The 134,885-nt window shown below is 41.8% G+C and overlaps 1 protein-coding gene across 2 annotated transcripts; it reads left to right on the forward strand.

Moving 5' to 3' along the window:
- The first annotated feature begins 4,478 nt into the window (after positions 1–4,478).
- LOC115160631 (nck-associated protein 5) lies at positions 4,479–120,521 on the forward strand. Of its 2 annotated transcripts, XM_029710851.1 has the most exons (15): positions 4,479–4,984; positions 23,910–24,029; positions 30,706–30,780; positions 30,906–30,996; positions 32,617–32,784; positions 38,135–38,203; positions 46,007–46,045; positions 51,590–51,703; positions 90,238–90,411; positions 90,569–93,492; positions 94,089–94,206; positions 98,990–99,071; positions 110,436–110,828; positions 113,376–113,435; positions 119,291–120,521. In XM_029710851.1, the coding sequence occupies exons 4-14, from the start codon at positions 30,907–30,909 to the stop codon at positions 113,390–113,392; spliced, it is 4,188 nt and encodes a 1,395-aa protein (XP_029566711.1). In that variant the 5' UTR covers positions 4,479–4,984; positions 23,910–24,029; positions 30,706–30,780; position 30,906; the 3' UTR covers positions 113,393–113,435; positions 119,291–120,521. The 2 variants fall into 2 exon arrangements, with proteins under 2 accessions (XP_029566711.1, XP_029566710.1); XM_029710850.1 differs by lacking the exon at positions 30,706–30,780.
- The last annotated feature ends 14,364 nt before the right edge of the window (positions 120,522–134,885 follow it).

Below are 134,885 nucleotides of genomic sequence, written 5' to 3' on the forward strand. Positions count from 1 at the left end.
AAAAGATGACACATTAGGTCTGCTCACAGGATCCACTTCCTCCTGGGGGGAGTCAAAGACAGCAGCCACCTGCTGTGAAAGTTGTGTTCTACATGCTTTACGCTCCCTTAACAGTTCATCCAAACGATCCTGTACCTCACTGGCTGTCCAGTCACGAAGGGGTTTTCATTTGAACACTTGGGCCAACTCTTTATCAGAACAGTTGCGTACAAACATGACTGCCAACTCTGAGCACTGATTGGGCAAGGTTCTACCCTCACTTACAAGGTACTGTTCAGCTGCCTCTGCAGCTTTGTTAAGCCTAATCCAGAAATCTAGTGAACCCTCATTAGCGTATGGTTTGATTGAGTAGAAATCAGCTAATGGCATACCTGAGCAGACAGTAACCCCAAGGTGTTGCCTGAGAACACTGAACACTGCCTTAACATCTGTGACAACAGGACTGTTACGCATCCAGACATTGGTCACATCCCGTGCCCTCCCCATGAGCCTAGACATCACCTCCCCAACATGCTCAGACCCAGTGTAACCCCTCTTCTCTAGGTAGACTCCCATTAGCTCCTCCCACTCCAGGACAGAGTACTTATCTGAGCCATCACCCCTAAAGAAAGGTGGAGCACTAACATCTGACTTCACAACCAGATTCAGCTTGGACGCATCAATAAAAGTTGACCGACATTGCTCAGGCAGGGGAAACTGCTGGGGTTGATGAGGGGAATGGGCAGGAGTAAGACTTGAAACCCCAGGCTACAGTAAACTCGCTCTGATAGATTCTCCCATCTCTGAACCAATCTGCTTAATAAGGTCACTAAGCTGACTCGGAGGTGTCCCATTATTACTGAGGACTGGGGGTGACGGTACATCATAAGACAGAGGTGGGATACCCTGGTCAGGTGGAATAAACAGCATACCCTTCCCAGTGCTTGTAAACTCAGGACTAGCAAACACTCTACTCCCAGGAGCTGACTGTACAATTGGTGTAAATACAAGGACACCCGTCCCTCTACCCACACTAAAATCCCCAGCATAACTCATCTTATGGACTTGAGAGTCTTCCATTGCTCAATAGAGCACTTAACATTTACATTTTAGTAAATTAGCAGACACTCTTATCCAGAGTGACTTACAGTAGTGAATGCATACATTTCACACATTTTTTCTCCATACTGGTCCCCCGTGGGAATCGAACCCACAACCCTGGCGTTGCAAACACCACGCTCTACCAACTGAGCCACACGGGACTTACATACAATGTAATTTACTGCAATCAAATACAATTTTTTTTGCAATAAACAAATTCCTTCTAAACATGCAAATAAACACAAATACCCATATCTAGTGAATATGCTACATTCACCTTCACTATTTACAGTATATGTTCACTTTTAGCAAACCATCAACAAGTGCGCATGCGCAGATCGCGCACCTCATCCACATGCACAGCTCCGGTGGTCGGCTTGAGCTGACCAGTCGGCAGGTCGCGGCACCAGTTTGTAGCGTGGTTCGTTCTGCATTGTGTACTTTTAATTAGGACACTGCCACAACTGGAGGTCTGCTGGTTGGATTCTTTTTATTTGCCCTGCACACGAAGAGACAACACACAATAGTTTAGCCCTTGGCGCAGTCACAGCTCTCAGGCACCTTGCTAGCTGAAGGTCAGGCAAAAGAGAACAATAAGGGGGTATGGAAATACAGATAACCCGCGATGGGCCAAACCAAAATATACAAAACTTTTACAATCACGTGTATGTACAATATTGATATGAAAAAGTGTTTGAACACCAAAAAATAGCATTAGCTATGCAGCTGTAATTAAATAAAAAAAGCACACTGAATTATTATTATTATCAAATTATTAACATCCCCTCTTGACCTGGCCTATTTGAATTGGTCCTTGTGTGCAACTTGGTGCATAATCTAGGGGAACAACATCACACTGCTACATAATCACTATCATCTTAATGATTTTGTGTACCATTATGGTTTGTCTGTACAGTTAACTTTAGGTATGAATTTTCCTTCAGTAGTCTATACTCATTTGCATTAGTGTTTATATGCATCTGTACGATACCTCTTAAACATGTGCCCATTCATCCCTTTGTATCTTGTCCAGCTGAGCCTCTTGGTCATACAGTTAATGCAGCCATGCAGCTTCATCTCATCAGTACAGTACATACTGCACGCACGCACATGCGCACTCAAACACACACACACTCCCTGCCAGCCTTGGGAGCATCAGGCCCCAATGTAGGTCACGACATAAGCCCAGGGGTGTCCTGGTCCTCCCAACACTGTCACACACACACTCATGTTGTACATGGACATGCACATGGATCCCTATTCTCATTTTTGCTGATTTATCTTCTAACCCTACAGTATCCACCGCACACTCATACATTAACACTCACTCCACACTTTGTTTTGAAAAACTACCTAATTCAATCTAAGCAACTGTCACTCATGTCCCCATACATTAGCTTACTGTCATAGGATGAAATTGGTCCAGGTGATGTGATGTGTGGCATCTGGTGGCTTAGAACCAGTCTGAAGACTCATGTATTCCCCTCAGGTGATGAAAAGACAACTAATTGACCATTAGGCTCTCTCTCTCTCTCTCTCTCTCTCTCTCAACAGGCTTCTGAACAGCTTCTATCCCCAAGCCATACGACTGCTAAATAGCTAACAAAATGTCTAAACGTCCTATGTGAGTTGACCCTTGTATTACATTTTTGCACTGTCTCTATGAACACTCACAGGACTCAACACATTCACACACACTGGCACTCCAACACATACACACACACACACACACACACACACACACACACACACACACACACACACACACACACACACACACACACACACACACACACACACACACACACACACACACACACACACACACACACACACACACACACACACACACACTTCATTTTGTCATACATTTCCATAACGAACACACACTCACAATCATCATATACACTTCTGCTACTCTGTTTCTCATATATTCCCGATGCCTAGTCACCTTACCCCTATACATATCTACCTTTATCACTCCATTATCCTTATGTTATTTTTAGTACTGCATTGATATTGATTACTGCATTGTTGGATTTAGAGCTTGCAAGAAGGGCATTTCACTGTACTTGTGCACATTACATTAAAACTCTCTCTCCCTTTTCTCTCTCTACATACCCCCCTCTTTATTAATCTCATTAAGCCTAGTGAGTCACTTCTGATAGCCCTAATGACTATAAATGCCATCATGCTAGATTCTAGGTTGACACTCCCTTCTAAGCACTTTCTAGGAGGGTGCTTTGGATCCTCAATAGATAGTGTGGATTAGGGAGTCATTGAGCAAACTGACATTATGATAACATGGAATTGGTTGTCTGTTACTGTATTTTCAAACCATAAATATACTGTAGATCAGGGATGTGCAACTCCAGTCTTCGTTGACCTGATTGGTGTCACACTTTTGCCCCAGCCCCATCCCCAGCCCCAGCTAACACCTGACTCCAATAATCAACTGATCATGATCTTCAGTTTAGAATGCAATTAGTTTAATCAGCTGTGTTCACTAGGGATGGGGAAAAAGTGTGACACCACTCCGGCCCCTGAGGACTTTAGTTGCCCCTCCCTGCTGCAGATACTATATTATATCATATCAGGCGTTAATGCTATTGCCCTTTTTTTTATAGCCCTTACATTTCTCTCTAATAATCTAATGTTCACTATAAACAATTTCACTGTAATTATCAAATATTTTAAGAGTTTTATGCATTTTAGTTCTTTAACAGAAGCGGTATAGGATTCTTTTGACATGAGTTGCCTGGCAGCGTATCATCCGAGGGTCATATGACATGATACAGCCATAAAGGAGCTGGTTTCTTTACGTCAGTTTCTAACGTACTATTAATAATACTCCAGAGCAGAGTTTTATTTTTCTCTCTCTCTCTGCCCTGTCAAATGCATAGATAAATGAGTCATCTGTGCATCTTTTATTGAATCATACTACTCCACTGAAGACATTGAACTAATCCTTTCAAAAAGAGAGGCACAACTGAGACCAATTCAGTCGTGACAGTGTAGCATATCTTCCTCGGCAGTAACCCCCAAGTCACACATTCCCTTTGAACTTAATAGATTTTGTCAATTCAAATAAATGTATACCGTTGGTCAAATATCGCATTGCTACATTCTCATGTAAAGTATGACGATTTTGAAGTACCTATGGAGGCAACTTTGAACTCTATCATGGTCTCTCTCTTTAAAATAGTACAAAATGCGATGGCTATCCTCACCAGCCTTGCAGAAGCAGAACATGCCACCTATGAAGTCAGCAGTCCCCAACCCCCACCCTGAACACATGTTATACATCCCCGGGGCACAGGCTGAGCATAACACTGAGACACAGCTGAGAGAGAGAGAGAGAGAGAGAGAGAGAGGGAGAGAGAGGAAGTATGAGTGAGCATCAGAGAAAAGGACAGAAATAGAGCGATTAAGGAGTTATTGCAGAGAGAGGCTAAGAGAGAGAGAGAGAGAGAGAGACATAAAGAGAGAGAGAGAAATTTTGTGCACATGGGGTTATGGTATTTTTGCGAGAGCCTTTTTCTTTCATCTCCGTGGATATGAACCTCAAGTGGATTTGGTTTTCTCAGATTCCCAGTGGATTTCCCTGTAATTCCTCCCTGGATCTAAACAGCTGTTGAAGTCGTGAAGACCAAACCATGCCTTCTCTTCATTGAAGCTTCAACATGGGCCCTTGACTGGGTTCCCTGACTGGATTTTATTTTATCTCTATTTTACCAGGTGGTCCCATTGAGATCAAAATACTTATTTTTCAAGGGAGATCTGGCCATTAAGGATGGTGCTATGCTGCACCACCACTGATCACCACCACTGCATGCTCTACAGTGAAGATTCCTCCATGTGCTGTCTATACTGACATCCCTACTCATGGATAGCCACTGGCAGGGTAAGATGCTGCCATGATGGCTGCTTTAAATGAATGACCGTCATGCTGAAATGTAAGACTGTTTAGTGTGGCGCTGAACTACCACATTGTTGGTGTGTTATGCATGGCCTGAGAATTGTCATGGCGACTGACTGACAGACAGACAGATGACAATTGTGAGGTATGGTTTGTGTAGCAGTAGCAAGGTCCATGATGTGTTAATGGACTGTGCTTATGTAATAAGGAGTATAAACTGGGTAAGCTCAAAGGAGTATAAACCCCAAGGGGCATATGGATTCCAAGGGGTATATTCAAAATGGCACTGTGCCAGGTAACTGTAAATAACGGTTGAAACTTGAATGCGGGACTCCAATGCGGAATCTAATGGGTTTCCGTGCCAGCTGTGCACTTTAGGTGGAGCAACTTTCTTAGATTAGTGTACATACAGAATATTGCTTCTGTTGGCACCTATCTAAACAAGTGTGGACACAGATCCAAAACGGGAATACAGAATTTTGAAAAGTGCATAGCATGCATTATGTGATGTATACCTCCATGTTTCTTCCTGATGAGAAGGCTGTCTCATCCAATAGAAATGGGAGATAATGGGCAACAACAACAGCAGCAGCAGCCCTGAATAGGAGAGGACTCTTACTCAACAGTGGATGTGATGTGGCTCAGGGCAAGGGGATGGTCATTGTCCACAGATACATTTGCATGATTGGTCCATCAAGGCACACAATCGACTGTCTGGACAACAGAGAATGCTATATACATTTAGGTTGAGGTAATTAAGATAGATGTTGTGGATACAACCAGGCAAGTGCAACGAGAATATGATACACACAGTGAACAATATAAATACTCCCCGTCATAAATAGACTGTGGTAGTATGCATTAATTTTAGTTTCATTAAATCAAATAGTTTATGTAATCAAGGTGTTTACATAATAGTTTACATAAGCAAGACGTGTTTGTGCTGCAGATAGGAATAGCCTGGGAACAAAGATAGCCCAGACCTGCTTTTACAGGCTTATAGGGGTACTCTAACCTATCTAAAATAAACGCTTTACACATGATGTCAAGGACAGTTCATTTTCAGCTGACGTCAGAGGTTTTAAGTTTGTATACTTTTTGTTTTGAACACCCTGCAGGCCCTTACTGCACATTCTTGCTTCACCCCTTTGAGTAGAAGTGAATTGTTACACAATTAGGGCCGTGCAATACGGCCTAAAAATCACATCTACATTTTTTCAAACTTATGGGCGATTCATGATTCAGTACCAGTCAAAAGTTTGAACACCAACTCATTCAAGGGTTTTTCTTTATTTTTACTATTTTCTACATGGTAGAATAATAGTAAATACATCAAAATTATGAAATAACACATATGAAATCATGTAGTAATCCTAAAAGTGTTAAACAAATCAAAATATATTTTATATTATTCAAAGTAGCCACCCTTTGCCTTGACGACAGCTTTGCACACTCTTGGCATTCTCTCAATGAGCTTCACCTGGAATGCTATTCCTACAGTCTTGAAGCAGTTCCCACATATGCTGAGCACTTGTTGGCTGCTTTTCCTTCATTCTGCGGTCCATCTCATCCCAAACCATCTCAATTGGGTTGAGGTCAGGTGATTGTGGAGGCCAGGTCATCTGATGCAGGACTCTATCACTCTCCTTCTTGGTCAAATAGCCCTTACACAGCCTGGAGGTGTGTTGGGTCATTGTCCTGGTACCCATGCTGGTTAAGTGTGCCTTGAATTCTAAATAAATCACCGACAGTGTCACCAGCAAAGCACCCCTACACCATCACACCTTCTCCTCTATGCTTCACAGTGGGAACTACACATGCAGACATTATCCGTTCACCTACTCTGCGTCTCACAAAGACACGGCGGTTGGAACCCAAAATCTCAGATCTGGACTCATCAGACCAAAGGACAGATTTCCACCGATATAATTACATTTACATTTTACATTTTAGTCATTTAGCAGACGCTCTTATCCAGAGCGACTTACAGTAGTGAATGCATACATTTCAAATCATTTCATACATTTTTTTATATATATATTTTTTTTTTCTCGTACTGTCCATTGCTCATGTTTCTTTGCCCAAGCAAGTCTCTTCTTATTATTGGTGTCTTTTAGTAGTGGTTTCTTTGGAGCAATTCAAGCATGAAGGCCTGATTCGCGCAGTCTCCTCTGAACAGTTGATATTGAGATGTGTCTGTTACTTGAACTATGTGAAGCATTTATTTGGGCTGCAATCTGAGGTGCAGTTAACTCTAATGAACTTACCTTCTGCAGCAGAGGTAACTCTGGGTCTTCCTTTGCTTCCTCATTTCATCATAGCTTTTGATGATTTTTGCGATTGCACTTGAAGAAACTTTGACAGACCTTCATGTCTTAAAGTAATGATGGACTGTTGTTTCTCTTTGCTTATTTGAGCTGTTCTTGCCATACACACCTGATTGGCTCAAATGCATTAAGAAGGAAGGACATTTTAACAAGGCCTACCTGTTAATTGAAATGCATTCCAGGTAACAAACTCATGAAGCTGGTTGAGAGAATGCCAAGAGTGTGCAAAGCTGTCATCAAGGCAAAGGGTGGCTACTTTGAAGAATTATATTGAGATGTTTAACACTGTTTTAGTTACTACATGCTTCTATGTGTTATTTCATAGTTTTGATGTCTTCACTATTATTCTACAATGTAGAAAATAGTCACAAAAAAAAAACCTGGAATGACAAGGTGTGTCCAAACTTTTGACAGGTACTGTATATATCTCATATTTTTGGGGCTATTTTCTAAATAAGCATTGTTGTACAATTAAAGGTCAAATACACTGCATTTCAAACAGTCAGCAATAATTAATTCAGGGCTTGTGAAGTTATAGCTTAGCTAAATTTAAGCCTTCCACAATCATAAGACCCATTACTAATTTTATTATTTTATCAAAATAGTTTAAGCTGCTTTTGCAAAATCACTGATCTGGCTTTCATGTCTTTTTGTTACAAACTGAACTAGAACCATGCATAATACACATTCAGTTATAATGATAACTTATTGCAGCAGGCATTAAGCTATAGAAAATTAACACAGGTCTCATCAACAATCTCTCAAGCCAACGTGCTAGTGATTAGCCAGCTAACCTTTGTATTTCAAGTTTAGCCAATTTGGATCTATTTGCTAGCTAACAAGGTTGAACAGTTGAATTGTTATGAACACACCATTCTGTCTCTCTCCAACTGTTTGAAAAGCATGTTAGCCTGTCCACTTTGTTAAGATGTTGAAATCAAGTGGCCTACCTTATTTCTCAGAATGAGAACGAGTTGCCAATTCCTTATATCAAATCAAATCAAATGTTTATATAGCCCTTCTTACATCAGCTGATATCTCAAAGTGCTGTACAGAAACCCAGCCTAAAACCCCAAACAGCAAGCAATGCAGGTGTAGAAGCACGGTGGCTAGGAAAAACTCCCTAAAGGCCAAAACCTAGGAAGAAACCTAGAGAGGAACCAGGCTATGAGGGGCGGCCAGTCCTCTTCTGGCTGTGCCGGGTGGAGATTATAACAGCACATGGCCAAGATGTTCAAATGTTCATAAATGACCAGCATGGTCAAATAATAATAATCATAGTAGTTGTCGAGGGTGCAACAAGTCAGTAACACAAGAGTAAGTGTCAGTTGGCTTTTTCATAGCCAATCTTTGAGAGTATCTCTACCGCTCCTGCTGTCTCTAGAAAGTTGAAAACAGCAGGTCTGGGACAGGTAGCACGTCCGGTGAACAGGTCAGGGTTCCAGCAGGTCTGGAACAGCAAGTCTGGGACAGGTAGCACGTCCGGTGAACAGGTCAGGGTTCCATAGCTGCAGGCAGAACAGTTGGAACTGGAGCAGCAGCACGGCCAGGTGAACTGGGGACAGCAAGGAGTCATAAAGCCAGGTAGTCCTGAGGCATGGTCCTAAGCTTTATGCTTATTGCACATTTATAAGACCCAGACTTGTCAGTTAGTATAACCTGTGCCTAATTTGTAAATCAGGTGCCGGAGCAAAATATGAGCACGAGAGGGTAGTGACCTAGGGAGCTCTGAGGTACCGGAACGCATGAGAAAACAAATCACCTTTATAGAAAAGCATTACATGCATATCATTGCATGTTCATAGTGGCATAGAGCAGTAGAGTAGGGGCCCTAACAGAAGTTGCACATATGGAGAAAATATTTAGAGGCCTAGCGTACGGGAAAATGTTGACCTTTTAAAGATGCATTTCATGCAATTCTACATCTTTTTACATGACTGGAGTCTTTGGCATAATATTTTTTAATGCCATGTTCAAAACTCTCCAACTGGGAGATCTCAGACTTCTGACTCCAGTGCGTTCAAGATAAGTGAGGACTCATTCAACTCGGAATTCCAAGTCGGGAGCTCAGGCCTCTTTCTAGAGCTCCGACTTTCGACCTGAAGATCACTGACGTCATGATTGGACCTTGTTTTTTTCCAGAGTTCCCAGTTGTCATGAAAGCACCATAATAAAAATGACCTTGTCTTGAATTCATGAATAGCCTAGGCCTAGATGTTTGCAGGCACATATTGTAGGCTACAACATGAGGAGGAACTTATAGTGCTGAAAATAATTTCCAGTTTCACTGACTCACCCAATGATGCGCAGCTCACTTGCTGGTGATGGCCGATGTGCTCGTGCTAAAAGCTTCTCTCTCTCTCGCTCTCTCTCTCTCTCGCTCTCTCGTTTTACTATGCCTTGTTAGGGGGCTAAACTCCACAGCTAGGAATTATTTATATATATTTTTTAGCTGATCCTCTGTGGCTAACTGATATGCTTTCTCGTGGTATAGTATGCTATTCTGAATGATTTTCTTTCTTTCTAAATAGACAGGAGTAACAATACTCCTATACTCGTTACCACCAACCCCGGACTGTCTTGTCTCATTACGCACACCTGATTCCCATTCCCTCTGATTAGTATGTGTACATACAGTTGAAGTCGGAAGTTTACATACACCTTAGCCAAATACACTCAATTCCTGACATTTAATCCTAGTAAAAATTCCCTGTCTTAGGTCAGTTCGGTTCACCACATTATTTTAAGAATGTGAAATGTCAGAAAAATAGTAGAGAGAATTATTTATTTCAGCTTTTATTTATTTCATCACATTCCCAGTGGGTCAGAAGTTTACATACACTCAATTAGTATTTGGTAGCAGGGCCTTTACATTGTTTAACTTGGGTCAAACATTTTGGGTATCCTTCAACAAGCTTCCCACAATAAATTGGGAGAATTTTGGCCCATTCCTCCTGACAGAGCTGGTGTAACTGAGTCAAGTTTGTAGGCTTCCTTGCTCGCACATGCTTTTTCAGTTCTGCCCACAAATGTTCTTTTGGATTAAGGTCATGACCTTGTGATGGCCACTCCAATACCTTAACTTTATTGTCCTTAAGCCATTTTGCCACAACTTTGGAAGTATACTTGGGGTCATTGTCCATTTCGAAGACCCATTTGCTACCAATCTTTAACTTCCTGACTGATGTCTTGGGATGTTGCTTCAATACATCCACATCATTTCCCTTCCTCATGATGCCATCTATTTTGTGAAGTGCACCAGTCCCTCCTGCAGCAAAGCACCCCCACAACATGATGCTGCCACCCCCATGCTTCATGGTTGGGATGGTGTTCTTCGGCTTGTAAGCCTCCCCCTTTTTCCTCCAAACATAACGATGGTCATTATGGCCAAACAGTTCTATTTTTGTTTCATCAGACTAGAGGACAATTCTCCAAAAAGTACGATCTTTGTCCCAATGTGCAGTTGCAAACCGTAGTCTGTTTTTTTTATGGTGGTTTTGGAGCAGTGGCTTCTTCCTTGTTGAGCGGACATTCAGGTTATGTCGATATAGGACTCGTTTTACTGTGGATATAGATACTTTTGTACCTGTTTCCTCCAGCATCTTCACAAGGTCCTTTGCTGTTGTTCTGGGATTGATTTGCACTTTTCACACCAAAGTGCGTTCATCTCTAGGAGACAGAACGCGTCTCCTTCCTGAGGGGCATGACGGCTGCGTGGTCCCATGGTGTTTATACTTCTGTACTATTGTTTGTACAGATGAGCGTGGTACCTTCAGGCGTTTGGAAATCCCAAGGATGAACCAGACTTGTGGAGGTCTACATTTTGTTTCTGAGGTCTTGGCTGATTTCTTTTGATTTTCCCATGATGTCAAGCAAAGAGGCACTGAGTTTGAAGGTAGGCCTTGAAATACATCCACAGGTAAACCTCCAATTGACTCAACTGATGTCAATTAGCCTATCAGAAGCTTCTAAAGACATGACATCATTTTCTGGAATTTTCCAAGCTGTTTAAACGCACAGTCAACTTAGTGTATGTAAACTTCTGACCCAATGGAATTGTGATACAGTGAATTATAAGTGAAATAATCTGTCTGTAAACAATTGTTGGACAAGTTACTTGTGTCATGCACAAAACTATAGTTTGTTAACAAGAAATGTGTGGAGTGGTTGAAAAATGAGTTTTAATGACTCCAACCTAAGTGTATGTAAACTTCCGACATCAACTATACGTGCCCTCTGTTCCCCATTGTCCTTGTTGATTATTGTTCCATGTCCGTTGGTCTTGTAAGTACTTGTGCTCTGTTGTATCGGCTTGCATGTTACAGTGTTAGTGTGCACTTGTTATTACGGCTCTCGTCCCGTGTATTTATTAGAGGTTTTACAACTCTCTCTTTGTTTGGGTTACAGCCCTGTGTTACATTTTTACGTGTTTGTTTTGGGCTTCATCCCCGTCATATTCATGACGCACGCTATTTGGGGTAGTGAAATAAACCCCCCCTATTTTGTATTCCTGCGCCTGTCAGAGTTTGTGCGTTTTTGTGTGCTTTTTTGTTGCTTAATTTGTGTGAAATGAAATCCTACATCCATCTCATTAGGTGAGAACAGGATGGATCAACAGTGATTCATATTACTGGTTTGCATCCTAAAAAAGGGATAGTTGTGTTTTGCTAAATAACACAATATTTGTCTACCTATATTTTTTATATTACCTTTATTTAACTAGGCAAGTCAGTTAGGAACAAATTCTTATTTACAATGACAGCCTAGGAACAGTGGGTTAACTGCCTTGTTCAGGGGCAGAACAACAGATTTGTACCTTGTCAGCTCGGGGATTTGAACTTGCAACCTTTCAGTTACTAGCCCAATGCTCTAACCACTAGGCTACACTAGCATTGGCTATTTGATATATAAACTTATATATTGGTTATTTGATATATAAACTTCAGTAACAAAAGAACACCATGGTTGTAATAACACTTTAAACAGGTTGTTAATAAATGTGTATAATGTGTTTGTTTTGGGTCCACACTGGTAAGTTAACTCATGTAAATGTCTAGTCACACAGGATTTTCTTCTGGATAACTGGTCAGGGCAAAGCACTTTCCATTCCGCTTCAGGCAACTTTGATGTAAGGCTTCATCATACCTGTAGTGACTACTTCTATCCGTCATGCCTATTGTTGCTTATCCATTGTTCACTGGATATATCAATGTAATTACATCCAACACAATGTTGAAAAACAGAATGCTTACCACCAATAGATCACATAACTAGACCTGAGCTGGACGTGATCCCAACGCTGCCAACAATGTAGTGGAAGAAAGTGAATGATAGACACGACCATAATAATCATCATGAAATGGCCTTGGAAGTGCCATTAGTGTAAGCCAACATAATTCATTATTTTACATTAACCTGTTTAACTGCATTGATATGGCTTAATTGATCATTGTCCAGACTCGTTATAATTGCAAATACCATGCAGTTGCACTAGGGGAATTTAACCAAACAGATTTATTTTGCAGGTCTTCTGTTTCCCCACATTTATTGATTAATTAATTTCCCATCATGAAAATGTATCCCGATTCCCCAATCAAATACCTTCCTCAACACCACAAACAAACCTGACAATATAGCTTTTTTCCAATCTGGCAAATCTCTGATATAGCACCAGTATCCCAAAGTATTAAGTGAAAACAAGCATAGAAAACAGCATTGACATTAATAATTGTCATGATTGTGTGTAGGAACGGACCAAGGCGCAGCGTGAGTATCGTTCCACATCTTTTATTTGAATGTGAAACTTTGCAAGACAAACAATAAACTATAAACAAAACATAAACCATGACGACAGAGGTGCAACATGCACTAACTCAAAAATAATCTCCCACAAACACAAGTGGGAAAAACAACTACTTAAATATGATCCCCAATTAGAGACAACGATGACCAGCTGCCTCTAATTGGGAATCATACAAAAAACCCAACATAGAAAAAAGAAACTAGAACACAACATAGAAAAATTAAACTAGATTAAAAAAAACAGTCACACCCTGACCTACTCTACCATAGAAAATAAGAGCACTCTATGGTCAGGACGTGACAATAATAAATAAAACGTGAGGCTACTATGATATTGTAGCAACCCTCAAATACAGCTGTGTGTTATGAGTTATGCTGTTCGTTTGTTGTGTTGCACTTACCAGTACCCAGTGTTCGCGGGGTCCAACATTTTTGTATTTATTTTTATTTCACCTTTATTTAACCAGGTAGGCCAGTTGGGAACAAGTTCTCATTTACAACTGCGACCTGGCCAAGATAAAGCAAAGCAGTGCGACAAAAACAACAACACAGAGTTACACATAAACAAACGTACAGTCAATAAGACAAAAGAAAAGAAAAATAGAAAGATCTATGTACAGTGTGTGCAAATGTAGAAGAGTAGGGTGGTAGGCAATAAATTGGCCATAGAGGCAAAAATAATTACAATTTAGCATTGATACTGGACTGATAGATGTGCAGATGATGATGTGCAAGTAGAGATACTGGGGTGCAAAAGAGCAAGAGGGTAAGTAATAATATGGGGATGAGGTAGTTGGGTGTGCTATTTACAGATTGGCTTTGTACAGGTACAGTGATCGGTAAGCTGCTCTGACAGCTGATGCTTAACATTAGAGAGGGAGATATAAGACTCCAGCTTTAGAGATGTTTGCAATTCATTCCAGTCATTGGCAGCAGAGAACTGGAAGGAAAGGCGGCCAAAGGAAGTGTTGGCTTTGGGGATGACCAGTGAAATATACCTGCTTGATCGCGTGCTACGGGTGGGTGTTGCTATGGTGACCATTGAGCTGAGATAAGCCAGGACTTTACCTGCAAAGACTTATAGATGACCTGGAGCCAGTGGGTTTTGAGACGAATATGTAGTGAGGGCCAGCCAACGAGAGCATACAGGTCGCAGTGGTGGGTTGTATATGGGGCTTTGGTGACAAAATGGATGGCACTGTGATAGACTACATCCAGTTTGCTGAGTAGAGTGTTGGAGGCTAGTCAAGGATCGGTAGGATAGTCAGTTTTACGAGGGTATTTTTGGCAGCATGAGTGAAGGAGGCTTTGTTGCGAAATAGGAAGCATATTCTAGATTTAATTTTGGATTGGAGATGCTAAATGTGAGTCTGGGAGGAGAGTTTACAGTCTAACCAGACACCTAGGTATTTGTAGTTGTCCACATATTCTAAGTCAGAACCGTCCTGAGTAGTGATGCTGGACAGGCGGGAGGGTGCGGGCAGCAATCGGTTGAAGAGCATGCACATAGTTTTACTAGCATTTAAAAGTAGTTGGAGGCCACTGAAGGAGTGTTGTATGGCATTGAAGCTCGTTTGGAGGTGTGTTAGCACAGTGTCCAAAGAAGGGCCAGATGTATACAGAATGGTGTCGTCTGCGTAGAGGTGGATCAGACCAGTAGCAAGAGCGACATCATTGTAATACACAAAGAAAAGAGTCGGCCCGAGAACCCTGCCAGTCAACCCTGCCATCTGCCAACCACGGGAACACCTGGAATGTTCCAGTGCCGGGCATCCTTGTGGTTAGTGGAGCGGCGGGGGGGTTTGGAAGGGGGGTGGAGCACCGCAAGTTTAAGACCATGCTTAGCCATTGTTCTCTCTCCTTACGTCTGGTCTTAACAAGAGATGAGTCACCGTTGTTTGATACTGTTTTCCTTGGTTTATTTGGCGTGGGCTACGGCCAAACAGTAGCCTGTGTTGTTTGGTTAACAAATCGTAAACGCAATCCTCCGTCTGGACATTTCTTCATTTATGATCTAGCCAAGTCAATACAATATTATAATTATATCGGTGACAACCTGGTTGACTAACATTATTGGGTTATTAACATGTTCCTTTTTTCATATAAATACATGTGGGACACAAAAAAAGGCAGTGTAGAACACCATTGTCCAAAATGCATTGCACCAATAACTTTCAAAAGATTGTTCCGAAATTTGCCCCCAAAAAATGTATTTTACTGTGAATGAGGTCGCACAAATATTGGTGTATTTTCCTACGAATTAAGTCGAACAAGAATGTGTGTATGTTCATACACAAAAAAGCACAATCTGCTGAAACACTTTTGTACATATTTGCACGAATTGAGTGTGAGATTGTTTTGTTCTATAAGGAAATAAATTATGAAGTGCAGTGCTGGAGAGATAAGAAGAGTTGCAGGCTCATTCATGTCTATCAGAGTAGAGAGAGGGAGAGAGATCATAGAAAGTGAATCTCGTTCCAGTTCTGCGAGACACAGGCACGCTTCTCACACAGCCACGGCCAGCCATTGGTCTCTAACATACAGTAGGTTACAATGTTGTGCAAACCATAAGCGTGGGCCGGCCCAACCCGAATCAACTCGTACAATATCATGCCCGGCCCTGATAAGCACTGTCATGAGTATGACAGTCTTTGGCTAAAAGGCTGCTAACAGTACGTGATACCCCAATGCCGCGCGACAAACTGAGTATTGATTTTCCATAATCAATATTCATTGACAGGCTACTCTTGTTTTAGTAGTGTATGCTCTAAGTGCAATTATTATTAGTATAATTTTTTTATTTAACCTTTATTTAATTACAATTTTTGAGACATAAAAATGGTATTGTTGTAAAAACGTCTCTATCACAGTAAACTAATGTCTCAATGTGTTTTGGTGTCCATATGACCGATTCTGTTGGACCAAACCTCAAATGCAAATAGCTAGTTGAACCCTCTTGTCAGAGAGGAAGATGTGATGCTAAATCTGTCCAAAATAAGCCCATAAAAACACATTGGCCTTATTTTATAAGCCCATAAAAACACATTGACCTAAGCTTGTCACCTACCTTCCCGCCTTTGGGACAACGATTCTCATTGCTAGGGAGGAGACTAGAATCTCATCATTATATACAGCTCTCTGGTGTAAATGGGAAGGTGGACATAGCACAGAGGAGCAATGGAGACGAGACCAAAAATACAACATGAGAACAAGCGGCCATAAACGCCCATAAAACTGAAAAATAACAAATAATTCCTGAATACTTAGATTCTAATCTTGAATGCTGAATGGTTTGAACCACATTCCAGCCGGTGTCTATTTAAGTGGTAATGCCAGAGAAGCCTGTGTTTGGAGGATATATTGGCACGGGTGTTGTGGGGCCCCTGTGTTGAGGATCAGTGAAGTGGAGGTGTTGTTTCCTATCTTCACCACCTGGGGCGGCACATCAGGAAGTCCAGGACACAGTTGCACAGGGCGGGGTTCAGACCCAGGGTTCCGAGCTTAATGATGAGCTTGGAGGGTACTATGGAGTTGAATGCTGTGCTATAGTCAATGCACAGCATTCTTACATAGGTATTCCTGATGTCCAGATGGGACAGGGCAGTGTGCAGTGCGATGGCGATTGAATCGTCTGTGGATCAATTGGGGCGGTAAGCAAATTTAAGTGGGTCTAGGCTCTAGGTGTCAGGTAAGGTAGACGTGATATGATCCTTAACTAGCCTCTCAAAGCACTTCATGATGACAGAAGAGAGTGCTACAAGGCGATGGTCATTTAGTTCAGTTACCTTTGCTTTCTTGGGTACAGGAACAATGGTGGACATCTTGAAGCAAGTGGAGACAGCAGACTGGGATAGGGAGAGATTGAATATGTCCGTAAACTCTCCAGCCAGCTGGTCTGCGCATGCTCTGAGGACGCGGCTTGTGATGCCGCCTGGGCCGGCAGCCTTGCGAGAGTTAATTAACACGCTTAAATGTCTTACTCACGTCGGCCATGGAGAAGGAGAGCCCACAGTCCTTGGTAGTGGGCTGTGTCGGTGGCACTGTCTTATCCTCAAAGCGTGCAAATAAGGTGTTTAGCTTGTCCGGAAGCAAGATGTCGGTGTCCGCGATGTGGCTGGTTTTCCCTTTGTAGTCTGTGATTGTCTGTAGTCCCTGCCACATAAGTCTTGTGTCTGAGCTGTTGAATTGTGACTCCACTTTGTCTCTGACATTTTGCCTGTTTGATTGCCTTATGGTGGGAATAACTACACTGTTTGTATTCGGCCACATTCCCAGTCACCTTGCCATCTATCCACGGTTTCTGTTTTGGGTAGGTTTTAATACAAATTCTCCTATACACTTCCTGATGAAATCAGTCACTGTGTCCGTGTATTCGTCGATGTTATTCTCAGAAGCTACGGGAAACATATCCCACTCCGCGTGATCAAAACAATCTTGAAGCATGGATTCCGATTGGTCAGACCAGCGTTGAATAGAACTTAGCACGGGTACTTCCTGTTTGAGTTTCTGCCTATAGGAAGAGAGAAGAAAAAGTCGTGATCAGATCTGCTGAAGGGTGGGCGGGAGAGTGCCTTGTAGGCATTTCGGTGGTCCAATGTTTTTCCAGCGTGAGTACTAAAGTCAATGTGTTGGTAGAACTTCGGTAGCGTTTTCCTGAAATTTGCTTTGTTAAAATCCCCAGCTACAATATATGCTGCCTCAGGATGTATGGTTTCCAGTTTGCATAAAGTCCAGTATAGTTCTTTGAGGGCCGTTGTGGTATCGGCTTAAGGGGGAATATACACGGCTGTGACTGTAACCGAAGAGAATACTCGTAGGAGGTAATACGGTCGGCATTTGATTGTGAGGTATTCTAGGTCTCGTGAACAAAAGGACTTGAGTGTCTGTATGTTATGACAATCACACCATGAGTAGTTAATCATGAAACATACACCCCCACCTTTCTTCTTCCCAGAGAGTTCTTTATTCCTGTCTGCGTGATGCACTGAGAACATTATCACTTTTATACAACAGGTTACAAACATATTCAAATAATGATTGATATATTTTCATAAAAAACTGTATTTTGATTAATTTATTCATACTATTTCATCCTTCCACAAATTTAGGGTTGCTACCCAAGCCGGCTGGTTATTTGTTCTATCTGTTCTGTATCTATGGACGCGATCCAGTCGTTTGTTCTAAACGTTCCATTGCAGTACTGGCTAGCAACGTTCCTATCTCTTGCTTGCTAGCTGGCCAACTACAGTTAATTTACAGTCACGTCAAAAAGTGTAGCCAGAATAACATCAAAGTAGCTGCATTTGCATTTGTTTAAGCTGTTTTCTAGTGACATTTACTTGGATACATCCATAACAATGAGCTAATGAGGTGCGATTTCACCTGACATAGAACATTTGCTCACTCGTCAGGACACTGTTGTTCAGTGGAGCTAGCCAATAACACAGCTAACACAATCACTTCAAACTGAAGCTGGAAAGGCTGCAAACTAGCTGCACATAATTTAGTTTAACCTTTTTTCAATTTACATTTCTTTGTATATAACCATAAAAAGGATGCCAGCTGATTCATGTTTTTGACTGGCTGAGAAACCCTGCCTGCTTGTCTGTCTCGTCCAGACTCCCATCACGTTCGTTACTATGGGACAGCTGGAGATCGAATTTGAATATTGAAATAATGTTGCAATGTTGGAGAGACAGACAGCAAGGTTTATACAAATCTCCGCAGTTGAAAACTAAATCTTAGTCTAAAAGAAATGTGAGATAATGTCTAGATGCTATTTATAGTGGAGGTCTAGATGCTTTTTATAGTGGAGATCAAGTATGTACATTTCCTGGCATGGCTGATGAGAAAGTGGATTGCGCAGTCAGATGGAACAGATTAAACAGGCATTTTAACGTCATAGATTTAGCCGGTGGTAACTTGTGGAGTAGAAACCGGCTGGAATGCAGTTTTAACCAATCAGCATTCAGGATTAGAACCACCCGTTGTAAAATCCGATATATCGCCCTGCCCTATACACAATTTTACAAAAGAATCCACATAGTCTTTTAACATAATGTATGTTAAATGTCTGTCGGTACTACTGCTGAATCTGAGATGTGGAGGGGAAATGGTTGGTTCAGGGTTCCGGAATTAAACAGAACAGTACACTGTACAAGTTATGTCAAATGATCAAGTTTTCTGGGTTGCTGCAGGATGTGAGTTACTGAAGAAATATTTGAATGTTAAGGTCCCAAGGCCTTACCCTAATTCATTCAAAACATCAATGTGAGAGGAAGAGGAGAGCTTCCTCAATTATACCAATTTACCCTCCACCCAGAGGAAGACATTTAATGACAGTGTTTACTTTTCTGTCCTAAGTTTTTCCAAATAAGCACACATACAGTGTACTGCTGCCTGCTGCTGACAAGACAGCAATGGAATGACTGTGGGCCCACCCTCAATTGTTCCCACACCATGGGCTCAATTCAGGATTGTGGTATAAATGTTTGCACATGTGGATTTGCACACATTTAAGTATTGCACACATATAAACTGAAGATTTGACAGCATCTTACTCTTATATGTTCAATTGTCAGAGGAACAATTTGTGACGATCGTTAGGAACTATTAATCCACTATGGTAACATTTTTATGTTTTACCCTGGTCACCATCGATGTTGTGTTTATCTGAGCATATGAGGGCCTATCATGTTTGTCCTCACAGTAAACCCCAACAATGGATGAATCATTTGGCTTGGTAATGTAATTAAATACAGAACAAACCCCAGCACAGCAGCTCTCGCACAGCCATCTAACATGCTAGTGTGACACTCCTGATCTAGGTCACTTGTCCTGAGTTCCAGCAGATCCTACTAATTCAGTGAACTCTCGTAGATCACAGATCTGCTTTTTATTTTGCCTGTGTATGCTACTGTAGCCTCTGCGCTTTCACAGTCCCTTTGATAGATATTGCAGATATAGCTTTGTTCTTGAAATGCAGAGTCTATGCATTTCTTTATTCATTGTTATTAATTAGCAGATTTTGAGCTCGGCAAACTGCTCTTTTAGAAAGGCTTTGACATTTTGAGATTATGAACCATCTCCATGGATCCAAAATCCACAAGCTTTAAAATGATGGCATTGTTAGCATTATACTATGATGGAATATTACACTGAATTTAATGAAAAGATTTTGATATGAATAAAATGTGTGCAGATCATGCTATTTATCAACCAATGCATACAAAAGTAAATCCCAGATTATTTTTAACTGCATGTCAAAGAATCATGCTCTTGGCCTGAGAGCTCCATCTGCAGGACATAATAAAGAGAACATGGATAATGTTACATGAGGCAGACTGTTACATAATGCTCATACATGAGATCGGTTTAATAACCAGGATTATGGAGTATTGTCCACAGCGTATATTTAAGAATAGTAATGTCTCCTTTTGTATGCATAATGCCCATACACAGAATATCCATAAGAGTGACATAAATGTAGTGACTAAATGCTACTAGAGAAATAAATACATGCTGGGATTAAATCAAATGTCACGTGACATGGAGGTCGATGTCACGTGACATGGAGCTTGATGTCGCGACTCCATACCTTATTTCCCTCTGGTAACTGATTGTGTTCACCACTAGATGGAAGTAATGACCCAGGTTATAGTCAATACTGCCAGGCACCTAGTCTCCGCAACCCAGAAGCAGACAAACATGACCAAAACTGCCATTCAAATTGATGTCTCGCACATTTGTAGTTAGAATGTAAATGTTTAGGATGATACTGCTGGAGAGATTAATATGGTTATTTTGAAGGAGAAATATGCTGAGAATATAAGACTAATGATGATGAATATGTATCTACAAGTAAAAACATGTTTCTGTCCTACAAATAATTGCACCATTCTAAATTGCATACAAGTTTTAGGAAAAAGACCATGTCTTTGACTATAGAAAAGATTGTTGAATGAGTCAATGAACCAACATTTTACTGAACTAAGCTCATACATAATATCACCGACTTGACATTGTCTGGGACACTCAAGGCTGAGTTACACGTGACTCGTTTGTTTTGAAGGCATAGCTTTACAATAACAATTCTGGTCAGATTAAGGAAAATGTTCCCCATCTCTGACTATGGAAAATATTATCAATGACTATGGGAAATATTATCAAAAAAATAGAGTCAATGAACCAACAATTTAATGCTAATATTTTTGGGGTGAGATGGCGCTGCAGTGGATACCAGACATTTTAGGGGCACCTGACCAATTCTGCTATTTTGTGTGTTTTTTTCCCTCGCTGATGTCTATATAATGTCTCCGCCATTATTTCCTATGACCGAAAACATGCTTCTGGACATCAGAACAGAGGTCACTAACCTCAATTTAGATGACAATTTCAACGAGTCAGCAGCTCTGGACGTTCTGCTTACTCCCGATAAGGCCCTAATCTCTGGGACTCAAAAGACGAAGCGACGGTGCAAGAGACTACGCTGGCTAGCAAATAAACCGCCTCTACCCTTCATCCCATTGGCGAATGTAAAATCACTAGAGAACAAACTGGACGAGCTCCGCTCGAGACTCTACTATCGACGGGAACTGAAGAACTGTAATATTCTTTGTTTCTCGGAGACGTAGCTGAACAAGGACATGGATAATATACATCTCGCTGGCTTTTCCATACATCATCTAGACAGGACGGCAGCCTCAGGTAAGGTGAGGGGGAGAGGTATGTCTCTTTGTTCACAGCTGGTGCGCGATCTCTAATGTTAATGAAGTCTCCTCTGAGTTAGAATACCTCATGATAAGCTGCAGACTATACTATTTACCAGGAGAGTTTTCATTTATAATTTTCATAGTTGTCTATTTACCACCACAAACTGATGCTGGCACTAAGACCGCACTCAATGAGCTGTATAGGGCCATACGCGAACAAGAAAATACACATCCAGAGGCGACGCTTCTCGTGGCTGGGGATTTGAATGCAGAGAAACCAGCATATCACCTGAGCAACTAAAGGCGGCAAAACTCTTGATCACCTATACTCCACACACAGAAATGCATAGAAGGCTCTCCCTTGCCCTTCCTTTGGCAAATCTGACCATGACTCTATCCTCCTGATTCATGCTCAAACAGGAAGTACCAGTGACACACTCAACACGGAAGTGGTCCAATTAAGTGGATGTTAAGCTAAAGGACTGTTTCGCTAGCACAGACTGAGAGGAGATAGTGTTTAACATGATTTTTGAATGACTATTACTTCACACAGAGTCCATGCAACTTATTATGTGACTTTTTAAGCAAATGTTTACTACTAAACTTATTTTTTGCCATATCAAAAACTTTTATTTTTAATTACATAAAATTTAACAAAATACATATATAAATATTTACACTTTGACAATATGGGGTATTGTGTGTAGGCCAATGACACAAAATCTCAATTGTATCATTTTTAAATTCAGGCTGCAGCCAACAAACGTGGGGAGTCTGTATGCCATCTTGATGGCAAGGTTTTGAATAATCTGAAGTTTTCTGACATGAGACCTCCCCACGCTACACCAGACTGGTGTAGCATACTCAAAAGGCCGGATGCAGCTCTGGAACACTCTGATAGCTCTGATACACTGATGGCTGTTCCTGGCGTAGCTCCTACTTTTCTTCTGCAGAATACCCTCGGGTGGTTCAGGCGCTTCCCTTCTTCTCCAGGCACTCTATGTGGGCACTCCAGGACATGTTTTCTTGAAATGTGACCCCAAGGAACTTAGCCGTTGAGGTCATCTGGAGTGCCTCTCTATACAGTCGTCACCACAGTAAACTTAAACCATAATTGCGTTACTGGTTGAGCAAAACAATGGATAATGTCAGAATATAGTATGAATCCCAAATGACTAACCAATTCAATGATAGAGTGAAATAGCCTACAGAGAGGTGTGGTGTGCACTATCAACACCGCACGCCCAACACCCACAAATCTCTCAAACCAACAATTAGCCTATTAGCCTACAATGAATAAAACTCATAAAACGAAGCACATTCTTTTATAAACAAATGAAATAGGGATTGAGTTTGTGTTACCTCTAACAGCACAAACAAATGGTGCACTCATAAGCTGCAATGGCATTAATGCAGTTTATAGAAATGGAAATGTTTGTAGGCTACTTGGCAGCATGTGGAATGGAGAATGGTGGTTCGCCATGATGAGCGAGCAGAAGAGAGCTCGCATCATCACATAGGCTACTGTTCAATAGGCCTAAATATTCAATAAATAAAGGAATAGCCTAAATGTTGAAGAAAAACATGTTCAAGAGAAAAAAAGGGAACACTATACTTGCGGGTTAGAGTCGTGTGCTGGCCTCAGATTTTCACTTTATCACTTCTAGTCGGGTGGTTGCGGACGGGTTATTAGCAATTGCAGGTAGCTGCGGGTGAACAAACTGCTGAACCGCGCACCACTAGTGTGAATAATTTCTGAAGGCACTGTAGGTGGTAGGCTACAACTCAGATTTTTTCATATCGCCACAACTGCAGTTCACCCTAAGTATTTTCCCAAATGTCATTGGGATGTAGTCAGACCTGTAACCTGTCAACTATGGTGTTATAACGCATATTTCTTTGAGGTTTTCACAAGTAACATGCCAATTTGCTTTGTACTTATGTTGGTGAATAAGGTGAAGGGATGTAACCTACTATCTTTGCATAGACAAAGGATTATGATATCATGCAAGATTAACAGAAAAATATTATATTTATTTATGTTACAACCGGTATTCATTCTTCTTACAGCCTGAGTGATCCATCAGCCTAGCTGGAGAACAAACAACATCTGGGTGTAGAAAGAGAGGAGAGGGACAAGACTCAGCAGGCACATAGCCAGATGGTGTCACTCCAACAACACTACACCAGGTACTGTAAAGCAACTTCACGTCCACCCACACCACCTTAGGGTGCCATGCAGCATAGATATAATCAACACAATTGTTTCCTGTCACTTTTGTGTGAGGGGATTACACCCTTTAACATATTTATAGCTATGTGACAACTCAAACCACACCTCACCAACACTATAAACACCATGACAGAAAGCTTACCTCCATGAAACGTAATGGTATGTTTGAAAAATCTCAGGTGGAAAATGACATTTACATATTCCCTTGTGTTATGCAACACATGAAAAACTGTGCATAGTGACCCCATGAGAACCCCATGGCAACCTAGACAGAACCCAGACAACGCAACCCAACCCAAACACTGTGTTAGCAGATTCAAACATGGCCAATACAGTAATATTCCAGGTCAATATCCTTCTGTCTGTCACTACAATAAATCTATGTAATATGAACCCAGGTCAGCTTTAACTTCAGTAGAGTTTACAGAAGCGACAGATGGGTACCGTAATGTCGTCTGTTGACGTTGTTTCAATGAAAAACTACAAAGCCAGGTGTCAACACTTTTCTCTAAAACTTAATATGAAGCTTTTTTTGCAAAAATCCAGCAACTAGATTTATTTTATTTTGATCACCTTCTCAGTGCGTGATAATTCATCCAAAATAATTCCTGCATCCAGACAGTGTACTGTGCACCCGCCAACTTTCCTTCAATTTGCAAGTGGCTAAATCTATCTCACAGGAGAAAGCATCCGAGTGAGCAAAACAGCGCCCCTCTGTATTACTATATGTAGCCCATGTATCTGGTGCTGTCTGGCCAAAAATAGTATGACAAGCCATATTATTTTTGGCCAGATAGCATCACATACAGTACATGAGCTACACATACATGTCTTTTGCCTCGACGACGATGGTAGTATAATCATTAGCACCTGTCTTTTTACTAAAGAAATGCATTAACTTATGTAATTTTTCTGGTCAAATGAAATGTACTTTTTTTCTTTTTCTTTTTTTCTGCCCCACTTTGAAAGCGCCTAATTGCTGCAGCTTAATTTCAATGAAAGGCCTCAGGCGGAGCACTCTCAAGCAGAGAGATTATTAAATTTTTTACGAGTATAATTTTTCTTTAAATTATGCCCAGCTCACAAGGCCCCTTGATGATGTGAGGCCTGAGGCAATTGCCTCTTCTGCCTAATGTTAGTTGCACTGGTTTCGTGCAATGTTGGTGATTTCAAAGCATGGCAAATTTAATGTTTTAGAAAAGCACATCCAATCAAATAGATTCCTTAGTTTAGTTTATATCTTCATGGTACTTGCTCCTTTAAACATAAACATCAAGCAGTGTGCGAGGGAGATCTATGTTTATGCGCCTTTTAAAATGATTTAATTTGGATTCATTGTTATGATTGTACAGTACAAATGATTAAAGCTTTTAACATCCATTGTATAAGTTCCAGTGAAGTTAAAGTTCTGTCAAAAATTAGATTTTTATTAAAAAAATCCATAATTAAAGAACTTTATTTGTTACTAATGAGTAATTCAAAACAATGAAAATGTCTCATCTGAAAAAATGTAAGAATATTGTTAAAGCACTGTTCTATTAATTGACAAGCACACATCTTCATTTTACAACTATGTATATAAATAAACCCAGTTCAATAGACACTACAAGGTTTTGCCTCCCTACAAAAGTAAATGAGGTGTAGGCCTACAGAAAGCTTATGTGGTTTGGTCTAATCGAGGCGGAGCTGAATAACTGTTGTACAGACCATTTTTAGACAGAGAGATATGATAATTGTGTAGAAGAATCAAACCACTTTTTGATCTGGCGTTACAGAGGTAAATTGATATCTGTGGTCCCTGTACCACATAAAAGATGATACTATTTCATTCATTACTGCTGGTGGAGAACCTAACAATTGAAAATGTCTGACAACCTTTAATTTGGAGTGAACTAGTACACCATCCACTTCAGTGACCCGCTTCCCCCTCTCGACAGTATTCAGCCCCAACTGCAGAATTAAAAGTGTTTTTCTGTGGAGCTTCTGGTATCCAGACACACCTCAGTGCATTAGAAAGCTGTGGCTGCTCAGTAATGACAACTCTGGAGAGCAGAAGCCAGCATTGTGCTCTGAGTTAGTCTCTGCCTGCCTGCCTCGGATTAGCAGGGCTACAGTAGTTAGGGTCTGTCATTGGAGTGGACGGTGAAAGGGGTCACTTCACGGCCTGTTTGTAAAACTAGGGCATCCATTCACACATTGTGTGCTGGAGATGGGGGAGGTTTTTAGAATTGTAGCCTTTGGCAAAATGTTATGGAGCAGCAACAAACCATTTGGTGATAAGGTGGTTGTCCCTTTGTCTGTGGCTTCAATGGAGAAAATCTAGATAACCACACACAACGGGAATATGCACGTGTGGGGTTGAACGCACGCACGCACACACATACGTACACACAGGTGTGCAGAAATCACACATGCATGCACACACACATGAACCAAATGCTTGCAACATTAGCAACGTTTCACAATTAGAAATGTAATGCTTTATCATTGTAATGCAAGAGGTTTAAGTGGTCCCAGATCCCCAATACGCATTTAACAATACCTAGCAGTATATCTGTCAGGCCTCTTTGTGCGATTACAGTTTTTCTCGATTGCTTAACCCTCGTAACAGGAATCACCTTTGCAAACAGTAAACACAGCCCACTAAACTGCAAGTGCGCTTGCCAAAACAACACATTTCTCTTGCAAAATGCTAACACTATCAACACTTAAAATACCTGCCACAATATTAAATAACTATCAAAACCTTATAATTTGTCATCTAATGAGAAGGTCATCTTACCATTCATTAGATAATGGCTCAACAAATACTAACCATAACCATCAATAGACCAAGATTGTTCTATGAAAAAGAATCAAATGGTACTCAAACATTTTATAGAAGTGAGCTGTATTCTTATGATTTACTCTTATCCATGCTTTTTCACGGTGGAATTCCCTCATGAGCTACTGCCCATGGACGCGTTATCATGTGACTTCACTATAGACAGACGAGGACAAGGGCAGACAGAGTTCACCAAAAGGCCAACACTGAAACACACTGAAGCACTAAGTCACCAGGATGTGTTTTTGGATCTTGGTCCAAGAAAAGGTGATAAGAGGTCAGCACAAGGTGGACCTGCATCATCCCAATCCACGAAGGGACAAGCACCTGATTGTTTTTCTGTCTCTAAGTTGATTTGTGGCTCTAATGTTTTGATGCTGTCACGGTTAGTGGTCCAACAGTAATGCAGTAAAAAAAAAAATCAATTAAAACAGGGTGCTTTACTAGGACAATTACAAGCCAGGTATGGTACAACCTGCCTCCTTTTCTATCTGTGTGACAATAGGCCAGCTAAATGTTTATGTGAATGTGTTTGTGCGTTTACATATTTACATTGTCTGTCTGTCCGTCTGTCCGTCCCTTTGCACTCTGTCTGTCTGTCTGAATAGGTTGTCTGTCTGAACATTGCGCCAGTCTAAACTGTCTGTCTGACTGGAAAGACGACATATAATATAGCCTTGTTTTAGTAATCCATGAAAACAAAACAACTATTGTTTTGGTCGTATCTTGGTGGTATCTTAACAACGTTTCTATAGTTTGCCGTGCATGCTTGATAGAAGCAGTGAGCACATGACACAGTAGAACAGGGACTAATGTCTCAGTTCTGATATTTTGTAAAATTGTAAGTCCTGTATGAGGAAAATAATATTATATTTAAAGGAGTTCTTCAAACTCCATCCATAGTGCAACATTGAGCTAAAGGCTATTACTGATTAACTGATTATGAGTAAAGGCCTTAAAACGCTGCATTGACCTTGCACTTGAGGAATTCCGTTTTTGGACAGATGGAAGAGGGCTTCACTCCCAACATTTATCCCTGCAAAACCCAGAGTCATGGGATAGGGTTGTCACAGAAACAGGGGCCTCCTTTTAAGTGAATAGTCGAACAGAGGGTGGAACATGTCATTTTCCAATTCCGGGAGCACTCAGGCTCACATTATTCCTCACTGGCCTACATAAAGAGGCCGGAGACCCACTTTTACCAAATGCCCACTCATACACACGGAACGCTAACTGAATCCCAGTATGAATACAGTATGGACCTGAGGAATATGTGCACCATGTTTATAGCGTTATTTAGAGGGAACAACAACGTCCCAGAAATTGGATGGAAAAACAGCATGGGGTGAGTGGTTGACTGTGTTTCAAGTTTAAAAGGTTTTATTGAGGGTGAAGATAAACAATAGCTTAGTTTAAGAGCATGTCATTTTATATGAATTGCAATGTATGAAGTAGGACAGAGCTGAGACGTAATGAGACAGCGATATAATGAATGAGACATTGCTGTGATGTTCAGAGAATGGTATTGTACTGTATGTGATTGAATAAAGAGACTGAGAATGAGATGTAGTGAGACAAAGCTGTGATACATGGAAGAGCACGGAAATGGGGATAAGATATTCTGAAATGAGACAAAGCTGAGCTGTAGTGAGACTATTACGTCATGCATACCAGTCTCGCTGAGAGAGTGATATCTGCGAATGAAACAGTAACGTGCCATAGGTTAGCCCAGGAGTCAAGTTCAGCATGACCAGTGAATGGAGAGCAATGTAAAAGGATGGAGAGGATAGTGTGATTGTTATACAAGCTTTAAGAAGAGGGGCTCGCTCAGCAGGGTTGAGAAGAGGTTATGGCTAAATGTCACGAAGACAAATCAACGAGGGTGCAAATTATTTTAGTAAAGTACTCACACATTATTATGTAAACCTTTGATACCGTTTAGCAACTTCTGCACTTAACTACAAGCTATGTCACACAGTGAGCCCGTCATTTCTAGTAATTAGTCTAATAAATACATTGAATTGAATGTATTTATTAAAGTTAAGTACTATAAACCAAAACGCTGTGAATTGTTTCATTATTCCATTTGGTTACTTTCCTTTAAATTTGTTGTTCTTTTTTATTTTGTACTTTTTACCCCTTTTTCTCCCCAATTTCGTGATGTCCAAATGGTAGTTACAGTCTTGTCCCATTGCTGCAACTCCCATACGGACTCCGGAGAGGCGAAGGTCGAGAGCCATGCTGTCACGTATCACTTGAATAGCAGGAGGGCTGAAGTCAGGCGCAGGAGACTGAGGTCCGTGAAACACACGTTTAATAAATAGTCCAAAAATGCCGCAACAAGGCAGGGCGCACACGCAAACAAAATAGGAGAACAGCTCCTAAATACAGTGGAACGGGACACAGCCCGGCAACCCTAATACCAAAACATACGCAGCGTAGAGAGGACAAACAATTCCCCTTCTTGCCCAAAAGGAAGGACATAAAATAATCCCGCACAAATCCCCAAACAAACAGACAAACTAAATACCCCACTAATTAACTAACACAGAACAGGTGCTGACCTTGACAGACATAACCAAAAGACACAGAAACATAGATCGGTGGCAGCTAGTAGGCCGGCGACGACGACCGCCGAGCACCGCCCGACCGGGGAGAGGTGCCACCTTCTGTGGACGTTGTGACACATGTGTCCTCCGAAACACGACCCTGCCAAGCCGCACTGCTTCTTGACACACTGCTCGCTTAACCCAGCCGCACCAATGTGTCGAAGGAAACATCGTACAACAGGCGACCGTATCAGCGTGCCTGTGCCCGGACCGCCACAGGAGTCACTAGAACGTGATGGGACAAGGACATCCCGGCCAGCCAAACCCTCCCCTAACCCGGATGACACTGGGCCAGTTGTGGGTCGCCTCATGGGTCTCTCAGTCACGGCCGGCTACGATACAGCCTGGGATCGAACCCGGATCTGTAGTGACGCCTCAAGCACTGTAGTACCTTAGACCGCTTTGCCACTCGGTAGGCACCTTTCCTTTGTTTTTACTTGGCATTTTTTTGCAATTTCCTGCTAGTTAAGTATAAGTGGGTGCTTCACTTCCTCTCCTGTTCATTTGCTGGGTAGTTTGCAGGTCAGTGCCAATGTCTCCAATACCCAAGACCTTCCCTCAAAGAGTTGCCTGGCAAGACTGTCAAAGTCCTGGTCACAGTTAACTGGGTTGGACTAATATCCATGCCACATGCATCAAGCGGAGAAAAGTTGCTATGGAAATAACCAGGAAAAATGTCACTGAGCACAGCATTATGAGAAACGTGGTCAGTGTATCCAACGCTCTAAGGGAAAGCAATTACAAATCCGTAAACAAGGATCTGCCAGTTTAATGAGGACTAAGAGCTCAAATGTCAGCTAGCATGATGGTTGTTTGCAAAGGTTACTAACTGATGGGCAAAGTCTTCACCAACAGAGAAATCTAAAGTATGATACAATATTTTGGGGCTATGATCTTATTCATTGACGACTGAGGTGTCTTTGTAGGCTACTTGTTGTTAGTTAGGAGGTTTTGGCAATGTGGTTACATATAACACAATCATGATGCTTAAATAATAGTTATGTCAGGTGTAAAATAGTCATGCCTTATCTTATGTATCCCTTAGAATTAAGTGCTACTTTGTTCTGTTTGTTGACACTGTCCTGGGTGTCGATCTGAAACACATTCAATATCACCTTCATGACATGTGCTGTTACATGTATGTATTTCTCCTCCCATATACTGTATGAACCAGCCTATTGTGCCCATACTGTTGCTTAGACCTGGATCGTGTTCATTAGGCATCAAGCGGAAGAAAACTGTCTGACACAGGAAGGGACTACCTGGACTTATCCAGTAAGAAAGGCTCATTTTAGTTTTCTGTTGCAAAACATATATAGAAAAAAAAATACATTTTCCTTCAAGCTTGTTAATTCCACAGTCTATGTTCTGATTGGTGCCCTTGCTCTGTGTGCCTGCAGCATGGAGGAGATTGTGAGGACCCTGCTACAGAACCAGGACACACTGGAGGGCCCCAGCGTGGATCCGTTAGACCTCATGAAGGCCTACAAGGTACAGCACTGACCATATTGGTTTATTTGCTTTCTGTTTATGTTGTTAACTAAATAAATAAAACATTTATTTTATGCAAGTATGCAAAACGTGATAAATCACCTTCCAGGTTCTGTAATAAACAGTGTTGGATAAAAGGCTGTGAACAATCAGAGATTTTTTGCGAGAAATTATCATATCACAAAAAAAATGATTAACTTTCAGTTCACTGTCATCGGCAATCCCCTGTAATATCTTACTGTACATACAGTAGCATGGGGATAGGGTATTTGGAAGAGACAGTGGGAAGAGTGGTCACCCTTAGGCTAGATTCTATCAAATCTCCTGATGAATGTCATATCCTGTAGCAGCTTAGGTCAGTCACACATTCTGACACCAATGCAACGACCGCCAAGAGCAGGTACGACCACTGGGGGTATTCGAACCCTAGTCACCTGGCTGCAAGGCAAGTACGCTAATGCTACCAACTCATTCAAAATTCCAGGGTCGTTACAATACAATACAATACATTGATGGGGTCCTATTGTATTGTCATGCAAGAAACATTTTACCATGACCTCTCTGCAAGATATTATTTTGTTTTTCCTGTAACCCATTGTGGGGTCTTTGGCCACAATTCAGGTTTTAAGTACCTGTAACATATTGTTAATCAGAATGAATGGGAAAGTGGCTGGATTTTAAGACACACTTATGTAACACTGGACTACACTGCATGTATAAGTAATTATGAGGGAAGTATGTGTCACTGGAGACCTTACTAATTGTCTACTGCATGGTTGCTTGGTTTTGAGAAAGTTGCAATGCGATGAACACTAAATCGATTTGCGGCCATGATGTTTTGTAGACTCGACAGTACACAACGCCCTCACACGCCTTTTCGTTTACTCCATATCTGGAAAACTTGTGGTATGCAATTGATTGTTGGAAGTAGCGGGGGTAAAAGTGTTTGACATAAAAACGAACACAGCGTAGTACAAATGCCAATAAGCCGCGTAATTAAAATGCATTTTTAATCATCAGAGCTTTTAAAGTTAGTTCACAATACTTCATGGAAGGAAGGAGACTTCCTTCTGTATGTCATAATGTTACAGATAATTAATGCCAAGTTGTTTATGGGTCAATCAATAAACATTGGGGGGTCAACCAAGGACAAGCCATATGAGTTATGGTGGCAAAATGGTGAAATGTGCAGCCAGCAAAATAAGAAGTAGCCTACTGTGTTAGTGGTGGCTATTAAACCAACTATAATTGTAAAGAAGCAGCTACAAAATATCAAATATTACATCAAACAAATCCTATGATTGCTTTTCTTGGAAGGAGTCAAAATACCATGAATTGGAAGTCTTAATTTACGTGCCTTCACAGTTCTTGTAGCTACATCCATATACAGCAAACTGCAGATGCAGAACAGCAGTTCACCTTCTGTATATGATTAAATAAAATCCATACTTTAGGCCAAATTATATATCTTTCTATTAATACTTTGTGTACATGTACAGTATCGTATATGTTGGAGAAAATAGACGAGGCAAATAGCCCCTTAGTTCCAATAGGCAATGCATGACAAAAATAATTTCAGCAACTTTGTGGGTCCCTGCAACCCCTCTCTCTATGGTTTAGGACAAACTCCTGGAGGAGATGTGGAAACAGCAGGACAGTCTGGAGGGCCCACTGCCCCCCTCGAAAGAAAGGAGGCCCGACTCTCCAGGAGCCATCAGTAGTGGACACGATGAGGACTACGACGAGACCAAGCCCAAGCCCATGCTAGAGCGTCTGTGGGCCCTTGAGGTAAGCTCAGGCACAGGAGGGTCTATTTTCTCCTTGCTACCTCTCTCCATCCTCTCTTATGGATACTTCATAGTGTTAATTACCAATATACATTTTTTACTGTAATGTCATACTTGGTTATATTCGAAGTTGGTCAGGAATTTGAAGTTCACTCACATTGGCTCATTTTATTATATCATTAGGATCATGATATAAACATAAATTAAGAGAAGATAAAGTGCCGGTTACAATGATGTTACTTGTACTGTATGTAGGTCAGAGACAGACAATCTTGGAGGCTTTCTCTCCAACCAAGTAGAAATGCACTTGATTCTACTAATTAAAGCCGATTGGTCAAGCTTTGATTAGTTGAACCAGGTGTGTTACTGCTTGTGTGGAGCAAAAGCCTGCCCCTTTACTGGACATGTGTGTATCTTTAGTCTGAATATGGCCCATAAAGAGAACATTTTAAGTTCTCCAAAGGTTATATGAGGATACCATAGTGCAGTGGGCACCGTACTGAAGGGGATAGTATCTGGCCTGTCAGAAACACTTTGATAACTATACACATTCATTCTGTCTGTTGAAGCTGCCAGGTATCATTCCTTAGACCGTCAATCGTACTTTAGTCTGGCTGATTCCATTATGAGCTAAGAGCTCATTGAATACATAGTCCCAGGTTAATGCAGAAAGAAGCTTGATGAAAAGATGACAGTGATTCTATTCATTATATTATATTCTACTTTATTCATTCTTTGTGTCCATTTCAGTATTTTCTATGTGAAAAGGCCTGAGTATATTCATGCAGAGAGGAATGGGTCTGACTTGAAAGTACTTAGTCATATCCAGTATGTGATAATTCAGTAACGAACTGGTAGTTAACATTTGAAGCCACTGTTCCTTTGAATATATTCCTCATTCACACCTGCTCTACAGAAAGCTAATATTTGTTACAAACTGTCTGCAGATCCCAGATCAGTTATATTTTGGGGGCCCTAAGCGAGACTTGGTAACTTTGTGGGCATTTTAGTACCCCCACTCTTGGCAGTGGATAATTTTTTTGCAGTGTTATTAAACTTAATTTCCTGTAATTCTTCACATTTTGCCACGGAGCAAAGAAAATGTTGCAGTTTTAAGACGAATTTCATGCAATTCTACTCATTTTGCTTTTGGGTGGAGAGAAATATTTGCATTTTCAAAGGTAATATTGCAATTTTGCCATGTTGTCAAGATCAACTTTAGCAGTTTTAGAGCAAATTTCCTACAAGTGTACACATTTTTTCCCTGATTTATGCCATGTTCAAATTATATCTGACTGAGAGTGACTAACAAAATCAATAGGGTCCCCTGGATTTCAGGACCCCTGAGCACATGCCCTGTGTGCTCGGTCGGTAATTTGGTGATGTTTACTACAAGGTTTAGATAGCTGGCTAGGCTAACTTACCTACAGTAGCAATCTAAAACATGTTAGCTGACATGGGCAAATTGAGTGACTGTTAGTAACCATGTTTCCATCCACAGTTTTTAAGTCATAGCGTATAAAAAAACGCTGTGAAAAAACCCCCAGCTGTGACGGAAACAGGAAGTTTTGGTACAATTTATCAATGCAGACAGATAATTTGTTAGTTCGACATGATGGGATCTTTGTGTGTCGGTAAAATTAATTATGATCAAAATGGCGGTAATTATATAATTACCATCATGTCGAAGTAAAACTTTAAGTCACATGATGATATGTGGTGTGGTCCTCCCACTGCGATTTGGGAAGCCGTGCAGTTTATTAGGCTACAGATTAAATAAATTACAATGAACTTCAGTGTTGAAAGTGCAGGGTGATCTTGATGCTTCTTTCCAGTAAAATAGAGGGTGTTATTCTGGTGACATGATGATCGATGCTTGACTGCCATTTCACAAATAAAATATTATTGCTTTTACCCATAATAATCTCACTGCATCTGCGAGCTGTTGGCTAGAGCGCATGTGCCAAGACCAGAGTAGGCTAATTTGTTATTTAACTCAGCAGTTTTAGTGAAAATAACTTTCGATTTGAATTCGGTAAATGCGAAAAAAGTACATTTTGTGTGCACTAAGTCAAGAGTGTGCAAAGCTGTCATCAAGACAAAGGGTGACTACTTTGAAGAATCTCAAATGTAAAGTATATTTTGATTTGTTTAACACTTTTGGTTACTACATGATTCCATAAGTGTTATTTCATAGTGTTGATGTCTACACTATTATTCTACAATGTAGACAATAGTCACAAAAAAAGAAAAACCCTTGAATTAGTAGGTGTGTTCAAACGTTTGACTGGTACTGTACATGTGACTAAATTAAATACATTTGTACAATTTTTTTCATGAAATTGGAAAAGTTAGGGATTCATGCACTGCATAAAACACATACGATGAGGAGAAATAGTACAATTTTTTTTATTTTTTTATCTACCTTTGCTTTGCCAGTTCGTACAGGGAGGATTTAGTAACTGTCCCCCACTTCATGTGAATGTGAATGTGATTTAGGGCTATCACATTCACAGCTATACCCCATCCAGATGATCAATGGATCAGCAGGAGTAATGGACTATTATATCCATCCCCATTAATTAGACTGGATTAATGAAAACATTGTCATCTAACTCAACAGTAGCCTTCATAGTTTTAATTGTATTACAATTAAATGTATTTTGAATCAGGAGGAAGACGTCCACATTTCATTTAGCATGCAAGCATGACCATTACTTCCATAAACTGGCTTCTTAAATTACATTGAATACCTTGTCTGCCTCTGCAGACGCTATTGCATATTTTATGTTTTGACTTATATATTTTGGTTTCTGCTTTCCCTTTAAATTATATTTGTAAATAAACGTTTAGTCTGACACTCATTGACATTATACATCTTTTTTCAAACTACTTCCCTAGTTTTCCAGCTGTGAAACATAAAAAAAATGGAATCAAATTTGATTTGTCACACGCTTCGTAAACAACAGGTGTAGGCTAACAGTGAAATCCTTACTTACAGAGTCCTTCACAACAATGCAAAGAGAAAAATAGAGAAATAATAGAAAAATAATAACACCAGGAATAAAATCACAATGAGTAACGATGACTTGGTTATATATGGGGCACCAGTACCAAATCTATGTGCAGTGTGCAGGGGTACGAGGCAATCGAGGTAGCTTTCCGTGCGGTAGCAGAGAGAACAGTCTATTACTTGGGTGGCTGAAATCTTTGACAATTTGTTGTGCCTTCCTCTGACACCACCTGGTATATAGGTCCTGGATGGCAGGGAGCTCGGCCCCAGTGATGTACTGGGCCATACGCACTCCCCTCTATAGCGCCTTGCGGTTGGATGCCAAGCAGTTGCCACACCAAGAGGGGATGCAGCCAGAAAATATGCTCTCAAGGGTGCAGCTGTATAACTTTGTTTTATTTATTTTTTGATCTGAGGGTCCATGCTAACTCTTTTCAGCCTCCTGATGAGGAAGAGGCATTGTTGTGCTTTCTTCATGACTGTGTTGGTGTGTGTGGACCATTCATTTCTTAGTGTTGTGGACACTTGAAGCTCTCAACCTGCTCCACTACAGCTCCATTGATGTGGATGGGGGTATGCTCTGCCCTCCATTTCACAATCAGCTCCTTTGTTTTTCTGACGTTAAGTGAGAGGTTGTTGTCCTAGCACCCCACTGCGAGATCACTGACCTCCTCCCTGTAGGCTGTCTCATCGTCGTCGGTGATCAGGCCTACCACCGCCATGTCGTCAGCAAGCTTAACCTGTTTGGGCTAGGCGTCCGGGACAACTTCCGATGAAACTGGATGGCGTGCAATTCATATAAATAATCATAAAAATTATGGATATTAAACATTTAGGTACATACAAGTGTCTTATATCGGTTGAAAGCTTAAATTCTTGTTAATCTAACTGCACTGTCCGATTTACAGTAGCCATTACAGCAAAAGCATGCCATGTGATTGTTTGAGGACGGCGCCTAACATCAAAATATTTTCCCACCGACACAGGTTTCATAAATTCACAAGTAGCGATTAAATATTCACTTACTTTTTGAAAATCTTCCTCTGATTTGTCATCCAAAGGGTCCCAGCTATAACATGAAGTGTCGTTTTGTTAGATAAAATCCTTCTTTATATCCCAAAAAGTTTGGTTAGTTGGCCCCATCGATTTGAGTAATCCACTTGTTCAAACTGCAGAGAAAGGAATCCGAAAATCTACCGCTAAACTTTGTTTCAACAAGTCAAAATACATTTTTATTTACTCCTCAGATACCCTAAAATGTAATCAAACTATAATATTTATTATGGAAAGAAGTATGTTCAATAGGAATCCGATTTTAGCAGGTGCGTCTTGTCTTCATCGCGCGCCCAAACACGAATTTCCAAGACTGTGTCCCTGTACTAAAACTGATATTTCTTATTCGTTTTGGAAGTTACAAGCCTGAAACCTTGAACATTGACTGCTGTCACCCTGTGGAAGTCATAGGAATTGCATCCTGGGAGCTAGAATTCAGAATGCCCCTATATTTTCCATTGTAAGAGCATGGTCGCTCATAAAAAAATAAATTCTGGTTGGTTTTTCTTTGAATTTTCTCCTACCATATCTATTGTGTTATAGTCTCGTACATTATTTTAACATTTCTACAAACTTTAAAGTGTTTTCTTTCCAATGGTACCAATGTCAGTGAAAACACTTGGGGGCTTCCCTGTAATCCGCCATGAACAATTTGCTGCAAACTGAAGTAAGTCAATAAACAAATGAACACAGATCCAGCCCACTGTGCTCACTGTCTAGAGAAGCCTCTCATTTGATTCTCTTCACCACCTCAACCAAAAAGTAATTTGTTTCTCATTTGCTTGCTGAGGAGGCAAAGAAGTGAGATGGATATCTGGGTTGATACTCTGCTTTCCGCATGTCAATCAATGTAATTATTTGTCTGTTTTAAAGTTAATTCATCTAAGTTTAGATTGCTCAAATGTTAACCCACTCTTATTTACATAGTGTTAGTGCTAATGAACGCATAAAGAGCTGTGGGTAGGGTAAAAATGTGATGCACAAATACACACACACAAACACACACACACACACACACACACCCACCCAATCAGGCAGGCATGCACACAATAATACATAAAAACAGTGATGGCATCCTAATTAAAAAACATAGTATATATGAGAGGTCAATAAAACAGTTTTTTTATCATTGTGAGATGCTTATACCTTATAAAACGTTCCTGTGATTTTCAGCAACACCTGAGCATCAAACAAACTATTCACTTTTCCTCTATATTCATATGGACACGTGAAAGTGTTTTTTGGTTTACATGTTCAGTGTATCTGGAGGTGTTTGCTATTACAGGTGGAGAACTCTGCCTTGACAATGGAGAATGACAACCAGAGGAAGCAGTATGAACGCTGTCTGGATGAGGTGAGTGACTCTTTCTCTCGCTCTCTCTCTCAGACACACAGAAACAGAAAAACAGACACACTCACAGAAGAAGACACAGATACACACACACAGTTAAGTTAACAGTCACAATCGGAAGCACTTTTACTCATTCCTTTGTAATTGTATCAGCCCTTCTCAACCCATATTTTCATGAGTAAATAGACACTTATCAAGATATTGATCGTCATAAATGCTCTGTCGATGCAGTGCCAGAATCTAGATTGCAATCAGCTGCTGGATGAGACACAAGCATGAATCAGGGGCAATTCAGGCCAGAACTGGTATAGACTTTCAAGTTCACCGGAGTGTCTGCATCTCAAATGGCCCCCTATTCCTTATGTAGTGCACTACTTTTGACCAGGGCTCAGGCAAAAAGTAGTGCACTATGTAGGGAATAGGGTGCCATTTAGGATGAAGCCAGTGAGTTCACTGGGTTTACTCTAAGCTGAAATGGTTGACAGGGTCTGGAAAGGATGAGAAATGACTGCCGTTTCCTTATGGAAACAGACATAGAGTCTGTTTCCAACCTGTTCAGGTTTTTGAATCTGATGAGAGTTAAAGCAGCAGGTAGTGGGGCGGCAGGTAGCCTAGTGGTTAGATTGTTGGACTAGTAACTGAATGGTTGCAAGATCGAATCCCAGAGCTGACGGGGTAAAAATCTGTTGTTTTGCCCCTGAACAAGGGAGTTAACCCACTGTTCCTAGGCCGTCATTGAAAATAAGAATTTATTTTTAACTGGCTTGCCTAGTTAAATAAAAAGCTAGAATCCTTAGCTGCTACATCAATTTTTGGACGTATAAATTAATGATATATACCCATTCACTCTTCAAGAATATAACTTATAAATGCCTTATGAGCTTAGTTGAACTAAAACCCCTAAATATAACCTTGGTTTAACCCAATGTTTGTAAACAAAGTAAATGTGAACAAACATGGTTAAAACCATCATGTTGATAACATGATGATGAGTCCTTGCATCCATAGCTCTCCATGAATTTGAGTGGTTACATTTCTCCAGCCCCATTGTCACGTTCGTTGTATGGAGTAGACCAAAACGCAGCGTGAATGTGTATGCTCATCTTCTTATTTATTAAAGAAACAAAACGAAGACGACGAAAAACAGTCCCGTAAGGACAAATGACTATACGGAGAAACAACTACCCACAAATCCCATAGAAAAAACACCCCTAATAAATAGGACCTTCAATTAGAGGCAACGAGAAACAGCTGCCTCCAATTGAAGGTCAACCCAATAAACTAAGCATAGAAATAGAATAACTAGACACAGACATAGACTAACATAGAAGATTGCCCAACAAACCCCGAAACACACTAAACAAACACCCCCTGCCCCTTCCATTCATTTGTATGGGTTACCTTTAGACTAGTAGTGACACTTGTGGGAGATGTACAGCAAAACCGAGAACACCATTGAACACCATCCAGGCCGTATCACATCCGGCCGTGATTGGGAGTCCCGTAGGGAGGCGCACAATTGGCCAAACATTGTCCGGGTTTGGCCAGGGTAGGCCGTCATTGTAAATAAGAATTTGTTCTTAACTGACTAGCCTAGTTAAATAAAGGTTGAATAAAAATAAATTGTGTTCATGAGAGTCCTATTAGTTTGTAGGCCAAACCGTTTGGATGATATTTCGGGATGTGTCCTGGTCTGACAAACAGCGCTGTAGCTCTTCCACTTCCACCGCATATGCGGAAGGGTGACATAGGCGGATGCTGTGGACTGAGACGCAGCCCCTGCAAAAACAGATATCTCTAGCTTATACTGACAGATTTTGATGGGGATTTTTTTATGTTACTTAGATTGGCGCACCAGTGCGTCAATAGACTAGGGGGTTAATGAGGCAGTTACCATGGAGCTATCCTCTTGAATTTTAAGTATTCAGGTAGAAGACAAAATGTTTTGAAGCAACTGTAGTGAGAGTAATTCACTCTGTATGGGTTGAGAACTTGTTATAGTTTGTGGATGGGCTTTTTTGGCCAATCTCTCAGGGTGCTTTGAGTCATGACTTCTGAGACAAGTTGTCGTGACAGCTGGATTAAAGGGCTACATTTTCTACTGAATAAAAATGGTACCACTGAGTCTCAACTACATGTGTTGATTCAGAACCGAGTCAAGTCAAGCTAAGCTGTCCTGTGTCTGCACTAGCCTAGTTATTCGTCCACCATACTTTCGGGAACCGTGCTGAAATGGACAATGGGATTTTATTTTTTATCAGAACCAGCATGATACAGTTATGGTTGACACAATTGTCTTTCAGACCAAAAATAATATTATCTGTGTTCAAGTTTCTGCTTATGTTTACTGCTATGTATGAATCTTCAGCCTTCCTCCCATCCTCCAGCTCTTACGAATATTACATAAGGAGAGCTTAACTCATTAGATTAAATTATGCCATGTATAGAGGTGAATTAGAGGTCAATGTGATGCAACCAGCCAGTTCATCTTTGTCACCAGTAGCAACTCATCAGCTATCACAGTACCCTCCAAAAGGACCACTGTCTTATGTAAGGATCTTAAGTCTAAAGTCACATTTCTACAGCATCTCTGCCCCCTACCAGCTCACACAGTCAGCAATGTGCAGTGCACTCAACATCACTCTTGACATCCCAAAAATGTTGAATGATCAGCACGGTCTCTGAAACTAAACTACATAATTGCTCAATTATATAACTGAGATCAAGTAATAAATTCAAGCCCTTCATGACATTCTGCTACCTTCATTCATATTGCATATTCAAGGCTACCAACTCAACACATTTTTTTAACTGCGTGGAAGCGAACCGAGGGCATCTCACATTAAAAGCCTTATTCTTGAAAAGACAGGAGATTTCGCCATGATAATAAATAGAACAGTTTAAAAAAAATTGCAATGGCAAGTTGACATTGAAAAGGTAAAAGAGAAGACTTGACCAGGATCCAGTCTAAGTAAAAGGTTTAATACAGAACTTTTTAAAGGTACAGGTAGTCATGAGAATGCAAAAGGCCTGATGGTAAAAAGGACTCTTCAAGGTGTCGAAAGCATTCCAAAGGGATGCTGGCCCATGTTGACTCCAATGCTTCCCACAGTTGTCAAGATGTCCTTTGGGTGGTGGACCATTCTTGATACATGGGAAACTGTTGAGCGTGAAAACCCAGCAGCGTTGCAGTTCTTGATATAAACCGGTGCGCCTGGCACCTACTGCCATAACCCATTCGAAAGCACTTGTAACGGCCGTCGAAGGGAGTAGACCAAGGCGCAGCGGGTTGAGTGCTCATTTTTTACTTTTATTGAACACGTAAACAAAACAAGAAACGATCGACAGCTTAACAGTTCCGTCAGGTACAAAACACTAGACTGAAAAAAAACCACCCACAAACACAAGCTGAAAAACCTCTACTAAGTAGGACCTCCAATCAGAGGCAACAAGAAACAGCTGCCTCCAATTGAGGGTCAAACAAAAACCCTAAACATAGAAATAGAAAAGATAGACACGGACATAGAAATATACTAACATAGAACATAAACCAAAAACCCCGAAACACATAAAACAAACACCCCCTGCCACGCCCTGACCAAACTACAATAACAAACAACCTCTTTTACTGGTCAGGACGTGACAGCACTTAAATCTTTTTTCTTTCCCTTTTTTCTTCCCCTTTCACCCTCTGAATGGACAATCCCACATCTGCGGGAAGTAGGCGTGTTGAGGGCCCCCCCAAAAAACAATAATAATAATAATAATAATAATACAAAAATTCCACTAAGTGGGATCGGATGTCAAAGACACACATCCGATCCCACCCCTGGGCCTTTACTAGTACTGTATTAGCAGACCGATACAGACGTATTTAGTGAGTGCAAAAACATTTTTCCTGCCCACATGTCGACAAACAATTATTAACAACCTCCCCGCCAACTAAAACATCGCAGCAACCCCACATCCAAACATCTTCCTGGGGCTATGCACAATCCATGTTTCAAGGCTTAAAAATCCTTCTTTCATCTGTCTCCTCCCCTTCCTCTACACTGATTGAAGTGGATTTAACAAGTGACATCAATAAGGGATCATAACTTTCACCTGGATTCACCTGGTCAGTCTATGTCATGGAAAGAGCATGTGTTCTTAATGTTTTGTGCACATAGTGTAGTCATGAGAATGCAAAATGCCTGATGGTAAAAAAGGCAAGTGGCTAAAAAATTGCAAATAATTTTTCTTTGTTTTAAGATACAGTAATTCTGAATTATGCATCAATACAGACGATGGTTGATATGAAACTGATATAACATTCAATTGAACTATGAGAAAAGTGAGACATTTTCTACTTTGGATACAGTGTGGTGTTCAGCAGCTTAAAGCCATTTCAAGGTTTGAATTGTCACGAGTTGAGACCTCCATCTGGGTCAGCCTCCACAACAGGCAGGCGATAAAAGGTGTACAAGAGGATAACCGTATAAAACCTGGAGTAACACATGTGCAAACTAATCCCCTAATTATCCCTCTGACCAACAAACACTAGAGTTTAACGATGGCTTGAGTAAGCACCTGTACTTAATGAGGGGTGTGGCCAATTTGCACCTACGCTGTTCCAATGCCTGGGCTGCGATCAGTACATAAAAATGTAATAGAATAAAATTGAACGGAAACGGTGCTGTAGTGAACGATCAGTTGATAAACAGGGAGGGGTTGGGTTGTGAGTTCAGAATGCAATGCTGCCATTTAAATACGTCACTCATTGCTTCAAGCCACACCCCAGCACACCCACCGAACGTAGGAAACGTATCTCAAAGTGTATTCAAGAACGTACAACGTACAAGAACGTTTTGGGAAAACGTGTCGTTCAGTACAAACCGTTCCGCAACTTAGCAAACGTTCAAGTGAACTGAATACACCCCTGTTCTAAACACACACAAACACAAGCAGCTTGACACAATTCATCAACTGTAGAAATGTAGATGATAGTATTAAAGGGGCGTCACACAGAGTTACTGGAAGTTCGGCGTTCCGACTGGGAAATTTCAACGCTCCAAGTCGTAATTACATGTGGGAAACTCAGAGAAAATGATCTTACCCGAGTTGCCGAGGTAGTGGCGTTTCACCGCTGGCCTTTCACCTTTTCAACTAAAAGATTACAACAAATCCGTGTTTTAGAATTATAAACTTATCAATGCGGATAATGTAGCTAGTTTCACCATATTGTCAATGTTAAGCAAGCAAGTTAACTTTATTATTAGCAATGTTAGCTTGCTTATCTAGATAGCTAAAATCGTATTGGTTGAATAATGACACTGACTTTAATAGCACTTGAACACAGTCATGTCAGACTCACGACTTCTTTAGCGACAGTTTGAAATTTACTGGGGTGGGTGGTCCAAAGTAGGGGACCGTTGTGTGTTTTTTTATTGGGCACAAAGGAGGGTGGTGCGTTTTTTTCCCTGGTTTACATTCACCCTTTTGCAGGTTTTACTATATGTACTGAATAAAAATACAAATGTGTTCATGCAACAATTTCAAAGATTTGACTTATTTACAGTTCACATAAGGAAATCAGTCAATTGAAATAAATTCATTAGGCCCTACTCTATGGATTTCACATGACTGGGCAGGGGTAGAGCCATGGGTGGATGTGGGAGGGCAACCATGTCCACCCACTGGGTAGCCTAGCCCAACCAATCAAAATGAGTTTTTACCCACAAAAGGGCTTTATAACAGACAGAAATACCTCTCAGCACCCCCCACCCCCCTCAGACTATCCCCCAGGTGAAGAAGCCGGATGTGGAGGTCCTGGTCTGGTGTGGTTACACGTGATCTATGGTTGTGAGGACGGTTGGACGTACTGGCAAATTCTCTAAAACAACGTGGAAGGCAGCTTATGGTGGAGAAATTAAAATTCAATTCTCTGGCAACTGCTCTGGTGGATATTCATGCAGTCAGAATGCCAATTGCATCTATGGCATTATGTTGTGTGACAAAACTGCACATTTTAAAGTGGCCTTTAATTGTCCCCAGCACAAGGTGCACCTGTGTAATGATCATACCGTTTTATCAGCTTCTTGATATGCCACACCTGTTAGGTGGCTGGATTATCTTGGCAAAGGAGACATGCTCACTAACAGAAACGTAAACAAATTTGGGCAAAAATATTTTGAGAAATAAGCTTTTTCTGTGAATGCAAAATGTCTGGGATTTCTTTTCTTCATGAAACATGGAACCAACACATTACATGTTGCGTTTATTTTTTTGTTTCGTGTAATTTATTCCATACTAGCCAAATTTCCTCATCTGCTTGCATGCGCCTCCCCTATATGAAGGTGTTTTGGTACTTCCCTTATGCAATTGACTACACTTTACCTCGCACTAACTATGCTACAGGTCAATATAGTCTATCCTGCCCTCTCTCCACTATTCATAGTGACAATATGCTAACTAGCAATCATACCACATAAAATCATTCAAAGCTGCACCAATTTTCAATATAAGCGGAGAGGCCAGGTGAGTCATTGTGCATTGAAGAACAGTGAAGAGATGAGACACAGCTCAAAAAGCTACCCTCTTGATCTTGTTTAGGGACAACACAATTATCCTACCTAGACTAGCCTACAACACCACATTGCAATGAATAATTGCATTATTGTTTTCAAGTGAGTACAAAATTCTACTCTAGGCTGTAAACTGAAGTGAAAATGTAATTTAAATAATTGCGCAAAGGCCCTGTGATTTGAATATTTAATTCCATTAATTTTGACAGTTTATAAGTTAGAATACACAGTATTAGCCCAGTCTGTATTTTGTATTTTCTATATTTTACGTTCTGATACTGAGATGCACTGTGTGTTGTGAATCATCATTCTCCCAAGTCATCCTATAATAACGTGGCCACATATGCTCCTAGCAGGCCCAGTTATTCAGGAAGGCTTAACGCACACTCTGCTTCCTCTCCGTTCAGAGCGGCTATTCCTTGCGCACCTAGAACCTACCTCTTCAATATTAATATTGCATCAAAATGTCGAAAATCTGATTTCCATCTAGCTGATCATTGTCTGCAGCTGGCTCTTATCGTAGTGTAGGTCTAATGAAACAGGCAGGGAGAGTTAGGTCGTTCGTGGTGGTTGGCAAACCTTCTAGCCCTGAGTAGCATCGACTGTGCCACAAAAGCATGCTGAAGTGGCAAAGTCATTATCCATGTTTATAAACACAGGGTCGTTATGGTCGTTGTTACTTGTGGTCGTATTTTCTGTTGTTGTTAAATCGGAGGGGGAAGGTGTGCAATTCTTTTTTTACATGGGGGGGTCGGGTAAAGAATTAAAATATGTTGGGGAGGGGGTGCAAGGAGAATGGTCGTGTGAAAATATGTTTTACGTTGGGAGGGGGGTGCATTTTATTTTTATGACACCTCAAGTTGGACCACCCCGTGACCTGTCCCTTATTAGGAAGTTTCCCACATCTGACGAGCATCTGAACGCTCCAATAATATTGTTGATAATATTGAATGAAAATAATAAGTAGAGCCCTTGAAACAAAAAAAACAATTGCGACAACAATTAAAACATTGGCGAAGTGAATAAATGTATCTAGTGAAGATTTGCTTCTTCACACAAACGTTATACAATAAGCCTGGAAGAATCAAATCAAAATTGTATCGGTCACATACACATATTTAGCAGACGTTATTGTGGGTGAATGTTGACTGAATGTGGTCTTAACTTTTCTTTGAGAGTATTGTTTATGCAATGTCTCTCTATTTCATTTACCTCCCCTCTCTTCTCTATCTTCCTCTTCAAGGTGGCTAATCAGGTGGTTCAAGCTCTCCTCACTCAAAAGGTTTGTCTTTGTTTTGTTTGATTGAAGCATCATTAAATAAGTCTTATTAAGTCTAATGGAGGCTATGAGAGAAATAATGATGGAATGTCATAATGATATATAGTTGTGTACTAGGTAGCAAGTCATGTCTATTGAAACTGAAAGACCACGTGCTCACTTTAACCGTTGGTGTCAAATTTCTGCGGACTTGCCATGTTGTCCATCGACCTGCGGGCCAAATTTCACATATTTATCCACTTTGGGGTAGCAAAGTCTAATGATGATTTTCATTAAGGTCCATGTCTGTGGGCTCTACATTGCATTTGGAAAGTATTCAGACTCCTTGAATTTTTTCACATTTTGTTACGTGACAGCCTTATTCTAAAATTGATTCAATTGTTTTTTTCCCTCATCAATCTACACACAATATCCCATAATGACAAGGCAAAAACAGATTATTCAATTTTTTTGCAAATGCATTCAAATAAAAAACTTAAATATCACATTTATGTAAGTATTGAGAACCTTTACTCAATACTTTGTTAAAACACCTTTGGCAGTGATTACAGCTTCGAGTGTTCTTGTGTATGATGCTAAAAGCTTGGCACACCTGTATTTGGGGAGTTTCTCCCATTCTTCTCTGCAGAACCTCTCAAGCTCCGTCAGGTTGGAAGGGGAGCGTCGCTGCACAGCTATTTTCAGTTCTCTCCAGAGATGTTCGATCAGGTTCAAGTCAGGGCTCTGGCTGGGCCACTCAAGGACATTCAGAGACTTGTCCCATAGCCAATCCTGCGTTGTCTTGGCTGTGTGCTTAGGGTTGTTGTCCTGTTGGAAGGTGAACCTTCGCCCCCAGTCTGAGGTCTTGAGCGCTCTGGAGCAGGTTTTCATCAAGGATCTTCACTGTATGATGGCGCCAGGTTTCCTCCAGGCGTGACGCTTGGCTTTCAGGCCAAAGAGTTCAATCTTGATTTCATCAGACCAGAGAATCTTGTTTCTCATGGTCTGAGAGTCCATTAGGTGCCTTTTGGCAAGCTCCAAGCAGGCTGTCATGTGCCTTTTACTGAGGAGTGACTTCCGTCTGGCCACTCTACCATAAAGCCCTGATTGGTGGAGTGCTGCAGAGATGGTAGTCCTTCTGGAAGGTTCTCCCATCTCCACAGAGGAACTCTTGAGCTCTGTCAGATTGACCATTGGCTTCTTAGTCACCTCCCTAGTCAAGGCCCTTCTCCTCCGATTGCTCAGTTTGGCTGGACAGCCAGCTCTAGGAAGAGACTTTGTAGTTCCAAACATCTTCCATTTAAGTACAGTACCAGTAAATATTTTGGATTCATCTACTCAAGGGTTTTCTTTATTTTTACAATGTTATACATTGTAGAATAATAGTGTAGACATCAAAACTATGAAATAACACGAATGGAATCATGTATTAACCCAAAAATTGTTAAACAAATCAAAATCTATTTTAAATTTGAGATTCTTCAAAGTAGCCACCCTTTGCCTTGATGACAGCTTTGCACACTCTTGGGATTTTCTCAACAAGCTTCACCTGGAATGCTTTTCCAACAGTCTTGAAGGAGTTCCCACATATGCTGAGCACTTGCTGGCTGCTTTCCCTTCACTCTGCGTCCAACTTATCCTAAACCTTCTCAATTGGGTTGAGGTCAGGTGATTGTGGATGCCAGGTCATCTGATGCAGCACTCCATCACTCTCCTTCTTGGTCAAATAGCCTTTACACAGCCTGGAGGTGTGTTGGGTAATTGTCCTGTTGAAAAACAAATGATAGTCTCACAAAGCGCAAACCAGATGGGATGGCGTATCACTGCAGAATGCTGTGGTAGCCATGCTGGTTAAGTTTGCCTTGATTTCTTAATAAATGTTGTTGGAAGCCACTGTGTTCTTGGGGACCTTCAATGCTGCAAAAATGTTTTGATAACCTTCCCCAGATCTGTGCTTCAACACAATCCTGTCTTGGAGCTCTACGGACAATTCCTTCGGCCTCATGGCTTGGTTTTTGCTCTTGAAGTCGGAAGTTTACATACACTTAGGTTGGAGTCATTAAAACTCATTTTCAACCACTCTACAAATTTCTTGTTAATAACAAACTATAGTTTTGGCAAGTCGGTTAGGACATCGACTTTGTGCATGACACAAGTAATTTTTCCAACAATTGTTTACAGACAGATTATTTCATTTATAAATCATTGTATCACAATTCCAGTGGGACAGAAGTTCACATACACTAAATTGACTGTGCCTTTAAACAGCTTGGAAAAAAACAGAAAATTCTGTCATGGCTTTAGAAGCTTTGGAAGTATGTATGACCACAAGCATACTTCCAAAGTTTTCTGCTCTTTTGCACACCAGTATTTCTACATGCACATCATCATCTGCACATCTATCACTCTAGTGTTAATTTACTCAATTGTAATTCCTTCGCTACTATGGCCTATTTATTGCCTTGCCTCCTCATGCCATTTGCACACACTGTATATAGACTTTCTTTTTTTCTATTGTGTTATTGACTGTACACTTGTTTATTTCATGTGTAACTCTGTGTTGTTGTTTGTGTCGCACTGCTTTGGTTTGTGTTAGCCAGGTCGCAGTTGTAAATGAGAACTTGTTCTCAACTGATTATTATTATTTGACCCTGCTGGTCATCTATGAACATTTGAACATCTTGGCCATGTCCTGTTATAATCTCCACCCAGCACAGCCAGAAGAGGACTGGCCATCCCTCATAGCCTGGTTCCTCTCTAGGTTTCTTCCTAGGTTCTGGCCTTTCTAGGGAGTTTTTCCTAGCCACCTTGCTTCTACACCTGCTTTGCTTGCTGTTTGATGTTTTAGGCTGGGTTTCTGTACAGCACTTTGTGACATCTGCTGATGAAAGAAGGGCTTCATAAATACATTTGATTGAACTATCCTACCTGGTTAAATAAAGGTGAACAAATAAAAAATAACAATATGGAGGTGTACCTGTGGATGTATTTCAAGGCCTACCTTCAAACTCAGTGCCTCTTTGCTTGACATCATGGGAAAATTTGAAGAAATTAGCCAAGACCTCAGAAAAAAATTGTAGACCTTCACAAGTCTGGTTCATCCTTGGGAGCAATTTTATCTGTACACGTTCATCTGTACAAACAATAGTACGGAAGTATAAACACCATGGGACCACGCATCCATCATACCACTCATGAAGGAGACGCGTTCTGTCTCCTAGAGATGAACATACCTTGGTGCAAAAAGTGCAATACAATCCCAGAACAACAGCAAAGGACCTTGTGAAGATGCTGGAGGAAACAGGTACAAAAGTATATTTTTCCACAGTAAAACGAGTCCTATGTCGACATAACCTGAAAGGCCTCTCAGCAAGTAATAATCCACTGCTCCAAAACTGCCATAAAAAGTCAGATTAAGGTTTGCAACTGCACATGTGGACAAAGATCTTACTTTTTGGAGAAATGTCCTCTGGTCTGATGAAACCAAAATAGAACTGTTTGGCCATAATGACCATCGTTATGTTTGGAGGAAAAAGGGGGAGGCTTGCAAGCCGAAGAACACCATCCTAACCGTGAAGCAAAGGGGGTGGCAGCATCATGTTGTGGGGGTGCTTTGCTGCAGGAGAAAGGAAAATGATGTGGATTTATTGAAGCAACATCTCAAGACATCACTCAGAAAGTTAAAGCTTGGTCTCAAATGGGTCTTCCAAATGGACAATGACCCCAAGCATTCTTCCAAAGTTGTGGCAAAATGGCTTAAGGCAGTGGTTCTTAACCTGGGTTCGATCGAACCCCAGGGGTTCGGTGAGTCAGTCTCAGGGGTTCGGCGGAGGTCAAGACACACACCCGACTCATATGATTCGTGATGACACGCTTGGCCATCATTGGCTGCAGGTGATCACGCAACATCGCTTGGCCTATCTGTGCTGCAGGGAATTTGGCGCGCTCAGTAGTCGAATTGTGACTGTCGTGATGGTACGTCGTGTGATTTCTTTCTTAATATTTTAATCCCTTCATACTAACTATGTCGAGCAAAAAAAGAAAGTGGTCGGACGAATATGTACAATATGGATTCACATGTATAACGGAACGTGATGAGAGTCAGCGTCCTAACTGCATGATTTGCAATGCCAAGTTGAGCAATTCTAGTCTAGCACCGGCAAAACTAAGAGAACACTTCCTTAAGCTGCATGGAGATGGACAATACAAGAACACAACGCTCGCTGAATTCAAGGTGAAGAGAGCCAGATTCGATGAAAAGGCTACTCTGCCTGTTCTCGGCTTTGTACCCATCAACAAACCGATCCTCACAGCATCGTACGAAGTTGCTTACCTGATCGCAAAGCAGGGCAAACCACACACCATTGGTGAAACACTCATAAAACCAGCTGTGTTGAAGATGGCGAATATCATGCTGGGAAAAGCGGCTGAAGTTAAGTTATCCCAAATTCCTCTTTCAAATGACACCATTAGCGACAGAATAGAGGACATGAGCAAAGACATCTTGGCTCAAGTAGTTGCACACTGATGTTGATGCACGGTTCATTTTGTGCACCAGTAAAATATATACCTATGTTTTTAATTTTATTTTTCCAATTAAGAAGGGTTCGGTGAATGCGCATATGAAACTGGTGGGGGTCAGTACCTCCAACAAGGTTAAGAACCACTGGCTTAAGGACAACAAAGTCAATGTATTGGAGTGGCCATCACAAAGCCCTGACCTCAATCCCATAGAAAAATTGTGGCAGAACTAAAAAAGCGTGTGCGAGCAAGGAGGCCTACAAACCTGACTCAGTTACACCAGCTCTGTCAGGAGGAATGGGCCAAAATTCACCCAACTTATTATGGGAAGCTTGTGGAAGGCTGTTCTGGGATTGATTTGCACTTTTTGCACCAAAGTATGTTCATCTTTAGGAGACATAACGCGTCTCCTTCCTGAGCGGCATGATGGCTGCGTGGTCCCAAGGTGTTTATACTTGTGTACTATTGTTTGTACAGATTAACGTGATACCTTCAAGTGTTTGGAAATTGCTCCCAAGGATGAGCCAGACTTGTGGAGCTCCCCCAAAAAATTCTGAGGTCTTGGCTGACTTCTTTTGATTTTCCCATGATGTTAAGCAGTCACTGAGTTTGAAGGTTGTCCTTGAAATACATCCACATGTACACCTCCAATTGACTCAAATTATGTCAATTAGCCTATCAGAAGCTTCTAAAGCCATGACAAAATTTTCTGGAATTTTCCAACTTGTTTAAAGGCACAGTCAACTTAGTGTATGTAAACTTCTGACCCACTGGAGTTGTGATACAGTGAATTATAATTGAAATAATCTGTCTGTAAACAATTTTTGGAAAAATTACTTGTGTTATGCACAAAGTAGATGTCCTAACCGACTTGCCAAAACTATAGTTTTTTATTAACAAGAAATGTGTGGATGGTTGAAAACGTGTTTAAATGACTTCAACCTAAGTGTATGTAATCTTATGACTTCAACTGTATAATTATAAAGCTGGTTTATACTGTGCAAAGTGTAACCAACCATTATTATGTTTATGTGGGTGAATCTCCAGGACCTGAAGGAGGAGTGTGTGAAGCTGAGAACACGCGTGTTTGACTTGGAACAGCAGAACCGCATACTGAACGTTCTGTTCCAGCAGCGGGTCAAAACATCCACCATCTCTCAGGTAGGCTGGCTTGGCATAGACTGGATAAAGACAAATATTGACCAGTTATAAGCGTGCTATAATCACATTTGAGCAGGTTCATGTGTTTATAATAACATTATAAGGTGATGACCTTAAACGTGTAGTCTAGAATTGGTAAATTCATTTTTCGACTAGTAATTCTGACTTTTAAAGTAACGATATATAGCCACTGGTTATTGAAGACTACGACTTACAAAAGTCTCATGAGCTTAGTTCTACTGTCTTACCCCAGCATAACTAAAATGTTTTTATTGTTTTACTTTCTTGTTTGTAAACAATATAATTGTAAACGAACACTGTATAGCTTCAAAACATGGGTAGAACTGTTATTTTTTGCTCATGGATAGTCAAAGCTTTCATCCATAGCTCTGTCTTTGAATTTAAGAGCTGTTCCATTTCTCTAGCCCCATCCCTTTGCTGTTTACCAAAACAAGTTTTGTTTCAAATCTCAGATTGTGCCTTTAAAGAGAGATACAGAGAAGTTATTCTTTAAGAGCAATAACATATCAATGCACATTCCACCATAGAACCGTACTTGTCTACTTCAAATTCACTATGAATCGTAAGAATAGGTTTAATGAGTAATATCTAATTAAGTAAGTTATAATAATTACAGAATAATTATGTAATGAAATTATATTTCTGAATTATTGATAATTACAGTGTAATGACAGCCAATTATCTTGTTATTTGTCTTATTAGATATTCGAAAGGAGCATGTTGTTGATTTCAAGCGAGCTACAGGCATGTCCAAAACAGATGATACCCAACCTCTATTGCCTTGAACACGTTAATCCTATGACACACGAAGCAATCTGGATGCAATTTACGTTCACAGTTGCATCTGGGTTACTCAGTGTGTCACCCCCCAAAAATGGAAGTATAAATCAATCCTATTTCACGCAACTGACTGCTCAGTATGCAATGTCCAATCAGTGAGCAGAAAAAAGTTTATATGACTCATCATATCGTCCGTTTGGAACTCAGACCCAGTTGTCATGTCAACACGGGTGTCAATGCTGCTGCAAACCATGACAAAACAGACATGCCAAATGGGAAATATATGAAAACTTCTGGACACCATGGCCAGTCAGGGTTTATGTAAATGATCTGGCATTGAATAAATGTAATTTTAAAGTGAACCCAGATCTTTCTCTGTCCAGTTTCAACAGAAATTCTCCATCATGAACTGCACTAGCTAGCTAGTTTGGTAAAACATGGTTGGCAAATAGGCAGAATTTTGGCTAGCTAGCTAAATTGTACAGCCAGCATTTTGTCTATATTGATGCTGTGACAATTACCAAACGTTTGATAAACAAATCATTTATGAAATCATGATGTGATGTATTACAGGATTGCATGTTGCATGCAATTTCAAATGCATTTGAAATGCTTCGTGTATCAGTAAAGTTGCTAGAGATCATGTCACTTGCAACTTTCATCTGGAACAGAAATTGCATCCAAATTATTATTCTGTCATCTAAGGGTATTGCTGACCTAAAGAATTCTAGGAGCTACTTTGTTAATACCCTAATGTTCGAAGTAGATTACCCCAACGTAGACAGACACTATTCATATATTCGTCTAGTGGGGGATTCAGCACATCTACTCCCTGTGATGGTTGCACAGTGTTTTGACATCTACAGTATGGCGGGTCGTTCATCTCTTTGCAACGCCATGAACAGTAGTAGGAGGCTGCACAGATCCACCAGGGAGTAAGAATCTTGGGAGATTTGCCTGTTGGTATTTCATCTGAAGAAAAAAATATTACAATAGAGAGAGAAAGTGACAGATCAAAATAATTATATTAATCAAGTCTCTTTCTAGTTATTTTCAACCAAAAAATGTCCTCGCTTCAAACGGTCATGGTTTGAACATAGCATAGAACATTTATGAAATGTATGAATCCCCTGCCAGTTCATTAAGTCTACTGTATGCTTACAAGTGCAGTAAGACGTCGTTCCACATCCCTGGCCATTTCTATAAAGGTCAAATTTACCAACTTGCCAAGAGTGCAACTGACTGGACTTCTTCCTGCCAGAGGTCAGTGGCTGCAGGGATTTGTATTGGTACAGATCTGACAGGGTACAATATTTGTTACTATAGTACAAGATTCCAGTGGGATTAGACATAGCCATGGGAAGTTGTTTTCAGTAGGGGTGCTTCATAATAAAGCATTGCATGCATCTATGCAGACTAACAATAAAATAGAACTCCTAATGTGATGAGTAGCCTAAGCACAGGACAAGATTCGGTAACAGTATCACTGCAGCCTCAATTAATGTAACACATGGCTGTTTGCAAAAAAAAGCCTTTGTGAACAGTGAGCACATTTCTTTGTACTGCATAATTACAACAGGTGTGTGTGAGAGAGAAGGGAAAAACTAGAGGGGTGTTGTAACTAAATTAGTAAACAAAAGATTGTGCCTAATAAAACTGAGCACAAAAAAATAACTGTTTTAGGACCATGGACAGCTATGCGAGCCATCACGGAAAAAAGCACTGACCTTGATCCAGCACCGGCGGGGCCGTGCCCTGCTGCTTGCTAGTGGGCTACGTGTTTGACACGGGCCGGAGAAGGCCTGCAAGCCGAGGGCGAGAGAATGCCATGCCCCATATTTGGTATTGTTCTTGTTTCCTTTTCGCCAAGTTTAGAATTATAAACTAATACAAAATAGAAGTGGGAGACTATTGCGAGCACTGCTCCAGATCACTTGATATCTACCACAAGGGGGAGAGAAGAGAAGAGGGAGAGAGAGGGAGAGGGACAGAGAGGAGGGAGAGAGAGAGATCCGAATCAACTTAAACTAAACTGCCTATCATACAGAAGAGCATGTGTCCGACTCCAAACCCCCACAACTGAATAGATGAGAGCATAAATCATGTGCGCACTTCTTACAAAACAGAGCTGAGAGCTCTCCATGCAGAATCATGCCGTTGCCACCCAACTAAATCCAGAAAAGTGGACTGACTCACTTATCACTGGAACCTCGCACCAAAGCACTCCTCCCAATTGCTCAACAAACCACAACACAACAACTGCGTTCAAGAACAAAAAAAAGCACAGTTGATTAATTTCAGTAGCACCACACAATCCACAAGCTATTGCCCATGGCGCACAAGAGTAGCCAACACAATAACATTGCAATAATATGACATTTTGTAACGCAGCAAAAAACTATTAATGCATCTCCGAAAAGCATTGAATAAAGAATATTAACTTCGCGGCGGCAGCTTTTTAACCCCCTGGAGTCCAAGAGCCCGGGCTGCGTTTCTACTAAGCTAACATATGGAATTGTTGGTCATACCAAGGATAATTTAGCTATTTGATTTTGAATTTAACTTTTGAACGCGGGAGTTGCGTGTGATATCAGAATTCGCTCACTGTTCCAAAATGTGATTGTTATGCAGCAGGACAGTTAACGGGCTGCCCTTAAACCAAGGCATGATGCCTGCTAATTATCTATAGGCTGTTTCAACTTGTCAATTTTACATGATTTTCTAACAACAGTTTGAAATGAGGTGAGTTCCGGCCTCTTTATTCATTCACAGAAGCAGGCCATTTCACTGTGGTTGAATACTTATATTTGAGGCATGCTATGCTAATGTAAAGCGAGGATTAGCTGGATGAGCCGGACAAACTTCTCTCTTCGATGAGAGGCCAATGGCCAGAGCACTCCACCAGTGTTTTCCATCAATTCATTAGGCCCTACAGTAATCTAAGGATTCCACATGACTGGGAATACAGATATGCATCTGTTCGTCACAGATACATATATAAAAAAGGAAGGGGCGTGGATCAGAAAACCAGTCAGTATCTGGTGTGACCACCATTTGCCTCATGCAGCGCAAAACATCTCCTTCGCATAGAGTTAATCAGGCTGTTTATTGTGGCCTGTGTAATGTTGTCCCACTCCTCTTCAATGCCTGTGCGAAGATGCTGGACATTGGCGGGAAATGGAACATGCTGTCGTACAATTCGATCCAGAGCATCCCAAACATGCTCAATGGGTGACATGTCTGTTGCGTATGAGGGCCATGGAACAACTGGGACATTTTCAAATTCCAGGAATTGTGTACAGATTCTTGTGACATGGGGCTGTGCATTATCATGCTGAAACATGAGGTGATGGCGCGGATGAACGGCACGACAATGGGCCTCAGGATCTCATCACTGTATCTCTGTGCATTTATATTTTTATGGATAAAATGCAATTGTGTTCGTTTTCCGTAGCTTATGCCTGCCCATACCATAACCCCACTGCCACCATGGGACACTGTTCACAATGTTGACATGAGCAAAATGCTCACCCACACAACAGCAGACACGCTGTCTGCCATCTGCCCGGTACAGTTGAAACCGGGATTCATCTGTGAAGAGCACACCTTTCAAATCAAATCAAATCAAATTGTTTTGTCACATACACATGGTTAGCAGATGTTAATGCGAGTATAGCAAAATGCTTGTGATTCTAGTTCCGACAGTGCAGTAATATCTAACAAGTAATCTAACAATCTCTAACAACTACCTAATACACACAAATCTAAAGACAATATGAGAATATGTACATGTAAGTATATGGATGAGCGATGGCCAAGCAGCATAGGCAAGGTGCAATAGATAATATAAAATACAGTATATACATGTGATATGAGTAATGTAAGATATGCTAACATAAATAAAATACAGTATATAGATGTGAAATGAGTAATGTAAGACGTAAACATTATTAAAGTGGCATTATTTAGAGCGGCATTGTATAAAGTGACGAGTGATCCATTTATTAAAGTGGCCAGTGATTGGGTCTCAATGTAGGCAGCAGCCTCTCTGAGTTAGTGATTGCGGTTTAGCAGTCTGATGGCCTTGAGATAGAAGCTGTTTTTCAGTCTCGGTCCCAGCTTTGATGCACCTGTACTGACCTCGCCTTCTGGATGATAGCGATGTGACCAGGCAGTGGCTCGGGTGGTTGATGTCTTTGATGATTTTTTGGCCTTCCTGTGACATCAGGTGCTGTAGGTGTCATGGAGGGCAGGTAGTTTTCCTCCGGTGATGCGTAGTGCAGACCGCACCACCCTCTGGAGAGCCTTGCGGTTGAGGGCAGTGCAGTTGCCATACCAGGCTGTGATACAGCCTGACAGGATGCTCTCGATTGTGCATCTGTAAAAGTTTGTCAGGGTTTTGGGTGACAAGACACATTTCTTCAGCCTTCTGAGGTTGAAGAGGCGCTGTTGCGCCTTCTTCACCACACTCTCTGTGTGGGTGGACCATTTCAGTTTGTCTGTGATGTGTACGCCGAGGAACGTAAAACTTTTCACCTTCTCCACTGCTGTCCCTTCACTGTGGATAGGGGGTGCTCCCTCTGCTGTTTCCTGATGTCCACGATCATCTCCTTTGTTTTGTTGACGTTGAGTGAGAGGTTGTTTTCCTGACACCACACTCCAAGTGCCCTCATCTCCTCCCTGTAGGCTGTCTCGTCATTGTTGGTAATCAAGCCCACTACTGTTGCGTTGTCTGCAAACTTGATGACTGAGATGGAGGCGTGCATGGTCACGCAGTCGTGGGTGAACAGGGAGTACAGGGGAGGGCTGAGCACGCACCCTTGTGGGGCCCCAGTGTTGAGGGTCAGCAAAGTGGAGATGTTGTTTCCTACCTTCACCACCTGGGGGGAATGTCAGAATGTCCAGGACCCAATTGCACAGCGCAGGGTTGAGACCCAGGGCTTTCAGCTTGATGATGAGCTTGGAGGGTACTATGGTGTTGAATGCTGAGCTGTAGTCAATGAACAGCATTCTTACATAGGTATTCCTTTTGTCCAGATGCGATAGGGTAGTGTGCAGTGTGATGGCGATTGCGTCATCTGTGGACCTGTTCGGGGTGGTATGCAAACTGAAGTTGGTCTAGGGTGGCCGATAAGGTGGAGGTGATATGATCCTTGACGAGTCTCTCAAAGCATTTCATGATGACAGAAGTGAGTGCTATGGGGCGGTAGTCATTTAGTTCAGTTATCTTTGCCTTCTTGGGTACAGGAACAATGGTAGCCATCTTGAAGCATGTGGGGACAACAGACTGGGATAGGGAGCGATTGAATATGTCCGTAAACCCATCAGCCAGCTGGTCTGCGCAAGCTCTGAGGACACAGCTAGGGATGCCATTTGGGCCAGCAGCCTTGAGAGGGTTAACACGTTTAAATGTTTTCCTTATGTCAGTCAAGGAGAAGGAGGGGAGGTGCAGTCCTTGTTCGCGGGCCATGATGGTGGCACTGTATTTACCTTAAATCGGGCAAAGAAGGTGTTTAGTTTGTCTGGAAGCATGACGTCGTTGTCTGTGACGTGGCTGGTTAACTTTTTATAGTCTGTGATTACCTGTAGACCCTGCCACATACGTCTCGTGTCTGAGCCATTGAATTGTGACTCCACCTTGTCCCTGTACTGGCATTTCGCTTGTTGATTGCCTTGCAGAGGGAATAACTACACTGTTTATATTCGGTCATATTCCCAGACCTCGTTCCATGGTTAAATGTGGTGGATCGCGCTCTCAGTTTTGCGCCAATGCCGCCATCCATCCACGGTTTCTGGTTAGGGTAGGTTTTAATAGTCACAGTGGGTACAACATCTCCAATGCACTTCTTTATAAACGCACTCACCGAGTCAGCGTATAGGTCGATGTTGTTCTCTGAGGCTGACCGGAACATATTCCAGTCTGCGTGATCAAAACAATCCTGAAGCGTGTCTTCCGATTGGTCGGACCAGCGTTGAATGGTTCTCGTCACTGGTACATCCTCTTTGAATTTCTGCCTATAAGACGGTCGGAGCAAGATGATGTCGTGGTCGGATTTGCCGAAGGGAGGGGGGGAGGGCTTTGTATGCATCGCGGAAGTTAGAGTAGCAGTGGTTGAGGGTACTGTCCATGCGCATAGCACAATCAAAATGCTGGTACAATTTAGGTAGTAGCCTTGTTCTCAAATTTGCTTTGATAAAAACAACAGCTACAATAAATGCAACCTCAGGGTATATGGTTTCCAGTCTGCAGATAGTCCAGTGAAGTTCCTTGATGGCCGTCTTGGTGTCTGCTTGAGGGGGAATGTACACAGCTGTGACTATAACTGACGAGAATTATCTTGGTAGGTAAAATGGCCGTCATTTGATTGTAAGGAATTCTAGGTCGGGTGAGCAGAAGGACTTGAGTTCCTGTATGTTGTTATGATTACACCATGAGTCGTTAATCATGAAGCATACACCCCCGCCCTTCCTCTTCCCAGAGAGGTGTTTATCTCTGTCGATGCGATGCATGGAGAAACCCGGTGGCTGAACCGATTCCGACAACATATCTCGAGAGAGAGCCATGTTTCCGTGAAACAGAGAATGTTACAATCTCTGATGTCTCTCTGGAAGGCAACCCTTGCTCGAATTCCATCTACCATGTTGTCAAGAGACTGGACATTGGCTAATAGTATACTCGGGAGCGGGGGCGATGAGCACGTCTACGGAGCCTGACCAGGTGGTCGCTTCGTCTGCCCCTTCTGCGGCGCTGTTGTTTTGGGTCGACTACTGTAATTAGATCCACTGTCCTGGGTGGTGGTCCGAACAGAGGATCCGCTTCAGGAAGGTCGAATTCCTGGTCGTAATGTTGGTAAGTTGATCTTGCTTTTATATCCAATAGTTCTTCCCGGCTGTATGTAATAAGACTTAAGATTTCCTGGGGTAACAATGTAAGAAATAATACATAAAAAAAAGACATAAAAAAAAAAAATACTGCATAGTTTCCTAAGAACTCGAAGCAAGGCGACCATCTCTGTCGGCGCCATCAACTCCAGCGTGCCAGTAGTCACCCCCCTGATCCTCAACACTGGGGCCCCACAAGGGTGCGTTCTCAGCCCTTTCCTGTACTCCATGTTCACCCATGACTGCGTGGCCATGCAGGCCTCCAACTCAATCATCAAGTTTGCAGACGACACTACAGTGGAAGGCTTGATTACCAACAACGACAAGATGGCCTAGGGAGGAGGTGAGGGCCCTTGGAGTGTGGTGTCAGGAAAATAACCTCACACTCAATGTCAACAAAACAAAGGAGATGATCGTGGACTTCAGGAAACAGCAGAGGGAGCAGCCCCCTATCCACAGTGACAGGACATTAGTGGAGAAGGTGGAAAGTTTTAAGTTCCTTGGCGTACACATCACGGACACACTGAAATGGTCCACCCACACAGACAGCGTGGTGAAGAAGGCACAGCAGCGCCTCTTTAACCTCAGGAGGCTGAAGAAATTCGCATCCTGTCGGGCTGTATCACCGCCTGGTATGGCAACTGCTCCGCCCACAACCGTAAGGCTCTCCAGAGGGTGGTGAGGTCTGCACAACGCATCACCGGGGGCAAACTACCTGCCCTCCAGGACACCTACACCACCCGATGTCACAGGAAGGCCAAAAAGATCATCAAGGACAACAACCACCCGAGCCACTGCCTGTTCACCCCGCTATCATCCAGAAGGCGAGGTCAGTACAGGTGCATCAAAGCAGGGACCGAGAGACTGAAAAACAGCTTCTATCTCAAGGCCATCAGACTGCTAAACAGCCATCACTAACATTGAGTGGCTGCTGCCAACATATTGACTCATCTCTAGCCACTTTAATAATGAAAAAAATGTATGTAATAAATGTATCACTAGCCACTTTAAACAATGCCACTTTATATAATGTTTACATACCCTACGTTAATCATCTCATATGTATATACTGTACTCTATACCATCTACTGCATCTTGCCTATGCCGTTCGGCCATTACTCATTCATATATTTTTATGTACATATTCTTATTCATTCCTTGGTTGACGGAAAAAACAAACATGGCCTCATGCACAAACTACACAGCATCAGATTACTTTTGACTTTTAGAAAGTGTTTTATTTTGATCACTGGTGAGCTCACCCATGATGTGATGAATTGTAAGTAGTAATTCTTACTATTGTTACTAATTCATACTATGGTTTCTATCAGCCAAGAGTTGGCTAAATATGACCATGTTAACCTCTTATGGCTAGGGGGCAGTATTTTCACGGCTGGATAAAAAACGTACCCGATTTAATCTGATTATTAGTCCTGCCCAGAAACCTGAATATGCATATAATTATTAGCTTTGGATAGAAAACACTCCAAAGTTTCTAAAACTGTTTGAATGGTGTCTGTGAGTATAACAGAACTCATTTGGCAGGCCAAAACCTGAGAAGATTCTGTTCAGGAAGTACCCTGTCTGACCATTTCTTCCCCTTGTTGATTCTCCCTATCTATTACAAGGGATCTCTGCTGTTACGTGACACTTCCCACGTCTCCAATGGGCTCTCAGAGCCCGGGAAAAACCTGAATGACGTAATTCAAAGCCCTGGCTGAAACACACGAGAGCTTTTGCTAAGTGGTCTATCAGAGAACAAAGGCTTAGGCGCGTGACCTGCCCCGCCCCCGCCTTTCGGTTTTTCCCTCTGTTTACAGACACGCAGATTCCCGGTCGGAATATTATCGCTTTTCTACGAGATAAATTGCATAAAAATTGATTTTAAACAGTGGTTGACATGCTTCGAAGTACGGTAATGGAATATTTAGAATTTTTTTGTCACGTTATGCGCCATGCGCACGACCGTGATTTACCATTCGGATAGTGTCTAGAACTCACAAACAAAACGTTGCTGATGGAATATAACGATGGATTATTTGGGACCAAACCAACATTTGTTATTGAAGTAGAAGTCCTGGGAGTGCATTCTGACGAAGAACAGGACAGGTAAGACCATTTTTCTTATAGGAAATGTGATTTTGGTGAAGGCTAAACTGGGTGGGTGTCTAAATAGCTAGCCCGTGATGGCTGGGCTATGTACTTAGAATATTGCAAAATGTGCTTCATCCGAAAAGCTATTTTAAAATCGGACATATCGAGTGCATAGAGGAGTTCTGTATCTATAATTCTTAAAATAATTGTTATGCTTTTTGTGAACGTTTATCGTGAGTAATTTAGAAAATTGTTAGTAAATTCCCCGGATGTTTGCGGGGGGTATGCTAGTTCTGAACGTCACATGCTAATGTAAAAAGCTGGTTTTTGATATAAATATGAACTTGATTGAACAGACATGCATGTATTGTATAACATAATGTCCTAGGTGTGTCATCTGATGAAGATCATCAAAGGTTAGTGCTGCATTTAGCTGTGGTTTTGTTTTTTGTGACATTATATGCTAGCTTGAAAAATGGGTGTCTGATTATTTCTGGCTGGGTACTCTGCTGACATAATCTAATGTTTTGCTTTCGCTGTAAAGCCTTTTTGAAATCGGACAGTGTGGTTAGATTAACGAGAGTCTTGTCTTTAAATAGCTGTAAAATAGTCATATGTTTGAAAAATGGAAGTTTTCGGATTTTAGAGGAATTTGTATTTCGCGCCATGCCCATCATTGGATATTGGAGCAGACGTTCCGCTAGCGGAACATCTAGATGTAAGAGTTTAACACACCCTTTTCTCAGTTAGCGTCAGTTAGCGCAAGGACTATTTTACAATTTGAGAATTGTATCGTGCTGTTGCAACTTCTGTGAATGTCTGAACATTGCATCCAAAATAAACTGTTCATATTGAGGACATAACATTTTAAAGACTGTGTTTGTGCAAAATGTTTCTCCAAAAAAACTATGTGGTCAGCTCAAATGCTGACTGTTGCGTCAATATTAGCTAGACGTTCTAATGAAGTGTTCTAATCACACCGGTTTGAGTGTACACTGTAGATACCACTGTAGAATGATCACACTGTGTGTTCGTATGTGTCAAAGGGTTAAGGACCCGTGTAAGTATATATATAAAAAAGATGAAACATTGGATTTGGCCTTACTGCTATTAGCCCATAGAAACGCATTGAATAACATATTCATACATAGCAAAACAGAAAGTCAAATTGTGGGAAGTATGTTTTGAAGTGGCTGTCATACAGTTGAAGTCGGAAGTTTACATACACTTTTGTTGGAGTCATTAAAACTTGTTTTTCAACCACTCCACAAATTTCTTGTTAACAAACTATAGTTTTGGCAAGTCGGTTAGGACATTTACTTTGTGCATGACACAAGTAATTTGTCCAACAATTGTTTACATAGTATAATTCACTATATCACAATTCCAGTGGGTCAGAAGTTTACATACACTAAGTTGACTGTGCCTTTAAACAGCTTGGAAAATTCCAGAAAATGATGTCATGGTTTTAGAAGCTTCTGATAGGCTAATTGACATAATTTGAGTCAATTGGAGGTGTACCTGTGGATGTATTTCAAGGCCTATCTTCAAACTCAGTGCCTCTTTGCTTGACACCATGGGAAAATCAAAAGAAGTCAGCCAAGACCCCAGAAAAGTAATTGTAGACCTCCACAAGTCTGATTCATCGTTGGGAGCAATTTTCAAACGCCTGAAGGTACCACGTTTATCTGTACAAACAATAGTACGCAAGTATAAACACCATGGGACCACGCAGCCATCATACCACTCAGGAAGGAGACGCGTTCTGTCTCCTAGAGATGAATGTACTTTGGTGCGAAAAGTGCAAATCAATCCCAGAACAACAGCAAAGGACCTTGTGAAGATGCTGGAGGAAACAGGTACAAAGTATCTATATCCACAGTAAAACGAGTCCTATATCGACATAACCTGAAAGGCCGCTCAACAAGGAAGAAGCCACTGCTCCAAAGCCGCCATAAAAAAACAGACTATGGTTTGCAACTGCACATGGGGACAAAGATGGTACTTTTTGGAGAAATGTCCTCTGGTCTGATGAAACAAAAATAGAACTGCTTGGTCATAATGACCATCGTCATGTTTGGAGGTAAAAGGGGGAGGCTTGCAAGCCGAAGAACACCATCCCAACCACGGGGGTGGCAGCATCATGTTTTGGGGGTGCTTTGATGCAGTAGGGATTGGTGCACTTCACAAAATAGATGGCATCATGAGGAAGTAAAATTATGTGGATATATTGAAGCAACATCTCAAGACATCACTCAGGAAGTCGCAAATGGGTCTTCCAAATGGACAATGACCTCAATCGCATAGAAAAATTGTGGGCAGAACTGAAAAATCATGTGCGAGCAAGGAGGCCTACAAACCTGACTCAGTTACACAAGCTCTGTCAGGAGGAAAAGGCCAAAATTCACCCAACTTATTGTGGGAAGCTTGTGGAAGGCTACCCAAAATGTTTGACCAAAGTTAAACAATTTAAAGGCAATGCTACCAAAGACTAATTGACTGTATGTAAACTTCTGACCCACTGGGAATGTGATGAAAGAAATATAAGCAAAAATAAACTATTCTCTCTACCATTATTCTGACATTTCTGTCACATCCTGACCAGTATAGGGGTTATTTGTTATTGTAGTTTGGTCAGGACGTGGCAGAGGGTATTTGTTTTATGTGGTTCGGGGTGGTGGTTTGTTTAGAAGGGTGTTTGATTTATTATTTCCGGGTTTTGGGTAATGTTCTATGTTTTTTGTATTTCTATGTTCTTTCTAGTTTAATATTTTCTATGTTAGGTATTGGGTGTTGGACTCTAAATTGAAGGCAGGTGTTTGTAGTTGCCTTTGATTGAGAGTCCTATAATTAGGGATGTGTTTTGTTTGTTAATTGTGGGTAGTTGCATTTCGCACTGCTGTTGTAAGTATAGCCTGTGAAACTGTCGGTCTGTCGTTTCTTGTTTTTCTCGTGTTCACCTTTATTTAATAAATATATATGTTGAACATGCAACCCGCTGCGCCTTGGTCCTCTCTACATAACGACAGCCGTTACAATTTCGCAATCTTAAAATAAAGTGGTGATCCTAACTGACCTAAGACAGGGAATTTTTACTGGGATTAAATGTCAGGAATTGTGAAAAACTGAGTTTAAATGTATTTGGCTAAGGTGTATGTAAACTTCCGACTTCAACTGTATATACTTTATTCTACACCATCTACTGCATCTTGTCTATGCCGCAGGCCATCGCTCATCCATATATTTATATGTACATATTCTTATTCATCCCTTTATATTTTTGTGTATAAGGTAGTTGTTGTGAATTTGTTAGATTACTTGTTAGATTTTACTACATAGTCGGAACTAGAAGCTCAAGCATTTGGCTACACTCGCATTAACATATGCTAACCATGTGTATGTGACCAATACAATTTGATTTGATATACACTAGGTATACCAAATATTAGGAACACCTTCCTAATACTGAGTTGCACCCTCCTTTCCCCTTAGAACAGCCTCAATTCATTGTGGCATGGAGTCTACAAGGTGTCGAAGCATTCCATGTTCCATGTTGACTCCAATGCCTCCCACAGTTGTGTCAAGTTGGCTGGATGTCCTTTGGGTGGTGGACCATTCTTGATACACACGGGAGTTGAGCATGAAATAACCAGTAGCTTTTTAGTTCTTGACACAGTCCTTGTCTCAATTGTCTCAAGGCTTAAAAACCCTTCTTTAACCAGTCTCCTCCTCTTCATATATACTGTTTCAATTGGATTTAACAAGTGACATCAATAAGGGATCATAGCTTTCACCTGGATTCACCTGGTTCACCTGGATTCACCTAATGTTCACGTAATTCACCTAATGTTTTGTATATTCAGTGTATACTTCCATAATAAAAATTAAACTGGTACTGGGCTACTGTAGTAGGGTAATATTTGATATATATGCATGTTATATACACCTCACATGCGACTCGTAATAAGACTATGCAATTAGCCTATTAAAATGTTTATCTAACTCCATTAAGATTATTTAGCAATGTGCAAGAGAACATAGTTGAGTTATAGTAATAAGAAATCAAGAAAGGTCTGACTATGGAATTCTAAATACAAATGGATGTAATATAATTGTAAAATGTAGGGATTCACATACAAGGCATACCGCTTAAGTTACAAAGCATTAACAATTATTGAAAGGCATTGTCTTTGCATGATCAGACAGAGAGAGACAAATAATCCATGGCTTGTGCGATGGCCCATAGCTCTTGGGGGAAAGATAGAGAGAAAAAGAAAGAGAGAGAGTGTGTCTCACCACAGCAGGTCAGTAACAAAGAAAGAGGGAGAGACAATGAAGCTAGGACCCTTTTATAACCATTTTACCATGTTTAGATTCCAAATCTGAGTTGTTGACCAATAACATTAATGTTGAGTTAGTTTCTATTTATATATTGTTAATTCCATTCCTTTATTTAGATTTGTGTGTACTGGGTACATGTTGTGAAATTGTTAGATATTACTGCACTGTTGCAGCTAAAAACACAAGCATTTCGCAATACCCGCAATAACATCTGCTAAACGCGTGTATGTGACCAAAACAGTTTGATTTGATTTGAACTTCTACACTACCTATCTAGTCTTCTGGGCATCCTAGATCAAAACAATCGACATGTACGCGCTCGTGAGAGTCTCACCTATCGATGGTGGGGTAATGTTAGTCTGCAGCCCAAACTGTTCGGACGCTACAGTCGTATTCATGAGAAGACCGATTTTTGGGATGTCTCCTGGTCTGACAAACATCGCTGTAGCTCTGCCACCTTCCACTGCAGATGTGGAAGGCCGACATCGGCGGATGCTGTGGATTGAGATGCAGCCCATGCAAAAAAAACTGATATCTCTAGCTTAAACAGACAGATTTTGATGGAGATTTTGTAATATGCCAATCAGATTTCCACGATGGCACAGACATCAACTACCTTGGTCTTACCTCGTGCTGCAGGGCCAGGTGTGCCGGCAGTCATAAAACACAAAAAGTGACCTTGCGCTCCCGTTGAGTTGTGCTTCCTTTTTCTGCGTCAATTATGGTTTTCTTTTTACTTGCTGATATCCCTACCCCTGTCTAGTCGAATTATCTTTCCTCTTCTGATTGCACCAGATCCACTGCTTCAAATAATTTGTCTCCACCTGAGTTCTCCTACTCCAGCAGTTCAGCATTGTGTGGCGATAGCGGGCTGGGGTTTTGCTCACTCTGGGGGATACGTTGTCTGTGAGCATCTTGAGGCCAATTTGGGTAGCTCATGCCATCACCTTGGTCATAAATTAATATTAGGCTGTCATTGTTACTTTCTTTAAATTGTATTTTATTTCACCTTTATTTAACCAGATAGGCCAGTTGAGAACAAGTTCTCGTTTACAAATGTGACCTGGCCAAGATAAAGCTAAGCAGTGTGGCATAAACAACAACACAGAGTTACACATTGTAATGGCAGTCGTCAGAAGGAGTGGACCAAAGCGCAGCGTGGTAAGTGTTCATAATTTATTATATATAACGAAACACTTAAACAAAGAAACAAAACGAAAGCCAACAGTTCTGTCAGGTCACTGATAACAAAACAGAAAACAACTACCCACAAAACCAGGTGGGAAAAAGGCTGCCTAAGTATGATTCCCAATCAGAGACAACGATAGACAGCTGCCTCTGATTGGAAACCATACCTGGCCAAAACATAGAAAAATAATGACATAGAATGCCCATCCCACACCCTGACCTAACAAAATAGAGAAATAAACCGTCTCTCTCAGGTCAGGGCGTGACACATATAAACAAACGTACAGTCAATTAACACAATAGAACAATCTATGTACAGTGTGTGCAAATGTAGAAGAGCAGAGAGGTAAGGCAATAAATAGGCCATAGAGGCAAAATAATTACAATTTAGCATTAACACTGGAGTGACAGATTCGCAGAGAATTATGTGCAAGTAGAGATACTGGGGTGCAAAAGAGCAAGAGGATAAGTAACAATATGGGGATGAGGTAGTTGGGTGTGCTATTTACAGATTGGCTGTGTACAGGTACAGTGATCAGTAAGCTGCTCTGACAGCTGATGCTTAAAGTTAGAGAGGGAGATATAAGACTCCAGCTTCAGTGATTTTTGTAATTCGTTCCAGTCATTGGCAGCAGAGAACTGGAAGGAAAGGCGGCTGAAGGAAGTGTTGGCTTTGGGGATGACCAGTGAAATATACCTGCTGGAGGGCATGCTACAGGTGGGTGTTGCTATGGTGACCAGTGAGCTGAGATAAGGCGGGGATTTACCTAGCAATGACTTATAGATGACCTGGAGCCAGTGGGTTTGGAGATGAATATTTAGTGAGAGCCAGCCAACGAGAGCATACAGGTCGCAGTGGTGGGTAGTATATGGGGCTTTGGTGACAAAACGGATGGCACTGTGATAGACTACATCCAGTTTGCTGAGTAGAGTGTTGGAGGCTATTTTGTAAATGACATCGCCGAAGTCAAGGATCGGTAGGGTAGTCAGTTTTACAAGGGTATGTTTGGCAGCATGAGTGAAGGAGCCTTTGTTGCGAAATAGGAAGACAATTCTAGATTTAAATTTAGATTGCAGATGCTTAATGTGAGTCTGGAAGGAGAGTTTACAGTCTAACCAGACACCTAGGTATTTGTAGTTGTCCACATATTCTAAGTCAGAACCGTCCAGAGTAGTGATGCTAGTCGGGCGGGAGGATGCAGGCAGTAATCGGTTGAAGAGCATGCACTTAGTTTTACTAGCATTTAAAAGTAGTTGGAGGCCACGGAAGGAGTGTTGTATGGCATTGAAGCTCGTTTGGAGGTGTGTTAGCACAGTGTCCAAAGAAGGGCCAGATGTACGCAGAATGGTGTAGCCTGCGTAGAGGTGGATCAGAGAATCACCAGCAGCAAGAGCAACATCATTGATATATACAGAGAAAAGAGTCAGCCCGAGAATTGAACCCTGTGGCACACCCATAGAGACTGCCAGAGGGCCGGACAACAGGTCCTCCGATTTGACACACTGAACTCTATCTGAGAAGTAGTTGGTGAGCCAGATGAGGCAGTCATTTGAGGAACCAAGGCTATTGAGTTTGCCGATAAGAATGCGATGATTGACAGAGTCGAAAGCCTTGGCCAGGTCGATGAAGACGGCTGCACAGTACTGTCTTTTATCGATGGCGGTTATTATATCGTTTAGGACCTTGAGCGTGGCTGAGGTGCACCCATGACCAGCTCGGAAACCAGATTGTATAGTGAAGAAGGTACGGTGGGATTCGAAATGGTACGTGATCTGTTTGTTAACTTGGCTTCCGAAGATTTTAGAAAGGCAGGGCAGGATGGATATACGTCTATAACAGTTTGGGTCTAGAGTGTCTCCCCATTTGAAGAGGGGGATGACCGCGGCAGCTTTCCAATCTTTGGGGATCTCAGACGATACAAAAGAGAGGTTGGATGGACTGGTAATAGGGGTTGCAACAATTTAGAGAGAGAGGGTCCAGATTGTCTAGCCCAGCTGATTTGTAGGGATCCAGATTTTGCAGCTCTTCCAGAACATCAGCTCTCTGGATTTGGGTGAAGGAGAAGGGGGGGGGGGGTTCTGAGATGTTGGCCGGGGTAGGGGTAGGAATTAGTGCTACAGGATGCACATTTTTGTTTGAAAAAGCTAGCCTTAATTTTCCTACCTGACTGAGTATATTGGTTCCTGACTTCCCTGAAAAGTGGCATATCGTAGGGGCTATTCGAAGCTAATGCAGAACGCCACAGGATGTTTTTGTGTTGGTCAAGGGCAGTCAAGTCTGGGGTGAACCATGGGCTATATCTGTTCTTAGTTCTACATTTTTTGATTGAGGCATGCTTATTTAGATGTTGAGGAAAGCACTTTTAAAGAGCAACCAGGCATCCTCTACTGACGCGATGAGGTCAACATCCTTCCAGGATACCCGGGCCAGGTCGATTAGAAAGGCCTGCTCGCTGAAGTACTTATTTAATTAGCTTTGTTTTATTGATGTTCCACGTCATATTAGTGCTTTATTATGTATGTCTTGCATGTGTGTTAACCTTGTGTGGTCTATGTGTGTCATTCATTTAATTACGCTGTATTTAAATGCAAACCTTGGCTTTCATCTCTCCCAGGACACGGTCATCTCTCAATGCCCTGACCCGTTCCCTCAGCACATTGGCACATTTGAGGGCGCCAAGTGCACTCACCTTGGTGCTCTGTAGGGTCCTGGCCACTGCCTCACATGGACCGAACAGTGCTTCACAACACAATGTGCTGAAGTTGTTTCTTGTTTCCCCCTTGACACTCTTGTCATCCTTCAGCATGTCGTGTGTGAAGTGGAGAGTACTTCACGCGGTGCAGACAGGTGAGATGAAAACCCCCAAAACTCAGTGTGACTCCACGTTCGGGCCGACATACTGGAGACTGCTGAGAATTAAATACAATTTGAATTGAGTTGTTCCATGGTGCTCATGGCACTTGCGCCATCAGCAGACACTCTAATATGTGCAACACAATCTCCCTCTGTACTGGGTGAGCCAGTTGTTGAATGAGCTCATTCTGTATTGTGTCCGACATCCAGTTGTCTCTCCTGAGAACCCATTCCTTTGGTAGACTGTAAGTGCATTTTATTATCAACGAGTTGTGTCGCCTCTAAAATGCACTCCCTAGCGGACGAGAAATCAAATTGATTTAAAGCAGCCAAATCTGAAAACAAGGCACTGATTGGGGTACTACCTAGAACAGCACATTTTTTAAGGGACTTTGTGTGTAGAGGTGACTTATCATGTTCCCTAAACTTCTCGGCTGCTTTGCGCCAGTTTGAAAGAATGTTATCTGTGGGTGCAGTAGGCCTAGAATGCTCCTCCGCCTGGGGCTGGGCTAACGTGGAGCTGTTGCAGCCAGTGGAGTTAGCATCTTGCTCCTTGGAGGCTAGGGTTTCGGTGCCAGTCACATCAGTAGGGACTGGGCACAGAGTAACTGGTGGACTGCTGCAGGTGCTAGATGCAGCAGGCCTGTGGTTTTCATCAGTTGGAGCTGCTATGATGGCAGGTTTTTTTGGTTGGCTAGCACCAGGATTGAAGAAATCTGAAATTATTTTCTGAGACATTTTGATTTTGATCTTGTAAATGCTAACTGCTAGCCTACAGGAAAGAATGAACAGGAAACTTTCAACCTTGCGGTAATGCATTGTCAATGATTGGTTGCTGTCTACAATTTGAATAATTAGATTTTTACATTTTTTATTTCATCTCCCCTAGCCCAATTCCATTATAAATGATATCAATAATGCAATGGAAAAATAGCAGGGGGTGCTGCAATTTTGCCGCACCCCCAGCACCCCTACTTCCCACGGCTATGTTTCATAGATGTTCGTAACACTACAGCACATATGGCGTGTGTTATAGTTAGGATTGTTAGGATATCAGTGCCCTTTCGTGTTAGAGTTTGTGTTTTCAGAAGAAAAAGACTCCTGGAGTTCCAACTCAATCAAAACCAGTTGCCAGGTGTTCGATAATTTCCCAAGGAACCCTTGGTTTTACTTTTTTCAGTTTCTGATGACACCCTAAAATAAATACTTTTAGGAGGTTGGGACAGATGGTAGTCGGGATTCAGATTCAGATTCAGATTTGGAGTGTTTAAGAGTCACATGTACAGGGTTGCAGGTGTGATTGCAGGGTACAGTGAAAATCTTAAGCGCCAAGCTCCAACATGCAGGACTAAGTTAAATAAAATCATGAAAATGTCCATAGGGGGAGGTAGCAGAGGGGAGGGGGGAGCATGTAGCTATTTAGCAGCCTGTTGGTCTGAGGGTAGAAACTATTGGTCAGTCTTCCAGTTTTTGCCATGATGCTCCTGTACTGCTCACGTCTGAGGGACAACAGGGCATGGCTATGGGGTCCCAGATGATGTTCTTGGCCTTCCTGCGACACCTGGTGTTGTAGGTGTCCTGTAGAGCAGGCAGCGTGCACCCAATGGTGCGTTTGGCAGCACGTAGAACCCTCTGAAGCGCCTTGCGGTCTGCGGCAGTGGAGTTGCCGTACCAGGCTGTGATTCAGCCCGACAGTATGCTCTCGATGGTGCTCCTGTAGAACACAGTGAAGGCCCACAGAGACAGGGCAAGTTTCTTCAGCATCCTGAGGTTGAAGAGTCGCTGTTGTGCATTCTTCACCACTGTGTCAGTGTGGTTAGACCATTTCAGCTTCTTTGAGATGTGTACGCCAAGGAATGTGAAGTTATTGACCGGGGATGGGGATGGGGATGGGGGCGTGTCCAGCCTGGTTCCTCCTGAACTCCACAATCAGCACCTTTGTTTTGCTAACGTTGAGGGAAAGGTTTTTTACCTGGCACCACGCCGTCAGAGTGCCTACCTCCTCCCTGTAGGCTGTCTCGTTGTTGTTGCTAATCAGGCACACTACTGTTGTGTCTTCAGTGAAAATGATGATGGAGTCGGAACTGTGTGAGGAGTGTGTGATGCATGCAACAATAATTTTATTTAAAATCTACTCATAGTTATGCAGATAACATTTGCGTATAACATTTGTCTGTCAAATGAAAAGAAGAGAGTGTGACCTGCAGTGAGATTTCAGGCTCTCAAGCAGTTCAATCTACTGCTGGCCTCCTGGGCGTCTTGAGTTTCTGTGATAAGACATTATGATGCCCCTAGCATTGGAATGAATTAGTAATGGCTCACAGGAGCATGTAATGTGGAGAATGCTCCCACTTGATTTATTGGTTCAGCACACGCCGTTATCCAGTATGCTGTGGGTGTACTAGACCGCCTTACAATATAGAAATGATTTAGGCAATGACTTCATGCTTTTAGGCAGAATCCTAACTTGTGATCTGGGCACTTGACTCAAATTCTTATGTTATTCTTCCATATACATCAATAAATGATTTTCACATACTGTATCTGTCACGCTCGTCGTACGAACTGGAAGCATACTCGGACCAACGTGATCTGGGTTCCACAGATTTTATTTAAGTGAAACGCACAAAACAATCAAGAATAAACGATATGTGACGATCAAGCAGTGCTCATAGGCAACTACACAGACACAAGATCCCACAAAACACAGAGGGGAAATGGCTGCCTAAATATGATCCCCAATCAGAGACAACGCTAAACAGCTGCCTCTGATTGGGAACCATACCAAGCACACCAACATAGAAATAAACAACATAGAACACCACCAGTCACGCACTGACCTACTATACCATAGAGAACCAAGGGCTCTCTATGGTCAGGGCGTGACAGTAACTTATTTCAGGGTTTGTAAATAAGGATTATTCATTGAGGGAATTTGCATTGTTTCTGATGTGATGATGTAAATTGTGGATCATATGTGTTAATCTGCCATTGGAATTCAGTATGGATTACAGTGCATATTTGATCAATTTCAATTTACATTCCAATAACATATCACATTTACTCTGTCCACATGACATTGGACAGTTCCCAACTTAATAAACAATTTCCTGTTTATTTGATTATGATTCCTGAATTATGTGATATGTGATGTGTACACGTTTTTTTTCCGTTCAGAGCTTCAGGGTCAGTTTGATGTGTTCAGAAAGGACTTTCCCTGGGAGTGCTCGGTGTGTCACCTGTCCCTTCCAAACGTTGGCTGACAGTGTTGAGTGAGTCACTCTACCCATTGGTGACATCGGTTTAGCTTGAGCCTCAAGCTGATTCAGTACATACATATATAAACAGACAGAGATCCAGAGATAGAACAAGAGTGAACAAAAGAGGTAGGTGAAGAAAACAGATAAACAAGAAAGGAAAGATGTAGAGACTGTGAATGAAATAGGTTTAAATTCTGTACCTTGTAATTTAGAAAAGTATTAGCTGTTTTCAGTTCAATATAAGACATCAAGCGTGTGCTATATCCGAGACATATTAGATGTAGCATGTAAGATGGTAATGGTTGCTCCTGTAGAAGCTTTTGCTCATGCAGAGGCTCATGCTTGTGCTTTTGCACATGCAGAAACAGTTCTAAGGCCATGGGTCATGTCTTTCTAATGACATTGGTATCTTAGAAACAATTAAGCTTGTGATTACCAAGACAAAGATCCATGGCTTTAGTAAATTAAATCAAATGTCACATGCTTCGTAAATAACAGATTTTTCAACAATGCAGAGTTAAAGATTATATATATATATATATATATATATATATATATATATATATATATATATATATAAATAAATAGATATATATAGAGAGAGAGATTTTCACAGATCTTCATTGTAAAGGGTTTAAACACTGTTTCCCATGCTTGTTCAATGAACCATAAACAATTAATGAAAATGCACCTGTAAAACGGTCGTTAAGACACTAACAGCTTACAGACAGTAGGCAATTAAGGTCACAGTTATGAAAACTTAGGACACTAAAGAGGCCTTTCTACTGACTCTGAAAAACACCAAAAGAAAGATGCCCGGGGTCCTTGCTCATATGCGTGAACGTGCCTTAGGCATGCTGCAAGGAGGCATGAGGACCGCAGATGTGGCCAGGGCAGTAAATTGCAATGTCCATAGTGTGAGACGCCCAAGACAGCGCTACAGGGAGACGGGACAGATAGCTGATCGTCCTCGCAGTGGCAGACCACTTGTAACAACACCTGCACATGATCGGTACATCCAAACATCACACCTGCGGGACAGGTACAGGACGGCAACAAGAACTACCCGAGTTACACCAGGAATGCACAATCCCGCCATCAGTTCTCAAACTATCCGCAATAGGCTGAGATAGGCTGGACTGAGGGGTTGTAGGCTTGTTGTAAGGCAGGTCCTCACCAGACCTGCCTTACAACAACGTTGCCTATGGGCACAAACCCACAGTCGCTGGACCAGACAGGACTGGCAAGGAGTGCTCTTCACTGACGAGTCGCGGTTTTGTCTCAGCAGAGGTGATGGTCGGATTCGCGTTTATCGTCGAAGGAATGAGCGTTACACTGAGGCCTGTATTCTGGAGCGGGATGAATTTGGAGGTGGAGGGTCCGTCATGGTCTGGGGCGGTGTGTCACAGCATCATCGGACTGAGCTTGTTGTCATTGGAGGCAATCTCAACGCTGTGTGTTACAGAGAAGACATCCTCCTCCCTCATGTGGTACCTTCATCCTGACATGACCCTCCAACATGACAATGCCACCCGCCATACTGCTCATTCTGTGCATGATTTCCTGCAAGAAAGGAATGTCAGTGTTCTGCCATGGACAGTGAAGAGCCCGGATCTCAATGCCATTGAGTTGGATCGGAGGGTGAGGGCTAGGGCCATTCCCCCCAGAAATGTCTGGGAACTTGCAGGTGCCTTGGTGGAAGAGTGGGGTAAATCTGAACTGGCAAATCTGGTGCAGTCCATGAGGAGGAGATTCACTGCAGTACTTAATGCAGTTGGTGGCCAATCCTAGATACTGACTGTTACTTTTGATATTGGCCCCCCTTTTGTTCAGGGACACATTATTCCATTTCTGTTAGTCACATGTCTGTGGAACTTGTTCAGTTTATGTCTCAGTTGTTGAATCTTGTTATGTTCATACAAATATTTACACATGTTAAGTTGTCTGAAAATAAACACATATATACAATACCAGTCAAAAGTAATGACACACCTACTCATTTAAGAGTTTTTCTTTATTTTTACTATTTTCTAGATTGTAGAATAATAATGAAGACATCAAAACTATGAAATAACACATACGAAATCATGTAGTAACCAAAAAAGTGTTATACACTGCTCAAAAAAATAAAGGGAACACTTAAACAACACAATGTAACTCGAAGTCAATCACACTTCTGTGAAATCAAACTGTCCACTTAGGAAGCAACACTGATTGATAATAAATTTCACATGCTGTTGTGCAAATGGAATAGACAACAGGTGGAAATTATAGGCAATTAGCAAGACACCCCCAATAAAGGAGTGGTTCTGCAGGTGGGGACCACAGACCGCTTCTCAGTTCCTATGCTTCCTGGCTGATGTTTTGGTCACTTTTGAATGCTGGCAGTGCTTTCACTCTAGTGGTAGCATGAGACGGAGTCTACAACCCACACAAGTGGCTCAGGTAGTGCAGCTCATTCAGGATGGCACATCAATGCGAGCTGTGGCAAGAAGGTTTGCGGTGTCTGTCAGCGTAGTGTCCAGAGCATGGAGGCGCTACCAGGAGACAGGCCAGTACATCAGGAGATGTGGAGGAGGCCGTAGGAGGGCAACAACCCAGCAGCAGGACCTCTAACTCCGCCTTTGTGCAAGGAGGAGCAGGAGGAGCACTGCCAGAGCCCTGCAAAATGACCTCCAGCAGGCCACAAATGTGCATGTGTCTGCTCAAACGGTCAGAAACAGACTCCATGAGGGTGGTATGAGGGCCCGACGTCCACAGGTGGGGGTTGTGCTTACAGCCCAACACCGTGCAGGACGTTTGGCATTTGCCAGAGAACACCAAGATTGGCAAATTCGCCACTGGCGCCCTGTGCTCTTCACAGATGAAAGCAGGTTCACACTGAGCACGTGACAGACGTGACAGAGTCTGGAGAAGCCGTGGAGAACGTTCTGCTGCCTGCAACATCCTCCAGCATGACCGGTTTGGCGGTGGGTCAGTCATGGTGTGGGGTGGCATTTCTTTGAGGGGCCGCACAGCCCTCCATGTGCTCGCCAGAGGTAGCCTGACTGCCATTAGGTACCGAGATGAGATCCTCAGACGCCTTGTGAGACCATATGCTGGTGCGGTTGGCTCTGGGTTCCTCCCAATGCAAGACAATGCTAGACCTCATGTGGCTGGAGTGTGTCAGCAGTTCCTGCAAGAGGAAGGCATTGATGCTATGCACTGGCCCACCGGTTCCCCAAACCTGAATCCAATTGAGCACATCTGGGACATCATGTCTCGCTCCATCCACCAACGCCACGTTGCACCACAGACTGCCCAGGAGTTGGCGGATGCTTTAGTCCAGGTCTGGGAGGAGATCCCTCAGGAGACCATCCGCCACCTCATCAGGAGCATGCCCAGGCGTTGTAGGGAGGTCATACAGGCACATGGAGGCCACACACACTACTGAGCTTCATTTTGACTTGTTTTAAGGACATTACATCAAAGTTGGATCAGCCTGTAGTGTGGTTTTCCACTTTAATTTTGAGTGTGACTCCAAATCCAGACCTCCATGGGTTGATAAATTGGATTTCCATTGATTATTTTTGTGTGATTTTGTTGTCAGCACATTCAACTATGTAAAGAAAAAAGTATTTAATAAGATTATTTCTTTCATTCAGATCTAGGATGTGTTGTTTAAGTGTTTGTAACGGCTTGTCTGTGGTGTGGCGGAAAGAAGCGCAGGAAGCAGCGAACACGGTGTGGTAATTTTAATCAAACCACAACGTACAAAATAAAGGGCTCCCAACAACAGGGAAAAATACAACTAACAAGCACAGTCGAACAAACTGCAGTCGACACACAGAAAGACAATCCCGCACAATAGGAAGCGGGCCAGCTGAACTAAATAGCCCTCTTAATGACTAACTCAGGGCAGGTGAGAAAACATTAAAAAAAAGGGAAAAACAAAAAGGGAATCGGTGGTAGCTAATAGGCCGGTGACGACAACCGCCGAGCGCCACCCGAGCAGGAGGGGGCGCCACCGTCGGTAGGAATCGTGACAGTACCCCCCTCCTGACGCGCGGCTCCCGCAGCGCGCCGACACCGGCCTCGAGGCCGACCCGGAGGACGAGGCGCAGGGCGATCCGGACGGAGGCGGTGGAACTCCTTCAACATAGATGGGTCCAAGACGTCCTCCGTTGGCACCCAGCACCTCTCCTCCGGACCGTACCCCTCCCAGTCCACGAGGTACTGCAGGCCCCCCGCCCGGCGTCTCGAGTCCAGAATGGCCCTTACGCTGTACGCCGGGGACCCCCCGATGTCCAGGGGGGGTGGAGGGACCTCCGGCACCTCATCTTCTTGTAGGGGACCAGCCACCACCGGCCTGAGGAGAGACACATGAAACGAGGGGTTAATACGGTAATAGGAAGGGAGTTGCAACCGATAACACACCTCGTTTATCCTCCTCAGGACTTTGAAGGGCCCCACACACTGCGGCCCCAGCTTCCGGCAGGGCACGCGGAGGGACAGGTTCCGGGTCAAGAGCCAGACCCTGTCACCCGGTGCGAACACCGGCGCCTCACTGCGGTGGCGGTCAGCACTCCTTTTCTGCCTGGCACTGGCCTCCTTCAGTGAGTCCTGTACTGCTTTCCAGGTCTCCTTGGAGTGCTGAACCCAGTCCTCCACCGCAGGAGCCTCGGTCTGGCTCTGGTGCCATGGGGCCAGGACCGGCTGGTACCCTAACACACACTGGAAGGGTGATATGTTAGTAGAGGAGTGGCGAAGTGAGTTCTGGGCTAACTCTGCCCAGGGAATATACCTCGCCCACTCCCCTGGCCGGTCCCGGCAATACGACCTCAGGAACCTGCCCACCTCCTGGTTCACCCTCTCCGCCTGCCCATTGCTCTCGGGGTGATAACCGGAGGTTAAACTGACCGAGACCCCCAGCCGCTCCATAAACGCCTTCCAGACCCTGGATGTGAACTGGGAACCCCGATCAGAGACAATATCCTCCGGCACCCCGTAGTGCCGGAAGACGTGGGTAAATAGGGCCTCCGCAGTCTGCAGGGCCGTAGGGAGACCGGGCAAGGGGAGGAGACGGCAGGACTTAGAAAACCGATCCACAACCAACAGGATCGCAGTGTTCCCCTGAGAGGGGGGAAGATCTGTCAGGAAGTCGATAGACAGGTGCGACCATGGTCATTGCGGAACGGGGAGGGGCTGTAACTTCCCTCTCGGTAAATGCCTAGGAGCCTTACTCTGGGCACACACCGAACAGGAAGAGACATATGACCTCACGTCCTTAGCCAAGGTGGGCCACCAATACTTCCCCCTTAGACTCCGCACTGTCCTCTCTACACCAGGATGACCCGCCGCAGGTAGCGTGTGCGCCCACCGAATCAACCGATCGCGAACATCGAGCGGCACATACATGCGCCCCTCGGGCACCTGCGTCGGCGCAGGTTCCAACACCAGTGCCCGCTCGATGTCCGCGTCCACCTCCCACACCACTGGTGCCACCAGCCTTGACGCTGGAATGATGGGAGTTGGATCGATGGGTCGGTCATCCGTGTCATACAGACGGGACAGCGCGTCGGCTTTAGTATTAAGGGAACCCGGTCTATATGAGATGGTAAACCTAAACCGGGCGAAGAACATGGCCCACCTTGCCTGACGTGGATTCAGTCTCCTCGCTGCCCGGATGTACTCCAGGTTTCGGTGGTCGGTCCAGATGAGAAAGGGGTGCTTAGCCCCCTCAAGCCAGTGTCGCCACACCCTCAAGGCTTTGACTACCGCTAGCAACTCCCTGTCCCCCACATCGTAATTTCGCTCCGCCGAACTGAGCTTCCTTGAGAAGAAAGCACAGGGGCGGAGTTTCGGTGGCGCACCCGAGCGCTGTGATAGCACGGCACCCACCCCAGCCTCGGATGCGTCCACCTCTACTACGAACGCTAAAGACGGGTCCGGGTGCGCCAACACGGGCGCGTCGGTGAACAGTGTCTTCAACTTCTTGAAGGCTCCGTCCGCCTCCGTCGACCATCTCAAACGCGCCGGCCCCCCCTTCAGCAGTGAGGTAATGGGAGCCGCTACCTGGCCAAACCCCCGGATAAACCTCCGGTAGTAGTTGGCAAAGCCCAAGAACCGCTGCACTTCCTTCACCGTGGTTGGAGTCGGCCAATTACGCACGGCCTTAACGCGGTCACACTCCATCACCACCCCCGTGGTGGAAATGCGATAACCCAGAAAGGAGACGGCTCGTTTGAAAAACTCACACTTCTCAGCCTTAACGTATAGGTCATGCTCCAGCAGTCTACCAAGCACCTTGCGCACCAGGGACACATGCGCGGAGCGGGTGGCGGAATATATCAGAATGTCATCGATATAAACAATCACGCCCTGCCCATGCAGGTCCCTGAGAATCTCGTCAACAAAGGATTGAAAGACGGCTGGAGCATTTTTCAACCCATACGGCATGACGAGGTACTCATAATGGCCTGATGTGGTACTAAAGGTGGTTTTCCACTCATCTCCCTTCTTGATACGCACCAGGTTATACGCGCTCCTGAGATCCAATTTTGTGAAGAGCTGTGCTCCGTGAAATTATTCCACCGCCGTAGCGATAAGAGGTAGTGGGTAACTAAACCCCACCGTGATCGCGTTTAGACCTCTATAATCAATGCACGGACGCAGACCTCCCTCCTTTTTCTTCACAAAAAAGAAACTCGAGGAAGCGGGTGAGATGGAGGGCCGAATGTACCCCTGTCCCAAGGATTCCGTGACGTATGTCTCCATAGCCACCGTCTCCTCTTGTGACAAGGGGTACACGTGACTCCTGGGAAGCGCAGCGTTAACCTGGAGATCTATCGCACAATCCCCTTGTCGATGAGGTGGTAATTTAGTCGCTCTCTTTTTACAAAAAGCGATCGCCAAATCGGCGTATTCAGGGGGAATGCGTACGGTGGACACCTGGTCTGGATTCTCCACCAACGTGGCACCTATGGAAACTACTAGACACCTCCCTGAACACTCCTCCGACCACCCCTGGAGAACCCCCTGTTTCCATGAAATGAGGGGATTGTGACCAGCCAGCCAGGGGACCCCCAGCACCACCGGAAACGCAGGTGAATCAATAAGGAAAAAGTTAATGCTTTCCTTATGACTCCCCAGCGTTACCATGTCCAGCGGCACCGTAGACTCCCTGACTAGCCCTGACCCTAATGGTCGGCTATCTAAGGAGTGCACGGGGAAGGGGGAATCTATCGGCACCCGTGGAATGCCCAGCTTAATGGCAAGTCCACGGTCCATAAAGTTCCCAGCTGCGCCTGAATCGACTAGCGCCCTATGCTGGGAAGAGGGAAAAAAGTTAGAAAATGAAACAGGCAAAAACACATGACCAACAGGGGGTTCTGGGCAAGTCTGGTGCTGACTCACCTGAGGTGACCGAGAAGTGTTCTGCCTGCCTTCTCGACTCCCAGACTGGCTCCTCCAGCACCGGTCGGCCGTGTGTCCTCTCCGACCACAGCTGGTGCAGGAGAAGCCACCTCCTCCGGTGCCCCTTGACACGGCCCCCCCTACCTCCATAGGGGTAGGGGCGGGGGTGCCCGGGGGTGGAACGGGCAGGACCCTCTCCGAACGCCCGCGGGCAGCCAGCAAATTGTCCAACCGTATGGACATATCAATAAGTACGTCCAGGGATAGATTGGTGTCCCTACAGGCCAGCTCCCTGCGGACGTCCGCCCGGAGACTACACCTGTAGTGGTCTATGAGGGCCCTGTCATTCCACCCCGCTCCAGCAGCCAAGGTCCTAAACTCCAGCGCGAAGTCTTGAGCGCTCCTCGTCTCCTGCCTGAGGTGGAACAGCCGTTCACCTGCCGCTCTACCGTCGGGGGGGTGGTCGAAAACAGCCCGAAAGCGGCGGGTGAACTCTGGGTAGTGGTCTCTCGCCGAGTCCGGAGCGTTCCAGACCGCATTAGCCCACTCCAGAGCTCGGCCCGTCAGGCAGGAAACGAGGGCACTCACGCTCTCCTCTCCTGTAGGAGCAGGCCTGACGGTGGCCAGGTACAACTCTAACTGGAGAAGAAACCCCTTGCACCCAGCCGCCGTCCCATCGTACTCCCTCGGGAGTGCCAGGCGAAGTGCGCCAGAGCCAGACGTCGTAGGAGGAGGAGATGGTTGTATCGGGGGGGGGTATAGGTGGAGAGAGGATACCACTCCTCTCCCATCGGTCCATCCTCTCCATCACCTGGTCCATGGCGGATCCGATGCGATGCAGGACCGATGTATTTTGTAGGACACGTTCCTCCATCGAGGGTAGTGAAGTGCCCGCTGCTCCCGCTGATTCCATGCTCTTTGTGGTGCGGGATTCTGTAACGGCTTGTCTGTGGTGTGGCGGAAAGAAGCGCAGGAAGCAGCGAACACGGTGTGGTAATTTTAATCAAACCACAACGTACAAAATAAAGGGCTCCCAACAACAGGGAAAAATACAACTAACAAGCACAGTCGAACAAACTGCAGTCGACACACAGAAAGACAATCCCGCACAATAGGAAGCGGGCCAGCTGAACTAAATAGCCCTCCTAATGACTAACTCAGGGCAGGTGAGAAAACATAAAAAAAAGGGAAAAACAAAAAGGGAATCAGTGGTAGCTAATAGGCCGGTGACGACGACTGCCGAGCGCCACCCGAGCAGGAGGGGGCGCCACCGTCGGTAGGAATCGTGACAGTGTTCCCTTTATTTTTTTGAGCAGTATATTTCTATTTTATATTTGAGATTCTTCAAAGTAGCCTGTCGTTGCCTTGATGACAGCTTTGCACATTCTTGGCATTCTCTCAACCAGCTTCATGAGGTAGACACCTGGAATGCATTATAATTAACAGGTGTGGGTTGTTAAAAGTTAATTTGTGTAATTTCTTTCCTTATTCATGCATTTGAGCCAATCAGTTGTGTTGTGACAAGGTAGGGGTGTTATAAAGAAGATAGCCCTATTTGGTAAAAGACCAAGTCCATATTATAGTAAGAACAGCTCATATAAGCAAAGAGAAATGACAGTCCATCATTACTTTAAGACATGAAGGTCAGTCAATAACGAACATTTCAAAAACTTTGAAAGTTTCTTCAAGTGCAGTCGCAAAAAGCATCAAGCGCTATGATGAAACTGGCTCTCATGAGGACTGCCACAGGAAAGGAAGATGCAGAATTACGTCTGTGCAGAGGATAAGTTTATTAGTTACCAGCCTCAGAAATTGCATCCCAAATAAAGGCTTCACATCTCAACATCAACTGTTCAGAGGAGACTGCATGAATCAGGCCTTCATGGTCGAATTGCGGCAAAGAAAACATTACTAAAGGACACCAATAAGAAGATACTTGCTTGGGCCAAGAAACACGAGCAATGGACATTAGACCGGTGGAAATCTGTCCTTTGGTCTGATGAGTCCAAATTTGAGATTTTTGGTTCCAACCGACATGTCTTTGTGAGACGCGGAGTAGGTGAACGGATGATCTCGGCATGTGTGGTTCCCACCGTGAAGCAAGGAGGAAGAGGTGTGATGGTGTGAGGGTGCTTTGCTGGTGACATTGTCTGTGATTTATTTAGAATTCAAGGCACACTTAACCAGCATGGCTACCACAGCATACTGCAGTGATATGCCATGCCATCTGGTTTGCGCTTAGTCAGACTATCATTTGTTTTTCAACAGTACAATGACCCAACACAGCTCCAGGAATATTTGACTAAGAAGGAGAGTGATTGAGTGCTGCATCAGATGACCTGGCCTCCACAATCACCCAACCTCAACCCAGCTAAGATGGTTTGGGATGAGTTGGACTGCAGAGTGAAGGAAAAGGAGCCAAGAAGTGCTCAGCAGATGTGGGAACTCCTTCAAGACTGCATTCCAGGTGAATCTGGTTGAGAGAATGCCAAGAGTGTGCAAAGCTCACATCAAGGCAAAGGATGGCTACTTTGAAGAATCTCAAATCTAAAATATATTTTGATTTGTTTAATCCTTTTTTGGTTACTACATGATTCCACATGTGTTATTTCATAGTTTTAATGTATTCACTATTATTCTACAATGTAGAAAATACAAATAAAGAAAAAACCCTGGAATGAGTAGGTGAAACCCAACTTTTGACTGGTACTGTATATATATGTAAATAGTGACACAATGAATAAATACACAGTAAATAATGAGTAAAATGACGAGTACAAATTACATGGCTATATACAGGGAGTACCAGTACCGAGCCGATGTGCAGCGGTACGATGTAATTGAGGTAGCTACAGTATGTACATATAGGTAGGGTTAAAGTGACTAGGCAACAGGATAGATAATAGACATTTGTGGTATTGTGGTATTGTTTAGCAGTTTTATGTTTTGGGGGTATCACCATAACTGGAAATTCCCCAAATAGCCAAAGCAGACATGCACATATTATAGATTTAACCAATGCCTGGACAGACACACAAACATGAATAGTTCCATCATGGCAATGTTACTTACCAAGTAATAAGGCCCAGAAACAGTCAATATTAACAACACAAAGGAAAGTGAAAGTCTTTGAAATGAATACCATGTCCTCACACTGACCTGGGGTGAGTTTCCTAAAACCTTCTTAGCTAGTGGTACTTTATTTATATCAATGAACCAGATGTACGCCACACGTAGTAGTAACTGTAGAGCGGTAGTCACATAGAGGCACACAGGAGATTCTTTCCCTCGGGGTTACGTAACGCTGCATGGGCCCAGACCAAGCTTGGTCTATTGTGCTGGTTTCCCCATGTCTCTGTCTAGTGTGAAAATGGAAAGTGAATAGCAGTACAGCCTAATTACTGTATGGACTGCAAGCCATGGTGCTCAGCAACTGAGAGGAAAGAGGACAGATGAGGAAGAAAAGAGGGGGAGGGGTGATAAGGCTTTATCTTTACATGACCTTTTCAGACAATTTCTAATGCATATTTGGAGATTTGTGGAGATGCATCTTATCCCAACAAATTCTGAATCTATGTGTGTCTTTTAGACATATATGATATTGGGATTGTTCTCTCTGCTACCTTACGTCAAGCGGTTCCCGTAGCGCCAAGTCTAGATCCAAGAGGCTTCTAAACAGCTTCTACCCCCCCAAGCCATAAGACTCCTGAACATCAAATCAAATGGCTACCCAGACTATTTGCATTAACCCCCCCCCCTCTTTTTACACCGCTGTTACTCTCTGTTGTTATCATCTATGCATAGTCACTTTAATAAGTCTACCTACATGTACATATTACCTCAATTACATTGTTTAACAGGTGCCCCCGCACATTGACTCTGTACCGGTACCCCCCTGTACATAGTCTCGCTATTGTTATTTTACTGCTGCTCTTTAATTACTTGTTAATTTTATTTCTTATTCTTATTCGTATTTATTTTTTTGAACTGCATTGTTGGTTAGGGGCTCGTAAGTAAGCATTTCACTGTAACATTTGATTTAATTTAATTTGATTACTTTCGAATATCATATATGGACATTTCCTACGGCCAGATATGGACTCGTTCGATATCCTGAGATATGTGACATCCTATTTTCTGTCTTCATGTTGACAAGTAGTGACTGTATACATATCATATCTGTGTTTTCTCAGCACATTCAAAGGCCTTTCTTAGAATTTTGTCAGAATTTTTGTTCTGTGATAAAGGTCAATATTGTAAGTGTGTTGATGCAATTAAGGTGACATTGGTTATACCCAGCTTTTATTTCACATTCAAAATGTATCTTAATAGCAACAAACAAGAACATTTTAGTTATTGTACAGTATCCTCTGCTTTCAAATTCTCTTAAAGTCATTCAGATATGAAAGCAGGAAAAATTCTCCCAGCACTGGAACCGAAGTCACCCTTGACTCGTAGTCGCTGCTGTACATGGAATGTTTTTGTCTTACTGTATCGGTGATGTCAAATCTCTGACAAACTCTTGGAGTTGCCAGCGGTAATTAGCTTGCAGATTAATCCGCTTGAACGTGCTTTTGTTTGGCATTCTCCCGCAGCGCTTGTGAAATAAAGTATAGAGCAGATCACCAAATACTAGGTGAATATCAATGAATGGACTAAATCGGCCCAGTCCCCAGCTCCCTGATGCAATTATTTTCTATTCACATTAATTATTGCTAACAGATGACACTAATGACTTTGAGCGAATGCTGGCAATGGCAGCCCTGTTAGGGATCAATGCTATTTAAAAAGGGGTCACAGCACACCTTACACTTTCCGTCTTTCAAAATGTTTTGCATGTCAGCAATCAAGTTTTCAAGACATAGAACTTTCAAAATACAGAAAGTGTCTCAGCATGATGCATTTGAAAGTTCTATATCTTGAAAACTTGCTTGCTGACATGCAAAACATTTTGGGACTGTATCAACAGTGGAATAATGAAATAAATGCCAAAATATAGTTCTTGAGTGGTATTTTCCTTTAAGTTTAAATCAAAGTGTATTGATCTCTTACACAGTTTAGCAGATGTTATAGTGAAATGCTTGTGTTACTAGCTCCTAACAGTAGAGCAAAAATGTCAAACAAATACAACAACAAATAGAAATAAGAAATCAGGAACTAACCCAGGTCAAATCAAATGTTATTCATCACATGCGCCGAATACAACAGGTGTAGACCTTACAGTGAAATGCTTACTTATTTACAGTTAACCAAATTAACACATTATCAGTAATCCAAAGGCAATCTATGCATATATACACCAAAAATATATATTAAGAATGATATGTACACCAGTGAGCTATGTCGAGAATTCAGTGTCAATAAACAGTATAACAAAATGTGATGTACAGTAGTAGATGTATTAGAATGAGCTATGTGAAGAATACACTAAATGAATACACAGTGTGAAAAACATTATAAAAAACCGGTCCAGTGTTTAATGTCTCTATATACATGGGACAGCAGCATTGGCTGTGTGTGAGTGTGTGTGTACACTACCAAAGTTTTAGAACACCTACTCATTCGAGGGTTTTTCTTTATTTTGACTATTTTCTACATTGTAGAATAATAGTGAAGACATCAAAACTATGAAATAACACATGGAATCATGTAGTAACCATAAAAGTGTTAAATCAAAATTCATAAAATAGCCACCTTTTGACCTTGATGACAGCTTTGCACACTCTTGGCATTCTCTCAACCAGCTTCATGAGGTAGTCACCTGGAATGCATTTAAATTAACAGGTGTGCCTTGTTAAAAGATAATTTGTGGAATTTCTTTCCTTCTTAATGCATTGGAGCCAATCAGTTGTGTTGTGACAAGGTAGGGGATATACAGAAGATAGCCCTATTTGTTAAAAGACCAAGTCCATATTACTGCAAGAACAGCTCAAATAAGCAAAGGGAAACGACAGACCATCATTACCTTAACCTCTCTAGGGTAGGTGGGACGAAATCGTCCTGCACTATTCAAGAGCCAGTGACACATCAGAGCGCCAAATTTAAAACCACAAAATGTCAGAATTCAAAGTTCTCAAACATAGGACTATTTTACACCATTTGAAAGACAAGACTCTCGTTAATCTAACCACACTCTCCGATTTCAAAAAGGCTTTACAGCGAAAGTAAAACATTAGATTATGTTAGGAGAGTACATAGCCAGAGTACACAGCCATTTTTCAAGCAAGCATATATGTCACAAAAACCAAAAACACAGCTAAATCCAGCACTAACCTTTGATGATCTTCATCAGATGACACTCCTAGGACATTATGTTATACAATACATGCATGTTTTGTTCAATCAAGTTCATATTTATACCAAAAAACAGCTTTTTACATTAGCATGTGATGTTCAGAACTAGCAACTAGCATACCCACCGAAAACTTCCGGTGAATTTACTAAATTACTCACGATTAACGTTCACAAAATACATAACAATTATTTTAAGAATTATAGATACAGAACTCCTTTATGCAATCGCGGTGTCAGATTTTTAAATAGCTTTTCGGCGAAAGCACATTTTGCAATATTCTGAGTAGATAGCCTAGCCATCACGGCTAGCTAATTTGATACCCACCAAGTTTGGCCCTCACCAAACTCAGATTTACTATAAGAAAAATTGGATTACCTTTGCTGTTCTTCGTCAGAATGCACTCCCAGGACATCTACTTCAACAACAAATGTTGTTTTGGTTCGAAATAATCCATAGTTAAATTGAAATAGCTCCGTTTTGTTCGTGCGTTCAGGTCACAATCCGAAGGGTGACGCGCGAGCGCATTTCGTGACAAAAAATGTCAAAAGATTCCATTACCGTACTTCGAAGCATGTCAAACGCTGTTTAAAATCAATTTTTGTGCAATTTTTCTCGTAAAATAGCGATAATATTCCAACCGGGCGATGTTGTATTAATTCAAAGACTGAAAGAACAAAATGGAGAATTCACATGAACGCGCATCTCCAGTGTCACTGTCCCCAGGCAGGCCAGTAACAAACAGAGCTGCTGTACTTAGCCCAGAGACTGCAGACATCTCATTACACTTTCTGGCGCCTTCTGAGAGCCAATGGAAGCCTTAGAAAATGTCACATTACAGCACAGATGCTGTATTTTCGATAGACAGGCTACAGAAGGACAATAAATTGTCAGACAGGGCACTTCCTGTATGGAATCTTCTCAGGTTTTGGCCTGCCATATGAGTTCTGTTATACTCACAGACATCATTCAAACAGTTTTAGAAACTTTTGAGTGTTTTCTATCAAAATTAAATGAATATTCTCGTTTCTGGGCAAGAGTAGTAACCAGTATAAATCGGGTACGTTTTTTATCCGGCCGTGCAAATACTGCCCCCTAGCCCCAACAGGTTAAGACATGAAGGTCAGTCAATACGGAACTTTTCAAGAACTTTGAAAGTTTCTTCAAGTGCAGTCGCAAAAACCATCAAGCGCTATGATGAAACTGGCTCTCATGAGGACCGCTACAGGAATGGATGACCCAGAGTTACCTCTGCTGCAGAGGATAAGTTCATTAGGGTTACCAGCCTCAGAAATTGCATCCCAAATAAATGCTTCACAGAGTTCAAGTAACAGATACATCTCAACATCAACTGTTCCGAGGAGACTGTGTGAATCAGGCATTCATGGTCAAATTGCTGCAAAGAAACCACTACTAATGGACACCAATAAGAAGAAGATACTTGCTTGGGCCAAGAAACACGAGCAATGGACATTAGACCGGTGGAAATTTGTCCTTTGGTCTAGAGTCCAAATTGGCTTTTGGTTCCAACTGCCGTGTCTTTGTGAGATGCGGTGTGGGTGAATGAATGATCTCTGCATGTGTATTTGCCACCGTAGAGCATGGAGGAGGAGGTGTTAATGGTGTGGTGGTGCTTTGCTGGTGACACTGTCTATAATTTATTTAGAATTCAAGGCACACTTAACCAGTGTGGCTACCACAGCATTCTGCAGTGATACACCGTCAAGTCTGGTTATGGGCTTAGTGGGACTGTCATTTGTTTTTCAACAGGACAATGACCCAACACACCTCCAGGCTGTGGAAAGGCTATTTTACCAAGAAGGAGAGTGATGGAGTGCTGCATCAGATGACCTGCCTCCATAATCCCCCGACCTCAACCAAATTGAGATGGTTCGGGATGAGTCCAACCGCAGAGTGAAGGAAATGCAGCCAACAAGTGCTCAGCATATGTGGAATCTCCTTCAAGACTGTTGGAAAAGCATTTAATGTGAAGCTGGTTGAGAAAATGCCAAGAGTTTGCAAAGCTGTCATCAAGTACATGATTCCATATGTGTTATTTCATAGTTTTGATGTCTTCACTATTATTCTACAATGTAGAAAATAGTAAAAATAAAGAAAAACCCTTGAATGAGTAGGTCTTCTAAAAATTTTGACCGGTAGTGTATGTGCGTGTGTTTGTGAGTATGGGCTTATGCGTGTGTAAGTAGATATGAGTACTGGAGTCTGTGTGTTTGAGGTGTCTATCTTTGTCTCTTACTACAGGAGATGACGTGATGGCTGTTCAACAGTCTGATTGCCTGGAGATAGAAGTTGTTTTTCAGTCTCTTGGTACTGGGTTTGATGCACCTGTACTGTCTCTGTCTGCTAGATGGTAGCAGAGTGAACAGAACGTAACTCGTGTGGCTACGAGGTCCTTGATGATCTTCTTGGCCTCATCCATCAAGTGTGGTTGAGGGTTGGCCAAGTAGACCTACCGTTCTGGGAACAAACACATTCTCTCTTTGCTCACAGGCTATGTGATTGAAAGTTAGATAAAGCATTTTCCTTTTGGGAAACGACGTCCCATGGTTCCAGCCAGAGAGAGAAGTTAAGAGAGGATGAATGAGGCTGAGTCATAGACCACTGCGTGATTATCGATCACTGTCCATCCTGTAGACTCACGCTAAACAACATATTACTCATCTGACATGTGTCATTTATTATGCATTAACTTTTGAGATATGATAGAATTCCAAAAACCCAAGGGTCTACAGGCTCAGTGAATTGTACATCTTTGTCTTGGCACTGAGACCACAGATTCTAAAGCGTTCAGAAACTGGGATACAATCCAATGTGCGTTATAGCAGAGGGCACTATAGAGTCGTCAATGCATCTTTCAACAGCATTTTCACTGATGTCCACATAGATTACATTCATCAAAAATTCTGCACATGTCAGCTAAATGGGAAATTAGCTCTAAAAGTCTGTTATAGTGCCCTGTGCTGTAATGCACATTGGATTGAATCTCGGCCTTAGATTCTGACTGTTGACCAACAATACATAATCAAGACAAAACAAAGAGTGTCTGCATGCACAGAGAAGACGAGTGAATGCCTGCATTGTAGAGTGAGATTTCTGTGACAAGTGGAGTGGAGAATGTCATACCTATCCTTAATTAGCCTTTGGATGGAAAGGGACAGTGATGTATTCAGTAGTTCATTTTTTGTTAATCGTGAACTGCTTAACCTATTTGGTAAAACTATAGGAAAATGTTTTTAATTGCTCTGAAGATGGGCTTTCTACCAAAATCGTAGCAAAATAAAGCTTTATTTTCATTAAAGTCACTTCTCTCTGCTGACACTTCACTTCCATGTGTCTATCTTTTGAATTTCAGTGCGGGGACAATAAAGTTTGAACTGAATTTCTGAACACACTCCTTATTTTCCAGGAAGTCCAGCGGAATGGGAAGGCAAGTGTTCCTGCAGGGAGGTGGCCCAGCCTGCTTAGTCTAACCTCTCCACGCAGTAGCTGCAGTGGCAGTGAGGCCTCATTATCCAGCGCCTCTACTGAGTTCTCCAGTGGCTCACATACTTGGGCAGAAGGACGTCGCTCCTCCAAGCAGGTGAGTCTCCCAGTCTGAACTCAAACAAATTGCGTAAAGTGAAGTAATCTTTCATAAATTACTATGTAAGATGGATCCTCAACGTTCATCAAGAAATTCCATTGTCTTTATTTTTTGTTGTTGTTGACAACTAAAATGTCTTTCTCTTTTGTCACAGTCTGTGATAAGCCGGGAGAAGAGGATGAGCGCAGAGTCAATGTCCAGCAATCAGTCTGTCCCAGCAGAGCAGCCTGATCTAAATTGGAAGGAGGGACACATTCTGAAAGGCCTGAAGAGGCTCCAAATGCGCAGCCCAGCTCCCAAGGAGACATCTTCACTCACCTCCACGTCACATTTCAAGGACTGCATGACCTCCAATGAGGGCATATACTCTTTAGGGGTTAAGGGTGGGCCCCAGGGGGTAGTGCCTAAATTGCCATTGGCAAAGGGAAATTATTTTAAGCCAGGAGCAGGAGTCAATACCTTAATTGACTCAGACGATGCAGATGATGAATTGCCTCAATCACCAGCCAGGGAGTCCTGCGTCCAACCCATTAAAGAGACTCTCCATCTGGAAGGAGAGCCTGCGTCTGAATTGGGAACGGCACAAGGGGAAAAGAGCACTACGGTCTACAACTCCCAAGAGGAGCCTGTAAGACTCGTAAGTCCCAGCAACTCCTTCTCACCTATCAAAGATGTCTTCTTGCTCGAGGGTCCCACACTGAAGCCTGGACTCAGCCCAACGGAGAGCCCTACCCTTATGAGTGGACTTCAAAATAAAAACTGGATAGAAAAAGACAAGCTAGTTACAAGACATAGTTACAATTTGAGGCCAGAGAGCGTTAAACAGCCACAAAATAAAGTTACGGTCAAACATCTAGAGGCACGGGCTAGGGAAGTGAGCCTACCCATTCAGTATGCAGCAGCCAGAGCTCTGAGTTGGGTTAGTGAGGCCAGACAGCGCAGTGCTTCCATGGATACGAAGCAGTACAGAGAGCCGAACAGCCAGGGTGGAGTTGATACCAAGGACTACACCATTTTGGAGTCCCAGCAGAGGAAAACAAAGCCTAAGGCATGCGACTCAGCAAGGAAGGCCTTTATCCTCCGAAGCAAGAGTGCGGATGGAGGTCCAGACCAGGCCAAGCTACACCAGCCCCTACGTCAGAAACTTATCAAAGTCAATCAAAGGGCCAAGAACTGCTCGAACCCTCCTGGGCCCAGTGGCCCTCGCACAAAGATTAACCTCAGCAAGTCACCAGGTCCAGCTAAGGCATCAGTACAAATGGCTGAGAAAGGTGAGACTGCTAGTAGGGCAAGAACTTCAGAGCCCCTTGAGAATACAGTACATGGTTCCCCTTCTTCCTCCCCTCAGAAACTGGTCAAAGTGTTTGAGCCACCTGTGCTGAATGATTGCCCCAAGAGCACATCTAAAGTATCCCAACCAGTCTCCAAACTCCCGTCACGAAACGACTGTGGGGTAAAAGGCCCCAACTCCAACTATTCAGCTTGCTCTCCACTTAAACAGAGGCAGCAAGACCAGCACTCGGATTCCTCTCGCAATGATATCAGGTCCCCTTCACCTCCACCCCCACCAGGTCGGACCACCTCCCTACTGATTCGACCTGGTTATGGCTCCTTACCTCAGGCGCATAAGCCTGTGGTTATGCTCCAAACCTCTAGCACCGTGAAGGCAACTGCCCGTAGCACCAAATCTCCGTCAAGTCATCATTCATCTGTTTTACAAATGCAACCTCTAGCCCCCAACAAAATGCAAGACACTCGTCATATGGCTCCCAAAATCGGTGTTGAGGTAAAAAAGCCACCAAAATGGGTCCTTGCCAAAGTCTACCATCCTTTACCAACTTCGACCACTCTTCAAGAATCCAAGGAAACAGACTCTTCCCAATCCTCATTGAACAGGACTGTGGCCCAAGCCTCCCATCAGGAAAATAGTGTTCCCTTTGTGGTGCCAAATCAGGACAGCTTACCTGTGTCCCAGCAAGGCAATGGTGAGCCACAAAGTACAGAGCCCTTACTTCAGGCCTCAGCGTCTCTACTTTGCCATGACATAGTTAGTATCGCTCAACATTCCGTGACCAGGGCAGTAAATACATCCCTTCCTGTTGGCTCCAAAACCAATGAGACAACCCCAAAGCTCGGCAACAACTTTGCAGTTATCACTGCTACAAAGGGAGTGCAGACTTTTGACACCTTCAACCAGCACACCTACAGACGTCCAATGATGCACTGTGTCAATGCAGCTGTAGCCAAGGCCAAAGCCAGGAGAAAGCTTGAGACCCACTGTAGCTCACTAGAGAAGGCTGCACTCCCACCTCCAGTGGCAGAGAATGGTGTAACTTTGGACTGGGGATTTGATGAAGAGAGCTGGCTATTCAAGCGCTCGGTCTCAGTCTCGAACCGACCTCCTCTCCACCCGGTTATGGGCATGAATGGAGCAAAGGCTCGCAGTCAAAGCTTCGGCGCACGCTATATGGACAGACCGAAAATCAGCAGGTCCGGAAATGTCCGTAGTCACATCAAAACTAACTCCGGAAGCTGTTTGAATTCTCTTGGTGATGTATTCCGGGGTAGTATAAGTTGCTCCAATAGCTACAATTGTCCAAGGAACAAATCCCACATCAACAATTTCATGATTGAGGAAGGCTTGCCAATACCTCTGCATCTGGAGGCCTCCAGTGATCGATTTGGTCTCAAACACCAGAGAGTAAACTCATTTTCACATCTCCAGACATCTCAGAAACAGTCCCCTAGCACGTTCTATGAACGTATCCATGGGGAACCAGAGAGACAGTCAAACATCTCCACTATTGAGGAGAAGGTCATGATGGGAATCGAGGAGAATTTGCAGAAATCTCAGCAGAAGGAGAAGACAACTGAAACTAAGCAGAAATCTGGTTCACTGTCAAACTGGTTTGGATTCCGCAAGATCAAGCTCCCTGCTCCGATTGGTAAAAAAGGAGATTCTCCAAAGGGAAAGGAGGAGAAGAAGGAACCTAAGCTTGGATCTCTCTTGGGTGGGAAGCAGGCAAAGATCGACAAAAAGAAGGAGGGGAGGAAATGTGAAGGTCATCAAATGGATGGGTAAGGCTTTTATAATGTTTAGGTGGGGTAGCTGAGAAGTCATGTTCACCATTTTACTGCTGGGAAAATAATGTTTATGAGAGGCTTCAAGACAATGTAACATCTTATTCATTACAAAATAACCTTGGTTTAATGTAATGAATTGGTCATATTTACCACAAAGACCGAAATCTACTGTTACTTTTCACTTAAAGTAGATTTTTGATATTGTCTTCAGTAATGATTGAAATCACTTAAATCCAACATCAGTATCTCTGCTTAAAACTACTGAGGTCTATAATTTTGAGTCATAACTCATGTACACTGAACAATCACAACTTGACTGAACCATCAAACAGATCTCTTCATATCTTTCCATGAGGTGATTTACTGCCCCAGATAGCCTAAGCCATTTCTATCAAGCGCTGTTAGAAACATGTATCACTCCACTAAGTCCAGAGACCAGTTCAGTCAGACATCTTTCAGACCCATATAGCACAGCAAGGTAGGCAGTGGATTCACAGTATCATTTATTATCTGAAACACCCTGGGCATGTTGAGTCAGTATGAAAGACTCGCAGATTATAGTGGTAGTGTGAAAACCTGTTTTCTTTCAGCTCGGTTGGGAAAAGAGACTCCCAAGATACATTGCTCGTCTGCCTTTCGATGGCCTCCCTGGGAGCCCCAGGTAACAGCAACATACAAGGACAAACCGACATCTGTGGGGACACAAAGGTACATTCAATTATACACGACATAAGGAGAAGGACTGTGTTATCGGTTTAGGCTCCATTTTATGTCGATTTCAGTCAACACAGGGATTCAATTGAATTTGATATTAGAATTGAGAAATTAGAATTAACCTTCTGGGAATTTTCCCATACAATGTCCTTTCCAATTCCTGAATTGACTGGAAAATGTATTGACCATACCTCTACAATGTGTCCATTTCATGTCTAATGATTAAATTATGGGGTATGCATGCATAATGTCTCTGAAAGGCCAATTATAGAAAACAATATTTCTGTTTATGACAATTTGTGTCAACACCCCTTTGCATGGACCTCAAGTCAGATAAGTGAATTATACATTTAACAGTGCCAGTTAATTTCAACCTGTCAGTTTTTCTGGAAGACTTGTATTACTACCTCTTCCCTAGCACTAGAAGACACACTTTCTGAAAGGAAGTATTTCTGTATAATACCATAATCTGTACAGGAAGGAAGTGGAGCTAAGAAAGAAATACTGTATGATGATCAAAATTGACCTCGCAAGGTCCCATCTATTGGAAAAACAGAGATGTGAGATTAATACAAAGGGAAAAGGGGTGGGTGACAGAAAGAAAGAAAGGAAAATATGAGAAGAATATAAAGGACCCAGGAATAAACGTGGCAGATCAGATGGATACGGAGTTAGGGTGAGAGACAAAAAAGACAAGAATGGAGAGAAGGTGAATAGAGAGATAAAATTGTAACAAAGACCAACAAATAAACAAACACCAAAGAAACATAGATAACCGGAACAAACCCTTCATATGTTTAGTATGGATCAGTGTAGGTTGCTGAGGGGAGGACGGCTCATAATAATCGCTGGAATGATGTGTTTGATGTATTTGATACCATTCCACCTATTCTGCTCCAGCCATTACCAGGAGCCCGTCATCCCAAATGAAGGTGCCAGCTGGGTACCTAATTAAATAAGAATGGCGCCGGAGGAGAAGGCTACCGTTTTACGGGCTCCTAACCAATCGTGCTATTTTGTGTGTTTTTTCGCATTGTTTGTAACTTATTTTGTTCATAATGTTTCTGCCACCGTCTGTGATGACTGAAAAGAGCTTCTGGATATCAGAACAGCGATTGCTCACCTCAAACTGGACGAAGATTTTTTCTTTAATGAGTCGGACGCGAAGGATTTACTACAGATACTGGACCAGGCCAAAATCCCTGTCATTCGCATTGAAGAAAAGACGGTGATACAGGGGACGCAGGTCCAGGTGCCTTGTGAGAATTTGTCGGCGAGTGGGTAACCCGCCTCTACATTTATGTCCGATTGGCCAACGTGCAATCATTGGAGAATAAACTGGATGAGCTCCGTTCAAGACTATCTTACCAACGGGACATTAAAAACGAATATCTTATGTTTCACCGAGTCGTGGCTGAACGACAACATGGATAATATACAGTTGGCTGGTTTTTCCGTGCATCGGCAAGATAGAACAGCTGCATCCGGTAAGACAAGGGGTGGCTGTCTGTGTCTATTTGTCAATAACAGCTGGTGCGCAAAATCAAATATTAAGGATTTGCTCGCCTGAGGTAGAGTATCTCATGATAAGCTGTAGACCACACTATTTACCAAGAGAGTTTTTGCCTATATTTTTCGTAGCTGTTTATTTACCACCACAAACTGATGCTGGCACTAAGACCACACTCAACGAGCTGTATAAAGCCATAAGCAAACAAGAAAATGCTCATCCAGATGCGATGCTCCTGATGGCCGGGGAATTTAATGCAGGGAAATGTAAATCTGTTTACCTCATATTTATTATGTTACTAGTGCAACTAGACCACCTTTACTCCACACACAAAGCTCTCCCTCACCCTCCATTTGGCAAATGTGACCATAATTCTATCCTCCTGATTCCTGCTTACAAGCAAAAACTAAAGCAAGAAGTACCAGTGACTCGCTCAATACGGAAGTGGTCAGATGACACAGATGCTAAGCTACAGGACTGATTTGCTGGAACAGATTGGAATATGTTCCAGAACTTATCCGATGGCATTGAGGAGTATACCACATCAGTCACCGGCTTCATCAATAAGTCGATGACATTGTCCCCACAGTGACCGTATGTACATACCTCAACCAGAAGCCATGGATTACGGGCAACATCCGCACTGAGCTAAAGGGAAGAGCTGCCGCTTTCAAGGAGCGGGACTCTAACCTGGACGCTTATAAGAAATCCTGCTATGCTCTCAGATTAACCATCAAACAGGCAAAGTGTCAGTACAGGACTAAGCTTGAATCCCACTACACCGACTCCGACGCTCATCGGATGTGGCAGGGCTTGCAAACTATTACGGACTACAAAGGGAAGCCCAGCCGCGAGTTGCCAACTGACACAAGCCTACCAGACGAGCTAAATGACTTCTATGCTGATCCTCAACACGGGGGTCCCTTAGGGGTGCGTGCTTAGTGCCTTCCTCTACTCCCTGTTCACCCATGATTGCATGGCCAAGCATGACTCCAACACCATCATTAAGTTTGCCAACAACACAATGGTGGTAGGTTTGATCACCGACAAGAATGAGACAGCCTATAGGAGGAGGTCAGAGACCTGGCAGTGTGATGCCAGGACAACAACCTATCCCTCAATGTGATCAAGACAAAGGAGATGATCGTGGACTACAGGAAAAGGAGGGCCGAGCACGCCCCCATTCTCATTGACGAGACTGTAGTGGAGCAGGTTGAGAGCTTCAAGTTCCTTGGTGTCCACATCACCAACAAACTAACATGGTGCAAACACACCAAGACAGTAAGGAAGAGTGCACTAAAACGCCTATTCCCCCTCAGGAGACTGAAAAGATTTGGCATGGGTCCTCAGATCCTCAAAAGGTTCTACAGCTGCACCATCGAGAGCATCCTGACTGGTTGCATCACCGCCTGGTATGGCAACTGCTCGGCCTCTGACCTTAAGGCACTACAGAGGGTAATGTGTACTGCCCAGTACATCACTGGGGCCAAGCTTCCTGCCGCCCAAGACCTATATACCATGCTTTGTCAGATGAAGGCCATAAAAATTGTCAAAGACTCCAGCCACCCTAGTCATACACTGTTCTCTCTGATACGGCACTGCAAACAGTACCGGAGCGCCAAGTCTAGGTCCAAAAGTCTTCGTAACAGCTTCTACCCCCAAGCCATAAGACTGCTGAATAGCTAATCAAATGGCTGTCCTGACTATTTGCATTGACCCATCACCCCCTTTTTTTACACTGCTGCTACTCGCTGTTTGCCCCTACCTACATGTACATATTACCTCAATAACCTCGACTAACCTGTACACCCACACTGACTCAGTACCGGTACCCCCTGTATATTGCCTCGTTAGTGTTATTTAATTATTTAGTAAATATTTTTCTTAATGAACTCTTATTTTTCTTAAAACTGCATTGTTAGTTAAGGGCTTGTAAGTAAGCATTTCATGGTAACCTGTTGTGTTCAGCACATGTGACTAATAACATTTGCTTTGATTTGATTTGACCTCCTGTGGTATGGATCACTCCAACACGTTCACACATGATCACAAACATGGATGAGATACTGGAGCTATTTAATATACACTTAAGACGAAATAGAAACAGATCATGTAAAGTGTTGGTCCCATGTTTCATGAGCTGAAAGAAAAGATCCCGGAAATTTTCCATACCCACAAAAATAGTATTTCTCTCACCTTTTGTACACAATTTTTTTTGCATCCCTGTTAGTGAGCATTTCTCCTTTGCCAAGATAATCCATTCACCTGAGAGGTGTGGCATATCATGTTTCAGCATGATAATGCACGGCCCCATGTCGCAAGGATGTGTACACAATTCCTCAAGCTGAAGATGTTCCAGTTCTTCCATGGCCTGCATACTCACCAGACATGTCACCCATTAAGCCTGTTTGGGATGCTCTGGATCAACGTGTACGAAAGAGTGTTCCAGTTCCTGCCAATATACAGCAATTGAAGAACACTGGGACAACATTCCGAGGCCACACTCAACAGCCTGATCAACTCTTTGTGAAGGAGATGTGTCGCACTGCATGAGGCAAAATAGATTAGGGCCTAATGAATTTATTTCAGTTGACTGGAACTCAGTAAAATCTTTGAAATTGTTGCATGTTGTGTTTATATTTTTGTTCAGTGTAGATACTGAGGAAAATCTATGGACTATTTCGATTTGTACAAACATTCACAAGCTGTCTTGATAATAGTGTGATCATGAGAATGAACATTGCTTTGAAGTATTTTCAGTGAAAGTCCATCATTTTACTGATGTGATTCAGATACATATTATTTACCTGTTGCATGGAAAAATTATCAGATATTCTTGACAGCTAAAATGGCAATTGAATTAGAGTTTGTTATAGTCCTATCAGAGATTTTCCCACCAAACTTAAGACCTACTCTGTTCAATTACATTACCAGGGGTGAAAGTAAGTCAAAACTGTCAAGTTGTCAACTGGCTAAATGGTCTTCTTGCTGGTTCAGAAACTTTTGTGAGATTGTGCTTTACAAAGAACTAAAATCATGTCTTAACATAGAGGATTGGGGACTCTTTCTGCCTTTTAAGGAGTATATTCATACCACTTTATAATCATAGATTCAAACCATGATGATGGATTGCCACCACAAATTAAATATAAAACATGTAATCACAGGTATAGACAACTCATCTGTTGCTTTACAATTCACATATCCCAATTTAGTCCCCTATTCTGTACATGTATAACTATGTTTTCTTCTTGCTTCCACAAACAGACAAAGATACAGAGGATGAACCTCAGGACTGATAATGACAACAGAGTTGCTTTGAAGAGCCCCAGTGAAGATCACTTGATGGGTAAGGGAATTAAGATAACTATTTGTATTGTACTTGATAGATGGGCCACGTCGAAAATTGCTCCTACCCATAGCAACTTCATGTAGATTTGTAAGACTTGTGTAGGTGTTTTATGGTACAAGCTCCACTCTCCAATCTTACCCAGATCTACACAAGTGCACTCTCCATCAGTCAAGGACCATTTTACCCTCTGTTTTAACCCCAATGCAGTGATCTTCAAACCATAGAGATCCTATGAAATTAGTATTCTAATTACAAATGTTATGCTTCAAACCTAGTCCTGAATACATTTAAATTGTTCAACCTTTGAATTGCTCAAGCACTGGTAATGCTGGAAGATTTCCTTCCTAGCCCCCTGACCTCTTTTCTGTCATGTCATTTTAACCTATGAACCGAAGTGAACGGGATGGAATCGCAGTTGAAAGAGCAAGGTTGAGAGCAAACACTGTTTCCACTGTACGTGACACCCCCTCATTCAGAGTTAACGTTTCCTTTTATGCATTTAACTTCACAGAGAAATACTGAAGCACAGTGTGTTCGGTCTTTCTCTCATTAAGGATTATTTAGATAGTATCAAAGTGACAGCCAATCATGCTAAAATTAAGTGTTTCAACTCTGCGTGAGTCTAAGCAGTAATGCAACTTATCGAACTTAAAGGCAACTAGAAGCAACTTCCAAGTGAGTGGAGGTCTAAATGTCACTCAGTATATTTTAGCAATTTGAACATTTAAGGACAATATGGTAAAACGTATGGTAAAACATATGGATATTTGAATCATTTACTTGTTAAATAGGTCTGCCAAAGCCATCTGTAAAATTAGCATGGCAAAAATGCATTTAGACAAACAAAGGAAAACAATCCTTCACCTACACTGAACAAAAAAATAAACGCAACATGCAACAATTTCAAAAATTCTACTGAGTTACATGTTCATAAGGAAATCCGTCAATTGAATTAAATTCATTAGGCCATAATCTATTGATTTCACATGACTGGGAATACAGATATGCATCTGTTGGTCACAGATACCTAACAAAAAAGGTAGGGACGTGGATCAGAAAGCCAGTCAGTATCTGGTGTGACCACCATTTGGCTCTTGCAGCACGACACATCTCCTTCGCATTGAGTTGCTCAGGCTGTTTATTGTGGCCTGTGTAATGTTGTCCCACTCCTCTTCAACGGCTGTGCAAAGTTGCTGGATAATGCACAGCCCCATGTCCCAAACATTCTCAATGGGTGGGTGACATGTCTGGTGAGTATGCAGGCCATGGAAGAACAGGGACATTTTCAGCTACCAGGAATTGTGTACAGATCCTTGCGACATGGGGCCGTGCATTATCATGCTGAAACATGAGGTGATGGCGGCGGATGAATGGCACTACAATGGGCCTCAGGATCTCATCACGGTATCTCTGTGCATTCAAATTTAAATAGAATGCAATTGTGTTCGTTGTCCATAGCTTATGCCTGCCCATACCATAACCCCACTGCCACCATGGGGCCCTCTGTTCACAATGATCATATCAGCAAACCACTCGCCCACACCACGCCATCTGCCCTACGCAGTTGAAACCGGGATTAATCCGTGAAGAGCACACTTCTCCAGCGTGCCAGTGGCCATCAAAGGTGAGCATTTGCCTACTGAAGTCGATTACGACGACGAACTGCAGTCAGGTCAAGACCCTGGTGAGGACAATGCGTACGCGGGTGAGCTTCCCTGAGACGGTTTCTGACAGTTTGTGAAGACATTTTTCTGTTGTGCAAACCCACAGTTTTATGAGCTTTCCGGGTGGCTGGTCTCAGGTGATCCAACAGGTGAAGAAGGTGGATGTGGAGGTCCTGGGCTTGCGTGGTTACATGTGGTCTGCAGTTGTGAGGCCAGTTGGACATTCTGCTAAATTTTCTAAAACGAGGTTGAAGGTGGCTTATTTTAGAGAAATTAACATTAAATTCTCTGATAGACATTCCTGCAATCAGCATGCCAATTGCACACTCACTCAAAACTTGAGACATCTGTGGCATTGTGTTGTGTGACAAAACTGCACATTTTGAAATGGCTTTTGATTGTCCCCATCACAAGGTGCACCTGTGTAGCGATTATGCTGTTTAATCAGCTTCTTGATATGCCACACCTGTCAGGTGGATGGAATATCTTGGCAAAGGAGAAATGCTCACTGACAGGATGTAAGCAAATTTGAGGCCAAAATTTGAGAGAAAATGTGAACATTTCGGGGATATTTTATTTCAGCTCATGAAACATGGGACCAATTGCGTTTTGCGTTTATATTTTTTGTTCAGTGTAATAACACGTGTAAAGTAACAATTGTTTGGAGTGGAGGATTGGTTCGGTGATTTTCCCTTTCAAAATCTTCTTTAAAGGTCCTGTGTGAACAATTTGATTGTCTATCCTGCAGCCCTGTTACATTCACCTGTCAAGTGATCTCCCTCAACCATTTGAAAACCTTGAAATAAGTTCAATAGACATGAATAAGTAACACAATTTCCAGTGAATCAAAAATGATTGGTCTCACTAGCATTGGTCTCACCCCTAATGAAGCCTTCACATAGGGCAGGGGTCCTTAAACTTTTCCAGTCTGGGACGCAAATGACAAATTCAGTGTTTTCCTGGGACCAAGCTCATAAAAACATGCCACCTTTTGGGGGCCATAATCGAGATTTGGTTAGGAGGTCCCCCCACCTCGCAGGCAAAACATTTCATTGGCCCCCTCTAGATGGTGGAGAGAAAATGTAAGTATTAAAGTTAATTTCCTGTAATTCTACATATTTTGCCATGGGGCGTAGAGAAAAGGTCCAATGCAGCCGTTTTTTTTATCTCATTATCAAATCCTTTCTGGGAAACTATTAAGTACCTTACAGTGATTGTTTTCAATTAAAATGATCAAAAAGAAACAAAAATAGCTTCTTAACAAAGAGAAATTTCTCAAGCAAGAATTTTGCTATGATGTTCTGGGAGTTGTTTGGGTGGGGAGGGAAAAACTGAAAATGTGCAGTTATTGGCAGAGAGGTTTGGAAGTCTTATTTTTCTATTAATTCATTTACCACATGGAATTTTGACTTCTATAACCGAACGTTTAGTACTCACAATACTCTATACCAAAATGATCCCATATATGCCACGGCAAAAAAGGCGAATTAGCTAAGTCACAGAATGACACTTACCGCTTGGCACACATTGGTTGAATCAACACTGTTTCCACGTCATTTCAATTAAATTACATTGAACCAATTGACGTCTATCCCCAGTGGGTTGATACAGACAGATAAACTCAATCATTGGGCGTTTTTTGAATTCAAACTACATTTCACATTTGATGTAAACATTTTTCAGAGACAGCCATGTATGCATTAATGAATCAATTATACAATCATGCAATTCATTTGACTTTGTTTTTGCCAATCTAACTACATATCAACGCAGCGGGTATAGTGCACATCTTCTTTTATTATTAATAAAGTGAACACTTAAACGAAAACAACAAACCGACAATCAACAGGTCTGCAAGGTACACAGACTATACAGAAAGCAACCACCCACAAAAACACAGGAAAAACAGGCTGCCTAAGTATGGCTTCCAATCAGAGACAACGAAAGACACCTGCCTCTGATTGGAAGCCATACTTGGCCACACATAGAAAAAGAAAACTAGAACATATCCCCTGAAAACAAACAAACCCCAAAACACACAGAAACAACACCCCCTGCCACGCCCTGACCATACTACAATGACAAATGACCCTTTTACTGGTCAGGACGTGACACTACTGATCAAGAACATTTGCATAGAAGTAGCAATCTCTTCTTTTATAAAAGGGTGCGTCTCTTTAACCCAGTAATGACGTCATTCATGACCAGGCACATGCCCACACAGTTGAGTTGAGTTCGGTGAGGGTCTGGGGAGAAGATGTGACACAGACAAAAGGGGAAAGTATCTTTGGATGGGAGGGAGAGACGATTAAGTGAATTAATACAGTTTTTGGTGACAATTAGCTTTGAAATCAGCATATTTTACATTATGGTTCGTATATTATTATTATTATAATAATATTGGCACACTACTGACAGACACTGGATGACAGCTGATATCAAGAACATGATGACTCCTCGTCAAAATGAATATGGCGTGTAAAGAATTCAACTCTTTCCAGATTCTACAGGAACAAAGTTCAGGAAGCCATCTGTCATGCAAAACAGACATTTTAGTCAAACCAGATTTCTCATCTTAAAAAAGAAAACCCACACACACACTTGTTAGCCTCCTGGACTGTTTATACAAGCGATCAGACATCCCATCCACCATAACCACCCTCATCACCATTGACTTCTCTAAGGCCTTTGATAAAATTGACTACACCATAACCATTGAACACCTAATCTAACTGGGTGTCAGACTTGCCCTCACAGCATAGCTCTGCAGTTTTGTGACCGGCTGCAAAAAAACAGATACGCTACCAAGACAGCCTCTCAGGCTGGCAGGAGCTGATGGCGTGGCTCGAGGAACTCTTCTTGGCCCTCTCATCTTCCTTGCGGTCATAGAAAGTGCAGCCCAGGATTTCGACAATAGGTGGAAATATGTTTACGATCTAACTCTGGTCCACACGTGTACAACAGGAAACATCAGCACACCATAGCAGGCCCTGAACAACTTCAAATGTCAAATGCAAAGTGACCTTCACAAGAAATCCACCTGTCCCGTGCCCTCTGGATCGAGGGCCAGCATCTCAAAGTATTTGATAGTATGAAGATTTTAGTGGTAATGGTACAGAAGGACTTACAATGGGGTGAGCAGGTTGCTACTATGGTAACCAAGAGCAACAGTAAACCTTTTCTCCTTCGCTACTTTAATAGGTTCCATGTGCCACAGGAAGACCTGATGACCATTTGCACCGGCTACACCGGCCCACCACAGAGAATACTGCTCCTGCTTGGCACAGCTCTGTGTTTCGATGTGTAGCAGGAGACTTCCTGAGCGTTATGTTGGCTGCATGGTCCCATGGTGTTTATACTTGCGTACTATTGTTTGTACAGATAAACGTGGTACCTTCAGGCGTTTGAAAATTGCTCCCAACGATGAACAAGACTTGTGGAGGTCTACAATTATTTTTCTGGGGTCTTGGCTGATTTCTTTTGATTTTCCCATGATGTCAAGCAAAGAGGCACTGAGTTTGACGGTAGGCCTTGAAATACATCTACAGGTACACCTCCAAATGACTCAAATGATGTCAATTAACCTATCAGAAGCTTCTAAAGCCATGACATCATTTTCTGGAATTTTCCAAGCTGTTTAAAGGCACCGCTAACTTAGTGTATGTAAACTTCTGACCCACTGGAATTGTGATACAGTGAATTATAAGTAAAATAATCTGTCTGTAAACAATTGTTGGAAAAATTACTTGTGTCATGCACAAAGTAGATGTCCTAACCGATTTGCCAAAACTATAGTTTGTTAACAAGAAATATTGTGGAGTGGTTGAAAAATGAGTTTTAATGATTCCAACCAAAGTGTATGTAAACTTCCGACTTCAACTATATAGATATATATAGACACACATACATACAGTGCATTCGGAAAGTATTCAGACCCATTGACTTTTTCCACATTTTGTTACGTTACGGCCTTATTCTAAAATGTTTTTAAAAAACAATAATATCTTGTCAATCTACACACAATACCCCATAATGACAAAGCAAAAACAAGTTGTTGTTTTTTACTCTAAATTGAGCTCAGGTGCATCCTGTTTCAATTGATCATCCTTGAGATGTTTCTACAACTTTATTGGAGTCCACCTGTGGTAAATTCAATTGACTGGACATGATTTGGAAAGGCACACACCTGTCTATAAAAGGTCCCACACTTGACACTGCATGTCTGAGCAAAAACCAAGCCATGAGGTCGAAGGAATTGTCCGTAGAGCTCTGAGACAGGATTGTGTCGAGACACAGATTTGGGGAATGGTACCAAAAAAATGTATGCAGCATTGCAGGTCCACAAGGACACAGTGGCCTCCATCATTCTTAAATGGAAGACGTTTGGAACCACTAAAACCCTTCCTAGAGCTGGCCAGACGGCCAAACTGAGCAATCGGGGGAGAAGGGCCTTGGTCAGGGAGGTGACCAATAACCTGATGGTCCCACTGACAGAGCTCCAGAGTTCCTCCATGGAGATGGGAGAAACTTCCAGAAGGACAACCATCTCTGCAGCACTACACCAATCAGGCCAATCAGGCCATCATTAAGAGTGGCCTGACGGAAGCCACTCCTAAGTTATAGGTACATGACAGCCCGCTTGGAGTTTGCCAAAAGGCACATAACCTGTTTGGGATAGGGGGCAGTATTGAGAATTTTGGAAAAAATATGTGCCCATTTTTAACTGCCTCCTACACCAACTCAGAAGCTAGAATATGCATATTATTGTTCAGGTTTGGATAGAAAACACTCAGAATTTTCTAAAACTGTTTGAATGGTGTCTGTGAGTATAACAGAACTCCTATGGCAGGCAAAAACCTGACAAGGTTTCAAGCAGGAAGTACCCTGTCTGACAAGGAGTCGTGCGTCTTGCATCTGTTTATTGAAAAGTAAGGATCTTAGCTGTAACGTGACAATTCCCAGGGCTCCGATAGGCTCTCAGAACCCGGGAAATACCTGAAGGTTGACGAGGCAGCCTCAGGCTGAAACACATTATCGCCTTTGGTAAGTGGCGGCTCAGAGGACCTTTGAATGAGGCGTGTGCACGATTCGCTCCTGAGGAGAAATTTAATTCGGCTGTTTAGGCTCAATGCATATTCCCGGTCGGAATATTAACACTTTTCTACGAGATAAATGGCATAAAAATTGGTTTTAAACAGCGGTTGACATGCTTCGAAGTACGGTAATGGAATATTTAGACATTTTTTGTCACGGCAATGCGCCATGCTCGAGACCGTGATGAAGCATTCTGATAGTGTCTAGAACTCACGAACAAAACGTCGCTGTTTGGATATAACGATGGATTATTTGGGACCAAACGTACATTTGTTATTGAAGTAGAAGTCCTGGCAGTGTATTCTGACGAAGAACAAGCAAGGTAAGAACATTTTTCTTATAGGAAATGTGATTTTGGTGAAGGCTAAACTGGTTGGGTGTCTAAATAGCTAGCCCTGTGATGCCGGGCTATGTACTTAGATTATTGCAAAATGTGCTTCATCCGAAAAGCTATTTTAAAATCGGACATATCGAGTGCATAGAGGAGTTCTGTATCTATAATTCTTAAAATAATTGTTATGCTTTTTGTGAACGTTTATCGTGAGTAATTTAGCAAACTGTTAGTAAATTCCCCGGAAGTTTGCGGGGGTATGCTTTTTCTGAACGTCACATGCTAATGTAAAAAGCTGGTTTTTGATATAAATATGAACTTGATTGAACAGACATGCATGTATTGTATAACATAATGTCCTAGGTGTGTCATCTGATGAAGATCATAAAAGGTTAGTGCTGCATTTAGCTGTGGTTTGGGTTTATGTGACATGATATGCTAGCTTGAAAAATGGGTGTCTGATTATTTCTGGCTGGGCACTCTCCTGACATAATCTAATGTTTTGCTTTCGTTGTAAAGCCTTTTTGAAATCGGACAGTGTGGTTAGATTAACGAGATTCTTGTCTTTAAATAGCTGTAAAATAGTCATATGTTTGAGAAATTGAAGTAATAGTATTTCAAACGATTCAAAAATCGCGCCACTGGATTGAAGTGGCTGTTACGTAGGTGGGACGAAATCGTCCCACATGCGCCAGAGAGGTTTTAAAGGACTCTCAGACCATAATGAACAAGATTCTCTGGTCTGATGAAACCAAGATTGAACTCTTTGGCCTGAATGCCAAACGTAGCGTCTGGAGGAAACCTGGCACCATCCCTACGGTGAAGCATGATGGTGGCAGCATCATGCTGTGGGGATGTTTTTCAGCAGCAGGGACTGGGAGATTAGTCAGGATCGAGGGAAAGATGAACGGAGCAAAGTACAAAGAGATCCTTGATGAAAACCTGCTCCAGAGCGCTCAGGACCTCAGACTGGGGCGAAGGTTCACCTTCCATCAGGACAACGACCCTAAGCACACAGCCAAGACAGCACAGGAGTGGCTTCGTGTCAAGTCTCTGAATGTCCTTGAGTGGCCAAGCCAGAGCCCGGACTTGAACCCGATCGAACATCTCTGGAGAGACCTGAAAATAGCTGTGCTGCGACGCTCCCCATCCAACCTGACAGAGAATAAGAGGATCTGCACAAAAGAATGGGAGAAACTCCCCAAATACAGGTGTGCCAAGCTTGTAGCATCATACCCAAGAAGACTTGAGGCTGTAATCGCTGCCAAAAGTGCTTCAACAAAGTACTGAGCAAAGGGTCTGAATACTTATGTAAATAGGATATTTCATTTTTACATTTTTTGTACATTTGCTAAAACATCTAGAAACCTGTTTTTGCTTGGTGGGGTATTGTGTGTAGATTGATGAGAAAAAACCCAATTGAATACATTTTAGAATAAGGTTGTAATGTAACAAAATATGGAAAAAGTCAAGGGGTCTGAATATTTGTATATAGCTTATAAAAAGGAAGAGATGCTTAGGCCTAACCGCAGAGAGGTAGTGATATGCCGGTGGCATGCTACGACACCGGCATGTATTTCTTTATGTCAGATGGCTACTGCGTCTGCTATACAGATATAAACGTACAGAAGGAGGGTAATTCATTATTTTTCAATCTGAATATTTTGTATAAAGATAAGCATTATATTGTTATATTATAAGGGTAACTCTGGTGGACCTTAAACAGTCTTCTTGACCTTTAATTCAACTGTCAGAGTCAGTTGGAGTGCCGGGGCGCACTGCCTTCATATCATAGGCCTGCAGTAGCTAAAGCTTAATAATAGCCACACCATACCAAACCTTCACAAATGTTTCTAAACTTTGTTAGGGTGATATCAAAAGTAAGTCAAGCCAATGTTTATAGGGAAAATACGATCAGAAGAGCTAATGTAAACCAGGGAAAAAACGCACCATCCTCCCCTGTGCCCCCCAAAAACCCACACAACCCTCCCAAAAGCAAAAAAAGTTTGACAACCCTCCCCTATTTTGGACCACCCCACCTCCAGTAAATTTTGATCTGTCCTTTAACCTATAGTGCGAAAAATATAATTCATATTGCTATGTGGTTTAATCACCAGTGACATTTCTATATTCCGCCAGCTAAGCAATTGTGTCTCATTTATCTTGTCTCCTCTGAATTAATAAATAGTCTTATAAAGATCTTTGGTCTTTACCAAAGTGATTTTCTAACTTTTCTGGCCAAGCACCCTATCAACCCCTAGCAAACCTTGAAACCTGTGTGTTAAAATCTGCCTTTAAATTTGACAAAAACTGTTGATTATGTTGATCATTTTTTTATGTATTCAACCACCAAGCCACATTGATGCAAAGTTGATAAATCTAATAAAGTTTATTGGTCGTGTACACAGTTTAGCAGCTGTTAGACTAATACTTTGAACTATGCTGCTGTGCATTGAACTTATTTATCATGCTTGAATATGGATGAACTGTAAACAACATGCCATGAATACTACTTTATTCCTTCTCATCAATATTTACACACGAGAACACGCGAAGGACTTCTGTGTGACTTTAAGATATTGAATATATAGTTGACCTTTAAAGAGTTTAGATGTTCATACTGTTCCATTTGTGCATCTTCGGTTGTTTGTAGCCACTGAACTTTGTAGGTGTTAGCTTATTAGTCCTTGTTCAGTGTCTTTTCATTCTTTCAGGCAAATTGAAAGAAGATCAGACAAGGACAGGATCCTAAGCTAGTGCCAAGGGCTTTTTGAGGGCAATCAATGGTCAACCTCTCTGGTGCTGCCTTTCCATGCAAGGAAGTGTCACAGAGGTCCTTGTTAAGTTTTTCCTTCAAAAACACTAATCAATAACGTCTGCGATCTGTATCGTGCTCTTGCCTTTATTTGTTAATCCTATTAGTTGCTCCTGTTTGTGTGACAGGAAAGTAAGAGCTACTTCCATCGTTGTTGTTATTTATTTCGAGAGCTGTTTGTCACAGGTTTGTCACAATTTGAAACTGACCCCCTGAATCGTCTAAGTTTATTCTTGATGTATAATTAAAACACATACTGAATGAAGACACCCAATTATCAGTGAAGTTGTCAGTTAGCAGCCCACCTGTTTCTCTGGATTGCTGAAGAGGAGACAGTATTTTATTTTCTGTTGCTAAAGAAGTCTACTGGCTATTAGGTAAACAATCATGCCAGCATGACAAGGAGACAGGGACTTTGATGGTTTGATGTCAATATATCTTGTTCTGAGCTGTGTTTGTCTGTGCCAGGAGGTGCATGTGAAAGAATGCAGTGTGAGAATGCAAAATGACAGTTGTCTTTATTGTTTTTTAATTTTTTATACATTAAATATTCAAACATTGTGTTGCCCAGCATACTATATGAAGTGTACAGTTGTATTACAGTTGAAATAGATACGTATTCAATATTGCTTGAACAGTAATTCATTAGCAATCGCTTTGTCACCAACTGTACAATATCATAAATGCACTTCATTTGACACACTGCCACTAAATCACAATCTCAATTGGTCTCAAAAGTGCCAAATTTTCCCTAAGCTTTATCTACCACGATTCCTCTCTGTTTGGGTGAAGCCCATTCTCTCTGGTGGCAACCATGGTATCATGCGCTAATTAGCGAGGAATCATTAGCCAGCATCACAGTTAAATGTAATTGGATTGTACGTAACTACCATCCATCTGGCTTGGCTCTTAGAGAAGACCTTTGCCGAGTGTCGTAGAACGAAAAAAACAGACCATCTGTTGCATTAATGCACTGAAATTACCACAAGGCGGCCTGGGTGACAGCCAGTCGCAGCTGGTTAAGACTCCCTCATGCACAACATAATGTGGCCGAGATAGGACAGGGGACAAGGAGAAAACAGACAATCAAACCAGGCTGGAGAGAAAATAATTCATTAAAATTGATCATGTTGAGGATAATGTTGCATTTCATGTTGTGGGGGCATATTTCCAATGCTATTATAAACCCATTAATTCATAGATTTTGATGTTATACTAGTCATAACATGAGGTAGTTATCATTATTCGGAGGGCATAAATAACACAAGACAATGATTTTTGCAGTGTGATTGTATCTCGTTTTTTATTTGATGCAATACAGCAGGCCTATGCTTGACTCTTGATGATACCTACTTAACCAATTATATGAAAACATGCCATTCTGTTTAGATTTTCCCTTTTGTTATGTGTAACTCCTGCATCTCCAAGCCCCATCATGTTTTTTCCTTGTGCCTCAGGCTCCGGCTGCAAGATGCGAACGTTGGACAGCGGCATTGGAACGTTCCCCCTCCTCGATTCCTCCTCCTTCTTCTCCTCCATCCTCCACCTCCTTCCCAAGTCCACATCGGCCCAACACTCCCTCAGCCCTCCCAGTGCTCCCAGTTCCTCTAGTGAGGAGGTGTCACCCTCCCCATTACCCCGGTGGAGAGTACCGTCTGGCTCAAAAGACCATCCCTGCAGCCAACCAGGCCTGGACAACTCCTCATTATCCGACACCACTGTGACCCTTGTCCAATCAGTGCCTTATCCCACTGTGGCCTTCCTTCAGCCTGTCCAATCCCTGTCTGAGCCCCTTTTGACCTGTGCCAGTGTGTGTGATACCCAGAGCAAGCTGCCCAGACTAGCCTCAGGTAAAGTCAAATGACCACTAGTCCAGAGATACGTCTGTCTGGTCATCGGGAACTCAGTCGCGGTCTCAACTTACTGTTGAGAGTTAAGGAGAAAACACATCGCACCAATTGATGGTCTGCAATTTGTTCGCTGTTCGTTCGCTTTTTGAACCCACTGGTGGGAGACTGACAGCTGTAATTTCTCCATGTTTTTTTACATTTAGAATCGGTTTGCAGTCAGTTGTAGCTTTTTTACATTTAGAATAGGTTTGTAAATTACAACCAGCACTCTGTTCAGAGGTGCTAAGTATAAACGCTTGACAATCCTACCGGTGTGTCTGTCTTTAGAATGGTAGAATACAAAGGTGGCCATTTGTAAATTTGGTAGTGCATCAGCAGTTTTCCTCTTCCAACGTCAGTCACTGACAGTCACTCGATTAGCCCCATTGCAAAATGTGTAGAATTTCAGAAAATGTGCTTTAAAACTGCATCATTTTCTTTACACCCCTTGGCAAAATAGGTGGAATTGCAGGAACAATTGCAGAGGATCACATTTTACGTGAGCAGAGAGAAGAGGCTTGCCCATATTAGTATGCGAATGATAGCCCCAGTTTAGACTCTGCTAAAGAGACACTCTCAATTAGCCTGTCATGAGAGGAGATTTGGTGGTGATTGAAAATCATATCTCACTAGCTAGGTTTCCATCCAATTGGTGACAGATTTTCATAAAAGGCTGTGAGTGATGACGGAATGCAAATAGAAATAGCTTTTGAGGTATAATTACCATGTACCAAATAAAAAGTCCAAGTTCAATGGGTTTTCATCAAATTTTCAACTCTACTGATGGTTTTCTCACTCAAAAATGTTGCTTTATATAGCGAGTGTGCCCACTCTGGTATTGGCACATGCACTCTAGCCAACAGCTCAGATACAGTGTGGTTAGGCCTATAGCCTACTTTTTTTTCTTCTAGGCAAGTCAGTTAAGAACAAATTCTTATTTACAATGAGAGCCTAGGAACAGTGGGTTAACTGCCTTGTTCAGGGGCAGAATGGTAGATTTTTACCTTGTCAGCTCGGGGATTCGATCTAGCATCCTTTCGGTTACTGGCCCAATGCTCTAACCACTAGGATACCTGCCGCCCCAAGATGATGAGATTATTGATGAGATTATTATGAGAATACTATGAGATTATTATGAGATCATTATGGACAAAAGAGCGAAATTATTTTTATTTGTCTAACGGCAGCCAAACATTGATGATCCTGTCACTAGAATCAGACTCAATATTTACAGGAAAGGAGCATTAAGATCACTGTGCTATTTCACCACAATGAAGTTCATAAATTAATCTGTAGCCTAATAAACTGCATGATTTCCCAAGTCTCCAAGTTTACTTCGATATGATGGTTATTATAACAATATTTGGGCATAAAAGTGTTTCCACCAACATTTCTCGCATAACTTATTAGACCTGTTTTTTATCTGATATGTACTTAACTCTGATAAAAAAAATTGGATGGAAACCTGGTTATAGTGATGCACAGAGAGTTTATTTTTTGGTTGGCAAGAGAAAAACAGAAAAAACGGCCAATGTTAAGTGATGCCCAGATAATGCCTTAGGATGTGACAATAACAATAACTTCTGTTAATTACCGAACACCAGATTCAGTGAAAAAAGGCTCTATGCTCTAGATGTTTTCTATTACAACTGTAATGTTCTCCTGTTACTGTTTGCAAAGCAATAGAACAATCCCTTCATAACATATTTTCTGGATGAGGTTCACGTTGTATGGGATGACACTCAGGAGTATCATGGAAACAACATCCTTTTTGAAAGCAATATGTACGGGAAAAAACATGTTGTGCTCTAACAACTAGAGAGGAGGTGCTGCCAAAAAATTAGTAACTACTGGGAATGGATGAAATATTATTGTATGTTTAATAAAATATGACTTTTTATACATGGAGAGAGTTTTGCACCCTTGCAGATATTGTTACCCTGAGGGTGTAAGAGCAAATCAACTTGACACTGCTGTTATATTGCTGTCTTAGAATACTTAGAATGTGTTAGAATGTAATGACCAGGGCCTCCCTAGTGGCGCAGTGGTCTAAAGCACTGCATCGCAGTGCTTGGGGCATCACTACAGACCTGGGTTCGATCTCAGGCTGTGTCACAACCAGCCGTAACCGTGAGTCCCATAGGGCAGCGCACAATTGGCCCAGCCTTGTCTGGGTTAGAGGGAGGGTTTGGCCAGGGGAGCTTTACTTGGCACATCGTGCTCTAGCGACTCCTTGTGGTGGGCCGCGTGCCTGCAGGCTGATGGTGGTTGTCAGTTGAACAGCGTTTCCTCCGACACATTGGTGCAGCTGGCTTCCAGGTTAAGCGGGCGGGTGTTATGTTTGGCGGGTCATGTTTCGGAAGACGCATGACGCGACTTTCGCCTCTTCTGAGCCCGTTGGGGAGTTGCAGCGATGAGACAAGATTTAAAAAGGGGGTAAAATACTAAAAATAAATGTAATGACCATACAACTTGAACAAAACCGTGCTCTCTCTCTTCTTTTTTCAGCAGTTAGAATGACATGATCGTGAAAGACTGACAAGGACAACTGCTAAGAAACCATCAGCAGTGAGTTGTTTTTAAAACATTATTATTTGTTTTATTGGTAGGTGTCAAATCAAAGACAAGCCCTGCCAACATAGAGAGCAGACAAGACTCCAGTTTGCTGTTAGAACCGTTAGCCGTTTTATATCCAATTAATTGATTATAGCAATCAAGGAATGCACACAAGTAATTTTCAGAATAGAATACATTTTCTAAAATCATCGGTAGTTGATCAACCATAGGCCTGCACTTACAGGAGTAAATATATAAGAAGACTGGTTCTGTGGAGCTAGTAAAAATATACAATTACACAGCAAATGTACAAATATTTATTACATTTTTATGTGATTTATTTCACCTTTATTTAACCAGGTAGGCCAGTTGAGAACAAGTTCTCATTTACAACTGTGACCTGGCCAAGATAAAGCATAGCAGTGCAACAAAAACAACAACACAGTTACACATAAACAAACGTACAGTCAATAACACTAAATAAATGAAAAATAAAAAGATCTATGACAGTGTGTGCAAATGTAGAAGAGTAGGGAGGTAGGCAATAAATAGGCCATAGAGGTGAAAATAATTGCAATTTAGCATTAATACTGGAGTGATATATGTCCAGATGATGATGTGCAAGTAGAAATACTGGTGTGCAAAAGAGCAAGAGGGTAAGTAATAATATGGGGATGAGGTAGTCGAGTGTGCTATTTACAGATTGGCTGTGTACAGGTACAGTGATCGGTAAGCTGCTCTGACAGCTGATGCTTAAATTTAGAGAGGGAGACATAAGACTCCAGTTTCAGAGATTTTTGCAATTCGTTCCAGTCATTGGCAGCAACAAGAGCATACAGGTCGCAGTGGTTGGTAGTATATGGGGCTTTGGTGATAAAACGGATGGCACTGTGATAGACTACATCCAGTTTGCTGAGTAGAGTGTTGGGGGCTATTTTGTAAATGACATAGCCGAAGTCAAGGATCGGTAGGATAATCAGTTTTACATTGGTATGTTTGGCGGCATTAGTGAAGGAGGCTTTGTTGCGAAATATGAAGCCAATTCTGGATTTAATTTTGGATTGGAGATACTTAATGTCAGTCTGGAAGGAGAGTTCACAGTCTAGCCAGACACCTAGGTATCTGTAGTTGTCCACATATTCTAGGTCAGAACCATCAAGAGTCGTGATGCCAGTCAGGCGGGAGGGTGCGGGCAGCAATCGGTTGAAGAGCATGCATTTAGTTTAACTAGCATTTAAAAGCAGTTGGAGGCCATGGAAGGAGTGTTGTATGGCGTTGAAGCTCGTCTGGAGGTTTGTTAGCACAGTGTCCAAGAAGGGACAGATGTACAGTATACAGAATGGTGTAGTCTGCGTAGAGCTGGATCAGAGAATCACCAGCAGCAAGAGCGACATCATTGATATATACAGAGAAAAGAGTTGGCCCGAGAATTGAGCCCTGTGGCACACCCATAGAGACTGCCAGAGGTCCGGACAACAGGCCCTCCGATTTGACACACTGAACTCTATCTGAGAAGTAGTTGATAAACCAGGCGAGGCAGTCATTTGAGAAGCCAAGGCTATTGAGTCTGTCGATAAAAATGTGATGATTGACAGAGTCGAAAGCCTTGGCCAGGTCAATGAAGACGGCTGCACAGTACTGTCTTTTATCGATGGCGGTTATGATATTGTTTAGGACCTTGAGGGTGGCTGAGGTGCACCCATGACCAGCTCAAAAAACAGATTGCATAGTGGAGAATGTACGGTGGGGTTCGAAATGGTCAGTGATCTGTTTATTAATTTGGCTTTCGAAGAGTTTAGAAAGGCAGGGCAGGATGGATATAGGTCTATAACAGATTGGGTCTAAGGTGTCTCCCCTTTGAAGAGGGGGATGACCGTGGCAGCTTTCCAATCTTTGGGGATCTCAGATGATAAGAAAGGTTGAGTAGGTTAGTAATAGGGGTTGCAACAATTTTAGAAAGAGACGGTCCAGATTGTCTAGCCCAGCTGATTTGTAGGGATCCAGATTTTGTAGCTCTTTCAGAACATCAGCTATCTGGATTTGGGTGAAGGAAAAGTGGGGTGGGGTGGGGGGGCAAGTTGCTGCAGGGGATGCTGAGGTGTTGGTAGGGGTAGCCAGGTGGAAAGCATGGCCAGCCGTGGAAAATGCTTATTGAAATGATCGATTATCGTAGATTTATCGGTATTGACAGTGTTTCCTATCCTCAGTGCAGTGGGAAGCTGGGAGGAGGTGCTCTTATTCTCCATGGACTTTAGTGTCCCAAAACTTTTTGGAATTAGTGCTGCAGGAAGCAAATTTCTGTTTGAAAAAGCTAGCGTTAGCTTTCCTAACTAACTGAGTATATTGGTTCCTGACTTCCCTGAAGAGTTGCATATCGTGGGGGCTATTCGATGCTAATGCAGAACGCCACAAGATGTTTTTGTGCTGGTCAAGGGCAGTCAAGTCTGGGGTGAACCAAGGGCTATATCTGTTCTTAGTTCCACATTTTTTGAATGGGGCATGCTTATTTAAGATGGAGAGGAAAGCACTTTTGAAGAGCAATCAGGCATCCTCAGGTCAATATCCTTCCAGGATACCCGGGCCAGGTCGGTTAGAAAGGCCTGTTTGCTGAAGTGTTTTAGGGAGCGTTTGACAGTGATGAGGTGTGACCGTTTGGCCGCGGACCCATTAGGCACGCAGGCAATGAGGCAGTGATCGCTGAGATCCTGGTTGAAGACAGCAGAGGTGTATTTAGAGAGCAAGTTGGTCAGGATAATATCTAAGAGGGTGCCCATGGTTACGGATTTTGGGTTGTACCTGGTTGGTTCCTTGATAATTTGTGTGAGATTGAAGGCATCTAGCTTAGATTGTAGGATGGCCGGGGTGTTACACACGTCCCGGTTTAGGTCACTTAACAGTACGAACTCTGAAGATAGATGGGGGGCGATCAATTCACATATGGTGTCCAGGGCACAGCTGGGGGCTGAAGGGGGTCTATAACAAGCGGCAAAGGTGAGAGACTTGTTTCTGGAAAGGTGAATTTTTAAAAGAAGAAGCTCAAATTGTTTGGGCACAGACCTGGATAGTATGACAGAACTCTGCAGGCTATCCCGCTTTGGCAGTTTTATCTTGTCGGAAAATGTTATAGTTAGGGATGGAAATGTCAGGATTTTTGGTGACCTTCCTAAGCCAGGATTCAGACACGGCTAGGACATCCGGGTTCGCAGAGTGTGCTAAAGCAGTGAATAAAACAAACTTTGGGAGGAGGCTTCTAATGTTAACATGCATGAAACCAATGCTTTTACAGTTACATGTGGGACAATGTGCTCTGAAGCCATTAGCAAGCCATGCATAAAAGGCCTGCTGAAGTGTGTGAGTCATGGTTGATAATGGTAGTGTCTTCCTACGGCTGCCCCCCTTACTACCATGATGAGCAGCCATTTTGACTGCAACATTCTAACAGTCTAATAAATGCATTTCATATATGCTATTGGAAAAATAATCATTTGGTTGTGTTTATGAAGGTCTTGGGTAACATCAGAATACGAAAAAAACATTTCAATGAACACAATATCATTTCCATTAGTTTATGTTACTGTAGACTATCAGCTGCCACATGCTCATGTGTAGAGTGCATGGAACAGTTATTCTTGGAAAATGTGATATTTTGAAATAGAGCTAATCTCTTCCATTTGGAGAGTTATTTGGAAACCTCAGAATCTGCTGTTTCTGATACTATATCGAAATCCTCCATGTAGTGTTGCAAAGCTACCGGTAATTTACCAAAGTTACCAGAATCTTTGTTAATTTTGGTAATTAACAGTTAATCTGAGGCAATCTGGTAACTGGTAACTGGCAATCTGGTAACTGGTATCTTTGGTAATTTATACTTGAATAACTAAGTAATTCATATATACTATTCATTTTTTAGATCTGTGTTCATATTGTCCATGAGTTTCTCGTGGTAGACCATATAGTAAAAGAGAAAATTGGTTTATATTAAGGATAATGTTTTACAGCTACATCATTACATTGAATTGATTATTTTATATGTTAAAATTGCAATACAGAGGGCCAGAGATAATTACAGTCACTGGTCATAGTCTGAAGTACCCAAAAGGGCCACTAAATTACGTAAAATCCTTGAACGTTACCAAAATTCTGGTAATTTACTGGTAAACTTAGATCGTTTCCAGTAATTTACCCTCCATTTTACCCTTAACTGCATGTGACTCTATAGGAGGATTTGAAAAAGTAATTTTGTGGCGCTCCACTGAAAAAAATTACATCCTCTTAAAACTGCTTATAACACCAATTCTGTTTGTGATATCAAAATTCTAACATACTGTAAGTGTGTTAAATAGACCTACAGTATTTAGGAAAAGTCAAGGACAGAGGGGGCCATGACTTAAATGGCACATATATTTCCATTTTAAATTAACATGCAGTCAAAATGACTGCCTCTGCGCTTCTATTGTTAAAGAGTGCATTGTATTTTAGGTAACTTAATTGAACTACCATTTAAATAATTGTCTAAGTCTCAAGCACTTTGACCATTTGGAAAAGAATGTTAGATATTATAGTGATTCATATTTCATCATTGAAATTTGAGACTGCACTTGACTGTAAAGAGCTGTAAAGCAGGTCAAAGTCAAGACTGGACTGTTAGATTGCGCTGTTGTATACACTGTTGTACACTATCACAGAACTGCTCCTGTGTACTGTTTTCTGTTATATGTCTTGTTGTTTCACAAGCATTGGAAGAGGCTGTAGTTTGCTGTAAGGTTAGAAATACTGATACATCTTATTTTCTCATCACGCTTGTCTGTCAGAAAACTTTTTTAGTTGTGTGCAGGAAATTGACGTTTACATGAAGTGTGACTTCTGTCTTCTGCATCGTTTTTCTGCATAGGTTACTTTTTCCTGAGAGGAATCCAGGAAGTATGTGACATGTATTTCAGATTTTTTTTATCACCCCTGGCAAATTTCTTTCAAGCATGTGTTCCGGTACAGTAGCCTTAAACATGTCTTTGCAATGTGCTGGTCCCAAGGTCAAAGTAAAATATTAACAGTAAGGTTAGTATTTGGTGTGTGTATTAGCTAAGAGCATAATGATTCACAGTGTTGATAATAATGTATGATTGGTGAACCAGAGTTTTTGCTGGTCAGGTAAGGGCCCCATGCACAGCTGTAATTATTTAATTCAGTCCTCTAGGTCCCCACTTTGACCCAATGATTGACATGATGACATTATTGGTATATCTTTAAAGCCAGATGTTAAACCTGATCTATATGTGTTACTACAAAAATCTCCCCTGAAACCGACTAAATAGCCATGCAAAGAGACAACAAATGTAATTGGTAATTCAGAAAAGGGTGATTTAGAATACATTAGCATCTCTCACCTCCCCCTAGTTGTTCTTGTTTAATGCAGTAATGTACTTAATTAACGTTTAAAAATCTTTGTCATTTGAATAACAACCTTGGGGCTAGGTTCCATTGTCAAATATGCAGCCTTCAGTGAAACATCATTATGAGCAAGAATGATTGAAGTTTATGACTTTGACCCTATGTTGCATTCCAACACCTTGGCAGCTGCAGAGCGACAGGTGTCTCGAACATTTTGCTGAGCTCATAATCGTCCAATTGCAAATGATTCATGCCATTGCAATGAAACTCCTTGATTGTCCATATGGCTGAAATGCTAAGATTTGAGGTACTTTTGTATTATTAGTAGGAAGGTTGAAGTTTAACTTTCATCCCAACAGCAGTGGGTGGAGAGTTTGCTGTTTTTCATAATGAAACAATTGCATTTGCATTTTTTGTGTGACACAGATGTTGATTTTTCCCCATGTATCAACTAATCCTGTTTTCCTCTTCCATTTCAGAATAAATTATGGAACAAAATGAGCAGCATCGAGGGGAGAGAGATAGAAAGAGAGGGCAATCAGCAGGCATGTAACCTACAGGGAGATGCATGATTACAATGGCTCATGGTCAAACAAAAGCACTATACCTATCTTTAGGAATAGAACTGCCCGTGAAAACATGTTTTGTCAACATATGAAGGCTAGAAGCCTGAAAGTTGCTCATTTCCTTCTGATGAGTTTCTGTCCACAGGACCCGAAGTGTTAAAATCAGCAAACTATTGATTTACAGTCACAAGCAATTATAATCATCATTGGACTTGGTTTGCTGGACTTGACACACATTAGCCTCTTCAGTAGCTTTACCAGTTAGCTCACACTTAGGTACTGTGCTGTAATTTGTAATTGCTTCTTATCTTATCAACTTCATTTTAGACAGATGGCGTGGGAAGAAGGCCTCAATGACCTTCTCTCTTTCGGGAGTTTTATGAAAGGGATAGTTCACTCAATTGACAAAATATTGATTTCCTTACCCTGTAAGCAGTCTTTGGACAAGGTAAGACAGAATTCATGCTTTGGTTTTACTTACAGGGTAAAGTAAGGAATATGTAATTTAGTCATTTGGGTGAAGTATCTCTTTAACAGTTAGCAAAACAATACAGACTGACTTGCTAGGTTCTGTGCTGGGCAATATGCGGTTGGGTAATTTAGGAACAAAACCGATGCGTGCTCAACTTTGGGGCAATAATTCCAAAGGATTATTGACAACGTGAAATATATTTAGTCTCCGAATGTTTATTGAAACATACTTTTGCACAATAAGCACTTGTTGTTGTTTTCTCTCAAATAGATAATTAAAGATATTGGGTAGCTAGCTAGCGAATTTTTGCCATATTAGCATAGACATACAGAAAGTCAAGCACCTCAATATAAGACATGGTATCAAGAACAAGATACAACTAGCTGAAACAAACCACCTACGATTCCCCACATGGCAGCTTTTTGTCAATGTTGCTAGCTATCTGACCATTCAGAATCATAACAACTCATGGTCTTCTGCCCCATCAATGCGCAGGCATAATTTTTTTTTTGTTGTCAGGCAACCCGTCTATACGTACTGTCAACTGACACACAAAATCAGTGCGCAACAAACATAACTTCAAGGACGTCTGACTGGCTAATAAGCTATCAAACACAGAAGTACAGTATAGGCAGGATCTTCACTCATAACTGTGTCGTTCCACCTCAAAAATCACAAGAAAGAAGATTGATACCCACTATCTCAGATTGTTCTGAAATAGGTTCTGTAGTTAGTGACAAATTCCATTAACGTTCCTGAAACATTCTTTTGTTGAAATATAATTTGATCTCTGAGAAATTCAGCTAATTAATTGCACCCAAATTGTGCATTTTAATTGACAGGATTCTGATAATATTCAATAAATACAGTACCCAACATCCGATATGGACCAAACATGGGATGACTCAAATGTATGTCACTACAATGAATAGATTCACCCTAAAACTGCATGAACAAGTAAATTAAAAAGCACGTTAGCTTTGTATATAACAAGTACTTTTAATGACGTCTTACACATTACTGAACTCTTGTATGTACAGTATACCTATGAACTCAGTTATACATAAGCGCAACATGAATATTGCTATGCAATCAGCTCAGGGAAATGCCATTACTCATTTAGGAAATATTTAATAGATGGCTATATGGAAGTTATAAGCAGGTTTTCAATTCAACCCCAACACATGATTTTTGTATAATGTAATGTGTATTTACAGTGCCTTCAGAAAGTATTCACACCCTTTAACTTTTTCCACATTTTGTTGTTTATTTTTGTATTTAACCTGGCAAGTCAGTTAAGAACAAATTCTTATTTACAATGAAACCCTCCCCTAACCCAGACAATGCTGGGCCAATTGTGTGGTGCCCTATGGGACTCCCAATCAAGGACAGTTGTGATACAGCCCAGGATTGAACCCGGGTCTATAGTGACGCTTTTAGCACTGCGATGCAGTACCTTAGACCCCTGAGCCACTCAGGATCCCTGTGTCACAGTCTGAGATTAAAATAGATTAAATTGAGATTTGTTTGTCACTTGCCTACACACAATAACCCATAATTCCAAAGTAGAATTATGTTTTTCGAAATTTTTACAAATTTATAAAAAATGTGAAGCTGAAATGTATTCAACCCCTTTGTTATGGCAAGCCTAAATAAGTTCCGGAGTACAAATTTGCTAAACAAGTCACGTAATAAGTTGCATGGACTGACTGTGAATGACTGCCTCATCTTTGTACCCCACAAATACAATTATTTGTAAGGTCCCTGAGTCGAGCAGTATATTTCAAACACAGCGTCAACCACAAATGCCTTGTAAAGAAGGGCACCTATTGGTAGTTGGGTAAACACAACAGCTTCCGATGAAATTGCAGAGCGCCAAATTCAAATTAAATTACTATAAATATTTAACTTTCATGAAATCACAAGTGCAATACATCAAAATAAAGCTTAACTTGTTAATCTAGCCGCCATGTCAGATTTCAAAAAGACTTTACGGCTAAAGCAAACCATGCAATTTTCTGAGGACAGTGCTCAGCACACAAAACATTACAAACAGTTAGCAGCCAAGTAGATTAGTCACGAAAGTCAGTAATAGCAATAAAATTAATCACTTACCTTTGATGATCTTCGTATGGTTACACTCACAAGATGCTGGTTACACAAATGTTTGTTTTGTTCGATAAAGTCCCTCTTTATATCCAAAAACCTCCATTTGGTTGGCGCGTTTTGTTCAGTAATCCAATTGCTCAAATGCGGTCACAACGGGCAGACGAAAATTCCAAATAGTATCCGTAAAGTTCATAGTAACATGTCAAACGATGTTTATAATCAATCCTCAGGTTGTTTTTAGCCTAAATAATCTATCATATTTCAACCGGACAATAGCGTCATCAATATAAAATAAAAACAAGAAAGGTGCGCTCTCGGTCGTGCGCAGTAACCAGCTCTGGGGACATCCCAGGGTCCACTCACTCAATGTGGTCATTCTCCCTCATTTTTCAGAATAAAAGCCTGAAACAATGTCTAAAGACTGTTCACAACTAGTGGAAGACATCAGGAACGCAATCTGGGTCATAACCATTTATATGGTCGATAGGCTTTCAATGGAAAAACACCCATTTCAAAATAATGGCACTTCCTGGAGGGATTTTCCTCAGGTTTTCGCCTGCCATATCAGTTCTGTTATACTCACAGACATTATTTGAACCGTTTTGGAAACTATAGAGTGTTTTCTATCCAAATCTACCAATTATATGCATATCCTAGCTTCTGGACCTGAGTAGCGGGCAGTTTACTTTGGGCACGCTTTTCATCCAAAATTCCGAATGCTGCCCCCTATCCTAAAAACGTAGTTGCCGGAGAGGAAGGAAACAACACAGGGATTTCACCATGAGGCCAATGGTTACCGAGTCAAAGAGTTACTGAGTTTAATGGCTGTGATAGGAGAAAACTGAGGATGGACAACATTATAGTTACTCCACAATACTAACCTAAATGACAGAGTGAAAAGAAAGAAGCCTGTACAGAATAAAAAAATATTACAAAACATGCATCCTGTTTGCAATAAGGCACTAAAGTAAAACTACAAAAATTATAGCAAAAAAATGTACTTTAAGTCTTGAATACAACACAACACATCACTGAGTACCATTCTTCACATTTTCAAGCATGGTGATGTGTGTAGGTGAGAGAAAAAAACAATTTAATCAATTTTGAATTCAGGCTGTAACACAACAAAATGTGCAATAATTTAAAGGGTATGAATACGTTTTGTATAAACTTTATATGTATAAAATAACTGTGAGGTATTGCGTTTAGGCAACTCACTTTTAAGCTCCAAATATAATGCATATTGTGTACTCTACTGATCTTTTCATTGTTACGAATGCATCCTGACATGTTTGGCTGCTATATGAAATGTTTTGCTTCCCTAACCCTTTTTTAAATTGTTTCCCTACCTTGAGTTTTATACATTGTGATGACCATTTACCCCAGGGTGGTCTCTCTCCTCCTGGGTATACAGTAGTGCATAATCAGTCCTGGTAACCTGGGGTATTTTAGACACCACACCAGAAGCAGAATAAGGACATAACAAAAATATATTAGCACTGTTGTGACCTATTGTATTGCCCCCATATTCCCAACCAACCATAGTCCATCCTACGTCACCACTTATGACAAAATGTGTAAATGTAGTATGACAGAAAACAACTTTGGGCTTTCTGAGAAGCAAGCCAAAAATTCCCTAAAACTATTGGGATACATATCAGGTCAATTTTCTATATGACTACAGAGATAGTCTCTATTGATACTCCCTATAAAGAGACATTAAAGAGGCAATCTGCATTTCAACAAAAACAAAGTTTCTGAGCTACTGTTTTGGTAAAAAATCTGATGTGTGGGGCTGGAGAAAAGTAACAACTTTCACATTCATAGACAGAGATGGGTGCAAGGACTGAGCATACATGAGATTCTAATTATTGTGTTAATCATGTTTTGAGGCTGTACAGTATTTGCTTACAATTAAACAATGGAGTAAAACAAGCTTACATTTTGGTATGACAGTTGAACTAAGCTAATTAGGAATTTATATTCAATACAATCACAGATTGCCCTTTTAACCTTATGTATGAAACATAAACTATTGTGTAACGTTAATTGATGACTATGAAATATTTTTGCCAACAGATTAAAGTATTACAATTTCAAACAAAATAAGTAATTTGAATAGATGCCATAAATACCTATGAAATACTACTGCTTTCCTCTAATGCACACTTACAAATGTATATCACTGTTTATACTCATGATAACCCTTTAATTGTTGCAATATTGATTTTTTTTTAAAGAAAATATGAATAACTGTTAATTGATGTTTTATGAGTATAGTAATATACATGTGTACTAGCCATTTAAGCAATTCTAACGAGTCAATCAAGTCTTCCGACATGATACTGGTTGTGAGAGCATGAAGTCTTTGTTTTGATATTGTTCATATTAATGGAGAGAGTCAATTTCGAAAGACTATTGTATTTTTTTAGTATTCATGTCTTAAAACCCAGTATTTGTATGCTGTACATAAGTATGGTGATTACAATGTTCTTTACAATTCATCCTCAGCTGTCTGTTTTTCTAAGAACTCAATGCCGGTTATGTTCCTCTGTGATAATGTGTCCGATGTTTGACAATACTATCCTCTGTTCTATCCAAAACCTATCAGGGTGAAATAAACTATTTCAGCACTTATGGTGTTGCTACCACCAGGGGACATTGTTATGTCATAAAAACCTGACAACGCCAACTGGTTAACTGTAAAAGATTAGAGTTCTAGTGACCAGTTGGGAATCACAGTAACCATGAAACACAAGGAAGCAAGAGTTCAGCAAAAAGCATGAACATTTATTTAAAACAATAGGTAGATTGGAAATGTATCAAAATGATGTAGACCACCCACTAAAGGGTTTAGTGTGGAATCGATTACACACAACAACAACAAAAAATAGTTTCTCCTGTTTTAGGGGATAAGGCAATTCTGGCAGCGTGCCAGCTCCGAGCCTCATTTTACTCCGGTTCTGTCCACTCATCTGTGTGGGCCTGAGGCACAAAGAAACAAGGAACAGCAAATATTTCTCAACTGTTGGCTCAATATTCACAAGGTTGAGGAATTGTTGCTCTCATGATAATCACTTATAACAGTAACAGTCCAGTATTCAAATAAATAGATACAGTAATAATCCAATCCACATCAATTGTCAATACTTTAAAAGCATTTGTCCTTCCTTTTAAAAGCAGTGAGCCAGGTATTGCAGGTACGTTAAAAAGGAGTGAGATTAAAAGACAGCAATATTGGTCCTTTGACAGGCATTTAACGTTTCACTTCCCTGTTTACTTTGTGAACCAGTCCGGATTTTGACGCTGATCAGTCTGATGCGCCTTCAAAACTTCATCGTAGCTCCGCTCCGTTTTTCTAGTTCCAGTGTTTCGCAAGAGGTCCTTCCTCAACTCTGTCCCAAACCATTCTGGCACACCTTCTTCTTCTTCCTCAAGTTGCATCGCACTGAGCGCCTGCTCCCTCTGTTCTGAAAAAACACAAACAAACATCACAAGTCTACTTTGGGTTCATTCTGGTACATGTTGCTACCATGGCCTTTAAATAAACACCTCAATCTGGTCATGCACCAATGGGAATGTACTGTACATTGAATTATTGATACTTGCATTCTCACGAGGGGCTGAGAAATTCCGGGAAGTGGTGTGCTCCTGTATTCCCTCCATAGTAGCACTCCAATGTTGACAGCGATGTTCCTGTGAGTAACAGTGGAACTTCCAACAAGGGTAAGTGAAACAGTGCAAAAAAGGTGTGATCAAGCCATCTTACGGTGGAATGTACAACTAAGACCTCATTATCATTTTGTTTTTGTCATTTCAGGACAGTTATAGTGTTATATTGACCAAAATAAAATGTGTGTGATTGTTAAAAGTATTTATGTCTGTGTGTGAACAGTCAATGTGGTTTGTGAGGGCATTAGTGCATACACTGGCAATGTACTGTAAGTACAGAATCTGCTTGCAGTGTATACTGTACATAATAGACTTACAAAGCTGTCACATTGCCTTAACACCACTGTTGAGAGTTAAGTCCATGGGTCAAATAATCATTGATTACCACAGTGACTCGAATCTCACCTTTGTGAAAGCTCACCTGTCTTTTCTCCCAAATCTGTCTTAGAATGTGGATCTACTGTACTTCTAAAGAATCCATTGAAAGTGAAAGTACCTTTAACCTTGAGCAGTGACAGCTGTCAGGAACGATGACTTAAGTCCTGGCTCTAAGTCACTGTGACATATGCCTTCCCTTTGATGAATAGATCTTGATTCAGCATGAATCCCGGGATTCTTTTTCCAACAGGCAAAATGTACGGGGCAGCTAAGGTTTTGCTATTGGTTTGAAAGTCTCTCTCCACATCTTGATCCTGTTGACCTACCATATTTAAATTCAGCATCTGAACCGGCAGAGACCTTTAGTTCAATGTTATTTGAAGGTCTGTTTGTTGTATATTTGAACATTTGATACAGTGCCTTGCGAAAGTATTCATCCCCCCTTGGCGTTTTTCCTATTTTGTTGCATTACAACCTGTAATTTAAATTGATTTCTATTTGGATGTCATGTAACAAAATAGTCCAAACTGGTTTAGTAAAATGAAAAAAAAAAGTTATGAAAAAAATGAAAAAATGAAATCAATTATTAAAAAATAAATAACGGAAAAGTGGTGCGTGCGTGTATATTCACCCCCTTTGCTATGAAGCCCCTAAATAAGATCTGGTGCAACCAATTACCTTCAGAAGTCACATAATTAGTTATAAAAAAGTCCACCTGTGTGCATTCTAAGTGTCACATGATCTCAGTATATATACACCTGTTCTGAAATGCCCCAGAGTTTGCAACACCACTAAGCAAGGAGCACCACCAAGCAAGCAGCACCATGAAGACCAAGGAGCTCTCCAAACAGGTCAGGGACAAAGTTGTGGAGAAGTACAGATCAGGGTTGGGTTATAAACATATATCAAAAACTTTAAACATCCCACGGAGCACCATTAAATCCATTATTAAAAAATTGAAAGAATATGGCACCACAACAAACCTGTCAAGAGCGGGCCTCCCACCAAAACTCACAGACCAGGCAAGAAAGGCATTAATCAGAGAGGCAACAAAGAGATCAAAGATAACCCTGAAGGAGCTGCAAAGCTCCACAGCAGAGATTGGAGTATCTGTCCATAGGACCACTTTAAGCCCTACACTCCACAGAGCTGGGCATTACGGAAGAGTGGCCAGAAAAAAAGCCATTGCTCAAAAAAAAGATGAGAAAACACGTTTGGTGTTCGTCAAAAGGCATGTGGGAGACTCCCCAAACATATGGAAGAAGGTACCCTGGTCAGATGAGACTAAAATTGAGCCTTTTGGCCATCAAGGAAAACACAATGTCTGGCGCAAACCCAACACCTCTCATCACCCTGAGAACACATCCCAACAGTGAAGCATGATGGTGGTGGCAGCGTCATGCTGTGGGGATGTTTTTCATCGGCAGGGACTGGGAAACAGGTCAGAACTGAAGGAATGATCGATGGTGCTAAACACAGGGAACTTCTTGAGGGAAACCTGTTTCAGCCTTCCAGAGATTTGAGACTGGGACGGGGGTTCACTTTCCAGCAGGACAATGATCCTAAGCATACTGGTAAAGCAACACTTGAGTGGTTTAAGGGGAAACATTTAAATGGCTTGGAATGGCCTCGTCAAAGCCCAGACCTCAATCCAATTGAGAATCTGTGGTATGACTTAAATATTGCTGTACACCAGCAAAACCCATCCAACTTGAAGGAGCAGGAGCAGTTTTGCCTTGAAGAATAGGCAAAATTCCCAGTGGCTAGATGTGCCAAGGTTATAGAGACATAACCCAAGAGACTTGCAGCTGTGATTGCTGCAAAAGGTGGCTCTACAAAGTATTGACTTGGGGCGGTGAATAGTTATGCACCCTCAAGTTTTGCGTTTTTTTGTCTTCTTTCTTGTTTGTTTCACGATAAAAAAAATATTTGGCATCTTCAAAGTGGTAGGCATGTTGTGTAAATCAAATGATACAAATCCCCCCCCAAGAAATCAATTTTAATTCCAGGTTGTAAGGCAACAAAATAAGAAAAATGCCAAGGGGGTGAATACTTTCTAAGCCACTGTAGTTTCTGATATTTTCCTTGCTGTCCAAGCCAATGCCTCAAAGGTTAAGTGCTCGATTCAATCCCTACCAAAGTTCAGCGCTATAGGGCGCTTGAAATGTAAAGGTAATTTTCGATTGAGCCAACATATGCAGTACTTACCGTGAATGCAGTCTCCGCGAACGCGGAAATATTGCATTGAAATTAAAATTGTGCTATAGCGCTGAACTTTGGCATTACGGATTGAATCTAGCCTTAAGCAAGCTTTGGGTAACAGTGTTAGGCTGGGATTCAATACGATCACCCTTTTTCGGCTATGCACCTTTTAAAGGCAATGTTACTGAGTTCTCTGAGACCACATTCACGGTAAACGCTGCATATGTCTGCTCAATCGGAAATGTAAATGTCAAGCGCTCTATTATGCAGATCTAACGCCGATCGGGTTTAATGCTGGCTTTAATATCATTCATCGGCATTCATGACAGGTATAATAAGACAGGAAAACTTCACAATTCACAAACGTTTCACAAAATCTGAAATTTTCTAACCCTAAAGAGAGAGCGATCAAGCTTACTTGATAACAAACTGGTGAATTACAGTCAATGTGAGCCTTATGGCTGTAATCAGTCGGTATCGCCGGAGTTCAGTGGTGCGTATAGCATGCTTGAAATTTAAAGGTAATTTCCAATTTAGCCGACATATGCAACATTTGCCGGGAACGCAGTCTCTGCTAAGATGGGAACATCTTAGCAGAAAATTAAACCCGCATTAAACCCGTCTTTAAATGCCAATCGAGTACAATGTGGAACTTTGGCAATAGAGATTGAATCCAGCCCTTAGTAACAATGAGTTGGATGTTATTTTTCAACTAAATACAAAGATCTTGTTTCAGTTAACCCCCAAGGGGGTTTATTTAAAAAAGTCATAATAAAAGTAGTCGGAATCCACAAAAACTTTTTGGCTTACTGAGGCCAATTAACAGATTTTGAGCTCTAATGAAGCAGGGTATTCTTAACAATTAACAGTCTCTTGATGGGCAATTATGGAGGAATAAATAAAGCTAATTAACTTAACTCAGTAGCCTAAGTCAAGAGCAACTCCTCAATAGAGTTTGATGGAGGGTGAAAACAAGTCTGTCTATCTCTTGAAAGGTCATCATTAATAATAAGAATATGTTCTTAATTGACTTACCGATACGTGTTTTTATAAAGGTTTGATAAATAAACTACAAACCATTTTGAAAAGAAAGGAACAGTGCATTAAACGATGTTGGACTAGTCAGCAATGGCTATGGGCTTGACAAATAGGCTACTATACGGTATATACCTCTTGTTGATTAAAGTCTTAGTCATTCTGATGGAACATTTGAAGGTTGACATAGAGTATACATTCACAGTGTTCCTTGTGAAGATGTCGTTAACCTTCACACAGGAACATGTGGGCAGGTGTAGACAGCCATCTAGTGCAAATTAGTTTGGAGCCTGGAAAGAGTAAATTGACGTGGAGCGCAATTCAGCAGCGCGAGACATGGTGTTAGATGGTTTTCTAGGGGAAATTGCAGCACAGTTTGAAACTCTTATTCAGAAAAAGCACCATGCTGTACTATTTCTGATTTCTCTAAGCAGGAAAAGGTAATGTATCTTATCTACTATGACCCTTTCTACATTCACAGTACATTTTGCAGTGATAAATCAACACTTAAAGAGTTAATTTTAGCACTACCTCAGATAACAAATGGTCTCACTATATGCTTTCATTACACTTGTCAGTGTTACTCAAATATAACACAATAGGGTAATTAACACTCACAGCGTTATTTAAATTCAACACTGGTGTTAATCTAAAGGTAACTCCCATTAGTGTTCAACAAAAACACTGTTACAGTAAATCATTTGGGCCGTTTTTTTAACACTGTGTGGTGTAAAGCGTAATTTGCAAATTTCCCATGTTGCCTTTCCTTTTTCGAGTGACGTATAGAGTCACCACCCATTACTTTATTTGTTACTGACAGAGACATGATTGTTGAATTCTTTGCTTTCAAAGGCCTGTGGCTTTTACCAAATGAGTACATAGGTGAATGTTATCATAAAACCTTTTTGAAAATACATTACATACAGTGAATCATAAGGCCTTACTTTGATGGCCTAGTTTTACCCTAAGACAATAATGTTAGGAAATTCCAAGTTTACAGGCCACATCAAGCCTGCAAGTCACATTATGATGGCTGGCAAAGTGATGTGTAATTCGTATTGGAATCCAGCCAGAGATTGGATATCCAACAGTTGGCATTTTTATTCACCCACAACCTGCATTCAGAATGACTGTCAGGGTTAGGAACATAGATAAAGGAGCCTACCTAAACCATTTAAACCGGAACAACCATTTCATTAACAGGTGCAATAAATCTAACTAACGGATTGGATTTGTTTAGAAAATGCTGGGAAAAACAGCAGCTTGCGAAACTATTCACCCCCTTGGAATTTTTCTTATTTTGTTACCTTACAACCTGGAATTAAAATGGACTTTTGAGGAGTTTGTATCATTTGATTTACACAACATGCCTACCACTTTGAAGATGCCAAATATTTTTTATTGTGAAACAAGCAAGAAATAAGACAAAAAAACTGAAAACTTGAGCTTGCATAACTATTCATCCCCCTAAAGTTAATACATTGTAGAGACACCTTTTGCATCAATTACAGCTGCAAGTATCTTGGGGTATGTCTCTATAAGCTTGGCACATCTAACCATTGGGATTTTTGCCCATTCTTCAAGAAAAAACTGCCCCAGCTCCTTCAAGTTGGAAGGGTTCCGCTGGTGTACAGCAATCTTTAAATCATACCACAGATTCTCAATTGGATTGAAGTCTGGGCTTTGACTAGGCCATTACAAGACATTTAAATGTTTCCCCTTAAACCACTTGAGTGTTGCTTTAGCAGTATGATTAGGGTCATTGTCCTGCTGGAAGGTCTTAAATCTCTGGAAGACTGAAACAGGTTTCCCTCAAGAATTTCCCTGTATTTAGCACCATCCATCAATCCTTCAATTCTGACCAGTTTCCCAGTCCCTGTTGATGAAAAACATCGCCACGGCATGATGCTGCCACCACCATGCTTCACTGTGGGGATGATATTCTCGGGGTGGTGAGAGGTGTTGGGTATGCACCAGACATTGTGTTTTCCTTGATGGCCAAAAATCTCCATTTTAGTCTCACCTGACCAGAGTACCTTCTTCCATATGTTTGGGGAGTCTCCCACATGCTTTTTGGCAGACACCAAATGTTTTTGCTTATTTTTTTCTTTAAGCAATGGCTTTTTTTCTGGCCACTCTTCCGTAAAGCCCAGCTCTGTGGCGTGTATGGTTTAAACTGGTCCTATGGACATATTTTTTTTAATTTTGAATTTTTTTTTTATTTATTTTCATTTCACATTCAAATACAATTACAAATTCAGTGCATTACGTTGTACATAACATGGCTTCATACAAACAGTATCAAAGAGTACCGTAACAATATAAAAATAACAAAATTCCTCAAAAAAGTGCTGTTCTGCAGGTCCTATGGACAGATACTCCAATCTCCAATTTGGAGCTTTGCAGCTCCTTCAGGGCTATCTTTGGTCTCTTTGTTGCCTCTCTGATTAATGCCCTCCTTGCCTGGTCCGTGGGTTTTGGTGGGCAGCCCTCACTTGGCAGGTTTGTTTTGGTGCCATGTTCTAGCCATTTTTTAATAATGGATTTAATGGTGCTCCGTGGGATGTTCAGAGTTTTGTATATGCACTTCTCCACAACTTTGGTGCCCCTTGCTTATTGGTGTTGCAGACTCTGGGGCCTTTCAGAACAAGTGTATATATTCTGAAATTATGTGACAGATCATGTGACACTTAGATTGCACACAGGTGGACTTTATTTAACTAATTATGTGACTTTTGAAGGTAATTGGTTGCACCAGATCTTATTTAGGGGCTTCATAGCAAAGGGGGTGAATACATATGCATGCATCACTTTTTTTTATTTTATTTTTTTTATTGAAAGAAGTAATTTTTTTCATTTCACTTCACCAATTTGGACTATTTTGTGTATGTCCATTACATGAAATCCAAATAAAGATCCATTCAAATTACAGGTTGAAATGCAACAAAATAGGAAAAACGCCAAGGGGGATGAGTACTTTTGCAAAGCACTGTATGATAATGATCGGTGTGGTTTTGGTTGGGACTGTTTTACTCTCCACAGTGTAAAACAATATCTCTGGTTATCAACACCAACAAAGCGGTGCTTTTTACACCACTTTTACAGAGTGAATTTAACTCCTGAATCAACATTAGAAATGTTACACAAAAAAATCAACACAACCATGTAATCATAATGGAAAAGCATATCTCATTGTGTTCATATGCATGAATATTGATTAGGCATACAAAAAAGCAATATACATGGGAAAATTGGCTATCTGGCAATTCCAGAAATTGCCAGAAGAGCCGGACAATCTTTTATTGGGGTGGGCTGGTAAAAAAAAAACATCTCTATAAATGAATAAAAATTAAAGACATGTCCTGCGGCCCACGGGCCATTTTTTTTAAATTACTTTTGCGCAATTTCTCTGTTTCATAATAATCTATATTCAGCATTTGGCTGACCAGCGGTCAACGGCCGGCCCCTCCTACCAAGATGTGCCAGTCCGGTGTTCTGATTGGCTGAGCTGAGGAGGCGCAAATTCACATTCAAAGTCAAATGTGACCCGATTCAGGAAACTAGGCGTATGTCCCAAGTCACGACTTCACAGGAGAGCCGTTTGAACGTAAAAAATATTTTTTTATCAAAATGCCTTCTCGAACGTGAACTTTCATGTACCTTAAAACCTGTTGAGGACAGACGTTCCGCTAGCGGAACGCCTCACCAATATCCAATGGTAGAGCGTGGTGCGAAATACAAAAACCTTAAAAATGCTATACCTTCAATTTCTCAAACATATGACTATTTTACACCATTTGAAAGATAAGACTCTTGTTAATCCAACCACATTGTCCGATTTCAAAAAGGCTTTACAGCGAAAGCAAAACATTAGATTATGTCAGGAGAGTACCCAGCCCAAAATAATCACACAGCCATTTTCAAAGCAAGCATATATGTCACAAAACCCCAAACCACAAATAAATGCAGAACTAACCTTTGATGATCTTCATTAGATGACACTCCTAGGACATTATGTTATACAATACATGCATGTTTTGTTCAATCAAGTTCATATTTATATAAAAAAACAGCTTTTTACATTAGCATGTGATGTTCAGAACTAGCATTCCCACCGAAAACTTCCAGTGAATTTACTAAATTACTCATCATAAACGTTGAGAAAATACATAATAATTATTTTAAGAATTATAGATACAGAACTCCTTTATGCAACCGCTATGTCAGATTTTAAAATTGCTTTTCGGCGAAAGCACATTTTGCAATATTCTGAGTACATAGCTCAGCCATCACAGGCTAGCTATTCAGACACCCGCCAACTTCGGGGCTCACTAAACTCAGAATTACTATTAGAAAAATGGTATTACCTTTGCTGTTCTTCGTTAGAATGCACTCCCAGGACTTCTCCTTCAACAACAAATGTTGTTTTTGTTCCAAATAATCCATAGTTATATCCAAATACCTCCGTTTTGTTCGTGCGTTCAGGTCACTATCCAAAGGGTAACGCGCGAGCGCATTTCGTGACAAAAAATGTCAAAATGTTCCATTACCGTACTTAGAAGCATGTCAAACACTGTTTAAAATCTATTTTTATGCTATTTTTCTCATAAAATAGTGATAATATTCCAACCGGACAATGTTGTATTCATTCAAAGAGGAAAATAAAAAAATTGCGAGGTCTCGTGAACGCGCATCTCCAGTCTCTCTGTCACCAGACAGTCCACTGACAAACTGTGCTGCTGTTATCGGCCCAGAGACAGGAGATGCGTCAATACGGTTTCTGAAGGCTTTAGAGAGCCAATGGAAGCCTTAGAAAGTGTCATGTAACAGCTCAGATACTGTAATTTCGATAGAGATGCAACAGAAGAACTACAAATTGTCAGACAGGCCACTTCCTGCTTGGAATCTTCTCAGGTTTTGGCCTGCCATATGAGTTCTGTTATACTCACAGACACCATTCAAACAGTTTTAGAAACCTTAGAGGGCTTTCTATCCAAATCTACTAATTATGTGCATATTCTAGTTTCTGGGCAAGAGTAGTAACCAGATTAAATCGGGTACGTTTTTTTATCCGGCCGTGAAAATACTGCCCCCTTTCCACAACAGGTTATTAATAACAAACTTGTACACCATCTGTAAATACGAATAAAATTGTTACATTAAGAGACTTCTTGGTTAAGCCACAGAAAAAGTGAGCAACCTTCCCACTAGCCATGATTGGCTGAGATAATGAGTGGGCTGTACATGCCGAGAGAGGAGTTTGGATTGGTCTGCCATATTGAAGGCGTCTGTCTATTTGAGCTCTTCAGTCTGTGTTGGTAATCCTGTCAAACAGGGCTTTTTTATGTATTGTGTAGTGGAGCTGCATAAGTGTTGCTCTCCATTTTCTGGAGGATCAAGTTTTGAAATCAGTGGAATTAGAGTATGATAGCTAAAGAGATGGAGAAACACCTGTCTCCGGATATCATCTTCAAACTAAGGACAACCGTGGTATGGCTTTCCTGACAGGGAGACGTGTCTATGATGCATGTTGATGTACAGTATACTGTACAGGTAAGATAGTCTAGCGTTAGATACGCTAGCTACATTTTAAGATATTTTGTGTTCATAATTTTGACAGAAAGTGGTTTCATTTCAAGC

This window comes from Salmo trutta, chromosome 24, assembly GCF_901001165.1.
Source record: "Salmo trutta chromosome 24, fSalTru1.1, whole genome shotgun sequence".
In the NCBI taxonomy this organism is placed as follows: domain Eukaryota; kingdom Metazoa; phylum Chordata; class Actinopteri; order Salmoniformes; family Salmonidae; genus Salmo; species Salmo trutta.

Excerpts from the sequence above, each read along its gene's own strand:
- LOC115160631 (XM_029710850.1), top strand. The coding sequence starts at position 24,001 with ATGGTGTCACTCCAACAACACTACACCAG. Across the intron at positions 30,997-32,616 it reads ACCTCATGAAGGCCTACAAG|GACAAACTCCTGGAGGAGAT; the intron begins GTACAGCACTGA and ends TCTATGGTTTAG. Across the intron at positions 51,704-90,237 it reads AAACATCCACCATCTCTCAG|GAAGTCCAGCGGAATGGGAA; the intron begins GTAGGCTGGCTT and ends CTTATTTTCCAG.